Source organism: Oryctolagus cuniculus, chromosome 2 (genome assembly GCF_051225735.1).
Source record: "Oryctolagus cuniculus isolate XC-2025 breed Fujian yellow rabbit chromosome 2, ASM5122573v1, whole genome shotgun sequence".
Taxonomy (NCBI): domain Eukaryota; kingdom Metazoa; phylum Chordata; class Mammalia; order Lagomorpha; family Leporidae; genus Oryctolagus; species Oryctolagus cuniculus.
In genome coordinates, this window is record NC_142868.1 from 107,428,904 (window position 1) to 107,546,839 (window position 117,936).

Genomic DNA, 117,936 nt, shown 5'->3' on the forward strand with positions numbered 1-117,936 from the left:
AGAGAGAAAGGTCTTCCTTTGCCGTTGGTTCACCCTCCAATGGCTGCCACGGCCGGCACACCGCGCTGATCCGATGGTAGGAGCCAGGTGCTTCTCCTGATCTCCCATGTGGGTGCAGGGCCCAAGGACTTGGGCCATCCTCCACTGCACTCCCTGGCCACAGCAGAGAGCTGGCCTGGAAGAGGGGCAACCGGGACAGAATCCGGCGCCCTGACCGGGACTAGAACCTGGTGTGCCAGCGCCACAAGGCGGAGGATTAGCCTAGTGAGCCGCAGCGCCGGCCATCTACATAGTTTTGATTTCTAAACTATCTCTGTTGGGAAGTGACTGCTATGACATCAGCATCATTTATAATGAGGTCCCAATTTACTTGTCCATGTTTTTTAAACTAATACAAATATACACCTTTTCAGACTGTCCAACACAAAATTTTCCCAATTCTTAAGGAAACACTAGACTTTTTCATTCCACTAGTAAATGTTGGGTTGGTCAATCTTGGAGTCACATCTCCCTGGCTGCAGGGATTGGTATGTGGCCCAGGCCACTCCAATCATAATTCCTAATCCTGTTGACCACAGCAATGGATTTAGGAACAGGCTCATGACCACAGCATGGCAAAACTTCACTTTTCTAAGTTAAATAAGCAGTAAAAATTCGCTCTCTTCTTGAAAAATTGTTGGCAGACTTTTTCTTAAAGGAACTGGAAAGGAAATATTTTAGGATTTGTAGGCCAAGAGGTAAAAAATTGAGAACATGATGTGGGCCCTTAGATTACAAGAGAGAAAAGAGATTTCTACAAAAATTGTATTAAAAAAATTAAAAATATAATAACTGAGCATTTTTGGTAACACAGTTTTATTAATAAGGATAACATAAGCCAATAAGAATAATATAATATAAGCCATTGTGAGATAACATTTTGCTGATTTGATGGTTAAATTATTGAAATCAATGGCAAATTCCCTATGCTAATACTGATCCATAATGAGATGTTATCTATGAGGGAGTCTTCAAAAAGATCATGGAAAAATGTGCATTTAAAAAAAAACAATGAATGGACTTAAAAATATTTTGCACTCAAATAAATATTGCTCAATTCCATTTCCATGGACTTTTTGAAGCACATTTATATCTCATCATGGAAAATATCTTTCACACAGACAGGTACTGTCAAGTATTGACACAAAGCCATGAGTATATACCCTTACTGAGAATAGTCATTGCTTGGGAGAAATTTATGAAATAACATTAGAGTCTTCTCTCGAGACTTGCTAGTTAGCATAGCATTACGTTTCAGATTACTCACAACAGCTGAAGTTAAGGTGGCTACTCCTTACCCTCACAGTTAAGAAGACTTTGAAGTATGGAAACTTTTTCTCTTTGATTGAGGTCTGGTAAATGTGGCTAGAACTGCAGCCAGAGCTCAGAAATACAAGAGGTAAGCAAGATAGTGGCTAAATAAGCTGCCCCAGCAATCTAGCCAGAGACCACAATGAGAACAGTTATTCATGCACCAGATCACCTCCACAAGAGCCAAGAAAGCCAGGTGAGACCACAGTGCCTGCTTTTAATATACTAATAAGAAAAGACTCAGTGGAGAAGGCTGGAAGAAAAGAGCAATTGCATCACTCCTCCTCCACCAGCTTCAAATTGCGCAGCACAAAGAAGGTACTTCCTGCTTGGGAGGGGGTGGGGTGGAGGAAATGAACAGACCTTGGGCCCTTGCACCCATGTGGGAGACCCGGAAGAAGCTCCTAGCTCCTAGATTCAGATCAGCACAGCTTCCGCCATTGTGGCCAACTGGGGAGTGAATCAGCAGATGGAACATCTCTCCCTCTCTCTCTCTCTCTGCCTCTCCTTTTTCTGTGTAACTCTGACTTTCGAATAAATAAATAAATCTTTTAAAAAATACATAAATAAAACATACCACAGAATTTTTTTTTATTACACCAGCATAAAAACAAATGTAGACCAATTAAACAGAGTAAAGATTCCAGGAATTAATCCATGACTATAGCCAATTGATCTTTCTTTTAAGATTTATTTTTTATTTATTTGAAAGGCAGAGTTACAGAGAAGCAGAGAGAGAGAGAGAGGTCTTCCATCCGCTGGTTGACTCCCCAAATAATGACAATGGCTGGAGCAGGGCTGATCCAAAGCCAGGAGCCAGGAGGCTCCTCCAGGTCTGCCACCTAGATGCAGAAGCCCAAGGACTTGGACAATCTTCTTACTGCTTTCCTAGGCCACAGCAGAGAATTGGATTGGAAGTGGAGCAGCTAGGATTCAAACTGGTGGCCATGTGGCATGCAGCACTGCAGGCTGCAGCTTTACCTGCTATGCCACAGTGCTGGACCCCAGACGATGGATCTTTGACAAGGATGCCAAAAATCTACAGTGGAGAAAAGACAGTCCCTTCAAAAACTGGTGCTGAAAAAGCTGGACATGGATTTGAAAAACAGTGAAACTTGAGCCCTACTTTTCATCCTACAGAAAAATCAATTCAAAATAGATCAGACATAAATGTAAGAACTGAAACTATGAAATTATTAGAAGAAAACACAGGAGAAACAGTTCAAGGCATTAGAATAAGAAATTATTTTTAGAAAAGACCTACAAGCAAAGGAAACGAATGCAAAAAAATATATAGACAAATTGGATTATATCAAATAAGAAGCTTCTTCACAACAAAAGAAACAATCAACCAGAGTAAACAATCGACAGATGCAAGAAAACATTTATAAACTATGCTTTTTTTTTTCATCTAGGCCACCCAGAATACACAAGTAACTAAAACAAAACAAACAAACAAACAAAAACACCTCAAGACAGCAAAAAAATAAAATCAAATGACCAAGGATCTGAGTAGCTATTTCTCAGAAGAGGAACTACAAATGGTCAACCAGTACTCAAAAAAATGCTCACTATCACCAGACATCTGGAAAATGCAGATTAAAACCACAATTAAGTATCTTGCTTCATTAGGAATGCCTACTGTCAAAAAGAACAAAAATGATAAATGTTGGTGAAGATGTAGAGAATGCAAATTACCATAGCCATTAGGGAGAGCAGTATGGTAGAATTAAGAACAAACAAACAGAAAAGGCCAGTAGATCTGAACTTAGAACAGTGATCACTGAAGGTTGGAAGGATACAGAGAGGAGGACAGAAGGAGTAGGGAGGGAGGTAGATAGAGAAAAGATGAACTGGTACATAGTCAGATAGAAGTAACAAGGTCTACTGTTCAATAACATAGTGGGATAACGATGGTTCAGAACAGTGTAGTATATTCTTGTATAAGAAACTGAAAGAGAAGAACTGATATACTCCAAAGAAAGGTAAGGAAATGGAAAGCCTACTTGCCTGGTTCCATTGCGATATGTTGTGTGTACATGTTGAAATATTGGATTTTGTCCCACACAAATGTATACATATTGCCTATTTATTAAAGGTTTTCAAAACAAAATAATTTATACATTTAAAATATTTTTATTTGCTTCAAATTTCTGTGGGAATAGAGATATTCTAAGAATGACAGCATGAGAAGTTTTTGGAGTAGTTTGACATTACTTCACTTTATTTTTTTAAAGATTTATTTATCTATTTGAAAGTCAGAGTTACACACAAAGAGAAGGAGAAGCAGAGAGAGAGAGAGAGAGGAGAGAGGTCTTCTACCCACTGGTTCACTCCCCAGTTGGCCGCCATGGCCAGAATTGCACTGACCCAAAACCAGGGGCCAGGAGATTCTTTCAGGTCTCCCACGTGAGTGCAGGGGCCCAAGCACTTGGGCCATCTTCTACTGCTTTCCCAGGCCACAGCAGAGATCTAGATTGGAAGTGGAGCAGCCAGGTCTCAAACCAGCACCCACATGGGATGCTGGCACTGCAGGCGGCAGCCTTACCTTCTATGCCACAGCACCAGCCCCAACATTACTTCACTTTAAACATTAGTTGTTATTGAATGGTTGTACCACACTTTGTTTTGCATGGAAGTGTTGTTTAACCTTGTAATTTTAGAATGAATTCATTAATAAACATTATCAACTCCGCAGGAGAAACTACTTTTCAAAGCTATTTCATGTTGGGTAAGAAGAGTTAAGTGCAATTAAGTGGAGGTTTTTTTTTTTTTTTGGCATAAATTCAATTTCAGCTTGAGCCAAAAAAATGACAATAAAACTTTCCATTGGCAAGTCATTGAACTGACGTGTGGTAAGGCAAGTGAAGATAGTGTCAAGGGCAAATAAATGTCCCCTTTATTTTCCTAAGGTTCACTGAATATAAGGACAAAGATGAACTAAATAAAAGAAAAGGCATATACTTTTATTAAGGTGAAAAAGCAGGAAAATCATAGCATGAGGAAAATCACAAGATATGTTACCCAAAGCCCAACATTACTCATAAGCTTACAAACCCTCTTATCGTTAGTGGCGGGGGAGAATAGGAACTTCTAGGGGAACAGTAAAGGACTTTTAGAGGAATTCAAAAGGTTTGGAGAACATATAATAAGTTGAGACAAAGAATGTTTGGCCCCAAGAAGGAACAATGGATTATAAATGATTCCCTGTGGAATACTGAATGGGAGTGAAATGGAAGATAATGGTGTGTGTGACAAAAGTCTGTCTGGGCACACAGACAGACTATCCGTCTTTGTTCCTGCAATATGAATGTAGTTCATGGAAACGCAGGGAAGGGACTGGAGATAGTCATTTCTCCTTGGCAGAGAAGGAAACTTTGCAGAAGGCCTCTTTCTGTGCTGATTCAGGGGTAAGGGGTATATGACAAGGGAAAGTCAGGGGCCGGTGCCGTGGCTCATTTGGTTAATCTTCAGCCTGCGGCGCCGGCATCCCATATGGGCACCAGCTTCTAGTCCCGGCTGCTCCTCTTCCAGTCCAGCTCTCTGCTGTGGCCCAGGAGGGCAGTGGAGGATGGCCCAAGTGCTTGGGCCCCTGCGCCCACGTGGGAGACCAGGAGGAAGCACCTGGCTCCTGGCTTTGGATCGGCGTAGCTCCAGTTGTAATGGCCTTTTGGGGGGTGAACCAACGGAAAGAAGACATTTCTCTCTGTCTCTCTCTCTCTCACTGTCTAACGTTATCTGTAAAATAAATAAATAAATAAAGTCAAAAGGACCTTGATTCCATGCAGGTTCTAAGGCCTGTCTGCCTGTCAAGGCATCAGTATTTGGGTATCACTGTTTGAGCCCCAACAACGTTCAGCTTGCGTTTCTGACAAAAGATCACAAAACTGATGGTGGCTAAGTTTAATGGAGAGGATGAAGTCACTACTGACATAGATAGTTCAGTATCACATGATATAGTCACATATTTTCCAGCAATAGCCTGCTAACCAATAATATAATGAAGGGCAAACATTTGCTGTGGCAGTTAAGGTACCACTTGGGAAGTCTGCATCCCATATTGGAGTGCCTAGGTTTGAGACAGCTTTGCACCTGGTTCCAACTTCCTGATAATGCACACCCCGGAAGGAAGCAGGTGGTGGCCCAAGTCGTTGGGTTCCCTGCCACCCATATAGGAGACCTGGATTGAGTTCCTGGCTCCTGACTTTAGTTTGGCTCAGCTTCAGCTGCTATGGGCATTTGGGGCATAAACCAGCAGATGGGAGATTCTTTCTCACTCTCTCTCTCTCTCTCTCTCTCTCTCTCTCCCTTCTCTCTCTCTCTCTCTCCTTGCATTTCCCCAAACATTATAAACATGTCCAACTTAGCTGATATTGTACTCCACATACTCTATCTCCATCAGATGAAGCACATATTAGCAGATTGCATTTCAGGTTGCATTGAATTCATATTTTCTCAACCTCTGAAAATATTCTCACCCATAGTTTTTCCTCACAGATTATAGAGGCTAATTCTCCAGTTCCCTCAAGTTCACCACTAACTTTCCAAAATAAAAAACAGTCGAGCAGTGTCAGTAAAATTTATTAATTCATCAAGAACCAAGAGGAAAACACATTTTCCCTCTTTTTAAGTTGACTGTTGATGGGGTTTCCAAAATCATTGACTCTATAAGTAACTATTTCTCACCAAAAGGATAATAGTTTTAAACAAGTGTGTTACATCTAGATATATTTCTTTGGCTACTGCAACAAAATATTATTTACTTAATTTACTATTGATAAATGATTATCCTTGCTTAGCTAACAAATGAGTTACTTACAAATTTACTTTGTAGTTTCCTTTTCATTTTGTGAAAAAAAAATCTGCTAAGTGAGATGATCTGTTTTAGATGTTCAGCTTTTTCTGCTGTTACGTTCCTGTGAATTGGGAATATTGCTGTGGGTGCTTAGCCTGATAATGCCAAGCTATGCAAGAATTCATTCATGCAACTATGGTGTCACTGCATAATGAGAACAATTGTTTGAATTCTTTTTTTTAAAGGAATTAAAATGCTTCTAATTAAAAAATCACGAGTGAATGATAAAGTGTGTAGAAGCTGCAAATTTACAAACTAAAACTCGGAATTGCTGACTGCTCAGAACTACACAGATGGATCATGGATGGTGAAAAGCAGAAAAGGATTATGGATGAATCTGCATTGTTCAGCTGCTCCCCATGCCACCCGTCTCCAAGGAGAGCCTGACATAGATTAGAGACTCAGCCTGGCTAATGCTGGCAACAGATCCAGTGATGATAACCTGCCTATCAGTAGATCTTTCTACTTGGCTTGCAATTTTGATCCATGCCACAGACATCTGACCGCTGTCATTGATTTTGCTGCCTTGACACTGAATTATGCAGCCAATTAAATCATTTAGAATGGTGAGTTCATGAGAAGTAGTCTGAGCAGATGCACCCAGACCTGCCTAATAGCCTTTAACCTCTGGAGAGCTGGATTCAGTGCCACTGAATCCGGTGTTGTCATGGGTCATGGGAAAATGAGACCGTTGCATTGCCAACTGGTGCAGCTTGGTCAACTCCAGAGGTGGTCCCTCCACGTCAGGGTTGAGGCACATGGACGGGGTAGTGTGGGAAAAGCTTGCACTGTCACTGCCTGTGCTGTACCTGTCCTGACCACCTACAAAAAGGACTGGAGAACTTGATGGCTTGGGCTGGTACAGGTTGGTCACGTCCTTCGGGGGGGGACTCCAACATGACCACACATATCCGTTTGACACACTCAATGATGGATTGCAGGATGCCAGCAATAGTGATGGCCTACTCAGTTGAGGTGGGGAGCACATCCCCTGCCACCTGCACCTGATCCCCTTTTCGTATTTCCTTGATCTTGCAACCACATTTTCCAATGAGAGAGCCACACTGACTGGCAGGAACCGCCAGCCTCAGGGTAACCGGAGGTCTACTGGCAGCTGTGTTATTGGTCATAGAGCTGCTGAGGTCCTCTTCCAGTTTGTCAAAGATCATAGTCAGTGCCTTGAAGATGGCATTAGTGGGGCCAAAGTGATAATGCTCTCAAGACAGTTCCCTTCTGAGATGTTGATACGTGCACCGCTCTCTTGTGCATCTTCGTAACAGATTTTTCTGTCTGATGATGATACTGACATCTTCCTTGCCATGAATAAGTAGCCGCATGGTGACAGTGACATTTAATCCACCTTCTATCACATGGTATCCATGCCAACCAGTGCTCTTGGGAGCTAGACTTTGAGTGGTCAAGTCTTTGGTCACTGGTGGGGGTGAAGCCAAAACTCCATGTGCCAGGCAATTGAAGGGAAAAGGGGAGCAGGTGGGAAGGGGATGGGTGGGAGGCAGTGTTAGGGGAGAATAGGGGCAGGCAAGAAGGCAAGAGGGGCACCCACGGGCAGGCAGAGGATGACACACAGATGGGAGAGGGGGTGGAGGAGAAGGAGGAAGAAGGAGGAAAGAAAGAAGGAAAGGGAGGGTGGAGTGGAGGGCGGGCAGGAGAGGGCACAGGCTGCTGCCTCTGCTGGTCTCAGCTGTTTGTCCTCCAATCCAATAAAATGATCCAGAGTCTAAGGTTCCTTAAAAACATGACACAAAGGGGAGCATGTTTGGCCCAGCAGTTAAAATACCAGGTAAGAAATTCACATCCCCAGCTGCTCCACTTCTGATCCAGCTCTCTGCTGTGGCCTGGGAAAGCAGTGGAAGATGGCCCAAGTCCTTGGGCCCCTGCACCCACATAGCCCTGGCAGTTGTGGCCATCTGGGGAGTAAACCAGTGGATGGAAGATCTCTCTCTCTCTCTCTCCCTCCCTCCCTCCCTCATTCTGTAACTCTTTCAAATAAATAAAATAAATCTTTAAAAAAAAAAAAGAAATTCACATCCCATATTGGAGTAACTATGTTTGATTCTTGGCTCAGGTTCCCAATTCCAGTTTCCTACGAATGCTGAGCCTGGGATTCAGTGGTGATAGCCCAAGTAAATGGGTTCCTGCCACTCACGTGGGAGATCTGGATTGAGCTCCCAACACCCAGCACCCAGCTCTGCCCTTGGTCCAGCCCTAGCTGTTGTAAGCATTTGGGGAATGAACCAGCAGATGGGAGCTCTCTCTGCTTCTCAAATAAATAAATTTTTTTTTTAAAGCATGACACATGATGTCTACTTCTTGTGTTTTTCTCATTTTAACCTAGTGAATATGTACTAATAATACAAATGTCACACACAGTGTTGCAATTGAAATTGTGGTGCATTATGGCTGTGTGACACTATTTGTAGTGTGTGGAGCAACAAGGTAAAGGATAAGGGTGTCACACAGAGTCTGGTGCATCTGCACAACTCTCATCTTTGCAGCACAAAAGCAATTGAATGGGTGAATGGGATTATGTTCCGGTAAAACTCGATGGACACATACACGTGAGTTTTAGATATTTTTCATGTCACAAAATATTATTTTCCTTTGATTTAATGTTTTAAGCATTTAAAATGTAAAACCATTCTTAGATTGCAGGCCATACAAAAATAGGCAGCCACAGGCTGTAGCTTGTTGCCACCTGTATGGTGACCCTAGAACTCAGGACCATGTTTCCCACCTGGAGGGGGAATTCCATCTTGCACAAGAAAGAAGCAGGGCTGCATGTGTCAGTTACAATGACTAGCTTTCTCTGCCCAGTCCACCTGCACTGTTGTTGCAGCATCTGTGCCAGGCTCTGTCCCTGAGATTGCTCCTACTGCCAGAACCCTCCCTGGACAATGGGAGTGGGTGCCCGTGACAGACAGGAACACCTGCTGTTTGCAGACAGCAAACCAGACTCTCATCCTGATCAGGCTCAAGATGACACTGTAAACCAAGTACTTTCTAGGGAGGGAATTGGATTTGCCTACAAAGACATTTTTATCAGTAAGTTTGGGAGAGGAAGGTAAGACCATTAAGGTAGGGAGTTATTAGGGAAGATAAACTGCACTGCACAGAAACAGAAATAAACAGCAAATCTAGCATTGGGTTGGGATGGGAGGTGGGAGAAGGGATGAGAAAATGAGAGAAGAAAAGGGGTGTGTGTGTATCTGTGTGTGTGTACACAAGGGTACCTCAAAAAGTGGGAAAATGGAATGTACACAGACTTTTTAAGTGCATGCATGGCTTTTCAAAATGCATATTTTCCAGGTATCATGCAAAAAAGTTTTGTGCCCAGATTTTTTCCATACCAAAGTAAACTCATATTTTAATTTTGCTTTTCCATGACATTTTTGCAGGCTTGTGTGTGTATGTGTAGGGAAAAAAGCCCATACAGACACTATTCCTAGTGATGAGGTGATCAGATTCTTAATTCGCACTGCTATCCATGTTCACTGGAACTGAACAATTTAGCAACTGGAAGGCAGATGGTGGGAGTCAGGTTTCACACCTTTTGTGTGAGGAGCTAGCAGGGGAGGAGGCCAGAATGATCCATGTGTCAATAGATTATAGTTGGAGACATCAAGGGGAAGTCCTGTTGACAGCCTCAGATGGGCACCTCTAGGAATATGTATTCATTAACATGTGTATACACATAGATTAAGAAAGCACACACACATTTCTATGTTCTGTCAGCCACAAAGGCCTAGAATAATGATATCCCTGTTGTGTCAGCACGTCTAGTTCCAGACTTTGGTTTCCAATACCCTTTTCCAACAAAAAGAACCAGGAATCCTTGGAGAAAATGATTGAATCTAAATGTAGGGCAAGAAATATAAAAGATGAGCTTGGAATATTTTGCAGTGTAAGAAAGAAGAAAATGCCAAAAATGAAGGAGGGGGCATTTAGCCAAATTGTAAGCCACCAGTTAGGATTTCCCCATCCCATGCTAGAGTTTATGGCTTCAATTCCTGGTTCCAGCTCCAGATTCCAGCTTCCCATCAACGCTGATCATTGGAGACAGCTGGTAGTGGCTTAAGTAACTGTGTTCTTGCTACCCACGTAGGAGACCTGGATTATGTTCCTGGTTCCCAGCTTCAGCCCAACCCAGCCCCGGTCATTGTGGGCATTTGGGAAGTGAACCAAATAATGGGAGCTTGCTCTCTCTCTTTCTCTCTCTCTCTCTTGCTCTCGCTCTTTCTCTCTTTTTCTCTATCCATCTGTCTCTCTAAAAATAAATAATGTTTAAAAAAAGAAAATATAAGACACCTCACAATGACAGGAGGGTATCAAAGGGGCACAGGAGCCGAGTGAAAGAGCTCCCAATAACATAAGGTAGAATAATTTGAGCAAAAAAGTAAATTAAGTAGTAGTATATTCAAAGTATAAAATAACTATCCATGAGTTCATACTGATATAAAGGAAGGATTGCATAAATTAACAAAGGCAGACAACACAGCCCTGTGCAGAATTGCTAATATTTTATGTAGTTCCTCCACCCTCAAAGAGGAAGACCCTAGCTCCCCACCCATCAGTGTGGGCTGTGCCCAGCTGACTTCCTTCCAAAGAGCACCATTACAGAAAGGGTGGGGAAAATAACTTTACAGGGGAGAAAGCTGGTAAACACTGCCTCAGCTGAACTTGACCAGATCAAGGCTAACATTAATAGTCACGAATCTTGTGGATAATGTGAACTCTTGACACAAATGACGAAAACTCCATATGGATGCAAGCTGTTAACAATAGAGAGAAACTGGTATTGGGTATATGAGAACTTCTCACACCATCTTCTCAAATTTTCTATAAAACTGTCCTTTAGAAAAAATCCACTAGAAAATAGCTCAGGAACAGGCATGTTAGATTTGCAATTTCAATTTATTTGTACCATGGTATTAAACCCGTCTGTCTCTCCAAATCCCGTGGTAAGTTATAGTGTACTCACTTTCTTCCTGGGGTGAAGGGAGGGAGGTACTAAAGCAATAGGGCAGCGATAGCCCTTGACTGAGACCCGGGGAATGGAGTAACAGCCTCTAGAGAGGAACTCCAGGGAAGGATGCATGGCCACTCAGCACCAGGAAGATGGCTCTGACCACAGAGAAGAGGTGCAGCTTCAGGTCAGGCCGCTCAGAAGTAGACCAGCAAGCAGGCTTTCTTTGGCACATTTCTTATGGGAAGATTTATTATTCAACAGGGCTTAGATAGGAAAATTATTCTAGGTATTTTAAACAAAGCATTCAAGCCAGGGGTTTGGTTCCAAAGACATTGGCAGGGTTTAGAAGCTGGGATTCTGGAAGTGTGGAAGGAAAGACGGACTCTCCAGAGACCAGAAGCCAGGAATGCCTGTGGACAGTCAGCTCTGATCAGCCCAGAAGGGAGACCTTGACTGCAGTGGGATCTCTGAAAAGATGCTGCCTCCCTCAGGGGGCTGCTGGGGTCCAGAATCATTTTACCTCTGCTGCTGCCGCAGGCGATGCCAACAACTGCCAGCAACCACTGGCAACAGCCACGATGGGAGAGCCAGTTGCAGAAGCACCTTTCTTTTATTCATTGATCTTCCGCCAGGGCCTCCGCTTGGCCAAACCCAACAGGAAATCTGAAGAAGCAGTGTGCACACTTGTAGCTCCAGCAGAGCCCAGAACACAGTCCAGAAGTACAGACGGAGCCCAAGAGGCTACCTGTGAGAAGCCTGCAAAACCCTTTGAGAGGAGCGCAATGGATGTCTGCTGTGCACCAAGCCTCCGCGCCTTTCAGGATCTTTCCTTTGCACCATGCCTTAGGTCCTCTCTTCTTGTTCTCTGCTCACCACACAAAGACACCTTAGATAGCTCTTTCCTACTGAGGCCATTGCTCAATATGTGTGAATCAAAATACATCCTTTCTGTTTCAGCTCTGCAAGGTCTCCCTCTCCCTCCCCCTCTCCCTCTTTCCTTCTCTTCTCCCAGTATCCTCACCTGAAAGCAGAAGTATGCTGATTAAAAAAAAAAAATCCCTGATTTGTAGCCACTGCTCCTTTCCATGGTGTAAACACTCCCACAGGAAGAGCTGGAGCAATTAGCTCTGTGAGCCTATGCCAGCTGGACAGGCCATGACAAGCCCTACTGCATGGCCTGACGGCACGTTTCCCTCTTGTGAAATTCCTTTGCCATTCTTCCAGCTCCAGTGTGGACTCACCACACTGCACCATGAATGCCAGCCACTTCTGCCCCAAGCCGTGCTCTCCTACAGAAAAATATGTCCTCAGTAGGCGAAAAGGGTGCCTTGAAATCCCAGTCTAACGCTCACAGCTACATGACTGGTAAGCCTGGACACTTGCCAATGTTCAGAGCTGCAGTTTCTCCGCAATGCAAATTAGTATTAAGGAACAAAACACAGAGGTCCCTCGAAACACTCAAACATAGAACTATCACATGGTCCTGCAGTTCCATTTCCAAAAAATCAAAACAGAGTTTCAAACAGATATTTGTACACTTAAATTCATAGCAGCAATATTCACAATAGCCAAGAGGTGAGAGCAACCCATGTGCTCATCGATTAACAAATGGATAAAGGAACTGTGCACATAACCACAACGGAATACTACTCGGCCTTAAAAAGAGGACATCTTGTCATTTGTGACAGCATGGATAGACATAGAGGACATCATGCTAAGTGAAATAAATCAGACATGAGAAGACAAATGTATGTTGGATCTAAAAATGCTGAACTCATAGAAGCAGAGAGCAGAATGGCAGTTAGTGATATGGGGAAAGGAAGATCAGAGAAATACTGGTCAACAGAGTCTACATTTCAGTTGGGAGGAAGAAGTTCAAGAGAGCCATTGTACAACATGGTGATTAGAATAATAGCAAGGTGTTCTAACTGTGAACATTCCCAACCAAAAAACACAACAAGCTGTGAATTCCTGGACATGTGAATTACTTCCATTTTCACAAAGCATTGTGTTGTACACTACAAATATATACAATTTTTAGTTCTTAGTTTCAAAATGAATAAATTTTAAAAAGATTAAAGGGGGTTAAAAAATAAAGCCGCCACAGCAACCCTACCCCTCAGTGCTCTTTCCTACCAGAGTTCAGTGAGATAGTATATGAAAGTGCCTCGCATAACAGCCCAGGGCACATTGTAGATGCTTCATAAATATTAGTGTTCTCTCCTCCTTAGGCTTTTCACATTCTAGGAGAGGAGCCATAATATGATTCATTTAAAAATTGCCCTACGTGGCAGGAACACTGCCTGATCACCAGTAATTGCTCAAAAATATGGTTGTTCACAGATCCATGGGAAAAATGAGGGGCTGATGGCAAGGGCGAGATGGAGGCTGGGACAGGAGCCCGCAGCCTGTTAGGAAGGTGGGGGTGGGGGATGGGCTGGGAAGAGACAAGACAGGCCAAGGTCCAACACATTCTAGAAGGGCTTAGAGGGCCTCCACCATCTCCTTTTGCCCAGGCCTATTTGACTCCACTGGGTGCACACAGCTCTTGCACTGTGCTTTGCTCCCTGATTCTGGCTGTGGCTGAGCTGGAATTCAAAGTCTTCTGGGTGGCAGTAGTGACAGCAGCAGCTACATCAGCTGCAGGTGTTAATGACATTTCCACAGACTTAATCTAACGGGACAGGAGAAGTTGGCCATAGTAGCTAGCAGTAGAAAAAAGGCTCAATTAGGAAGGTTGGGTTTAAGGCTTTTTGTACAGAAATGGCAAATATCCCACAGTTTCTGGTGTGCTTGAATGTATATCTATTAACTTACAACCTAATAGCTTGACATCTGCCTACAGGCTTCAAATCTCATTATGCCTGTAGAGTAGGTGTTCACAAAATAATATTCACTTCTGCTCCTCATCTGTAACCTAAAAACCATAGCTTCAGAGAGTGGGAGGACCTCAGAATTACTCTTTTAAAAAAAATGGATCTAACCCAAATCCAGAACGCCAGTGATAAGGGAGCGCAGACACAGACAAAATCGATCTGTTCCCGATGGTGTGCTCCGGGGTCCGGCCCCTCTGTGACCCCAGGCCTCTGACCTCCACGCCAGGTGCTCTGTCACTCACCCTGGACGTCAGAGGCGGGCAGCTGGGCTTCTGGAAGACTCTCCCGCTGGTGAGCAGCACAGACAGCAGCAACGTGGCTGCAGACTGGCTCTGCCCTGGGCAGAAGTGCCCAGTTTGTCTCAGTCAGTGGTTCTCCAGGCGTTGACAGGGAGGGTGGGAGGGACCAGAGCCCCAGCATTCCTGCTGCACGGTTTGAAGGACTTAACGTAGGACCAGCTTTACTGCTGGCTGTAAGCATTTTCCTTGGAGGTTTGTAATACACAACGGTTCTTCCATTGCTGAGTCTGGCAAAATCCTGCCAGATTTCTCTCTGCGACTAGAGACCAGGATTTGTGGCTTGTGGCTCCCAGCTGCTTTATGGGGTCTCCTTGGGGGGGGGGGGAGGGCTGGCTTGTGGTGGCCCTGTCCGTCTCTTGCCCAAGGGTCCAGCGCCCCGCCCCCCGCCCGCCCGCGGATCTCTGGACACAAGTCCATTCCAAAAATGTTGACTGAAGGAAGAAACTCAGGTAATCGGGGGAACCAGTCCAGCACCGCCATTCACCCCTTAACTAGCCTGCACAATTTCATCTTCCCCTTCTCTTTCCTTGGGTTATCCTCATTTCCATGCTTAGCATTACTTTTCTCGTAATTAAGTTAAACGGTCCTCCTCCGAAGACGCCGTCGCAGCTTGGTGACAGAGCCGGCTGCGGGTTTCGACTTTGGGGGAATCTGCGGTTTCCAGACACCAAGCAAACAGAGAAGCAGTCAGCGCTCAAAGGGAGGCGATCAAAGACACGGCCAAATACAGGATAAATAAGTGTTTCCTTTTACGGCAACACTCCAGCGCCCACCGCGTGCCGCCCGCCCTGCCAGCGCGGGGACCACTCTCCGGGCCTCCGCCCCGCGCGCCTCAGCGCTCCGGGAAAACACGTTCGAACGCGCATGCGCCACGCCCAGCTCGCCGGGCCCGCCCCTCCCGCCACATTCTTCGAAAAACCAATGCTCGAGCGGCAGCCCCTGCGCCTGCGGGGAAGAAGAGATGGGAAGGGGAGTGGCGAGGGGGCGGGACGTGGAAGGCGAAGGCGGAGCGCCTTTGGGGGCGGGTCGGCGCGTGCGCACTGGAATCCCGGGCAGGAAGCTCCGCGCTCGGGGGCGGGGTCGCGCGGGCGGCGGGGGGCGGGGCTCTCCCGGGCCGCCGCCGCCGCCGCCGCGGCGCATTGTGCAGCCAGGCGGCCCCCGCGCGGCACGGCCCTGGACCGGCGCGGCGCCCGGGGATGGTGAGCAAGGCGCTCCTGCGCCTCGTGTCAGCCGTCAACCGCAGGAGGATGAAGCTGCTGCTGGGCATCGCCTTGCTCGCCTACGTCGCCTGTGAGTGCGCGCCCGCTGCCGGGCGAGGGAGCCCCATTCATTCCCCGGCGCCTCGGCGGGGTCGGGGTGGCGGACTGTGAGCGGGGAGCGGCCCGGGTCGCCCTGCAGCGCGGTGTCCCGCCCCGACCCGGACGGGACCCTCGCTTCCTGCTCTGGCCCCGTTCCGCTCTGGCGGCGAAGCAGCCGGCCAACTTGGTCGCAGCCCCGGACCGGTTAGGCCCGGCGCGGACCTCGGGCGGCCGGCGGAGGGGGCCCTGGCCCCCGGGGCGCGGTGACCGCCCGGCGTCCTCAGCCGACCCCCGCGGTGCCCAGCCCGGCCGCGCTGTCCACGTCCGAGGGTCCGGGCCGGCGATGCCGGAGCGAGCCGCGCGGGGACACCCCTGGGGACACCCGCGGCCGCGCACGGCGCTGGCTCCGTGGGATAAAAATACCGTTGCCGTTGGCAGAGTCCCCGCTTCGCCTGTTTGCTCCGCAGGAAAATTACTCAGCGTTTAACTCTTGGGGAGCCGAGCGTTGGCAGCCCCCGCGGCCGCGCCCGGGTGTCCGGTGGTGCCAGGTGTCCCCCGGGGCGCGGTGGGGCGTGCGCTCCCGGCGTCTGCGGTCACCCCCTGCGCGCTGCCTGGAGACACTGCCCTGCAGTGGGCCACTTTGCGGGCGGGTGATGGACCCTCTGCTTTAAAGGGAGCCAAAAGCCTTGTTGTTGTTGTTGTTATTGTTGAGCATGTATCGGATAGGGATATGTTTGAGTCGCGCTGTCAGTACTTCTGCTGTTAGTACGTACGGAAATCGGACTAGAAGTAGCACGCGTGGAGAGACGGCCCCTGGAATCCCAGCACCCAGACAGGCACACACACGCTGAGAGATGGAGTACACCTGCTGACTGGTGGGGTTCCTTAATCCAGAGGTGCCTGGGGACCCGGGAGAGGGACTCCCGCTGCCCTCTGGTTGGACAAGTGTGAGGACACCCATCCGGCTGGCCACAGCCCTGCTGTCCAGGAAGGTGGGGACCGGGAAGCTCAGGGCTCCCGGTTGCCTGCAGAGGTTGGAGGCCTGGGATAGGTATGAGATGGAAGTAGTTTTTGCAAGCAGAGAAAAGCTAGTCTGCAATCTGTCTTAGAGAGCTGAGCCCCGAGAGGAGAGACCAGCTAAAGTTAAATCCTTATGATTAGGACAGTAATAATACCCAAGTTTGGTGAGTGCTTAACTGTGTACGGCCTGCATGCTACTAAGAATTAGTGAATTATCTTGATCCTGGGAAATAGGCTCTGTGATTATATTTCCAATTTGGAGGTGTGGAAAGTAAGGCCAAGTGTGCGATTAGAAACTGCCTGCATGATTACACAGAGGGAAAGCCCACTGGGGCCTGGGAGCTGGAGCTGGAACCCAGGTCTTTGCACAGCAGATTCAGTGTTGATTTGCGGGCGGGGGTGGGGGTGGGTTCTGGAGTTAGATGCAGGGGTTTAGAAATAATGAGGGAATTACGGGCTGTGGGAAGTTTCTCACCATTCATTCACAGGATGCCTTACCAAGGCCTCCTTGTTGTCTGTCACTAAAGCTTGGCTCCCGGGGACACCATGAGATGTAAAAACACCTGGTGTCCCCTCCTTAGACCACACAATCTAGCACAGTGGGTGGGGACAATAAGGAGTTGTCCTGTCCTGGCAAACCCTGCAGGGCTCCATGGCTCTCAGACTTGAGCTGGCCTCAGAATCGCCTAAGGGTTTTTCTTTTTTTTTAAACACATTGCTGGCTTCCACCTCATGTTTGTGATTCAGTAGGTCTGAGGTGTGGTGAGAGAATTTGCATTTCCCATGGGTTCCCCTCTGATGCTCTTGCGGTGGTCTGGGAAGCCCACTCTGAGAAACTGGCCAAGAAAGTGAGGTGGGCATGAATTGGATAATCACCAAAGAAAGGGAACTTACAGGTGGTGTGAGTGCTGGGAGGGTGTGACATGTCCCAGCAGTCAGAGGACTTACAGGTGGTGTGAGTGCTGGGAGGGTGTGACATGTCCCAGCCATCAGGGGTCAAGGCTGGGGTGTGAGTGCTGGGAGGGTGTATATGTCCCAGCAGTCAGGGAACTTATAGGTGGTGTGAGTGCTGGGAGGGTGTACATGTCCCAGCAGTCAGGGGTCAAGGCTGGGGTGTGAGTGCTGGGAGGGTGTACATGTCCCAGCAGTCAGGGGACTTACAGGTGGTGTGAGTGCTGGGAGGGTGTACATGTCCCAGCAGTCAGGGGTCAAGGCTGGGGTGTGAGTGCTGGGAGGGTGTGACATGTCCCAGCAGTCAGGGGACTTACAGGTGGTGTGAGTGCTGGGAGGGTGTGACATGTCCCAGCCATCAGGGGTCAAGGCTGTGGTGTGAGTGCTGGGAGGGTGTGGCATGTCCCAGCCATCAGGGGTCAAGGCTGGGGTGTGAGTGCTGGGAGGGTGTACATGTCCCAGCAGTCAGGGGACTTACAGGTGGTGTGAGTGCTGGGAGGGTGTGACATGTCCCAGCAGTCAGGGGTCAAGGCTGGGGTGTGACTGCTGGGAGGGTGTGACATGTCTGAGCAGTCAGGGGTCAAGGCTTCAGCCAAGGAAGGAAGGGAGGGAAAGAGTTAACAGGAAAGCACAAGAGGGACTGTATCCAGAAGATCAGCATGTGCAGAGGCCCTGTGGCAGCCAAGAACAGGGGCCATTCCAGGAGTGTAAAGAAGAGTAGTTTCCTTGAAGTGTGAAAACAGAAATAACAGTGATGAAGCTGTCCAGGCAAACGGGGGCCAGAGCAGGCAGGCCTGGGAGGCCTCTGTGCAGCTTGGGACCAGGGTAATTCAGTGGTCGTGAAGTCTGAGCTGCTTTGCGGAACAAACTTCACAGGGCTCTGATCAATGCCATACAGGGATGCTAAGAATCCCGATCAACAAGGACACCTGTGCTTGCTAATCTCTGCCTGCCTTCTCCAGTGCTCCCAGATGAAACACACTGTCCCTGTCTGTCTCTCTTCCAGAAAGGCCCTGCATGTCCCTCCAGCAGAACTCCAGATCAGTGAATCTTTCTCCTTCCACCTCCTAGAACTTTCTCAACACCTTTGTTGTCCACATGGCCGTCTCCCTTCTTGTTCTCATAGAACCGACTCTTCTGCACCAGGCCTTGGGGGTGACCACCTGCTGGCCTGCATTGCACTGGAGTTCTTTTCCAAGTCTGTTTTTCTTTTTTTTTTTTTTTTTTTTTTGACAGGCAGAGTGGACAGTGAGAGAGAGAGAGAGACAGAGAGAAAGGTCTTCCTTTGCCGTTGGTTCACCCTCCAATGGCCGCCGCGGCCGGCGCGCTGCGGCCGGCGCACCGCACCGATCCGATGGCAGGAGCCAGGAGCCAGGTGCTTATCCTGGTCTCCCATGGGGTGCAGGGCCCAAGCACTTGGGCCATCCTCCACTGCACTCCCGGGCCACAGCAGAGGGCTGGCCTGGAAGAGGGGCAACCGGGACAGAATCCGGCGCCCCCACCGGGACTAGAACCCGGTGTGCCGGCGCCGCTAGGCGGAGGATTAGCCTAGTGAGCCGCGGCGCCGGCCCTCAAGTCTGTTTTTCTTAATCAATGGAATTCCCAGTCCTTGAGCACAGGGATGGTGCCTGAGTGTTTCAGCCCTTGTAGCGGTTAAAGCAGTGTCATCAGCTCATCCCAGGAGCATAGTACCTGCCCACTGGGTTGTAGCAAAATCCTGCCAGTCCTACTAGGTCACTCCTGAGACTCAGCTTGAGTTACCTTCAGTTTTTGTTTTTATTTTACTTTTCAGCATTCATATTGTTTAAAAAGTTAGGCAATCTTCGTGGGGTTTGCAGTGGAAGAGCCCCTGCAAGGTTTGCTAGGGCATGACGAGTGCTGCCACCGTTTCCCCCACCCAGAAGCAAGTGCCTCATTCTGGCCCCTTACTTTGATGTCTGTCTGTTCCGCTGAATCATAGGCTTCCTGGCTTTCAGTTGTAGATGTCACGTACCCAGTGACTGTTCTTTGGAGGACGATTGTTTATTCTCTTCCCTCTCCTCTCATCCACTCACCCTTCCCCCTCTCATGCATGTAGTGTGATTTTGAGATCATCAACAATTAGTGTTGGCTTATATGACTCTCTAAATGCTGTTCATGGTGAGCCTTGTACATTACTCTTTGTTCTCCCTGGAAGCTAACACTCGGCTGATTTTGTTATTCGCTTCGCTGTCTGTGCACTGTGACTGATCCAGCTCCATAGCCTTTGCCGGTTGTCCGTGTCTTTGCCATGGATGCTCGGAAGTGTCAGGACGTTAGCCATGTGCACCTGACACAGGGATCCCGGCGTAGTCTACCAGCTGTGTATGCCTGGCAGCCTCGGCCCTGCCCCCTGCTTGCCACAGGGCTCCGGTTCTGACTTGATCTCTTCCTTATTTCACTCCCTGATTTGGATCTGATTGGAGGTCAATGCTGAGACTTTGTCCATAAGTGACTTTTCTGCCTTCACACTTGCTGATACTGTGAAATTCTAGAAAAATGATCCCTCCAGAATTTTTAAGGTATTGTTCCATCCCTTGCTGGCTTCTCATATTGCTAAGGAGTTTCAAGCCAGACCCTTCCTTTAATTTTTTTTTCTAAAGGTATATTTATTTATTTGAAAGTGAGTTAGAGAGAGAGAGAGGGAGAGACAGAGAGAGACAGATCTTCCATCCGCTGGCTCACTCCCCAGATGGCCTCAATAGCCAGGAGCTTCTTCTAGGTCTCCCACAAGGGTGGTAGGGGTCCAAGCACTCAGGCCATCCTCTGCCACTTTTCCCAGGCCATTAGCAGAGAGCTGGATCAGAAGTGGAGCAGCCTGGACACAAACCAGCGCCCATATGGGATGTTGGCATTTCAAGTGGCAGCTTTAACTGTTAAGCCATAATGCTGGCCCCAAGCCAGACCCTTTCTTTCTGGAAGGTTGTTGGGTCTTCTTTTTGCCTGTAGCAGTCATTGTGCACTACACATTTCCGGTCCGCTCCGCCCTGCCTACTGCTAGGACTGTCTTCCTCTCCCCTGTGCCTGGTGGCCTTATGTAGTGGCTGCACAGTGGTCTGCCTGGGAGCTGTGCAGAGCGCTTGCTTCACTTCTGGGCCCCAGATTTAGCTGTGAGAGTGAAGTTGCTTCTGGAGTTTTCTCTACCTCTGGATTAATAACTTGCAACATTCAAGATGATGGTGCTCAGTTTCTGCCCTTGACATAAACTTGAACACTGAATCTCTGGTTTGAAGCCTCTGAGGGTTTCTGGGTTGCTGGCTGCTGCAGCTTAATGAAGCCACCTCACTGGTACATGGCCAGTGCTCAGATAGCCAAGGTGTGCAGCCTTGGAGTACTTTGTCCAGGTGCCAGAGATTGGAGCCCTGACGATCCAGGGGCATCTTCACTTGTGGGGATTTTCTTCAGTTATTCTTTGGTTACTTTGTAGTACTGCCTTGGTCAGTATTTTAGTTTTATTTCCAATCTTTCGGTATTTTAAAGTTTAGCTTTACTTCTTGGAATATTTTTCCTCTTTGTATTTATACTCTGCTAATGATTTTATAAGTTATTTCCCCCATCATTTTTCATTTGTAAGAGTTCTGTTCTCTTTTATTTATTTATTTATTTATTTATTTTTTTGACAGGCAGAGTGGACAGTGAGAGAGAGAGACAGAGAGAAAGGTCTTCCTTTGCCGTTGGTTCACCCTCCAATGGCCGCCGCGGCCGGCGTGCTGCGGCCGGCGCACCGCACTGATCCGATGGCAGGAGCCAGGTGCTTCTCCTGGTCTCCCATGGGGTGCAGGGCCCAAGCACTTGGGCCATCCTCCACTGCACTCCCTGTCCACAGCAGATAGCTGGCCTGGAAGAGGGGCAACCGGGACAGAATCCGGTGCCCCGACCATGACTAGAACCCGGTGTGCCGGCGCCGCAAGGCGGAAGATTAGCCTAGTGAGCCATGGCGCCGGCCCCTGTTCTCTTAATTATTAAAAAACTAAAATGTGGATTCCATTTCATGCTTGCATTTTCTTTCTGAAACAATTTACTTGCATGTGCAATACTCCACTTACTGGTTCACTCCCCAAATGCTCGCAATGGTCCAGTCCAGGCCCAGTCTGAAGCTAGGAGCTGGGAACTCAGTCCAGGTCTCTCACATGGGTGACAGAGACCCAACTCCTTGGGCCATCATCACTGCCTCTGTTTCAGTGGAAAGTGAGAATTGGGAATCAGAGCAGGGAGTTGAACCCAGGTATTGCAATATGAGATGCAGGAGTCTTAACCACTAAGCCAAATACCAGCCCTGGTTGTAGTCTCTGAATGGTAGTTTTATGTGTTCAGTTTTCTTCTCGCTGAGTACTGTCTTTCCTCCAGGGTGCTTTTCCTTTCCTGTTCGAAGCTGACTTCTGGTGGCCTGTGTGTGTCAGAGAGTAGGGGACCCTGCAGAGCTGATGGCTAGTGCCCATTGACCGTGAGCTGTACCGTTTCTTGGTGGAGCCTCCTAGCCTTCGTACCTTATCAGTTCTATGGGGGGCTGCGCGACAAGGCTCTCCCTGGCCCTGCTGGGTGGGGAAAGCAGCTCACGGGTGCTGGGGCTGGATGCAGAGAGAGGGCCATAGGCCCGAGCAGCAACCTGGTTGTTCCAGCTGGATCTGAGCTGCCCCAGTCCAGAAGTGGAATCACTGGACTTCTGTCAGGCCATGAGCTAGAGCCAGAATTTGTCCTATTTCTTAGACTTACTTGAAAATCAAGTTTCTGCCTTCACTCCATTGCAGACACACCAGTTCTTTCTTTCTTTATTTTTTTAAGATCTATTTATTTACTTATTTGAAAAGCAGAGTGACAGAGAAAGGGCAAAAGGGGAGAGAGAGCGAGATTATATATCTGCTGGTTCATTCTTCAATAGCAAGAGCTGGGCTAGGCTAAAGCCAAGAGGCAGGAACTCCATCGGGATCTCCCAGGTGAGTGGCAGGGGCCCAGGTTTTTAGGCCATCATCTACTGCCTCCCCAGACACAGTAACGGAATGCTGGGTCAGAAGCAAGAGTAGCTGGGACTTGAGCTTCTGCGGGTCTGAATCCCCTGTCCCCACAGCCTGTCTTGCATGGCTCCTTCTCTCAGTCCTTCTGCCCTCGCCTGACCCATTTTTCCACCTTCCAGTAACGTTTTCTTTTGTCAACTTATTCCTTAAATAGGAACAAAAATAAAGAAAAATCAGAAAGGAACAAAAAGATTTTTTGACAGTTAAGCAGGGTTTGGGAGCCTTCAGCTCTTGCCACTGCACTTGCAGTATCTAGTAGCATTTATGTTCCTTTTGGTGTGTCCTGGGTTTTGTTGCAGTACATTTGAGTTGTAGCACTTTTCTTTCCCATCGCTGTTCCTCTGTTAAAAATGAAACCTGAACACCATGTGAAGGAAATTCTCTTTTCTGTGCTTCAGCTTTGCCTTTATGGTAAGACTTCAAACTTCTCTGAAGTTGGGACTCCCAGTAGAGTACAGTTTTAACCTTAACCAACAGCCACGTGCTTGGCTGCTGCCCTCATAAATTGACTCGGGAAATATTTCCCGGCCTGCTGCCATGGAGGCTGCACAGCGAGTTAGACCTCATCATGACACCGGCAGACTGCAGGGAGGAAGGAGCTAAAAACAAACCCATGAAGGTGGTGTTTCCAGACCTAGAAGAGCGTGAGAATCAGCCTGTGTCCGTGCAATGCTGGTTCCTAGGATCCCCGACTCCGGTCAGCCCCAGGAGCCCTCTGAGGATTGCCCCTTCCAACCTGCACTGGAGGCACAACCTGGAAATGGTTTTGAAGCTTTAACATTCTGTTTTTAAAATTTTATAACCATTTTCTGCCCTGTCTGTTGAAAGAATAATTCAGCAAACACCCAAATACTTTGCTTAGATAAACTAGTTCCTTACGTTTTTTTCCATGTTTGTTCTGTTACTTTTTATATACATTTTATATGTACCTTTTGGCTGAGATATTTAAAAATTGCAGGCATAATTAATGCTTCACCCTTAAATACTTTCACATGGATTTCCTAAAATACTGGCATTCTGTGACCATTGTCACACCCTAAAATGAACATAAACAGTGGCATCTGAAGATAGAGTCCACCTTTAAACTTCTCCCAGTTGTACCTTAAATGCCTTTGAAAGCTCTTCTGGGTTTTTGTTTGTTTGTTTTGTTTTAATCTAGGATCCAGTCAAGATTTACACACTACATCTGGTTGTTATGTCTCTAAGTCTCGAGCTATAATAGCTAGATTTTTTGATTCATTACATTTGCTTTCCTTTTTTTTTAACAAAAAGCTCAGTTCTGTAAAACAGTCCACATTCTGGATTTATGGACTTATGTGATTGTTTCCTAATGATTAAATTCAGCTAAACTTTTTTTTTAAAGTTTTATTTATTTATTTCTCTGAAAGGCAGACCAACAGAGAGAAAGAGAGAGAGAACCCCTCCATCGGCTGGTTCACTCCCCAAATGGCCATAACAGGCAAGACTGGGCCAGGCCAAAGCCAAGAGCCTGGATCTCCATCCGGTCTCCCACATGGGTGGCAGGGGCAGAAATTCTTGCACCACCTTCTGTTGCCTTCCCGGGTGCATAAGCAGCGAGCTGGATCAGAAGTGGAGGAGCTGGGACTGAACAGGCAGTGGGATTCAGATGTGGGCATTGTAAACAGCGGCTTCACCTGCCGCACCACAGTGCTGGCCCTAAACATTTTTTTTTAATAATAATGCTTGTAAGGTGCTGCTGTCGCTGATACTGAGTTTGATGTCCTGGAAGGGGTGGCCTCCAGTGGCTTCATTTGATAAGATGCATTTTCGCTGTACGGTCTGTGGCCTCCCTCTTAGAGGCTGTGTAAATGTCTTCTTCTCCAGCCACTTGGTATCCATTGGACATCCTTCTGTGGACCAATTCTTATATTGGGGCTTGCAAATGGTAATTTTCTAATTTTGTAAATCCTCATAAGTCTTTTAAATTTATTTATTTGAAAGGCAAAATTTCAGAGAGAGAGGAAGAGACAGGGAAATCTTCTATTCACCAGTTCACTCCCCAAATGGCCACAACAACCTGGGCTGGGCCAGCCCGAAGCCAGGAGCCAGGAGCTTCTTCTGGGTCTCCCATGAGGGTGCAGGGGCCCAAGCACTTGGGCCATCCTCCACTGCTTTCCCGGGCCATCAGCAGAGAGCTGGATCAGAATTGAAGCAGCTGGGACTCAAACCAGTGGGATGTTGGCATCGCATGCGGTAGCTATAGCCACTACACCACTGCACTGGTCCCAGTCCTTGGACTTTTCTTAATTGAGATTCTTCTGAGAACCTGCCGTCCCTTTTTCCTCACTGACTTTCCCGTAGTTGCTGTGATAAACTACCTCCAGACTTGGGGACTGTAAAACCAGCGAAGTTTCTTCTCAAAGCTCTGGAGGCTGGAGTCCTAAAATCAAGGTGCTGGCAGAGCCCTGCTGCCTCTGAAGTCTCCTTTGTGGCCTCAGATGATCTTGGGCTGTGCCTGCCTCCTTCTGACTTCTCCCACCCTCACCTGGCCTCATCTTCCATCTGCCAGATCGCTCCTGTTTCTCTTATAAGAAGATGTATTGATTTGAGAGACAGAGTGAAAGACAGATAAAGAGGGGAGCCCCATCCACTGGTTCACCCCCCAAATCCCTGCAACAGCCAGGGCAAGGCCAGCACTCCAGGCTGGAGCTGGGAATTCGGTCCAGGTCTCCCGTGTGGTGGTGGGGACCCAGTCACCGCCACCTCCCCAGCACTGCATGGCAGACAGGCCAGAGCCAGGAGAGGAGACTCGGGCACTCGGATGGGCATCAGGATCTTCTTTAGCAGCTCTTAACCGCGAGGCTAGATCCCTGCCTCCCAAGAGTTCCTTATCGAGACATTTGTCGCTGGATTTAAAGTGGAACTGGATAATCTAGGATGAGCTTTTTGTCTCAGGATTTTTACTTACATCTGCAAATACCCCTTGTCCGTGCAAGGTTGCATTGACAAGTTCTAGAATCAGGATGAGGACTTATTTGGGAGGGCACCATTCACCTACTGCAGGCTTTTTTTTTTTTTTTTAATATCACTGTGGACTCATGGACTCTTTCAGTCTTTGAGCAATTCTGATTTCTAGATGGGAGAGGCTCACTTTCCTTTTTCTGCTCCAAACCTGAAATTATCTGTTTCTTCGGGGAGCCCTGGTTCCTTTTAGTGCACAGTTGATTAGAAACCGAGGTTCTGAGCGCTAGATGCATCCATTGCTAATGGAGCATTATTGTTTTCAGTCCTGTCACATATTTTACCAGTTGTGAGCTTCTGCAGGGCCCCCGATTTCAATCTTGACAGGACAGGTGTCCTCCCAGCTCCTGCTGATGTCCGTTCCTTTGACCCACAGGGAAATCTCATCGTCAGCATCAGTGTATTTGTACTGTCTTATAGGTAAAGTAGTTTCAGAGCCGCACGTCAGTACCCCTGCCAACAACACACTGCAGAAAATTCGGGATTTCTTGGTAGTTCTTTTGTCTTTAGACAAAGGAGGATGGATGTACAGAGTACTGTGTTGAAAAGTTAGGCTCATTTTTTAATGTCTGTGGTCAATTTTAGGATTCACGGTTGTCTTCACTGTTCTGTGGTTAGAAGCAGGACTTTGGACCTGGAAATCTTTATTTTCATCCCTTTAATCTGCTTCCCCACATAATTTCTAAGATGCTGGTCGCCATGAACTGCTGAGTCCCAAGAGAGAGAGAGCCCTGGGACATTCCAGGAGCAGGGATGCCCTCAGGGCCAGTGGCATTGAGTCAGCCTGTGGTGGATGGATAGATGTGGAAGGCAGAGGTGGTAGTGTGCAAGGAGCAGGGGTCCTGGGGTCCAGAAAGGCGCAGCGTGGAGATCAGGCCCCACGTGGACCTGATTCCATGAGCCCAGTAGACATTGCACAAGCATGCAGGCAGGGAGATGTGCGCAGCCTGTTCCAGCCTCAGGGCGGGGCAGAGCAGAGCAGAATCCGGTTTCACTGGAGGGGCAGCTCCTTTAGCTGGTGGTCGTGCTTTGCTGTGTGCCTCTCTCCTGTGGTCCCCACATGTAGCACGCTGGGGGATCTCCATCCTGGTGTAAGGTACTGCTCTCCAGGTCAGTAGTGCGGTCCAAGGGTCTGTCCCCCCAGAGTTTGTATGTTGAACTCATCAGCTCCCAGGTGACTTTCTTAGGAGGCGGAGTCTCTGGGAATAATGCTGCTCTGTCGTCAACGTTGGCCTTTTAATACTTTTGGGTAGATATCCAGATGTGGACTTGCTGGACCATCTGGTCATTCTGTGTTGAATTTTTTTGACAATTTTTCCACAATGGCTGTGAGTTTTACATTCCCGCCAACAGTGCACAAGGGCTCCAGTTTCTCCACAGCGTGGCTGGCGAGTTACTTCTGTTCAGTTCTGTTATAGTAGCTGTCCTCTTGGGTGTGCGGTAGGGCGTAGTCTTTTTCATGACAAGTGTTCTGAAAGAAATGCTGCTTTGTGGGTGCCTGCAGCAGGGAGGTAGGCAGGAGGCATTTTGGACTTGGAGATATTTCTTGCATTGCCCGTCTTGTTGGTGGGCAGTTCAGTAGCCTGCTGTCTTCCTGTTGGGCCCTGCAGTAGGAGCCCTGTTCTGCTTCCCTACACCTCTAAGTTGGCTAATGAGGCGACAGTAGGGACAGTGTGGTGATCCCTGGTGGCCCTTCATTTTATGTAGTTTGGATGGAAATCTTCTTGTCTTTGATGGGGCCGTAATGACCTCTGCAAGCCACTGTGCGCTGTCTGCACAGTCCTCAGTCCCTCTGGAAGAAGACGCGTGTGCTCCTCGCACCTGCTGCACTTACCTGCTGAGTATGCGTGCACCTGCTGCACACATCTGCCTTATTACGCACCTTCCTGGCTCTGCCCTGTTGTGCCCCAGACCATCAGCCCCCACACAGGCCTTGGAAGGCACCCACCCACCCCCAACTCCTATCCCACTTGCACCTGCCCGCCCTGGCTATGCCCTCCTACTTGCACACGCCCCATCTCCCACTGCCTTCCCTCTGTGTGCGTTCTTGTCCTCCCTTACCATGCTGTCCCTGTCACTTCATTTTCTCATTCTCCCCTGTCTTCACACACTCGTGGACTCTGGTGAAAGCTGTTGGTAAAAGGCTGGCATTGCCAGGGCATGTTAGGCTGCTTTCCAGGAATAGTCACGTCATACAGTCTGGCCACACTAAGGTAGACAATGAGTCTAAGGTATCGGGTCTCCCTCCTGTCCCAAGGTCGTGCCCACGGACATGTAGTTTGCAGGTGGTCTTACTGGATCTCCCTCACCCCCCATCCCTGAGTTCTTTCCCTCTCTGCCTCTTTGGACTGTAAGATGAGAGAACCGACTTCAAATCATTGTTAAACTTTTTAAAGTTTTCATTCAAAAATTACAAAATAATGTAGAAATAAGAAGGTAAGGTGTTCCCTGTAGAAAAACTAAAGAGTGAAATAGAAAGAAGAGAGAACTCTTAATCCCCATAATTTATGCGTGTTACAAAGCCTTCCCATCCTGAAACACTGTGTGTGTCTTCTTTTAGGCAAGTCTTTCTTTAGCCCTTCACAAAGGCTGACTAATTTCTGTCATGTAGCTTTTGTATATTCTTTGTTTGTTTGTTTTTGTTTTGACAGAGTGGACAGTGAGAGAGAGACAGAGAGAAAGGTCTTCCTTTTTGCCGTTGGTTCACCCTCCAATGGCCGCCGCGGCTGGCGCGCTGTGGCTGGCGCACCGCGCTGATCCGATGGCAGGAGCCAGGAGCCAGGTGCTTCTCCTGGTCTCCCATGGGATGCAAGGCCCAAGCACTTGGGCCATCCTCCACTGTACTCCCGGGCCACAGCAGAGAGCTGGCCTGGAAGAGGGGCAACCGGGACAGAATCTGACGCCTTGACTGGGACTAGAACCCGGTGTGCCGGCGCTGCAAGGCAGAGGATTAGCCTAGTGAGCCGCGGTGCCAGCCATTCCCTGTATTTTCCTGGAATTTAGCGTTCCCTGAGATGAAGTCCAGTTACATAAACAGATCCGTGCCTGGAGTGCACTGAAGGAGGGCCTGCCACTTTTGTATATTCTTAACAAAGTGTGCTTCTGTCAAGTTTCTCTGCAATTTTTTTTTTCAGGATTTATTTATTTATTTGAAAGGCAGAATTACAGAGAGGCAGAGGCAGAGAGAGAGGTCGTCCATCCACAGGTTCACTCCCCAGGTGGCTGCAATGGCCAGAGCTGTGCTGATCTGAAGCCAGGAACATCTTCTGGGTCTCCCATGTGGGTGCAGGGGACCAAGGACTTGGGTCATCTTCCAGTGCTTTCCCAGGCCATAGCAGGGAGCTAGATCAGAAGTGAAGCAGCCAGGACTCAGACCGGAGCCCAAACGGGATGCTAGCACTGTAGGCAGCAGCTTTACCCGCTACGCCACAGTGCCGGCACCCTCTGCAGTGTTCTACATAAAGACCCAGTAGCAAATATATTACAGGTTGAGCACCTCCAATCTGAAAATCAGAGTGCTCTAAAACCTGCAATTACAGGCGGACAGCTCCTCTCCATGGGACTTTGTTTCATGCACAAAATGATTAAGAACACTGTATAAAATTACCTTCACACTGGCGCCGCGGCTCACTAGGCTAATCCTCTGCCTGCGGCGCCAGCACCCCGGGTTCTAGTCCCGGTCGGGGTGCCGGATTCTGTCCCGGTTGCTCCTCTTGCAGTCCAGCTCTCTGCTGTGGCCCGGGAGTGCAGTGGAGGATGGCCCAGGTCCTTGGGCCCTGCACCCACATGGGAGACCAGGAGGAAGCACCTGGCTCCTGGCTTCAGATCAGCGCAGCACACCGGCCGCCACGCGCTGGCTGTAGCGGCCACTTGGGGGGTGACCAACGGAAAAAGGAAGACCTTTCTCTCTGTCTCTCTCTCTCACTGTCTAACTCTGCCTGTCAAAAAAAAAAAAAAAAAATACCTTCAAACTGTGTGTGTAAGGTGTCTGTGGAACACAGTGGGGTTTTCTATTTGGACTCCAAGCTCCAAGACACCTCATTATGTATATGCAACTATTCCCAAACCTGAAAGTACATGAAATCTGAAGCCCGTGCAGTCCGTAGCATGGCAGATAAGGGGAGCTTAATCTATACTAATGGAACTCTTCAGCAGTAACCAGCAAAAAAGTGCCCAAGGCTGTAATCTGTGTGGATTTTTCTTTTATTTCTCTGTTGCCTTTTACACTCGTCCTTTTTCCCATCTTGTCCGTAGTCCTGCTGTTCTTCCTTCTATAAAAAATCAAGACAACTTTACCTGCCATATTTCTGAGCTTCCTGGTCCAGCTACAGGGTGGTCCCACCCTTGAGGAGTTGCCATGAGGAGTCTGGCTTTACCTCTTCTTCCTAACCACCACTGCCTTTTGTTCTTGTATTTCTGTGCCATGGGCAGTCTCAAAGCAGACTCGTCAGCGTCACACTCCGAGTTCCGGTTGGTGCTCCCAGGAGCCAGTGGAGGAGGGAGGCAGGGCCCGCGGCAGTGTTCACAGGGGCCTCGTCGCCTTGCCAGCTGGTGTTGGGAACCTGGGCTGCACGGTGGAGATGCCTTCTGTTTCCACCAGGAAGTGTCTGGCCGGAGGGGAAGAGCGCAAGTTCACGTCCGTGTGCGCCCGTGGCGGGACTGGAGGCGACGAGTGAGGCTGTGCTTGTCTCGGCTGATGCTGGATGGACTAGGCCAGGTCTGGGGGACCGCGTTTCTGCCATGGGTCGTTTGGATGTTTGTTTATTTTCCTCATCCAGAAACACAGTGTTTATTCCAAACTTATTCCGCTTCAAGTATTTTAGTTTTCCACATGTAGATTTATTACTGAATATACTCTTATAAATGAGATCTCCTTTCCTTTTTAAAACATTTTGTTGAAATACAGTATACAGGGCCAGCACTGTGGCGCAGTGGGTTAACGCCCTGGCCTGAAGTGCCGGCATCCCATATGGGTGTGGGTTTGAGACCCAGCTGCTCCACTTCTGATCCAGCTCTCTGCTATGGCCCGCGATAGCAGTAGAAGATGGCCCAAGTCCTTGGACCCCTGCACCCACGTGGGAGAGCCAGAAGAAGCTCCTGGCTCCTGGCTTCGGATCGGTGCAGCTCCTGCTGTTGCGGCCATCTGGGGAGTGAATCATCGGATGGAAGACCTCTCTCTCTCTCCCTCTCCCTCTCCCTCTCCCTCTCCCTTCCTCTCCTCTGTGTAACTCTTTCAAATAAATAAAATACATCTTAAAAAAAAAAAGAAAAGAAAAGAAATACAGTATGCTTACCAAGAAATACACAGAAGCTTACTGATAAAAGCGGTTTTTGGTTCTCCGATCTCACTCAGAACCAGCACCTAAATTAAGAATAAAACATTACTAATAACCCAAGACTCATTATTACCCCTCTTCATTTTTTTTAACGTGGGAAAGAAGAATATATTGTCATTTACATGGAATGAATCAGTGAAGCAATATTTATAATGATATACCAACATCATTCGCAGCCAGACAGAATTATCAACTTAAAAATTAGCCTGCTATAGATTTATTGAATTTCGAGTTTCTCCTGCAGTTGCCTTGGCAGGGCCAGAACAAATGATTTCACGGGACTTACACGGCCTGCAGGTTAGACGTTCCCCACCCCTGGGTTAGAGGGAATTGCTCTTTTTCTTTAGTGAATCCATTCCTTTCTTCAATGAGAAAATTAAGAGGACGCATGTGTTTGGTTCTTCAGGGTGAGTTTACGAGGATACTTGAAAAAGTTCATTTTTAAAGTTACTTTGCCGCCAGCCTCTCCACGCCCTTGAAATCCATGCAGTTTTTTCATAATACAGGTTTTCCACGAACTATTGGAAGAATCCTTGTTTTGTAATTTTCATTGTTGGAGAGAAATTACTGTTGCACTTCCTTACATCTGTGAACCAAAGTAATACTGTGGCAGGATTTTCTGCTGTGCCACACCAGACCTCTGTTGGTGTTTGTGAAGTGCTGGGGACAGAGGGGAGCCTAGTTGTCATTTAATGTTTGTCTCTGGGAGTTTGCAGACTCAAAGTACAGTTTGGCTTTCTGGGGATCAGAGGTGGTCTTGTGTTTTCCTTTCCGTCTCTTCCTATCGTCTGCCCCAATTTTAGTGCTGTCATCTAATATTTGAGATCAGGGGATTTCCGAATGTTTGCTTAATGAACGGTAGGCCCTTGTGTGATGGGCCAGAGTGGGGCCCGTTCACAGACGTATCGGTGTGCTGCTGCAAATGGCAAAAATGGCAGGCTTTCTCGGGGAAGATTTGCAGGCAGAGAGCTTCTGCTCCGAGTGTGGTCACCTAACTGTTGTTAATGCCCATGGTGTGGGGAGGTTTCTCTCCGTGGCAGCACTGCTGCCAAGTACTAAGCTGATTTGGACAATCTGGGCACTGAGGCACTTGGTGGTTAAAGGCCAGATATACAGTTTGCATGGTGAGGTGCAAGGGTCATTGCCCTTTTATATCTTTTGGAGACTCAGTTTCAATTCATAATTTTAGCTCAAGCAGCGTGGAAGCCAATGGGAACGAAGCTTCTCTCCCTTCTACCTCCCCACTCCCTCCCAAAAGATGCCGGATGCATAGTGTGAGTGCAGAATATCTTTAGGTATTAAAGTGTAATATGTTAAAAAATGTATTTATTTATTTGAAAGGTAGTTACCCAGAAGAGAGACAGACAGATCTTCCATCCACTGATTCACCCTCAGATGGCTACAACAGCCAAGTCTGGACCATGCCGAAGCTGGAACCAGCAGCTCTGTCAGGATCTCCCACGTAGGTAGCAGGGTGGCAGAAGCAGAGCAGCCAGAGCTTGAACTAGCATTCCCATATGGGATGTGGGTGACACAGCTGGTGGCTTAACCCACGATGCCAGCCCTGTAAATGATTTTTTATACCATCAATTTTTCTGTTTTTTTTTTTTTTTTCTTCCCCTATATGGAGCAAATCTTCCCAAGAGAAATCTACCTCATTCATCCCATGGTGGGCTCATATCGTCCTGTGTCCTCGTGTAAATAGGAAAAGGGCTGTGTGGTAAGGATTCCAGAGCGGGCTTCTGTGCCTTCAATCTGTTGTCCTTACAGCTTTCTTGAACAAGGCGAGACCCCAAAGGACAAAGCTCTAGTTTAGATCAGTAAGGCTTTACTTCAGAGCATGAACTGGGCTCTCAGGGCCAGTTGTGTTAAAGTTCTTCTGACATCATGTTTAACTTTGCAGTAATCTTCAGAATGGATGGGACAGGGACACAGTCCTGTCCTAGGGACAGAAGCCAGTGGGAGGCACCCCAGCGGTACAAAGGAAGGGTCCAGAGGGCTGGAGGCCGGCTGGGCCATGTGGGGTTTGGAAAGGCGGCGAGGCACAGACCTGTGGAGAGGGCCTTTGTGAAGAGAGGACGTTCAGTTGCGATGGGGAGGCCACGGGACTGAGGCCTGAGGGGTAAGGTTGGAGGAGCGGTGGGTGCAGCCTCTTCACAAAGGGCACTCAGGAGTCCAAGCCCAGGAGCCTGGGCCCAGGTAGCCCTGGAGCCAGCCTTCATCTGGAGAGGAGACCTGGATGGTGCCATGCGTGAGAACCAAGGGAGGGAGCACTGAGCATGCGTGGTGGTGGTGGTGGTGGTGATTGGACCCCAGTGATCCTACAGGACGTTGCATCAGGGAGTGAAGTAGCCAGGCCCTGTGTGCACTCGTGCCCAGCCCCTCACAGGGGACAGGGCCGAGAGCCTCATCAGTGCCGTCCTTTAGACATGAGACCCTTTTGGGACCAGACGTGGATTATTTCATAGTTGTGCCGTGCAAATGTTGTGTAAGAAGCCGGAAGACATTCTGTGGATTCGGAGGGCTGGATGTGTTCAGAACTGCACTACCTACTTGCTCTGGGGGACGGAGGAGTAGAAACAGGGCAGCGAGGCCAGGTGTAAGACATCCATTAGAGTGCAAGATGGAAACCTTCATATGGAGTGTGGTAAAAAGGGATTGTATTACCACTAGTACTACAACACACATACACACACAGAGATGCCGCTCGACTTACAGTATCCTGAAAAAAAAAACAAACCCTACCATTAATTGAAGACATTGTCCATCAACAGCACATTGAATCCATCCAACCTACCACATGTCCTAGCTCAGCAGCTCAGCACTGTGGAGAGTGGTGGTTTCTCTCATGACCATGGACTAACTGGAGCTTTGGCTCTGCCGCCCAGCACCACAGAGGACCAGGCTGCACATTCCAAGGATGGTTTCTGTGGAATGAGGATCGTATTTGCACCCTCATAAGTCATAAGTGAACCATCATGAGTTTGGGGCTGCTTGTCTGTACACTTTTTTAAGGTTTATTTATTTATTTATTTGAAAGGCAGACAGAGAAAGAGAGGGAGGGAGGGAGGGAGAGAATCTTCCATCCACTGGTTCACTCACCAAATGGTTGCAACGGCCAGAGCTGGGCTGGTCCGAAGCCAGGAGCCAGAAGCCTCTTCCAAGTCTCCCACACTGGTGCAAGGGCCCAAGGACTTGGGCCATCTTCTGCTGCTTTCCCAGGTGCTGAATTGGAAGTGGAGCAACTGCGACTCAAACTGGCAACCCTATGGGATGCCTGCGTCTCAGGTGGCAGCTTTACTCACTACACCACAATGCTGGCCCCTGCCTATACACTTTTTACATCATCCTTTTAATTTTTTCCTTTGTTGTTATTCTGAGCATAATGTAATGGTACAGGTCTTCCTCTCTGTCTGTGTGGGGTGCGTGCTGATGATTCTTTTTCTTTTTTCAAAAATTTCTTTATTTATTCGAAAGAGTTGGCGGGGGGGAGGAAAGAGAGTGAGCAAGCTTCCATCCACTGGTTCACTTCCCAGATGACCACAGTGGCCAGGGCTGAGGGGCCAGGAGCTTCATTCAGTCTCCCACATGGGCAACAGGGGTACAGATACCTGGGCCATCTTCTGCTGCTTTTCCCATGCCATTAGCAGGGAGCTGGGTAGGAAGTGGAGCAGCCGGGATGTAAACTGGTGCCCATAGAGGATGCTGGCATCACAAGTGTCAGCTGTATGTGCTGCGCCACAACGCAGGACCCTCAACGATTCTTTTGTTAATTGGAAATGGACAGTCAAAATGGTTTAGAGAACTTGGAAATCTTGAACAGGAAAATGACAAGGACAACAGCTTTCAGGACAAACTTTCTGGTAAGAAGAGAAAGAGGTGCCACACAGAGATGGCAGAGACATAAGGACTGTGAAGGAGGTCAGCTGGTGACGTAGTGGCCAGAGCCCTGGTGGAGGTGGGTATAGAAATTGACATGGGGAGAGAGTCAAGATGGCTATGTAGAGAAACCCGGCATTCACTCCTCCAGTGAGAAAACCAGAAGCACCTCCTTCTAGAGGCTGTAGTCACTGTCACAGACGCAGCTGCTCTACCTCAGCCTCTGTGGGACCTGCCTGCTCCACCCAGCATTAGTGCAACTCTTGTAGCTCTGGAGCAGAACAGGAGCTACAAGTCTGCAAGGCCATCTGCCTCACAACACCAGATTCCAAGACATACTACAGGAAGTCATAGCCAAAACAGTGTGGTCCCGGCATAAAAATAGAGAGGTAGACCACTGGAACAGAATAGAAACCCAGAAATAAATTCACATGTCTGCAACCAATTAATCCTTGACAAATGTGCTAAAAACATTCCCTCGAGAAAGGACAGCCTCTTCGATAAATGGTGTTGGGAAAATCAGATTTCCACATGCAAAAGTTTGAAACAAGACCCACCTCATTCCCTATACAAAAAAAAAAAAAAAATCAACTCAAAATGGATCAAGAATCTAAACTTAAGATCAGAAACTATCAAAATACTAGAGGCAAACATAGGGGAAACATTGCAAGACATTGGTCTAGATAAGGCTTTTGGGGTAAGACTCCCAAAAGCAGTGGCAGTTAAAGCAAAAAAAACGATGTGTGGAATTCCATCAAGCTAAGAGGCACAGCCAAGCGAAGAAATAACCAACATGGGAACATGAAGTAGTGCAGCCCACTCGGAAAAGTGTGTAACTGCTTAGAAAATTAGAAATAGACTTGCCATTGTGATCAGCAGTCCCACTGCTGGTTATATACCCAAAAGACAGGAGCACATGGTATCAAAGAGATACCTACACCAGTCCTGTTCACAACAGCCAAAATTTGGAATCAACCACGCTGTCCAGCATCAAATGAATGGATAAAGAAAATGTGTGTGTGTGTGTGTGTGTGTACACAGTGGAATGTTATTCAGCTATAGGAAAGAATGGAATTCTATCATTCGCAGCAAAATGGCCACAACTGGAGGATGTCATATGGAGTGAAATGAGCTGGACTGAGAAAGGAAAACACTGTTTGTTCTCCCTTATATGTGGGAGCTAAAATTTTAAAACAAACAAAAAATAAAAAGAATGAATAAATGCCTAGTGTGTATTAGTATTGCTGCAAATTTTTGTAAAACTTTGTTTATACCTTTGTCAAACCAATGGTCAAGAATATTATACTACTAGTTTTAATGATCTGTGATTACTTTAAACTTTATATAGGTGAAGTGGTCATTTTTCCTTTCAATTATTATTTATAGCCATTGTCTCTATTTCCACTAAACTAGGGTCTTTTGGCTTGCTAAACTTATTTGGTGAAGTATTAAGCCTTTTTACTGTAACGTGAATTTAAAATACATTATCTTTTTTTTTTAATTTATTTATTTGAAAGTCAGAGTTACACAGAGAGAGGAGAGGCTGAGAGAGAGAGAGAGAGAGAGAGAGAGAGAGGTCTTCCATCCGCTGGTTCACTCCAACTGGCTGCAATCGCCAGAGCTGCACTGATCTGAAGCCAGGAGCCAGGAGCTTCTTCCAGGTCTCCCACTTGGGTGCAGGGGCCCGAGGAATTGGGCCATCTTCCACTGCTTTCCCAGACCATAGCAGAGAGCTGGATGGGAAGTGGAGCAGCCAGGACTAGAACTGGCACCCATATGGGATGCCGGTGCTTCAGTCCAGGGCGTTAACCCACTGTGCCACAGCACCAGCCCCTAAAATACATTATCTCAAAAAACAAAACAAAGAAAGGGAGGAGAAAGGAGAGTGGGAGGAAAGGATGGAATATCATTATGTTCTTAGAATTGTATCTACAAGCCATATTGAATCTGGTAAAAACTGATTAAAAGTTAAAGCAACAGAATGGGAGAAATTGTTTGCAAACTGTGCATCTGATAGAGGCTTAATATTCAGAATACATTAAGAGCTCAAGAAACAACCACCATGACAAAGCAAGCACTCCAGTTAAGGAATGAACAAAGGATATGAATAGACATTTTTAAAAGGAAGAAATACAGTGACCAACAGACAAATAAAAAAATGCTTAGGGGCTGGCATTGTGGTACAGCCGGCCATGCTGCCAGCAGTGGGCATCCCCGAGTGCCGATTAGAGTCGCAGCTATTCCACTTCCCATCTGGTTCCCTGCTAATGTGTCTGGGAAAGCAGCAGAAGATGGCCTATGTCCTTGGGCCCCTGAAACAATGTGGGACACCAGGATGGAGTTCCAGGCTCCTGGCCGTGGCCTGGCCAGCCCTGACTGTTGCAGCCATTTGGGGAGTAAACCAGCAGATGGAAGGTCTCTGTCTCTCCTCTGTCACTCTGCCTTTCAAATAAATAAACAAACAAACAAGCAAACCTTTTTTTTTTTAAATGCTCAATTTCACTAGTTTTCAGGGACATGCAAGTAAAACCCACAGTGAGTTGTCATCTCCAGTTAGAGTGTCTGTTACCCCAAAATCAAAAAATAACAAATGCTGGCAAGGTTGTTGAGAAAGTAGTTACCCTAATACACTATTGGTGGGAATGCAAATTTGTACAACCATTATCGAAAACAACATAGAGTTCCCCCAAAACTAAAAATGTATCTACCATGTGATCCAGCTATCCTGCTGCTTAGATTATATACAAAGGAAATGAAGTCAGCATATGAAAGAGGTTCTGCACACTCATGTTTATTGCAACCCAATTCACAGTAGCAACAGATCAACCTAGATGTCTGTCAACTAGATGCCTGGATAAAGAAAATGTGGTTTATATACATAATGAAATATTACTCAGCCATCAAAATGAATAACATTTGCAATAAAATGAATGGAACTAGAGATCATTATGCTGAATGAAATAAGCCAGACACAGAAAGACTAGAATGTATGTATGTTTGTATGTATGTACCTATCTATCTCTCTATCTATCTACACACATAGAGAAACAGAGAAATTGTGTGGGTGTCATATTATTTGGTATATAGTTATAAGGATTGTTCTTTCCAAATTATACCATCTTCATGACAATATATATACCCATCTTACTTTCCTTTATGATCATTGTCATGAATCTCACATTATGTGATTTTTTAAATAAATATTTATGTATGTATTTTGAAAGAATTCCCAGGGGGGTGAGAGAGAGAGAGAGAGAGAGAGAGAGAGGGAGAGAGAGAGAGAGAGAGAGATCATCCATCCATCCATTGGTTCACTTCCCAGATGGTTGCAATGGCCAAGGCTAGACCATGCCTAAGCCAGGAGCCAGGAGCTTCTTCCAGGTCTCCCATATGCATGCAGGGACCCAAACACTTGGGCCGTCTTGAAGTCCCAGGCCATTAGCAGGGAGCTGGGTGGGAAGTGGAGCAGATGAAACACCAATCCCCTCCCATGTGGAATGCTGGCATTTCAGGTAACAGCTTTACCCGCTATGCCACAATGTCAGCCCCACGTTATGTGATATGAATATCACTGTTTCCAAGAAAAAATAGTGTATATGCGTTAAGAAACTATATCTACATATGGAGTGAATATGGCAAAATGTTAAAAATTGTTAGATCTTAAATTTTAAAAAGTGCTTCTAAGAACACAAATAAGAACAGAAATGTCACACTGTACCCCATAAATATAATATTGTTAATGAAATATTTTTCATGATAAAAAAAGAGGTGGCCATCAGGGTCTGCCAGCTGTCTGGCAAGGGAGTAAGAAGGGGGCATCTGACTTCATGGTGGTGCCTGTGGCGGAGGGGGCATGGGCAGAAGGGTTATTTCTGGCGTTTGCTTCACCCTATCCTTTGTGCTACCAAACCTGGGCTGTGTGCAGGGATTTGAGAAGGGGGAAGAGTAAAGGTGGGTCCTGGAGCACTTGCTGGAGCTCACGTGGTTGGGTCTACCCCAGAGCTTCCGACTGCCCAGCTGCCTTGGTCCCTCGCTGTGACAGAGGACCGTGGACCAGGCCCCTGTAAGCTATGTGAAGTTATCTCTCACAGTAGTGGACACTGAGCGTCCAAGGTCACAGTGTTGGCAGAGTCAGCGTTGGTCAGGGACTCACTTCCTGGGTCATCACTGGTGGGAGACAGGTCAGGAGCTCCTTGGGTTCTCTCACACATGGGTGCCAGCCACCCCCTCGAGGGCTCTGCCCCCTCACCCAGTGCCCTCATAAACAGGGGCCCTGGGTGGGGCCTGAGAACCTGCGTTTGCAGGAGGTCTTCAGTGGCCCTCCTGCCCTGGTCTGGGACACCGTTTGTGCCATCCTTGAGACAGTTCAGTGAGTGGTTTTGAGTTTCTGGCTCTTTGAACTTACAAGTTCTGAGGATTTTAATTTATAATTTAAATTACAGTTTGGGGGCATTTTTACCTTATGCTTTGAAAGCCCTGACACTCTCTCTTCTGAATTCGATGAACCCAAATCGGCTTCCTCACAGACTTGCTAAATACACTGAGAACTTTCTTCCTATGAGTTGTAGAAATTAAAGTCATACAGCACAAACATGGGAAGACCTTACGTCACTACCCCCAGACTTCCTCCTAGAATAAACAAATACACGTGGGGGTGTAGGTTTAAAAATATGTGTAGTATTAAAAAGCAAAACATTGACTCTACTACGTGTGTTTATATTCTCCAAGTTGCCCTTTTCAGTTATCCTTGACTTTTTAATGTGTATAGACTTTTTTGAAAGTCCAAGTGTTGTCTACAAAGCCCAGTTTCCTGCACTTTTCTTTTTTAAAACTTTTTTTTTGAAAGACAGAGTAATACAGAAAGGAAGAGACAGACTGAGGAAGAGATATTTGATCTGTTGATTCGCTCCTTAAATAGCCACAGCATCTGGTGGTGGGCCAGGCTGAATCCAGGAGGCAGGAACTCCATCTGGGTCTCCCACATGAGTGGCAGAGTACATCATCTATGGCCTGCCAGGCACATTAGCAGGGAACTGGATCAGAAGCTGAACCTCTGAGCCAGGACGTCATTGTGGGATGTTGGCATTGCAGGATTGCAGGTGGTGGCTTAACCCGCTGCACAATGCTTCCCATTAAAAAAAGTAACGGTTTTGGGCAAAAGTATTTCCCTTGGGAATGATGGTAGGTATGTTAGTCTGTTTTCTCCTGCTATAACAGAGTGTAACTAAGTGAAGTATAAGTAATAGATTATATTCATACAAGAACAAGATTGAGGGGCCATATCCGGCGAGGGCCTTTGTGCTGGCAGACTGAGTCTTCTCTGGGCAGGGTGTGGTGCCCGCGTGGGGGCCACTCTGCCTTCCCTTTTAGCAGCCTCATTGTTTTGGTGGAAAGAGGAAACTGGCAAGAAGCTGTCTCACTTCTGCGCATGCTCCTTATTTAAGAAATTTAAAGAAGAGAACAGTATCTTATTGAAACTTTGTGGTCAGTTTAAACAAAACTTTCAATACTTTTGTTATTGTAAGAATTACGCATGCTCTTACCTGCTTTGGGAAAACATTTTAGCCCTGCCACCCCCAAGTTTGTGCTTTCCAAAGCACTGGAATCGCTAGGCTTCTCTGGGGTTGAGTAAGGGCACATCTCTCTTGGACACATCTGATGCTTGGTTCAGATAGGGACAGGAGGAGTGCAGCTAGGTGGGACAGACAGCCTGAGCTGGAAGGATTTTGCCAGGACTTTGGACCTGGCCCTTGCCTTTCTTTTTATTTAATTAGGAATCTTTTTAGAATTGATTTGAGAGACAGAGAGAGCTCTGATCTGCTGGTTCACTTCCCAGATGCCTTCATTGGGTTGGGCCGGGCCCAAAGCCCGGAGCTAAGATCTCAACCCAGGTTTTCCATGTGGGTAGCAGGACCCAACTTCTTGGGCCATTGTTGCTGCTTCCCCGGGGTCTGCATTGCCGGGGAGCTGGAGTCAGGAGCCAGAGCTGGGGATCAGACTCAAGTACTATGTTGGAAAATGGGAACGTTTTAATCATTAGATTAAATGCTCGTCCCCCTGGCCCCAGGGTTGTGCCAGATTGGCTGGTCTCTGTGCAGAGCTGAGCCTGTGGTTTGAGTACAGTGCATCTGTACTTGAAGGGGATAAATTGAGCTCCGGCACTTGATTTGCTCTGGGAGCGGCAGTGGGGACATCTGAGCATCTGTTGGTTAGAGTGGCAGAGCTGGCTTAACAAGCCGCTGTACAGCTTTTAGTGGTAAACAGTCACTTTCTTACACTCCCGAGTCCTGTGGGTTGGGGAGTACGGAAGGGGGATGACTCTTCTCCATTTTGTGACATCAGGGAGCTCAGCTGGGGTGACTCAGACAGTTGGGCTGGAGAGTCCACCTGCCGGCGGGCCTCTGAGGGACAGACTCTGCCAGGACTGAGTGGACTTGGGCTGGCCGCTGTCTTGCATGGTAGCCCCAGCAGATAAGGCAACAGCACTGGCCGTATGTGACCGACCGACCATCTTCAGAAGTCACCTCCACTCTTGCCTGTGGCCCACGCAGCACAAGCCCCTGGATTCAAGGGAGGATACAGAGACTGCCCCCATGGGAGGTGCCTCAAGGTTTGGACAGGTTTTGACGGTGCCACCTTGCAGTGACACTGCCCAGCCGTGCAGTGAGCACCTGTCAGACGGTTATGGGTGAGACCTCTTGGTGCAGTCAACGTGCTCAGAAAAGCTTGAGGAGAGCAACAGACAGCCCAGCAGCATTGTTCTAGAACTTTCTGTGCCATGCTACTTTAAAGGTTCTCAAGGTGCCCTGTTTACACAAGGTTGCTATTCTGAATGCCCCTCTAAATTGAAGTGCTCTCGCCCTGAGCAGTGGAAGGCTGGGGCGCGTCTCCCAGGTTGGCACTGGCTTTCCTGCCCTCTAAGGGTTTCATTGGCGTTACTATCACTCAGTAAGAGCATAGGCCACACAGCATCCAAGGAGGGCCTCATTTAGAGAACAAGTCTGAAAATGAGCAAGGCGCCCTTCTTCCGTGCAGATGGGAACAGCTGCACACAGGCCTTGGAGTGAGGTCTCCTGGCTCCTCCCCGGACCAACCCCAGCTATTGTGGCCATTTGGGGGAAGAAGCAGCGGTGGAAGATCTCCCTGTCTCTGTCTCTCTCTCTCTCTCTCTCTCTGTGACCCAGGAGCTAAAAAAGTTTTAACAATATTTAATCTGTTGAGGAAAACCCACTAAAAGAACATTGTTCACAGCTCCTGCAAATCACGTGCGATTCAGATTCCCCACACCCTTAAATGAAATGGTGTGAGAGCACAGCACGCTTTCTCAGGTCATCTGTGGCTGTGCTTGCCGTGCAGCCAGAGATCAAGGGCCCTGCAGGGTCTGAAGTATTTGCTGCCTGGCCCTTCGCAGGGAAAGTGGCCACTCCTGCTTCGGAGCAGTGATTCTAGTCTCTTGGGAGAGATTTTCATTCATTCATCCTTTGAGCACATACGATGTTCCCTGTCTCCATACTCTAGATCGTAGTAGTGAAGAAAATGTAGAAAATCTTTGCCACTTTGGAGCTTACATTCTCTCTCTCTCGAGGCAGTAAACAGACTCGTTGATAAATAAACAGATTGAGTATCCCTAATCCAAACATCCCAAATCTGAAATGCTCTAAATTCTGAAACTCTTTGAGCCCGAGCATGATGCCACAAGTGGAAAATCCCATACCAGGAAACTTTTTCTCATGTACAACATTATTAAGAATGTATAAAATTACCCTCAGGCTCTGTGGATAAGGTACATATGAAACGGAAATGAATGTCATGCTTAGACTTGGGGCCCACCTCCGTGACACCTGGAAACATCTTGGGATACATCTGGTTCTAGCATTTTGGGTAAGAGATACTCAGCCTGTGCAGGTGTTTTAGCCAGGAGAAAGGGAGCAGGCCATATGGGCAGATGGAGGTAGCAGGTGGGGGTGCCGATAATGGGGAATCGCCCAGACACCTCACTGATCAGGTGACTTTGGGACTACGACCTGGGTGCTCTGAGGGAGGGCGGCAGTTGGGGGATGAGTCAGTGTAAAGGCCCCAGGGCAGGGGCAGACCTGGCAAGCTGGAGCAGCCTTGAGGGGACAGAGTGCCTTGAGCCTGGAGATGGGCAACAGGTGAGGCATGGTGGCAGCAGGTCACCCGGGGTCAGAGTCACCTGGGCACTTAGGAACCACAGCCGCTGGGACCCCTCCAGAGATTCTGATTTGGATCTGGAGTTCATGCCGTGTAGGCCCAGGGAATCTTGGATTTTGTGGGCTGTGACTGGGGAATCAGATCCCTGCTGCTCCCCCAGGCCCCACCCCCCGTCGTTGCTAGGTCCTGAAGAGCTTTTCAGTGCTAAAGGACAGCGAGATTAGGAACCTTGTTTGTGGGGCCCTACAGGTTGCTTGGCTTCGAGGAACAACTCAATAAATAAATAATGAAATTTTCAAAAGACTTGTGTTGATGCCTGTTACTGCTGTTTCGGGCCAGCATTTCTCCCCATGCACGTCCAGTCCTGAAGGCCTGGCTCATAACCTGGGTAAGATCCCCAGCATCTAGCTGGTGACTAGTGCTCTTTGTAAGAATAGAGGTCATGCTCTTGTTTCCCACAGTCCTGGGTGGGCCCCTCCTGCTTTCCGTCAGCCAGCTGAGAATTTAGGAAGCCTCTCCAGCCTTCCTCTCTGGGAGTCCTCCCTGTACATCCTGCTGTATTTTGGTCACAAACCCATGCTGCCCTCCAGATGGTGCAGCAGTTGTGTGCAGGGTCTCACTGCTCCTGCATCACAGGGTCTGCAGGAGTTTGTTGAATGAATGGTGGGTGGATAGATAAAGAAAGAGTTTAGGAAACACCAGAAAAGGAAAGTAAAGGCCTGGATTCCCTGTGTGGTCTGGGGCTGACCAACATTGCCAGGCCAGTCAACGAGCCTCTGGTTTGCTGGTTTGTAGGGATGCCTTCTGGTATAGGCCATGTCTCATGGGCCTCTGCCATGCGAGGGGTGGAAGGGCAGCTTCCTGACATCACACTTCTTCCCGTGACTTCGTTTAAGATACATAGGCTTGCTGGTTTGCAGTAGTGGTCAGGATGCCTGATGGATAAAAACGTGCATGGCAATAGCAGTTCTGTCTGATCCAGTGTTGTAACAGTGCTTAGAACAGGGCCATTGAAATGTCTGCCCCAGACCTACCTTCCCCATGCAGCAGCTGGCTGCTTCTGTGCCGCCTATCCTTTTCTCAGACCAGTGCCTCTTGAAGTTCCAGGCTTTTTCCTGCACCCTTGTGGGAGACAGGAAGAAGCTCCTGGCTTCAGATCCGTGCAGTTCTGGCTGTTGCGACCAGTTGGAGAGTGAACCATTGGGTGAAAGACCCCCCCCCCTCTCTCTCTCTCTTTCTTTCTTTCTTTCTCTCTTTCTCCCTTTCTCCCTTTCTCCCTTTCTCCCTTTCTCCCTTTCTCCCTTTCTCCCTCTCCTCTCTCTCTCTATGTAACCCTGACTTTCAAATAAATAAATAAATCTTTAAAAAAAAAAAAAAAGTCCCAGGCATTTGCAGATTCCAGGTTGATGGTTTTTCATTTGCTCTGGACATAGGATTTGCCTGTATTTTCAGGGGACTTCCTGCCCTAGACTTTCAGACTCATTCCTGAATCCTGAATCCCCAGACTTCAGATTGAGGGAATGTGCTATGAAAGGATCTATCTCAGATGGTAGCTGACTGGAATTAAGAACTGAGTTAGACTAACCAGAGACCATGAAAGTGTTGAGTTAGGATATTTTTTTTTCTTTGTTGGAAAAGAACACTCATTTCTTTTTTTTTTTTTTTTATAAAGATTTATTTGAAAGGTAGAGAGAGAGAAGGAAAGAGAGAGTTCTTCCATCTACTCTTTCACTCCCCAAATGACTGTAACTGCCAGGGCTGAGCCAAGCTGAAACCAGGAGGCTGGAACGCCTTCCAGGTCGCCCACATGGGGCAGGGGATTTGGGCCATCATCCACTGCCTTCCCAGGTGCATTAGCAGGAAGCTGGGTTGGAAGTGGAGCAGCTGGAACCAAACCAGCACTCCAGTATGGGATGCCGGTGTCACATGCAGTGGCTTAACACACTGTGCCATAATGCCAGCCCCCAGGACACTCATTCCCTTGAACTAAGTGCAAGTTTAGATTTTGAACTGGGTTTCCCTGTATACCACAAAGTCTAGACATAGACATAATGAGAGCTATGAAACTGTTATGCCTCAGTTTGCATACAAAGCATTTTTAAAATTTACATGAAAAATGAGAATAAGTCAAAGTGTTTTGAAGTGTGTATAAGGGAATTCAATTTAAGCTTTTTTGTCAGTAACCGAGAATATATGTCTCTTATACTTACTTTTTTGATACTGACTCCAAGTGTTAGGTACAAACAGTTCAAATATTTATAGGGAACATGTATTAGTAATGCCTGGCTATCTCTTTGAGGTACCGGGAGGTAGGCCAGCATAACTCCAGAAGGTTGCAAATTTCTAAAAGCAGCATTAATTTTGAATAATATTTAACTTTTAAAGTCTGTGCCATGCAACCTTCCGGGCTTCTCCATGCAAAACCACAGGAGCAAGACCCCATCGTGGTTGGAAATCATGTGTGTTTTCCCTTTGTGGCCCACAGGGGCCGTCCTGCTGCTGTGTGTGTCCACTTTGGTCTGTGCTGAGTGCTGAGTTCTTTCTTCTTCACCAAGCAAAGCAGGTGCAGCTTTTAGTGAGTTGAGGAGACCCCTGACCCTGGAGATAAAAATATGGTTAAGATTAGTTGGCTATCCCACTCCTGAAGATAGAAAGTAGTAAGATAATGTATTTTGGCTTCCACTTGACTAAGTTAGCGTTTGGACCCCATGTGCCTGGCGTCATAAATGTAAGAAACCATCTTACTCTACAGGGAAACCCTCCTCCCCCATAAGCCTCCAGTTTGAACAAAACATGGAGTGAGTGCTGTGGCCACACAGGCGGACCAGTGTCCCCTGGTGAGGGAAGAGAGGCCAAGGAGATTCCCTTCCTTGGAGAGGGCAAGTGAAGCTGACGGGCTGGGGGGTGGAGTCTGCTGTGGCCAGGAGAGCCACAGGTGAACCAAAGGGTTGGGGTCGGAGACGGGTGTTTGCAGGGAGCAACCATGAGAGTCTGATGTTGGAGGAGGGGCCAGTAGGGAAAGGGGTAGAGCAGCTGGGAGCTGGGAGCCTCTCCAGGAGCCAGGAAGGGTGTGAGCCTCAGAAACCCCTCTAGGCCTTGAGCTATTATGTGGCCTGGACCTCCTTGCTGAAGGCTGATCTGGGAACCTGGCTGTCATCTGCTTCCCCAGGAGAGCTGCTGAAGGGAGGCGGGACAGGAGGAGATGGCGTCCAGGCCAGCAGGCAGCCTCCGCTCCGGGAGGCACTGAGTGATGGTGGAAGGATTCAGAGGTGTCTCTGCAGTGGACCTTTATACTGACTACAGGTTGGAAAGCAAAAAGCTGAATCAACTCAGGACCTGGAAAGGACTGGCAAAGGCCACGCAGAGGCACTCCCCACGCAGAAGGCGCCTGGCCGAGTGGCTTCTGCAGCACGGCAAGCGGGGGCTGCCTCAGCTTGTGCGGTTAAGCAGCTGTAAGTTGTCATCCTGCAGCCATTATTTGAGATGGCGCAGTAAAGCCCTCCTGGCCTTGGCTGGCTCTGGGGATCTGTGGGCTTGCAAGTGGGGACAGTGCTGGTGTTTGAGCCGAGGGGGAGCCCGAGAACCTGGTAACGGACGCATGGAGCTTAGCAAGGGTTCCAGAATCCCTCTCCTCCTGTTCTAAACACAGGACAAGCACAGAAATAGAAGGAAAAACAATCACTCGTGGCGCTATTTAAACTCAGGATTTGGGCTGCTTCACAGTCTCTTTCTTTGTGATGTAGTTTTTAGTGGTGGAACTCATGCCAGGTATTTATTGGGTCATCTGCTCCTGTCATAGCTGCATTCTGATGCATTGGGATTCCAAAAACACCACCCCAAAGAAAGCCACTTTGGCCTGTGGAGTCCTTTGAACTGGAGGAGACCGGAAGGCCTCAGAGCAGCTGCAGAGCCCGGTTTCCCTGGCCTCTCCTGCCCGCCCATCTCCTCCCACCCTTCAGCCTCTCCCGAAGTGAGACTCTGAAACCAGAATTCCTCCTCCTGGGGCAGGTTTTAGAAGAATCCTCTTGCCCCAAAGCCAGCCCTAAAACCTGAAACCTTCCAGCCGTCCCTCTCCTTGGCTGTGAAGCCAGCCTCTGAGCTCCGTTGTTTGACTGCAGTCAGACCCCCATTCCAGACAGGGCCCTTGCTCACAGCCGGCAGGAAGGAGTGCTGCAGAGAGAGGCCGGGAAGAATGTGAGCCGACAGGCCTTGCTGGGTCTCCTCGTCCATTGCTGTTACCACTGGCCCATACGTCCCTTGTCCAGTCGCGTTTCTACACAGTTGTCCCAGAGTCATTAAACCCAAGCATGAAATAGAGACTTTGCCCTGTGCCTTTGGGCGTTTGTTCTGAAGGCTCCTGTGTGCTATATAGCTATGATTAAATACATGCATTGCACTTTCCTCTTGTTAACCTAAGATTGATTGATTGATTTGAAAGAGTTAGAAAGAGGGAGAGACAGCGAGAGAGAGAATGAGAGATCTGCCATCTGCTGGTTCACATCCCAGATGGCTGCAACAGCTAGGTCTGGGCCAAGCTGAAGCCAGGAGCCAGAAGCTTCTTCCAGGTCTCTCACATGGGTAGCAGGAGCTCATACACCTGAGCCATCTTACGCTGCCTTTCCCAGGCCATTCGCAGGGAGCTGGATCGGAAGTGGAGCAGCCAGGACACGAACTGGTGCTCATATGGGATGCTGGCACCGCAGACTGCGGCATTACCCGCTACATACGCCACAGTGCCGGCCCTGTTAAACTGTCTTTTGTTACACTAGTGTCACCTGCGACCCTTAACAGGTTTCTGATTACACTGAATGCTTGTATCACAATTTATACAGCAGATCACCAGTTGTGGGATATTTGGGTTCATTCTTGTGTGTGTGTGATCATAAATAAGGTTATGATGTTTGTGAAGGCAACTTTCCTGTATGAGTATATATATGTATTTCGTGAGAATAATACTCCACAGTAAAATTACATGGTCCAAAGATATAAGCATCCTTTTCAGAAAAAAATGAATACTGAGTCCCATACAGCTGTATTTTAGTCTCTCCCACTTCATGCCTCCTTCCCACTTTTGTTTATTATGGCTGTGTTCTCCGTCAGTAGCTTCCTCTTCTGTTTAAAGAGGGAAGCGCTTTGATGGAGTCAGCAGTATTCCCCTTTTGGACCATGGGAATTTCTTAGGAGACTAGGATTCTGGCCACTGGACCCTACTGAAAAAAATACTTAGTAAGCCTCCACTAGGTACCAGAAGATGGCGACGCAAGGAGGCTGGGGTTATTGGACATTCACCTCAAGTCCTTCCCCACCTCACAAAGCTGCCAGCCCCTGCCCCAGGCAGGCATGCGTTCCCTGCCCTGGAAGCACCTGAGAGCACCAGGCAACCATAGCCTTTCAGGGTGTGTTAAGAGGCCGCAGGAGGGCCACATGGGGATGTGTGCAAAATACTAGGACCACACATTTCACGCTAAAGGTTGCTTGTGGTCTAGCGTTGCATTTCAAAGCCATTGTCTTCGTCTGGTCTGTGTTGCTATGATAATACCCAAGGCTGGGCAAGTTAACAAAGCAAAAGAGGCTTATTTAAGACACAGTTCTTGGAGTCCATGAGCATGGTGGAGGCATCTGCTGGGTCCTGGCCGAGCAGGGTGCACCACAGGTGGGACAGAGGAAAATCCCTCTTACAGTGGTGATGACCCTGCTGTAACCCATGAATCCACTAGACCCAGTCGCGTCTGCCCACCTGGTCCCAATTCATCATGCTTCATGGTGGGGACATGGAAACCGCAGCAGTCCCCTGCCATTATGTTGCACTGTGGGGCTGGGCTGGTCTAGACCCCGAGTTGAGGGCCAGCTGTGTTGGATAACCTGCCCACCAGGTGCCTGTAATCAGAGAAGGACCCCCCCCCCCCTCCCCCCGCCAACAGACCAGAGACTGAGAGAGGGGGAATTGGTGAGAGTCTAGAACAGATGGAGCTAAGACACAGCTTGAGGCCATCACTCCCGTTTAACTTGTCATCAGCAATTAAAGGGAGGGGTTCTCTTTCAGGCATGCAGGTGTCTAACTTTTGCCTGGACCCTCCCTCAAGCATAGGTTGAGGACATTCTGTTCATTAGAACGCGGTCACCCTTGAACTACAAAGGCCAAAAGGGGTATTCCAAAACACGGGGCTCCACAGGATCCTGTTCTCACTAACTTCTGGGAGGACTTAAGTCTTTGAAAACAAAGTGTAGATTGTGTCATCTTCGTGGGCTATAGTGTAGTTTTCTCAGTGAGCTTTAAAATATTGTTTAAAAACGAAATCTTTTAATCAATTTGAATCCTTCCATGTTGTGGATTTAAATATTGACTTTTTTCTTCTTTCTTTTTCAGCTGTTTGGGGCAACTTCGTTAATATGAGGTAATTGTTTTCAATTACTTGTGTGTTGTGATTGGGCTTTATAGACACATTGTAGTTGTTCCCTGTCTGCCATGGATGTCATGGTTAATTGAATACTTTAAAAATGAAACTGAATTTTGTGCTTTTCAAGCATCTGGACCCTTTCTCTTCACCTGTGGGTATTCGCAAAGAATCACCTAATTTTAACATTTACCCAGATGTAAAGAAAGGGCTTGTCCTCCAGGATGCCCACGCCCTCCCCTTCCCAAGAGAGGACTGACCCTGGCCTTCACGCCACTCAGAGGTCCGTGGGCGTTGCTAGGTGGCTTGGGAAAGAACACAGCCGTTGCTTCAGAAGGGAGCTGTCTTGGGAAATCAGGCTGGTCTTGGCCCCAGGGAGCTAACTAAAGTTGACTATTCCTTATCTGAAGTTTGGAATGGGAAGTGGTTTGGATTTTGATTTTTTTTAAATTTTGGAATAATTGCATGTACATAGTGATATGTCTTGGAGAGGGGACTTAAGTGTAAGCACAATATTCATTGATATTTCCCATACACCATAGACACATAGCTGGGCAGTTTTATACAGTACTTCAGTGTACCTGTGCTTTGACTGTGACGGTCACATGAGATCAGATGTGGAATTTTCCACTTGTGGCACCGTGTCAGCACCCAGAAAGTTTTGGATTTGGGGACATTTTGGATTTAGGATTTCAGATGAGGGGTGTTCAACCTGTGTGATGTGGGGGCTGAGGCCATCTATCTATCCTAGAGTAGTCTTAGGGAGCCTCTGCTCTGAGGATTAATTATTTCTTCTTAAGAGGGCAAGAGGCACACTTGTCTCAGTAAAATCCTTCTGTTCACCAAATTGAAAAATAGCCTTTTTTTTAATCAACAAAAGGTAATGAGCATTTACCATAAAACACTCTTGCTATTGCCAGTACGGTTTTTCACATAAGGAAGAATGTGGGCCCCTGTGTTGTTTCTTGACACTGCCACATGAAAGAAGAGCACTCAGGACTGTGACGATGAAGTCAGCATTAGGGCTGCAGTGCCCTGTGCAGGGCCACAGGGGCGAAAGGTTGCTGGCCCCAGGAGGCTTTTCCTGTGGGGTTGGCTTTGCAAGGTGGGTGGGGTGGTGTTGATCCGATTTCTGCCGCCAGGGCTCCTGTGTCTCCTGACAAAGCCTGCTGTGTGTGGCTAGGTGGGGTGCTCAGATCCCATTTGAAGGAGCTCTGTGTTTTTTTCTTGGAAATACTCCATTTTGCATCAAATCCCTGGGAAGGCCCAGCAGACAAACATGTACTCCTATGGAAACACTTCCTGCTTCTCCTTAAAAATCCCATACTGGAGGCAACACAGGAAGGACATTGTTTTAGTTTCATAGAAATAATCCATTAGATAGTACAGTTGGCCCTCCACATCCCTGGATTCAGCTGGCTGCAGATCAAAAACAGGGTTATGTCTGAACTAAATGTGTACCGAGTTGCTTCTCTGGTCATACATAATCCCTTAAATCTTACAGCGTGTCAGCTGTTTGCATAGCAGGTACACTGTGTTAGATAGTATAAGTCATATAGAGGTCTGTGGGAGGATGTGCACAGGGTCTGTGCAAATATTGTACCATTTTTTGTTAAGGACGTGAACACCCACAGATTTTCGTGTCCGTGGGGTGTGGGCTCCAGATCCAGTCCCCTCGGATACTGGGCTCGTTCATCGATGGGTTCAGGAGATTTGCTCCCTTCCGGAGGAAGTGACATGCACTTGAGCAGGACGAGGAGCTGGCCTCTAGCATTTGTGTCATGATAATTTTATCAGAAGCAAATCTTGAAGTCATGGAGCCTTTCAGTTGATCTCAGTTTTATAGCTTTCTACTCAACAGGTCTATCCAGGAAACCAGTGAACTAAAAATTGAAAGCAAGATTGAAGAGGTTAGTCTCTCTCCATGTTCTCTTGTATTGTATTGGTGAATTTCTCCATTTCCTTTCTTCTGCTTGTGCGAGTGTCTTTGTTTTGGTAGCTTACTGCTGTTGTGTGATTTCAAAGCCATCTAAAATTGTACTTTATTCACAAGGAGTCTCTCTGTTATCCTGTAGATGCAGTCGTTTTGTCACCACTTGTCTGTTTTTGTTAAAGTGCGATGTGTTAAATTCTGCCTTCAGAGCAGAAAAAATTTAGACTTCCACATGAAGTGATTACCTTTGAGAGATGGAACGAATACCAGCCCCCAGTCACTTTGGCAGGTGCTGAAAGGAGACCCATACCATATATAAGGACAAAAAGCATCTGTGTGCACAGACTGGGGAGTCACACACCCGCCTAACTAAAAGCTGATACACCTCCTCTTTTAAAATAATTACAATAGCTTGAGTGTGGGAGGGGATGGGAGGACCTGACATCATGGAGAAGCCCTCAGCTCAGTCTGCCCAAGCTCCTGTGGCACACATGGGTGTGCGCTCACTCTCAGCCTGCGGTTTATGTGCCAATAACATGGAAATCAGTGCAGAAACCTGGGCTGCCCTTAGGGACTCTCTTCTTCCTGAAAAGAGCCGGACGGTGTTGATCTGTCCGTCTTGAACCTGGAGCACCTTTGCATTCCTCCTAGTAAGGAGTGTGACGAGGAGGTGACTGTGACATAAGAGACCCAGCGTGCGGTTTACCTGTTTAATTCTAGTGTGGCGATTCCAGAGTGGGTTGTCTTCATTTCAGATTAGAAGCAAATTTGTAGAAGAAATTAAAAGCTGTTTCACCTTTTGTCATGCTTATCTGAAATGTCAGAATGGGGTAAAAGTGGTAGAAGACTGTGTTTGTTTTATTTGTTTTATTTATTTATTTATTACTATTATTCCAGATTGTTGAACCACTAAGAGAGAAGATCAGAGATTTGGAGAAGAGGTATGTGTTCTTCTGGTTTCGAGTTGAGGAAAAATGTTTCTATCTTAGTTGCATGGTAGGGAAAGTCCAGTATCTGATACAAGTTCGTATCCACTGAATAATGAATTCTGTACTGTGAGAAATGGAAGACAGCCTTCAGACAGGGGACCTGTCCATGAGAGGGTAAAACTGTATGAATGCAGTGTTTTAAAATCCTTTTTTTCCCCTTTGAGGGGCTGTTTCTGATAAGAGCCATGGCTTCTCTCCAGAAAGAAAAGATATTTATTTACTTACTTAATTCATATTTTCAGAAAAGCTTCCTGAAGCCTAACTGTAAAATCTAAGTTTAAAGTCCTCCTGGAGTGAACATTTAGCCTAGCAGTGGGACAGCACTTAAGTGGCCCACAGACCGTAACTGAGTACCGGTACCTGGGTTTGGGTTTGTTTTTTTTTTTTTGCCTTTTTTTTTTTTTTTTTTTTTGTAAGGTTTGTTTATTTATTTGAAAGGCAGAGTGACAGAAAGGGACACACACACAGAAAGAGAGAGATCTTCCCAAATGCTCACAACAGCCAGGGTTGGGGCACACTAAAACCAGGAGACCAGAACTCCATCCTGGTTTCCCACATAGGTGGCAGGGACCCAAGCCCTTGCTCCCTCCCAGACACATTGGCGAGGAGTAGCTGGTGAACTAGCCAGGCACTCCTGGATGGGAAGCAGGCGTCCCAAGCGGTGGCCCAATCCACTGGGCCACAGCACCTACCCAGAGTAGCTAAGTTGTATACCTGGTCCTGGTTCCTGATTCTAGCTTCCCAGTGTTGCAGACCTGGGAGGCAGCAGTGGTGGCTCAAGTAATTGGGTTCCTGCCACCCACGTGGGAGACCTGGACTGAATTTTTCATTCCCGGCTTCTGGCTTCTGGCCCTCCAGCTATCTCGGGAGTGAAGCAGTCGACAGGAGCTCTCTCCTTCTCTCTCCCTCACAAAACAGAAAAAGCGCCCTTCTTCTCTGTCAGTTGGATGTCTACAAACCAGGACAAAACTAAACCAAGGCCCACATTAAGCATTGTTACTTTTCTCCCCATTTGAGCGTAAACCCTAATAGTGGGCACCATGGGAGGAGGAAGGACCTGGTTGCGTAAGAGCGCCCCGTGGGTAACCTCTTGTGAGTAGCTGCAGCGAGGGGTCGGGTGATGCTGGCATGTACTGATAAGTCTAGCAGAACTGAGAGCAGAGCCGTCTGGAGGGTGGAGGCACCTCCCACGGGTGGGCACTGTGAGAGGGTGCGGATGTGGAGGCTGATGCGTCATGGTCAGTCTCTTCTGCTTGCATCCCCAGTGAGCATCAGGAGGTCTGTTAGCCTTCCATGACGCTCACTAAAACACCTGAGAGGAGCTTCTTGGGAAGGAAGGGGTTATTTGGGCTGAAAGTTCAGAGGTCACGCATCACAGTTCAGGGTCAGGCAGCAGGTAGAACAGGTGTAAAGGAATGACTACCCTGTGAGTGAGCCCGGAAGCACAGAGAGAAGCCGGACTGAACACGGCTCACCTAACTGATCCCCAGGTGAGAACGCCCTCCTGGCCCGCATGACCAGATGAAGCCTCCATGCTAACTCAGCAGCCATTAGCATTCGTCGCTGAACTATTAGCATGTGACGGGTTTAGATGCCTAATGAATTTAGGAAGCCAAGTTCAGGTCAAGTGGCTGAGAAGGAGAAAGTGTGCAGTATGACAGAAATGTTTATCTGAATCCTACTCCAAAGTAAATTCCTCCTCACTGTTTGGCTTGGGGGCTTCCCCAGGCACGTGACCTGTTGCACAGACACTCTCTCTGTCACTCTCGCTCCTAGAAATGGTTGCACCTCTGGCACCAGGATTTTTCCTTTGAGTATATGTATGTGAGAAACTTCATACATTTGGAGTAACAGTTGAATCTTTAGAAATTTAAAAAAGAAAACTGGAAACATTTCATTGGGGTGAAGTAATTCGTTTTCTTTTCTTGGGATGATTTTGGGTGGTATGAGTCTGTTTCTATGAGTCCTTCAATTAAGTCCAGACCAAAAGGAAGAAATAAAGCGCAGTTATTCTTTGATTTTTCATTAAAAGATCAAAGGGGACGAGAGTGGAGAAGACTCATGCAACAAAATGTGCTTGTTCCTTTTCTTACCTTCAGCAGAACACTCAGGTCAGCCTTCATTTCCACTCTTACCGGAGTGAAAGCTGCCAGTTATTTTAGCAGATTGCCTGAGTAATGTGAGGTTGTTTGTGATTTAAATTCTTCTTGCCATGATTTTTTACAGAAATTATACTTCTGGTAACATTTCATTGAAAAGGAGCCAGAAATTCTGTCTTTGAAAAGGCTATATAATTTGAGATTAAAAAAAAAAAAAGATTTATTTAGTTATTTGAAAGAGTTGCAGAGAGGCAGAGGCAGAGAGAGAGAGAGGTCATCCATCTGCGGGTTCACTCCTCAGATGGCCACAACCACCAGAGCTGTGCCGATCCAAAGCCAGGAGCCAGGAGCTTCTTGCAGATCTCCCACGCGGGTGCAGGGGCCCAAGGACTTGGCCATCTTCTACTGCTTTTTCAGGTCATATCAGAGAGCTGGATCAGAAGTGGAGCATCCGGGACTCGAACCAACACCCATATGGGATACCAGCACTGCAGAAAGCAACTTTACCTGCTACACTACAGTAGCGGCCCCCTAATTTTGAGATATTTTAAAGGAAGCTTTTAAAAAAAACTAGTTTATGCTAAGAAAACCCACTGTTTTATGTTGGTTTACAAAAAAAAAATCTATCCAAACACAATCATTTTCTTTAGACAATAATATTCATGTTTTAATTTTTAGACTATTTTTTATTTATTGGAAAAGTGGTGAGAGACCACAGACAGAGAGTGAGTGGCCATCCACTGGTTTACTCTCCAGATTCAAACTGGAGACTGGAGACAGGTGCTGGGAATGCAGTCCAGGTCTCCAGCATGGGTGACAGGAGTGGCAGCATGGGTAGCAGTTACTGGAGCAGTTATCACTGCCTCCCAAGGTCTGCCTGGTAGGAAGCTGGAGGCAAGAACGAGCCAGGAACTGAACCCAGGCAGTCCACGTGGGACGTGGGCATCTTCACTGCCAGGGTAACCGTCTGCTCCTATTTTATCTTTTTGGGGAAAAAAAAAATGAATGAATTACATAACTTCCCCGGGACTTACAAACAGGATCTCTTAAAATATGAGAATTATGCAATTCCCTTTGATACTTAGATGGTGTTCTTTCTGCTTTCAAGCCAAAAGAGAAGCGCAAGTGAGAATTTAATCTTAAGAATTTACTGGTAGCTCACTCTTCTCAAGCGGTGGGAGCTGCCTGTACAGTGGAGCAGAGGGCTAGCATTTGACCCTTGGGGCTGCAGGTTGGTTCTTTGTGGTTCTAAATGCTTGGGTCCTGCAGGCCAGCGGGCGGTCAGGTGGAGGAGCCTGTGGCAGAGGTCACACAGGCTTTGTGGTAGGAATGGATGCAGCCCTGTAGGATGCTCACTCGGGTCCCTCACATAAAACGGCACAGTGTGTGTCTCTATCCCAAGCACATCTTCCCGCGTACTTTAAATCTCTAGATTTATCCTGTGTTGAGGCAGTAATGACAAGCCAAAAAGACCGTACATGGTCGATATAAATGTAACTTTTTTTTTTTCTGGATATTTTCGATCCACAGTTGCTTAAATACATTTATCCAGAACTTGTGATTTGGAGGCCTGATAATATCCCATTGGTTTAGTTGCCTCCGTGTCTTCAAGTGTGTTTTGAATGGATGGCAACTCAAGATGATATTTTAGGTTCCAAGTAAGCCTCCTTCTTACTGGCTGTCCTGCTAAACAGTAAGGTTAGAGTCTAGAATTGCATAAAGTAATTAGTGAAGGTTTAATTTGGGGAGGAGATGAGGAAAGAGAAGATCCACTTTTTGTTTCATTCTCCATTCTGAGCTACCAGCCTCACACTCAGGAATGTGAGCTTCATGGGGCGGGACTTCCTTCAGCCTCCATCACTGTATTCCAGTGGCTGCATAGAACATGTCCCTGAGTCACTTGCCCCTGTACAGTGAGTCAGATTTTCACCCCCTTCTGCCTCTCCACAGCCTACTACCCACTGCCCAGCCCTGAGTAAGCACAGCAGGTGCACGGGTGCTCTTAGTAGCCACCTGCAGGTGCAGCCCACACCACAGAAGTTTAATAATTAACCATGCATATGAAATCTGAAACCTGTCCCTACATTTTGAAGAAAAACAAAGCAGAAAACCAACTGTTTCATCTTTTAAACAAAATGTTTCAGACATGGTAGAGGTATTTTTGAGTCCATCCTATCTATACAAGTCACTGAGCTTTCGCTTCTGTCTTACTGAGTAAGGACAACCACCCATCCATTTCTTCCTGGTAGAAATAGCATACCAAGTTTCACTTCTGGCTTCCAGATTGGGACTGCACTCAGCCCTGTGTCCGTGACTCCCACATCTGCAGGTTCAAACAGCCTCACAAAATATCTGGTGGGAAAAGTTCCCTTTATACTGAACATGTATAGACTTTGTTTCCTTGCCATTATTCCCTAAACACTACAGGATAACAACTACTTATAAAGCATTTGTGTTGTATTAGGTATTGTAAGTCATCTAGGACTGACTTAAAGAAATGAGAGGATGTCATTGTATAGAAGAGATTTGAGCCTCTGGTCTGTGGGGGACCTTAGAACCAGCACCCTGCAGATACCGAGGGACAACTGTATTCTAAGCTAATCACTTGGAATAAAACTTGGTTTCTTGGCCAAATGGTTGTGCTCATTCCTGGGATGCCCATCACAGGATCAGTTCTACCCTTCTATCTCGTGCTGGTGCATAGCTGCAGTCCCAGTCCCTGGGTATTTTAACTCATACAGATGGTAGAGAGCAAGCTCCCGTAGTGGGTGAGGGAACGGGCCTAGTCCAGGCCGGCACCAGCCTTTCCTGATATAGGACAGTGGAGTCATGGTGCTCAGGAGTGGCAGAGGGGAGGAGGGCGAGTTTCTGCTGTGCCACGTGACTGAGTATGCAGCTCAGCGACTGAGGCTGAAGTACAGGTGTCACAAGCTCAGGGGTGCAAGGGGGCTTGTGGACAGAGCTGAGTTGTACATTGTCCTCCCTCAGCTGAGTAATTGAGGAAGGGTATGGAATGAGCAGAAGTCTTTGGCAAGCAAGGCATAGATCCCATTCCCCTGGGTCCTACAGAGTCGCCAACTGAAGGCAGCACTTGAACCTGCTCCCCAGCTGCATGGTTAATATTCGTTATGCACTCACTAGGGTCAGTGTGCCCTGGAGACAGGCTGTGCCAGGGCAGCCCTGTAGACAGGGAGCTGTAGTTAGCCCCGCACCCAGCGGGGTCACAGAGCTAACAAGGGGACAACCAGGGCTCTCACCCCACCCTCCCATCTGCCAACCTCTGGTTTTCTAGTCTAAATAACTTGACCTTTTGAGAATCTGGAAGGTTTTTTTTTGTTTGTTTGTTTGTTTCTTTGGTTTTTTTTTGACAGGCAGAGTGGACAGTGAGAGAGAGAGAGACAGAGAGAAAGGTCTTCCTTTTGCTGTTGGTTCACCCTCCAATGGCCGCCGCGGCCGGCGCGCTCCAATGGCAGGAGCCAGGAGCCAGGTGCTTTTCCTGGTCTCCCATGGGGTGCAGGGCCCAAGCACCTGGGCCATCCTCCACTGCACTCCCTGGCCACAGCAGAGAGCTGGCCTGGAAGAGGGGCAACCGGGACAGAATCCGGCGCCCCAACCGGGACTAGAACCCGGTGTGCCGGCGCTGCTAGGCGGAGGATTAGCCTAGTGAGCCACGGCGCCGGCCTGAGAATCTGGAAGTTTTTAATGGGATAGTTTGTCTACATTATAAAGAAGGGCACCGATTTAAGCAGCCCTACACACCTTCCACATGTGAGGAACACCTACCTGTCCAGGCCATCCGTGTAATGACTTGTCACACTCTGTTTCATTCAGCAGCCATAAAGGAAATGCACTTTGTGTCCCAGCTCTGGGCTTGTTCTGGGGACAGAGAACCATGAGGACTATGCCACCTGGCCTAGCACCTCTCTACTGAAAATAATAACCATGAAGCCGATCATCTGGATTTTACATGAAGCACTTCTGTTACTAATTGAATCACTTCAAGAATGCAATTTCCAATCTATATTCATTACCCCTCTCTGAGCATTTCGTATGCCCATGTGCTTCTCTGCTCCTGGAACCTCTGCATGGCGGGTGGGGGGGGGGGTGACCTATGGCCCCTTTAGGGGAGCAAGAGGGCACCAAAAGATAAGGTGAAACTAAGAAAGGATCAGAGCAGCCCATGCTGGACAGCAGGTGCTGCTGCCGGGGACGCTGGTCAGAAAGGGGAGGCTGGATTTGTGACTGCCCAGAACAGGACGCAAAGCTTTGTGAGTCTCCCCTCCAACCTTGGGAGGCACCGACTCTTGCCCTGGACCGTGACCACCTGTGGCTGCCTTCTTCCACACTTCGCGCAGCTTCTTGAGAATGCTGCCACCTCCCACATTTTGTGCCTCTAACTGGATTGAGAAGAGGTCATGCCTCCTCTGCCCTACCAGCTTCCAGTAGCTCCTTAAACTTGCACTTCTCAAGGATGGACTCTCAAAACATGTTCCCAGCTTGGTTGCAAGCAAGGAGCATGTCAGATATTTCTTGATTCCAGTTAGACAGTGAGTCCTTGCGTCCTCAGGGCTCGTTTGTGGTAGAAAGAAGGGGCAAACAATAGCAGTTCCTCAGCCTGGCCTTGGCTTTGATGGTGGGCGGGGAGAGTTCGCAATGTGAGATAATTGACTTTCTTCTTTTCAATCTCTCCATGTTACACAGTTTCACCCAGAAATACCCACCAGTAAAGTTTTTATCAGAAAAGGATCGCAAAAGAATTTTGGTAAGTTTGCTCATCTGATTGGTATTTACATGTTACATTTACAACACATGGTATTGATTTTTAAAATTGAGAGTTAACTGACATAACCACGAAACTCGCATACACACTTCTGAGTTTGTACACTTCTCCATCGTACACTTAAGGGGCTTGTGGTGTATACGCAGAGTTGTACAGCAGCACCACATTATGATTTCACACTGTTTTTTATCACCCCAAAAAGAAACCTGCACCGTTAGCAATCACTTTCTCTTGCTAGCTGAATTCCTCTGGGCAACCACTGAAACCACGCTCTGCCTGTACGCATTTGCCTTTTGTGCTCATGTCGTATGAGTGGAAGGATGTAAAATGCGCCACACTGTAGCATGAATCAGTCCTTCATTCCTGCGTGTGTGTGGACAGTATTGCATTGTATGGACAGACTGCGTTTTATTCATCTGTTTCTCCGTCAGTGGACATTTGCAGTTAGTGATCTGATGCCATCGTGAGTAGTGGTGCTGTGAACACACGGGTATTAGCGTTTATGTGAGCATGGTTTTTCAGTTCTGGATATTTGTAGGGGTGGAATGACTGGACAATGTGGAAACTGTAGGTGTAACTTTTGGAGGAAGTGTGATACCATTTTCCACTATAGCGGTTTTTAACCTTTGTGGTTCACACGCCACTTTGATGAATACCTTGGGCGCTTTCTTGGCTAATAGCCAACTTGTTGAAGGTCACCACAAACTTACCAGCTAAAGAATACTGTTTCCCTGTTGTGTAGCACAGTGAACCTTTCTATTATTATTATTTTTTTTTTTTTTTTAGATTTTATTTATTTATTTGAGAGGTAGAGCTACAGACAAGAGAGAAGGAGAGACAGAGAGAAAGGTCTTCCATTCACTGGTTCACTCCCCAGATGGCCACAAGCTAAGCCAATCCGAAGCCAAGAGCCTGGAGTTTTTTCCAGATCTCCCACACGGGTGCAGGGACCCATGTACTTAAGCCATCTTCCACTGCTTTCCCAGGCCATAAACAGGGAGCTGGATCAGAAGAGGAGGAGCCAGGACAGGAACTGGCGTCCATATGGGATGCCAGCACCACAAATGAAGGCTCAGCCCATCACAGCGCTGGCCCCGAACCTTTGTATTGTTTTTTAAATAACAACTTTATTGAGATATACATCACATACTATGTAGCTCACCCTTAAAAGTCTAGAAATCAATGGTTTGTGGTATGTTCAGAGTTGTGCAATGATCACCACATCCAATTTTAAAGTCTCAAAGAGAAACCCTGTACCCATTAGTATCTCTTTTCTGCCAGTATCCTATACTGCAAACCACAGGCAACCACTAATCAGTCTACTTTCTGTCTGCATAGATTTGCCAAAGCAGGATATTTCATAAAAATGGAATAATGCACTGTTTGTCCTTTTGTGATTAGCTTCTTTACTTAGCAGAATGTTCTCAGGGTTCATTCATGTCATACTTTGTATCAGTCTTTATATCTTTTGTTACCAAATAGTACATGGTGTGACTATACCACATTTGATTTGCACATCTATTATCTCCTATGGAAACTGCTTAGCTTTTGAGGATCTAGCAGCCATTTGCCAAAGTAGCTACATCATTTCACATTTCCATCAACTGTGTGTGTGGCTTCCAATGTTTGTGCATGCTGTACACTACTTACTTGTTATTGTTTCTTTTTGACCATAGCCCCCTTCTTTTTCACTTTTATTTAATAAATATAAATTTCCAAAGTACAGCTTTTGGATTACAGTCCCCCCCCCCCCCCCGGAACTTCCCTCCCACCCGCAACCCTCCCACCTCTCGCTCCCTCTCCCATTCCATTCACATCAAGATTCATTTTCAATTATCTTTATATACAGATGATCAATTTAGTATATATTAAGTAAAGATTTCAACAGTTTGCACTCACACAGAAACACAAAATGTAAAGTACTGTTTGAGTACTAGTTATAGCATTAATTCACATTGTACAACACATTAAGGACAGAGATCCTACATGGGGAGTAAGTGCACAGTGACTCCTGTTGTTGATTTAACAATTGACACTCTTGTTTTTGGCATCATAATCACCTGAAGCTCTTGTCATGAGTTGCCAAGGCTATGGAAGCCTTTTGAGTTCACCAGCTCTGATCTTATTTAGACAAGGTCATAGTTAAAGTGGAAGTTCTCTCCTCCTTTCTTCTTTGATGGCCTGTTCTTTCCACTGAGATCTCACTCACAGATCTTTCATTTAGGTTTTGTTTTTGTTTGTTTGTTTGTTTTGCCAGAGTGTCTTGGGTTTCCATGCCTGAAATACTCTCATGGGCTCTTCAGCCAGATCCGAATGCCTTAAGGGCTGATTCTGAGGCCAGAGTGCTGTTTAGGACATCTGCAATTCTATGAGTCTGCTGTGTATCCCGCTTCCCATGTTGGATCATTCTCTCCTTTTTAATTCTATCAGTTAGTATTAGCAGACACTAGTCTTGTTTATGTGATCTCTTTGACTCTTAATCCTATCATTATGATCAGTTGTGAACTGAAACTGATCACTGGGACTAGTGAGGTGGCATTGGTACATGCCACCTTGATGGGATTGAATTGGAATCCCCTGGCACATTTATAACTCCACCATTTGGGGCAAGTCCGATTGAGCAAACTGTACATCTCCTCCCTCTCTTATTCCCACTCTTATATTTAACAGGGATCACTTTTCAGTTAAATTTAAACACCTAAGAATAATTGTGTGTTAATTAAAGAGTTCAACCATTAGTATTAAGTAGAACAAAAAAAATACTAAAAGGGATAAAGTATTAAGTTGTTCATCAACAGTCAGGACAAGGGCTGTTTCTCATAGTGTCCGTTTCACTTCAACAGGTTTCCTTTTTGGTGCTCGGTTAGTTGTCACCGATCAGGGAGAACATATGATATTTGTCCATTTGGGACTGGCTTATTTCACTCAGCATGATGTTTTCCAGATTCCTCTATTTTGTTACAAATGACCGGATTTCATTATTTTTGACTGCTGTATAGTATTCTATAGAGTACATATCCCATAATTTCTTTATCCATTCTACTGTTGATGAGCATTTAGATTGATTCCAGGTCTTAGCTATTGTGAATTGAGCTGCAGTAAACATTAAGGTGCAGACAGCTCTTTTATTTACCAATTTAATTCCCTTAGGGTAAATTCCAAGGAGTGGGATGGCTGGGTTGTATGGTAGGGTTATATTCAGGTTTCTGAGGAATCTCCAGACTGACTTCCATAGTGCCTTTACCAGTTTGCATTCCCACCAACAGTGGGTTAGTGTCCCTTTTTCCCCACATCCTCGCCAGCATCTGTTGTTAGTTGATTTCTGTATGTAAGCCATTCTAACCGGGGTGAGGTGAAACCTCATTGTGGTTTCTATTTGCATTTCCCTTAAGGCCAGTGATCCTGAACATTTTTTCATGTGCCCGTTGGTCATTTGGATTTCCTCTTTGAAAAATGTCTATTGAGGTCCTTGGCCCATCTCTTAAGAGGGTTGTTTGTTTTGTTGTTGTGGAGTTTCTTGATCTCTTTGTAGATTCTGGTTATTAATCCTTTATCGGTTGCATAGTTTGCAAATATTTTTTCCCATTCTGTCGGTTGCCTCTTCACTTTCCTGACTGTTTCTTTTGCAGTACAGAAACTTCTCAATTTGATATAATCTCAATTTTTAATTTTGGCTTTGACTGCCTGTGCTTCTGGGATCTTTTCCAAGAAGTCTTTGCCTGTGCCTATATCTTGCAGGGTTTCTCCAATGTTCTCTAATATTTTGATGGTGTCAGGTCAGATTTAGATCTTTAATCCATGTTGAGTGGATTTTTGTGTAAAGTGTAAGGTAGGGGTCTTGCTTCATGATTCTGCATGTGGAAATCCAGTTTTCCTAGCACCATTTATTGAATAGACCGTCCTTGCTCCAGGAATTGGTTTTAGATCCTTGATCAAATATAAGTTGGCTGTAGATGTTTGGATTGATTTCTGGTGTTTCAATTCTGTTCCATTGGTCTATCCATCTGTTTCTGTACCAGTACCATGCTGTTTTGATTATAACTGCCTTGTAGTATTTGACCATAGCCCCTTATCAGATGTGAGGTGATACCTTTTTGTGGATTTGACACTTGCCTGATAGCTAATGATGCTGAGCATCCTTTCAAGGGCTTATTGATCATTTTTGTAGCTTTGGAGAAATTTCTATTCAGATACCTAACCCATTTTGTAATTGGATTATTTTCCCATTTTTTATTGGACAGTTATAAGAGTTCTTTACCAAATATATGATTTGCAATTTTTTTTTTCCCATTCTGTGTGTTCTCTTTCTCTCTCTTTTCTTTCTGTCTTTTTTAAATTGAGAGGTAGATAGAGGAAGCTCTTGTTCTCTCCCACAGGCCTGCTTTGGCTGGAGCTAGGCTGAGGCCAAAGCTGGGAGCTGGGGACTCAGGCCAGGCCTCCCACCTGGGTGGGAGGGGCCTGGTCTCTTGAGCCATTGGGCTGTCTCCCATGGTCTGCATGAGCAGGAAGGTAGAGTCGGCACACAAAGGCACTCCAGTGTCAGAGCAGTATCTTAACTCCCAGGTCAGTGCCCACCTCATGTCTTCTCACTTTCTCCATTGTGTTCTGTGAAGTGCAAACGTTTCTCATGTTCATGACGTCTGGTTTCTCCCCTTGATTGCTGATTCTTTACCCGTCATGTTTCGGAAGCAGTTTCCTAATGTAAAGTGACAAATGTTTACTGTTTTTTCCTAAAAGTGTCATAGATTTCCCCATTAAATTTAGTGATTTTTTAAATGAGTGATTTTTAATCATGGCATTAGGTAGGGGTACTTCCTTCTTTTGTGTACGGCTGCCTAGCTGTCCAGCGCAGTTTACTAAATGACTCCTCACTGCCCATTGAATTGTCATGGCACTCTTGTTGAGAATCGCTTGACCACTGATGTAGTTACTTCTAGGTTCCAGCAGCACTACCTGTATTCTATTTTTTCCATGTTTCTTTTTTGAAATAAAATTTATAATGAAGCATATAAATTCACTGAGTTGTGACAAATGCGTAATCCTCATACTCCTTCCCAGTCAATCCCTAACACCACCCCAAGGCAACTATGATTACACTTGTTATCCTCTCATAGATTGGTTTTGCCTATTCAGAATTTCATACAAATGGTGTTGTAACAATGAAACCAGCTCAGCATGCTTTTGCAATTTATACATACTTTTCCATCCCATGTTGTTTTGGATATCAGCAGATCATTCCTTTTTATTGCTGAATAATACTCAACTGTACAGATATGTTGTACAGCTTGATTACTTATCCCACTAATCGACATCTGAGCTATTTCTAGTTTTTGGTTATTACTGTGTGGGTAGAGGAATTCATTTCTCCTGTGTAAATATAGAGGATTGGATCTGCTAGCTCATAGAGTAGATGTATGTTTGTTTTTATAAGAAATTGCCATGATGAAGAGGTTTAACATGATCAATTCTCCCAGTAACTTAAAAGAGTAAGTCTGAGTATGACCTTTTATTTCTCAGAAGAAACTTGATTACCTTGACAGGATCAACCAGCCTTCTTCTGTTTCTATTCTACTCCTAGGTTTTTCATTTCTTTGTAAATATCTGGATTCTCTTTTCCATGAAGTTGGAGGATACATATGTTCAGAGGTTTCACGCAGCTTTTTACACATGCTCCAGTACTTTCTCATTTAACTGTGGCTGTTGCCCTGGGTTTAGTCTTCAAAACCACAACTCATTACCATCCTGTCTTGATTTTTTGTTCTTTAATTTTCCCTTCCAGGCTTCCTTTTGGGCTTGGTGTGTGGGGTTCATAAATTTTCCACTCGTGGTGGATGATATAGATCTTCATCTCATGTTGGCAATCCCTATGGTTTACTTTTTCATTTAGAAGAAAACCATCACTTCTGCTGGTCTCTCAGGACTTCAGGAAGCAGGGGAGGGATGAATCCTGGCCTCTGTGACGTGGGAGAGGCCTTCACCTCTGCCTGTCAGTCAGCCACCCAGGCCCCGCCATCTTGAAACCTCACCCACACAACTGTGTAGCTTTGTTGCACATTTTGAAATTGGAGAGTGTCTTCCACCTGTGCTTTTCTTTTTCAAGATGATTTTGGTCTTTCTGGATTCCTTGCAATTCCCTGTGAACTTCAGGATTAGATTCTCCAAAGAAGCCAATTGAGATTTTTGATAGACACTGACCTGAATCTGCATCACTGTCTTAACAACACTAAGTCTTTGAATCCATGAACATGGGATGTCTTTCCATTTTCTATGTCTTCATTTGTGTCTTTCAACTTTGTGTGTGTGTGTGTGTGTGTGTGAGTGATTTTTCAGAGTACAAGTTTTACACTCCTTTTGTTAAATTTATTCTAAAGTTTTTTATTCTTTTTGTTGATATCATAGATAAAATTATTTTGTTAGCTTTTTTTTTTATTTTTAGACTATATATTGTAAGTATATAGAAATACAGTTGAATTTTGTTCCATATTGGAACCTTACCAAACTTAGCAGTTTAGTTCTAATAGTTTTAATTAGATTCTTTCAGGCTTTCTAAATACAAGATCATATCCTCTGCAATTTTTTTAAAATTTTACTTAAGGTATACAAATTTCATATATTTTAATATATACAGATTTAGAAACAGTATGTATGCTGTTAAAATTATTACCTTATATAATTTTATGACTGGCAAATAAGCTGAGGCAATAAAGGAGAACATGGATGTATTTATAGAATTTGTTACATTGACCTTTTTAGTTACCTATATGAATTTTTTCATTTGTTCCTGCAAGTTTGAGTTAATTTCTCATTTCATTTCTTGATATGAGATAGCATTGCCCCTGCCTACCCTTTTTATGCTATTATTGTTATGTATATTTGTATATATTATAGGACTAATAATATAATTATATCTATCTATATATACATATATAGTTTTCTATAATTGTGTATTTTTGAGTGTATGGTGAAGCACATGTAAAAATTTATTAACCATTTTAAAGCATAAAATTTTACAGCTTTAAGTACATTCATAGTGTTGTACTATACAATTTGTCTTTAAATCAGTGAAGAGTAGGAAGGAGAAATACACATTATGAGGGCAATTCAAAAAGTTGCAGAAAACCTGTTCAAAAGAGTTTTAAGTCCCTGCATAGTTTTTTATAATAATACACATTTCCATGAACATTTTGAAGACTTCATATATGTGGATTTCAGAAATTTTTTGGCAGCAGAATAAGCTTATCTTTTTAATTCTGTGAACTTACCCTCATGTGCTGTCTTGTATAATTACCCCATAACCTAATTGGTCCCTTCCACCACTGCCTCTTTTCCCCCTATGGATTCTAGTTGTTGTCTAGGATCACTTGCTTTTAGTTTGAAGAATGTTCCTTTAGTATTTTTTATATGGTAGTTCTGCTAGCAATGAATTATCTTATTATTTGTTTATCTAACAAAAGAAAAAGTAGGAAAGTTCAAGCATAAGGGCAATTGTTACGGTGGATTTGTTCTGAGAGGAGGAACGTGGTGGGGGCAAGAGGCACAGAGTCACCACACAGACCCTGGGAGTCAGGTGGAAGTGGGCCAGAGGGGAGCAGCCCACAGACTTGTTTATTTCAGTTGGTACAGCAGCTTATATAGCCAAGGCAGCCAATCTGGCCAAGGGGAGGTTTATGCCCTAACCAATCACAGCCTGTTGCCAGGCAGTATCCGAAGACATCCAGTCACAGCCTGTTGCCAGGCAGGCTCTGTTTCCAGGGGGTTTCTCAGGGGGTTTCCGAAGCCACTCCTGAGTAACTGACGCTCACTTGCCAATGACCATCTTGGCATGGCCTTCTCATCCCACCACATTTCCCCCTTTTCGTTTATTTCTGAGCAATGAGCAATTACTTTTGTCTTTATTTTTGAAAGGTGTTTTGGTTGTATATGTAGTATTCTGTTTTTTATGATTTATTTATTTATTTGAAAAGCAGAGTTAGAGAGAGAGATCTTCCATCCACTGATTCACTCCTCAGATGGCCACAACAGTCAAGGTTAGGCCAGGCTGAAGCCAGAAGCCAGGAGCTTTCTCCGGGTCTCAGACTCACATGTGGGGCAGGGGTCCAGACATGCAGGCCATAAGCAGGGAGCTGGACTGGAAGTGGAGCAGCCAGGACACAACCTGGCACCCATATGGGATGCTGGCATCACGAGTGGTGGCTTTACTCGCCTATGTCACAACTGGGAGTTGTCATCCACTGCTCTCTCCATTATCTGTTACAGTAGTCAATTATTAATCAGATTGGGGTTCCCTTGTATGTGACACAGCGTTTATCTTTTTCTGTTGAGTTAATTTCCTTGGGCTACTCTCACAATCACCACCAACTTGGGGGCTTAAGAAAGAAACAGAAATTTACTCTTTCATAGTTCTAGAAACTGCACGTCTGAAATCAAGGTGTTGTGAGAGCCCGCTGTCTCTGAAGGTTGTAGGGAAGCATCTGCTCCATGCTTCTGGTGTTGCCAGCAATCCTTGGCATTCCTCGTCTTGAGAGGCATCATTGCAGTCCCTGCATCTGTTACTAGATGGGTCCTATGTGTCTCACATTGAATTAAGGACCCACCCTAATCCAATATGAGCTTATCTTCAGCAACCACAGCACCAGTGGCAGTGTTTCCACATAAGGGCCCATTCTGAAGCTCCTGGAAGGATGTGTGCTTTGCAGAACAGTATTTAGTCCAGTGCAGCTCCTTTCAAGAGCTTTGTCTTTGGTTATTAGCATTTTAGTACGCGTATCTCTGCGTGTATTTCTGTTTTAGGTATGCTACTTGGAGTTCACTGACCTTACTGAATGTCGTTCATCTTTCTGGGGGGTTTGCAGGCTTTATTCCTTGAATACATTCTTCTGTTCCTCTCTTCCTCCTTCCTGAAAGTCCCACTGAATGCCTGTTGGTGCACTTACTGATGTCCTGTAATTCTCTGAGGCCCTGTTATTTCCTAAACAGCACAGAGTAACAGGGTCACACATGGCATTTGCATATGCATATAAGTAATCTTGAGATGATGTAAAGTACACAGGCAGATGTGCATAGATTATGTGTAAATAATACACCAGTCTTTTTAAAAGGGATTTATTTATTTGAAAGTCAGAGTCACAGAGAGAGGAGAGACAGAGAGAAAGCTTCTATCTATTGTTTCACTTGCCAAATGGCCACAATGACCAGGGATGGGCCAGGCCAAAGCCAGGAACCAAGAGCTTCTTCTGACTTGGATGGCCAGGGCCCAGGGACTTGGGCCATCCTCCACTGCTTTCCCAGGCACATTAGCAGGGAACTGATTGGAAGTAGAGGAGCTGGGACTTGAACCAGTGCCTATATGAGATGCCGGCACTGCAGGCAGTGGCTTACTTGCTGCACCACAGCGCTGGGCCCCAGTAGTACACCGTTTTATATAAAGAAGTTGAGCATCTGTGGGGTCCTGGACCAGGTCCCTGTGGATGTTGAGCAATGACTATATTTTGTAGCAGTTCTGAACACTGGCTTCACCCCCTAGTCCCAGACTTGTTTTATTTTTGTTTGCCTGTTTGTTCAGTGACTGTGTTGGTTTATTTCAGTGAGGTCAGTTTCCCCCACATCCTGAACTGCTAAGGTCTGGGCTGTAGCCTTGGCCTCAGCTCCGGGGGTGACCGTGTTTCTTACAGGTTCCTGTGGACTGTCTCTCTCCCTGAGTCCTGGCTAAGCTGTCTGCCTTGTGTGGTATCACACCCAGGATTTGGCTTTGGCAGTTGCCAACTGATGGCTTTACTCTTTCAGCAGTGCTCCGGGTATAAACTGTTCCACAGATCCAGCTCAGTTCCGGCCCTTTTGCAGAGGTGGATTCTGAGCCCGGCCCAGTTTCTTCTATGCCAGGAGGCTCATAATTGCCCCGTTTCCTTGGTTCCTTCTGTTAAATAGCTGGTCTAGGGTTTGGTGTGTTTGCTGTCGGAACTACTACCTCTTTTTTTTTTTTTTTTTGACTGTTTACTGCTGAAATCTCCATTGTTTTTGAGAACGCCTTTGTGCTTGAACTTGCCTGCTTTCTCTTTGAAACAGTCAGCTGCTTTGGGGAGCACTCTGGAGCTCTGTGTGGGTGAGCTCTGTCTTCAGGGAGTGGTCTGTGAGGCTGCTCTGGAGATGGGGTGAAGGGACTGCTCTGCGTCACAGCAGGGTCCGGGCAGGAGCAGCAGCCCAGATCTCCTTGGGCCTGGACTCCAGCCCCTGTGAGCAAGCAAGGGGGATTGGAATCCCGTGTTTCTTAGCCCTCCCCGTCCCCCATCCGGGACATGCTGCTGACCTGCCCTTATTGGTGAGATAGCTTATCTTTTTTTTTTTTTTTTTTTAATTTGACAAGCAGAGTTAGACAGTGAAAGAGAGAGAGAGACAGAGAGTAAGGTCTTCCTTCCTTTGGGTCACCCCCCAAAATGGCCACTACAGCCGGCGCTGTGCCAATCCGAAGCCAGGAGCCAGGTGCTTCCTCCTGGTCTCCCATGCGGGTGCAGGGGCCCAACCACCTGAGCCATCCTCCACTGCCTGCCTGGGCCACAGCAGAGAGCTGGACTGGAAGAGGAGCAACCGGGACTAGAACCCAGTGCACATATGGGATGCCGGCGCCGCAGGCGGAGGATTAACCAAGTGAGCCACGGCGCCGGCCCAAGATAGCTTATCGTTTGACTGGGAACACTCACACACTAAGCCCACTCACCTACTGTGAACTGGGGGTGGGGAAGGAAGAGGAGGGAGCCATGGCTCAAGTATTACAGACGCTGGCTCTTCTTACTCCATTGTAGATTGTGCTGAAATTGCTACTTCATTCACCATACATGCATAGGACAATTTCCAGAGATGTTTTGGTTTTTCAAATTATTTTATTTATATGAGAGGTTGGTTCACTCTCCCAGTGCCCACAATGGCCAGGACTGGGTGAGGCTGAATCTGGGACCTGGAAACTCAATTCAGGACTGTCCATGGGTGGCAGGGATCCAACTCTGTGAGCTGTCACTGCTGCCTCCAGGGTGTGTGCTGTGGGAAGCTGCAGTCAGCATTTGGACGCAGATAATAGACCATGGTCCCCTATACAGGATGTAGGCATCTTTACCAGCCTCTAAACCACTAGGCCCAATGCCTGCCCCCAATTTCCAGACTCTTAGTCATTTTATTTATTTATTTTTGAGTAATTTCTCCCTGTTGTGATATTGTTGGAGAACAGGCCTGTGGAGCACCTCACACTGCTGTTCCACAGAAGTATTTTTATCTGTGACCTTGATACGTAAATGATTAATACGCAAATTCATCTTTATTGTACGTTTTACCCATCATCTCGGCTGTAGGAACGTGCATCCCAAAGGGCAGAACCTGACTCAACTCCTGAAGCCAGATTAGCCTGTTCACTCACGTAATCTCTTCTAGAAGTCACAGGCCCACCTTTCAGGGTTATTTCCGTCACTTCTGGGATGTGTGTGCATTTGAGCATGAATTTAGAAATCATACGTTAGTGTCCCAAGGAACAATGCTAATTTCACTTATCAGACTAACCCCATAATCTGATGGTCTTGTCTTGGTCTGTTTTGTGCTGCTGTAACAGAATACCCCAGTCTATGTAATTTACTGTGATCTCAAAGTAAGTCTCTCGTGGCTCTGGTGACTGGGAGGTCTAAGATCAGGGCTCTCCTGTCTTACGAGGGCCTTCATGCTGCGTCTTGCAGTGGCAGAAGGGCAGAGAAAGGGCACGAGAGAGACAAAAGGGGCCTCACTGGTCCCTTTATAGGGATACCATTCCCATGGTTATGAACCTGCTTCCAAGATGACGGCATTAATCCGTTCAAGAGGGCAGCACCCTCATGCCATAATCCCCTCTCTTTAGGCTCCACCTCCCAACGCTGTTGCCTTGGGGATTAAATTTCTAGCACAGGATTTTGGAGGGCCACATTCAAACTCCAGCAACACCGGTAGATGAACCCTGCTCAGTGGGGCCAGAGTTGCTGTTTCCATGTGGGCTGGTCCTCCTGTCAATGCTGAGTACTGCAGAATTCACTTCACGTCACGCAGCATCACCACAAATGGACCTAGCATTTCCCACTCATCTGCTCTCTCATAGGACAAGCATGTCTCAGAGCCACTAGATGTATGAGTCTCGCCTATTGGTGCTAAAATCTGAAGGCGTTTCAGTGATCGTTGAAGCCTTAGGACAAAGAAGAGTTTTGTTGGGAAATATATTCCTTTTGGTAATTGGCTGAGTGGCGCGCGTGTGAATGCTGACCTTGAGCTGCACCCCAATAGCAAGAAATGCAAGCACACTGAGTTGAGCTCTTTCCTACATTGCACAGCCGTGCCGAGCTGCCTATGTTCTAAACGTTTCCAAGAAAGGGGTATTACGTCTTTTCTCCTGATGTCCTTTAGGAATTAGTTCCATGTTACTTAGAGAGGCGGTGCTTGGCCTTGGTGGTTAGTGTTCCCGAGGAAGCTTCCTGAAGTCTGTACTTCTGGTTTTCTTTCCATTTGAAATATTTGCCTGATGGGCTGAAAGTACTGAGGAAAAAAAATTATAACTGTGCAGTTATGTCCCATAGATCTGCTAGGTATTCTCAGTAGACGAGAATTGCTCAAGAAAAACAATTCCAGTGCATTTAGGTCAAGGTTAAGGTGCTTCCTACAGTTATTTTAATTTGTAAAAACTTTTTTTGAAAGGCAGAGAAACACAGACACTGAGATTTCCCATCTGCTGGCTTACTTCCCAAATGTCCACAATGCTGGGGCTGGGTCAGGCCGAAGCCAGGAGCCGGGAACTCTGATTGGAGTCTCCCGTGTGGGTGGTGTGGACCCAGGTACTTGAGCTGTCACCACTGCCTTCCACTGCAGGAAGCAGGAATTAGGAAGCGAGCTGGGACTTGGACTCCAGCGCTCGGCTATGGGAGGCAGGGATCTCAGTCAGCATCTTACCTGCTACCCCAGAGGTCTGACCCGTCCAGCAATCTTGTGTCACTACTAAAACCATTGAAATGTTGGAGATGAGGGTGTGTGATTCAGCACATTACACTCCCGCTAAGCTCTGAGCTGTCACCAAGGTATTTTGGGTGCAGAGATAATGTTAGATTACCAAGGAATATCTTATTTGGGGGAACATTTACATATCAATATGTAGATTGCATTAAAAGAGGTTCAATTTATTTTAAATGGTTGTAATATTTCTGATTTAAAAACCTCCTAGAATGCTTGGGAAAGTACAATAGAATGAAGATAAAATGAAGTCTCAGCCCATGAATTAAGTACTAGTAGCTAAATTTGAAATTCAATTACTTTTTTAGAGAATCTTTTTCATGATCATTGTATAGGTGTGCATGTGGAACGGAGCTAAGTGTTCAGTTTCTGTTGCATTAACAAAGTCCCTGAAGCTGGGTACTTTATAGAGAAAATAGATGTATTTAGCTCACAGTTTGGTAGGCTGAAAGTCCAAGATTGTGCAGCCCCATTGGTTTGGTCTCTGGCAAGGCAAGGACCGCGTGGCAGATGGCATCACAGCAGGATTGCTTGCAAGAGGGATCACATGTCAAGACACGAAGCAGGAAAATGGGGAGGGGCCTGGCTTGCTCTTTTGTAGGAGTCTGGTGAGAACTAACCGGGGTCCCGAGGAGAACTGCATCAGTCCCTTCCCCTCGGAGGGCAGCATCCCTGATTACCTACGTCCCTCCTCTTAAAGTTCCTGCTGTCTCCCAGCATCACCCGCGGTGAGGGCCAGGCTTCCTGCACAAAGCTCTTGGGGGCACAAAACAGTATCTAAACCATAGCGGTGGGAGGGCTGAAGTTAGAACACAAACCAGACAAATTGACAGGTAGTGGAGACAGCATGTGGTTCAGAAGACTATAGGCTTATTCTGTCTGAAGGAGTGAGCTAAGGATCTCTGTCGAAAACTCATCGTCTCCGGTGTCAGTTTCTTAGCTCTGAAGCAGAGGGGATTCAGAAAGTGAGACTGGGAGCCACGCTAACAGAAAGCTGTTGAGTTCCAGGATGTCTGTCTCCATCATTCTAATTTAAACCTTCAAGTTAGTGTTTTCCCCGGGGCATGTGTAAGTACCTAGCTTGTGGTTGAGAAATGGGTGTTCACAGGAATGGCTTAGCATGGACTGTGCCCAAGATGTCGCTCCGTGTAGTTGGCCATCATGGCGTTCTCAAGTGCTTTTCCTGGGATGTCTTACACACATTATCCTAACGCAGATAACTGGAGGCGCGGGGTTCGTGGGCTCCCATCTCACTGACAAGCTCATGATGGACGGCCATGAGGTGACCGTGGTGGACAACTTCTTCACGGGCAGGAAGAGAAACGTGGAACACTGGATCGGCCACGAGAACTTTGAGCTGATTAACCACGATGTGGTGGAGCCGCTCTACATTGAAGGTGAGAGAAAGCCGGACTTTGCCATCACACCAGGGCAGCCAGATCCCCAGGGGCAAGCCATCCGACTCGGCCACGTTCAGTGTTGTGTTCTGTTTTTGAAATTGTCTTACTGTGCACAAGGCACCATCCTAGTTTCTGTGGTGGAAAAAAAAGTGGCTGGGGGGTGGGGGGCTGGGTGGGATTATAATAGTGTGAATATCCAGTTTCGCTACTGCATAGTAACCACTGGTTTTGAACTTCTGGCATCTGTTAAAGTAACATTTATGCAATACACATCTGCTATGGTCTGAATGTTTGTGTCCCCCGGAAGTCCCGTGTTGAATTCTGAACCCCTAAGTTGATGGTATTAGCAGGTAGGGCCTTTGGGAGGTGATTCCATCATGGAGGTGAAGTTCTCATCAGTGAGATTGGTGGCCTTATAAAAGAGACCTCAGCAAGATCCCTCACCCCTACTGCTATGTGAGGACAGTGAGAAGGGACCATCCGTAGACCAGGAAGCAGGCCCCCACCACACTGCAAATATGCCAGCATCTGGATCTTGGACTTCCCAGCCTCTCAAATGTGGGCAACACATTACCGTTGTTTGTGAATCACCAGTTACGTCATTCATTACCGCAGCCTGATGGCACTAAGACAGCTTCCATAGTGCAGCCTGATGCCCGAGCCATTTCACAAGCAGTGCTTTCAGCTTCCTGTGGGAAATTAGCAACGTAAAGTGCTGAATTAATAATGAAACCCTACTTACCAGTCACTTTCCCCCTTTAACGGCATTATGCTTTGAGGCTGTTGTGTGTTGAATGGCGGCTCCAAAAAGGAGCGGCCCCCATCTCAACACCCAGAACCTGTGAGTGTGACCTTAATGGACAAAAGATGTAAGGGTCTCTGAATGACATGGGTGGGCTGAAATTCCAGTGGCCAGTGGCCATTTAAGAAAGAGAATGACAGAAGACAAAGCACACAGAGAGACTTGAAGGCAGAGTGGAGTCGTGCAGCCTGAGCCAAGGTGCACTGGAGGAGGCGAGGGAGAAAGTGTGGCCCTGCCAACACCTGGCTTGCAGACTTTGGGCTGCTAGAGCTGCGTGAGGGTAAATATCTGGTGCTTATGTCCAGCTAATTGGTGCTACTTCAGTAAAGCAGTCACAGGATACTAATTCAGGAGTCTCAAGTAGACTGTGAAAACTCCTTCTCTGAGGTTCTAGAAGGTGTGCTGTCCCCAGGTGCTTGCTTTCAGGAGCCTCTGAGGATCACACAGACTTGACTTTAATTCTCCTTTTTATACGACCATGGCCCAAGGGCTGTGAGGTATCATCCCTACTTAACTGGAGAGCTGGGAGGAGGTTAGACCATGTGGCAGCACCAGAACTCAGCCTTGGCTCCTACTCCAAGTCTCCACAGTTAACTGCCCCTTCCCACCCCACCCCGTGGCCTCCTTAGCGCAGCATTCTGCTTTGTCCCGTTTGTTTTTAACAAGTTGGGAGCATTTCCCCATGTCAGTAAAAGTGCCTTGAGGAATCAGTGTACCTGCTGAGAAGTTCTCGTTGTATGAGTATAGCATAGGTTTCTTTTTAGTTTGATTTCAGCGCCAGAGAGGCAAAGCCAAAAACCAGCTGAGAATCATGCCAGACCTCTGACCCACACACGTGTTGGACTACAGATGGGCAGGTTTTTAAGCCTCTGGATTTGGTAGGGTAGTGTAGAAGGCAACTGAACAGGCTTAGCACAGTATTCAGCCCAAAGTTCAGATTTCAGAACATTTTGGATTTCAGATTTTTGGATTAGGGTTGCTCAGCTGGTAAACTCTAAGTAAATATTCCCAAATCCAAAAACACTGACATCTGAAACACTTCTGGTTTCAAGCATTTCCAATAAGGGATATTTAGCCTGAACTGCTGAGAAGCCAAACATAGTATAAATGGCCCATTAGTAAGTAATTTACCTTCTTTGTGAGCTTTGATCCCGAAGCCACTCTCCCACCATTTCCACTGCGTCTGTCTGCACACTGTGCAGGGTACACATGTACACGCTGAATGGGACTCTGCAGTACATGTGTCCTGTGCCCAGGTGTGAGGTCCCTCGTTGGCATGTGTGTTAGGGGAGTGGAGGACGCTCATCCACCTCGCAGTTGAAAGCCTGCATCTCACCCGCTTGCCTCAGTACATCCCCAGCCCTAGCACCGGGGCCTTCCGTGTGCTTGGTCATTCCCTCCCTTCCTGCCCCCACAATGCCCACTTCACCCAACAACAGCACAGTACACAGGGAACATTTCCCAAGACTGCTGGTCTGAGCCATAAAATACAGAGTAACAAACTGGAAAGAACAGAAATCATAAAAAGTGTGCTCTCTGACCACAAGGCTGTTAAACTAGAAATCAGGACCACGTGACAGCATTTAAAAAGAAGTTAAAAACACTTTGAACTAAATGAAAGTTAACTTTCTTGTTTATGTTTTTGATAAAGAATAAAATGGAAGAGAATCTGTTTCTCTTTTCAAAAGAATATTCTTTTTTCTTTTTTTTTGAGATTTTTATTTATTTATTTGACCGGTAGAATTACAAACAGTGAGAGGTAAGGCCAGAAAGAAAGGTCTTCCTTCCGTTGGTTCACTCCCCAAATAGCCACAAAGGCCAGAGCTACGCTGATCTGAAGCCAGGAGCCAGGTGCTTCTCCTGGTCTCCCATGGGGTGCAGGGCCCAAGCACTTGGGCCATCCTCCACTGCACTCCCTGGCCACAGCAGAGAACTGCGCTGGAAGAGGAGCAACGGGACTAGAACCCGGTGCCCATATGAGATGCTGGCGCCACAGGCGGAGGATTAACCTAGTGCACCATGGCACCGGCCCCATATTCTTTTCTGATGATGAAAATAATACATATATGTTAAAAGAAAATTTGGGAAAATATAAAAAAGAAAACAGAAAATTACCCTTGATTCTGTATTCAGAAATCAGCTAACATCCAATCATCTTTCTAAATGTGATTTTTTAAATTAAAAGTATGCTTAACCGGCAGTATTATTATATGATACAAAGTTTTTTTTAAAGGTGCATTGTAAAAACTTTCCCTCTTGCCTCTTTTATTACTTAAGTTGCCAATTCTCTGGAAACAAAAAGAACCTGCTATAAACAGTTTCTGGTTTTTCTTTACGTGTGTCCAAGTCTTAGGGCCCAGAGCAAGCAGATTCGGATTCCACCGTGTCAGATAACAACTCAGAAGAACCGTTTGTGGGTTTATATCTTCTTTATTCTCAGTGATGGTGAGACTGCACAGGCACAGCCACTTGCCTCTGAAGGTGGTGGGACCACCTTTGTGTCCATGGTGAGAGGCAGACACACTCACACACGCACACACACAATCTACATACGCACACAGCCCCACATCCACCACTAGCTGTGTCCGTGTCCACATCCACCCACAAGCAACCACATATCTAGAGATATGTCTCCCCTACCCAGAGCCAGACTGTTGTATGACAGACTTGTGGACAGCTAGCAGAGCAGGTGGGCTTGTCAGTTACCATGACACCGGTTACCACAGAGGCACGGAGATAGGGGAGCATAGACATCAAGGGGAAAGGGCCAAAGGCGTGAGAACTTGATATCTTCACCTGCCCAAGCTCATCTCCTCAGCACTTACGTCTTAATTCCAATTTGCCACAAACATTTAATTCATGAATTAATGTTACTTATTTGAAAGTTAGAGCAACAGAGACAGACAGAAAGAGATCTTCCATCTGCTGGTTCACTCTCCAAATGCCTACAACAACCAGTGTTAGGCCAGGTTGCAGCCAGGAGCCTGGAACTCCATCTAGGTGTCCCCTGTGGGTGGCAGGGACCCAAGTCCTCGAGCCATCACTGCTGCCTCCCGGGGTGCACAGTAGCAGGAAGCTGGAGTTGGAAGGAAGCTGTGACTTGAACCCAGGCTCTCTGAATATTTGATGTGGGCGTCTCAAGCAGAGTCTCAACCAGTGGGCCAGCTGCCCACCCAGGATACTCAGCCTGTTCGGTAATGTCTAAGGAAGAACGACAGGGAACACTTGCCTGTATGTGTTCATACAGATGCGGGTTTCCTTGGGCGAGGGCAGCGTTTTTCATCCACGGAACCCACAGCTGTGGAGAGCTGTATTTCTGCCAGTCCTTGAACTTGGAGCTACAGGTACCTTGTGTTGGAATTTTACCATACGCTGAATCAGCACATGACTTCAAAGAAAGAAACAAAGCTTTATTTTACTTTTCAGTGCTTCCCTTGTCTTTGTTTTCATATGTAAACCCTTACCTGGCCCTCGGCGGCTCTGTAGGGTGCAGACATGGCACAGGAGCCTTGATCCCAGGTACATCCTCGGAGACTTCCGTCTGAACAGCGATCGCCCCTTTGATACGTGATATTGCCTGATTTCTCTGCTGGGTTCTAAACAGTGATTTTGAGTTATCCCAAGAGTTGCTCAATCTCTACAGGGCTGTTTTTTTTTTTTCCTTCCCTATTTGTGAACCACTGATGGGAGTTTCAGGCACGTGAATTTCCTCTGAAGAATTGTGGTTAGGAGGGTAGAGTCTTCCCTCTTCAGAATTCACAGTAGAGCAGGCAAATGCTTCACCTCTCTCCCAGCCTCCTTCCTACATAAACATAATGTACTTACCTCCTGGGAGGGGTGGTGTTGATAATGTTCATTTTTTTTAAGATTTATTTTATTTATTTGAAAGAGTTACCACAGAGAGAGAAGGAGAGGCAGAGAAAGAGAGAGAGAGAGAGAGAGAGGGGTCTTCCATCCACTGGTTCACTCCCCCAATTGGCAGCAACGGCCGGAGCTGAGCCAATCTAAAGCCAGGAGCCAGGGGCTTTTACCAGGTCTCCCACGTGGGTGCAGCAGCCCAAGGACTTGGGCCATCTTCTGCTGCTTTCCCAGGCCATGGCAGAGAGCTGGATCAGAAGTGGAGCAGCCAGGACTCGAACAGGTGCCCATATGGGATGCACGCACTGCAGGCAATGGCTTTACTCACTACACCACAGTGCCAGCCCCGGTGTGTTTCTGAGATAATGACACAGGGCCTTGTAAATGTGGAAGAGTCATGGCAGGGTCACTTGGTGGACGGACCCAAAGACAGTGTGTGTCCAGCCAATGAACAGACGTGCCTCTCTGCCACCCCACAACTCCTGTTGGTGTCCTCTGTCCACCCAGCTTGGATTTTTGAATGTTCCTGCACTTTTGGTGCACTGATCATCAGTGCCGTTGACATACTCACTCTCTTTCTGCCTGGCCCGTGAGGGTTGACTCTGCTGCTTTTATTCATTTAGCATCTCTCACCGCTGCATATTTATCCCTGCCCTGAAGATTCCCTCACTTCTCCCTGCCATGATTCTTTAGCAGGTTAAACATCAACAGACTCCTGTGCAGTGCCCCTTTTAGGGTAGGATCAGGAATTGCTCTTATTAACGACACAAGCAGAACACATTTTCCTGGGACAGGGACCACAGAGAACCTTGAATTTTCAGGCTCTTAAGCAGGGCGATGCATCAGTGTTGCTACTTTAATCAATGGCATGACACAGTTTCACTGGAGATCCCTTAGCTTTCCAGGGGCAGCAGAAGGGCTGAGCTGCCAGATAACAGCAGACAGAAGGAACAGGCTTTGGGGATGGAAAGCTTAGATTTATGGCTCATCTCTTCACTAAGCTGGCTTACACTGAGCCCTGTTCCCAGGCAGCCCAGGCCAGAGCACCGTGGAGGTCAGGGAAGTAGCAGGTGCTCTCAGAGCACACTTGTTTTCCTCCTTCCACTGCATTGGACGTCACCCCCAGAGTGAGAACCAGTGCTGAGTGGTTGCTTCTGCCGGATCATGGCCTGTGCACATTGGTTTCTGCTGTCTGAGGAGCGTGGGGCGGCCTGAGTCGGGTGAGAGGAGCAGTCCAGGTCTCAGCCGTCTGGCTGTGCTGGTGTTGCATCCTCAGCTCTGTCCAGAAGCATCCGAGTCCTAACCTGCCCCTTCCTGCTCCTGGTCAGCCGTGGGCATGAGGTGGTGTTCTCAAAGGAGGAGATGCAGTCCCGCCCCCGGGGTCGGTCGTTGTCTTCTCCCACCTACAGCTCTGGGGCCTTAGCAGGTGTGAGGGGCTGACCCCGGCTGGGAAAGACAGAGCAGCGTCAGAGTTAGGGGGTCCTGTGAGGCCCCATGGAAAGCCGACCTTGTGGACTTAGGATTCATAGGATATAATTCTTGTTCACATTGTATCTGGCTGTTTATCAACCCAGAGTAACCTGAGGACAGGGACGCCAGGCACAAGATTCTCCCCTGACCTGGACCGGTCCTTTCTGTGAATTTCATATTGACAGGCTACCAGCATCTTTTTTTAAAGATTTTGTCTCTTAGTTCTCATGAAAGAAGAGTATTCTCTTCGTGAGCATTGGTTGTATTTTAAAACTTAACTCAGGCTTTTCAGTCTGGGCTTCTTAAAATGTGCATACAAAGGTGTAGAGTCTCCCAGCCTAAAGTAGCCGTGTGTGTGTGTGTGTGTGTGTGTGCTGCGTTCTGTTGCTGTCACAGAACACACGATGCTGGTGTTGTGTACAGAAACAGGGTTAGCTGGTTCGCGGTTCTGAAGTTCCCACAGCGTGCCGCGTGGCAGACGGCATCAGAGGGCAGTGTGTCCTCTCAGGATCTGCCTTTACGGATCGGATGTGAACAAGCCAAGAGGAGGGCTGTTTGCTCTTGTGGTTTTGTGCCTTTGCTTTTAGGTCCTGTTTGCTTCACAACAAAACAAAACCAACGTTTACTGTAGGTTCCGTGTCTGCCTTCTGATGTGAGTGCTTTATGTGGGACAAAAACCTCGGAAAATAATCAACTCGATAATCAGGTTTCCTGTGGTTGAAGATGAGTAGCCCCAAACAACCAACCCAACACATGTTTTTGTCTCCAGAAAATTGGACTATTTTTTGCTCTTCTAATTACAAATGTAAATTAGTTTCTATAAAGGGTAGCATGTTAACAACTAGAATGTCAGTGAAAGAGACACTAATGCCTTTTTTCTATGGTATAATTTCTAGGAGTTTAGTTTCTTGTGTGTGTTTTTTTTTCTTTTGTAGTATTTTTCTTGGAAATAATGTGTCTCTGTTTTGTCTCTTTTAGTTGACCAGATATACCATCTGGCCTCTCCAGCCTCTCCTCCCAACTACATGTATAACCCTATCAAGACATTAAAAACCAATACGATTGGGACGCTGAACATGTTGGGTGAGTTGTCATTTTCCTATCTTCTGCTCTGGCTTGGGGTTACCTAAGGTGATTTCGGGCATAGGTAGTCCCCCCTTGTCTAGGGGGCTGCTGCCATGGCTGTCTAAAGCCATGGATGGTAGCCCTATAATTTGACGTCTTTCCCCTCTTAACTAATCATCCTCCACACACTGTGGCTCTGACTACAGTTTGAGGTGTAAAAGTGAAACTAGCGTGGATTTTGTTTTTCTTCATAATTTCACAGGTAAAAGATTCATTCTTATCGTAGATCTCAACATATAATTTTTGTTTGTTTTTTTCCTTATTAAGTGGAAAACCTGCACCTTTTTGCTTATAGGAAGCATCTTACAACTTCTCTTTGGAATATTTGAAAGTCTGTCTCTTTCTCTCTCACTGTGTATAACTCTACATGTCAAAATAAAAAAAATTATACAGTACATTATCATTGTGTCATCTCATTGTTGGGGTACACTTTGGGGTTGTCTACTTCCTCCCATAGAAGCTCACTCACTCCTGGTGAGCCCCTCACTCTGGGACCCTTCAGTCCCACCCCAGCCTCCCCAGCACTGTCCACAGGGCATGTGCACACTGCCTGCCTCGTCTCTCTCTCTCTGCTGGCCATGCCTCGTGGGCTGTGGTGGGATCCTTGCCCATGTGCAGTGCCAGATAGAAGGGGTACCCAGCTCAGCCACCCCTGCAGTGTAACAGTGCTCAGTGCTTGGGGAGCATAGGGCCACATGAAGGTCATCTCTTCTCGGAGCTGCTGATGCTGGTGGGATCCTGGGAAAGAGTTCCCTGCTACCTGTAGGTAGCAATATTCTAGTCCCTTCTGTGCATGATTGGTCAGTTAAGTGTAGGAGTGGGCCCAGAGCAGGACTCAGGCCTAGGGTGAGTGGCTTTGGAGTGATGCATGTGAGCTGGGCCTCAGAGGAGGTGGAGGAGGGCTGTGGAGTGGCCCAGATGTGGGTAGCACAGGCACAGCTGGAAGATTCTGGGCGGCCCCTCTTGGAGGTTAGGTGGGAAGGGCCTTGCCTGCTGCCTACCAGGGGGAGGTTATCTGTTGAAATACAGTGTGGCGGTTGGGGCAGGGGAGTCTCAGTCTCCTCTGGTCACATCTTATCAATGCACTGGACTCTGCACTTGAGCTTTCCAGCTGTAACTACCCAGCTCGTTGCTGCACTAAGGATCCATCTGTGATTTTTATTTAATAGCTTTTTAAAGTTGTTTCTTCTTATTTTATTTTTATTTTTTATCTTATTTGAGCGATGGAGAAATAGGCGAGAGAGCTCCTGTCTGCTAGTTCACTCCCTGCATACCTGCAACAGCTGGAGCCACAGTCAGGAGTCTGGAACTCGATCAGGCCTCCCCCTGTGTGCGTAGCAGGGACTCCACTACTTGAGCCAACACCTGCTACCTCGCAGGGTGTGAACTAACAGGAAGCCGGAACTGGAAGTAGAACCAGTACACAAACTCAGGCACTGTGGCATGAAACACTGGCATCCCATGAAGCATCTTAACCTACACCAAACACTTGATTTCGGTTGCAAACCCAGATGTGATAAGACTGAATAATTTGATGGATAATCGGATACCAAAAAAGTGCCTGTCCCTGTAAGTTGACAAATTTTTTGATCCTATCTTGGCTTCTTTTAGGGCTGGCAAAGCGAGTCGGTGCCCGTCTGCTCCTGGCCTCCACGTCAGAGGTGTATGGAGGTGAGTGAGTGGGGCTCCTGGGGGGCGGGGGTGTCACTCCTGGCCCCATCCTGTCATGGGAATGGAGTGCAGACCCTGTTTCTTTGCAGGCCCAGGCTTCTGGTGCTCTCCCTGAGCACAGCAGAAGATTCCCATCTTGACTTTTGTGGTCACCGTGTTTCTCTGGGTGGGAGGACGGCTCTGTTTTACCACATACTCAGAAGGACAGTATCTTTCCACCTGGCCAGTAGTTGAGGCACAGAAAGTACCCCGAGGTCACAGCAGTGGGGATTTTTTGACCTGCATAGCTGGGGTATGCTGTTCCTCAGTGGGAGCCGTGCGTACCATGCGCCTCACCTGTCACGAGCTTGCAGGTTGGCTGTTCAGGCCTGCTGGGTGACGAGACGCATGCTGGGCTGTTGTAAAACAGTTCCTGGAAGAACCTTACATAGGAAGCACCAGCAAGCCAGAAGCCTGTTGTACCGAACTGCAGCCTTCGTTGTCCCTCCTGGCCTACCTAGTGCCTGGGAGTGAGTATAAGGAGCCAGGAAGCCAGGAGGAAGACTGTCTCCTCCCTCCCTCCCTCCCTCCCTCCCTCCCTTCCTCTCTTCTCTCTCTCTCTGATTGATTGATTGATTTGAAGACAGAATGGCACAGGAAAGAGTGAAATCTTCAATCCACAGGTTCACTCCCCAAATGGCTGCAACAGCCAAGGCTGAACCAGGCCAAAGCCAGGGACCTGGAACTCCATCTGGATCTCACAAGTACTGGGGCCATCTTCTGCTGGTTTCTCAGATGCATTAGCAGGGAGCTGGATCAAAAGCAGAGCATCCAGGACTCACACTAGTGCTCTATAGGACGCCAGCGTCCCAGGCAGTAGCTTAACCCACTGCATTACAACGCTGGCCCCAAGGGCTGTCTTCTCACCGCAGTTTGAGTTCCATTTGGTCTCAGACCTGCTGGTGCAGGCTTGTGGAGAACAGCTTGATGCAATGGAACCCAGGTCCTGGTGCAACATAATTTCTATTTCACACTATTGTTGTGAAAAAGAGAAATCAGGAAGTAAAGGCAAAATCAGAAGAGACTTTTTTTAAAAAGTAGTCAAATGAAAAAATGTACCAACTGAGAAATTCTCCTAAATGCGGTCAGTTATCTGGGGGATCTTCACAGAGTTCAAGGAAGATGCACATTATGAAGAAACTAAGCATGTGTTTCGAAATACATGGCACCAAAATGAACTTTTAATTTCACTTTCCACGAACTTCAAGATTTAAAAAAAAAATTTCCATTTATTTAAAAGGCAGAGATTCTGTACACTGGTTCACTCCCCAAATGCCGACAGCAGTGGTGACAGGGTCAGGCCAAAGCCAAGACTCTGGAATTCCATCCAGGTCTACCCTGTGGACGGCAGGGACCTGACCAGTTGAACTGTCACCTGCTGCCTCCTAGCGTGTGCATTAGCAGGAAGGTGGACTCCGAAGCACAGCTGGGGCTTGAACCTAGGTACTCAGGTGCAGGTGTGCAGGTGTCCCGAGCAGCCAGATGGCTGCTCCTCCAGACGTCTGAGGTCTCCTCGTATTCTCCGTAACCCCTGGGAAAAGATAGAGCATCCCACACTTCTTTGAAGTGCCAGGCAGGTAAAGGGCAGAAGTGTCTCCGTCCAGAAGGGCACATGACGTGTTTGCCACAGCCCGCCTGCCTGTCCCCCATATTCATGATCTGCATGTTTGATAAGAACGGGTGCACTCTGGGTTCTTCAGTAACTATAGGGTCTAATTGTGGAACTCAGTGGTTGCTCCCCCCAATGTTTGGTAACCAGTGTAAACTTGGGTTATGGTTAGCATCACAAAGTGCTGAAAGGGGAGATAATTTGAAAGAATTTTTGACAGCAGATCTTTACTTTTGTAAGTGACAAAGTGATTTGAGGAGGGAACTGGTTTTGAAGTTGGGCACCCCCGCACTTCAGCCCGGCTGGTGCCAGTTGAGGGCAGATGAATGTCCAGCCCTCTCCTCCTCCTCCTCTTCCTTTGCCACCAGTTTGTGGCCATCTCTTTTGGGGTCAGGTTTGTCCAGGCCCGATGGCGAATCCTCAGGAAGAGCTCTGGTTTGGGTCACCGGGACATCACTGTGAATCGCACTCTGGTTTCCTTTTCTCAGGGGGCCTTTGCCTTGGGGCTTTCCTCTCATGATGCAGTGAAAAGTGGGCCCCTCTTGAGGGGACTTTAAACCTCGTGCACAGGGAGCAACCTTCCTGTGCCCTGTGCTGCCTCAGTGCTGCACAGGCAGTGTTGGGTCCTGAAGGGGTCAGCTGACCTGGACACGTGGGCCAGCGTCCACGTGCATTTATCTCTCTGTGTCTGCTCTGGCCCCGTGGTCTCAAGGAGCCCAGAGTCAGACTGCAGGTGCAGGATCAGCAAGATGTGAATGGATAACACTGGTGTCTGGGTCTTGTCCAGGTCCCTTGGCAAAGATTTATACATCTTATACCATGGTTGAACCTGCGATATGTATAAAATTCGTGCAGTACTAGATAAATTAGGTTTTAATTCACATTCCAGAAATACACTTGTCTTAGAGAAGAATGTGTTACTTGCTTTCTTTAAATAGCCTGTCCCCTGTGTATCTTCAAATGTGATTGATGGACATCCTAGAAAGATGAGGAATTGCTGCCACTGGGCCCCCCGTCCCCTGCCCAGCCCCCACAGGGCTCTGGGTTGTCTTGTGTGGGTCTCAGACATGTTCTAGTTATACCACCTGTGAAAGCCACTGTCTTCCTGGTAGACGTGTGTTTTACACTTAATTGTAGATTTTATCAATATAAAATTAAACCGCCTATCTCTTCACAGATTGTATTTAGCTGTAGTTCATGTAACAGCCTAAAAACCAGCAGTTTATAGAAGATGGGCGAGAGTTCAAGTTGAGAGCTGTTGATCCTTTATTTCTGTTTCCCCTGTAAAACACTGTCCTGACCTAATATCAGGAGTAAGATGATAAAGTCACACCAGAACCTGATAGAGATTGGGCCACAGAGCCCTGAGCTGCGCTCTTGGTTACGTCTCTCTGTTGGCCAGTTTGGACCTGGCTCCTTCCAGAGACTTTTGTGTCATAAATATACCTGGTTCCTACCACGTATGAGCTGTAAGGAAGGAAAGATAAACACAGTCTCTCTCTTTCTCACCCTTAGATCCCGAAGTCCACCCTCAAAGTGAGGAATACTGGGGCCATGTGAATCCCATCGGACCCCGTGCCTGCTACGACGAAGGCAAGCGCGTGGCAGAGACCATGTGCTATGCCTACATGAAGCAGGTACAGCACCACGTCCCAGGTGTGGCGTAGGCGTGCGGGGCACCGGGAGGGATCAAAGTCGTGCTTCATTGCTCCTCGGGTAGGTGTTGGGACAGCCCAGTTTGTCAGGGAGCGTGTCCTGTGTTTGGGTCCACACCGTCAGATCCTCATGGAAATGCCCTTTAGTAGAGCAGTCCACACAGGTAAGTACATTGGCCTCAGAGTGCTCCAGGGCAGGCTGGTGACAGATGGCAGTGTCTGTCCCTGGGAGCAGCACGCTCAGGCCCAGGGCCTGGTCTGCATTGTGAGAGGCAGCGGTGTGTGGGGCGCTTGGTGCTCGGGGCGTCATCTCAAGCATGTCTGAGGCCCCGAGAGAGCCAGCAGTACGAGCCCATGCCGAGGGCCAGGTCCCCTGGTCCTGATGTCTCCTGATGTCTCCACACAGGTTGCCTCGCCTTCCAGCGCCAGGGCACTTAGGATGACAGCACAGCACAGGAGCAAGCAGGCACTTGCTGCCCCTTTCCTGGGCATGGGAGAGGGGGACTGTCAGGGACTCTGTTTCTCAACATTAAAGATGCATAGAATTACCTGTGCCATTGTAGATTTTGAAGCTTCCTACTTTATTTATTAGCCAGAAGCAGAACTAACAGCTTTCTGAGCTCTTCTGTGCAATTGGCTTATATTGTTATCTACATAGTCTAAGAATTGTCCATCAGTTTTAGAAAGAACATACCTTTTTCATTTTTGAGCCCAGAATATCTTGACTCAAGAATTCAAAGTGCTCTCCCTGGCACACAGGAGCCCTCTGTGTGCCTTGGTACCTAGGAGAGCTGAGTAGAGTGTGAGAGGCACGTCTCCATGTTATGTTGAGTGATAAGTGCGAGGGGAGATTGGACCCTCAACGGTTTTCTTCTGCAGTCTGACGGTTGTAGTTCTTACTCAGTGAGTTCTCTCGTAGGCACAGCTGGTGACCAGATGGCATATTGGTGTCCGTGTTCCCTTGAGTATGTGCTCGTGATAATGATCATGTTCAGGAATAATAGAGGTGGCACTTCCTGAGCGCTGACCATACCAGGTGCTGTCCCAGGCACCTGGACACACAAACCAGGTTCACATGGTGTGTGCATGCACATGTATACACACACACACACAGGATCCACACTGTAAGCTGCGTGCTCAGGAACTTGGCAAGGCGGCACCCAGGTTAACTCTGGAGTATTTATATTTCTGTTCACGTGGGTCCCAGAAGTTCAGTTGCATAGGTGGCATTGCCCTGAAAACTGTGAATTAGCAAACCCCACAGCAGCCGTGTTCAGACAGCTGTCCCCCAGTGCCCACAGCTAATGTCAGTGCCCACAGCTAATGTCTCTGCTGCTGGGCAGGCGTCCTCACTGCAAGGGCCGTCCTGTGCAGGAGCTGCCTGTCACTCCTGTGGCGTGATGCTGCCTGTGAATGTGCCTCACCCTGGAAGGCCCGGACAGGTGATCGTAAATGGATGCAAAGGTCGCGTTGGTGGCCTGCTCAGAATGCACTTCCTGCTGGGGCACTGTGGACTCTGTACATGGGAACAACACCTGGGTGACTCTCCATCACAAGCCGAGGCTTGAGAATCACCATTAGAAGACAGGCTTGGCGCTTTCTGGGAAGGACTGTGGACCTTGGGGTCCTGGCCTGTGGGTAGCACTCAGTAATCTGGACTTAGGGCTCATCACTCTGCTCAGTGCACCTGCCCTGGTGAGCACTGCTGACATAGGTCATTCGGAAGACAGCCTTGAAGAAGGCCCCCGGCAGCAAGTGGGGATTTCTGAGCAGGTGTGATGCAGCCACCCATCCTCACAGCCCCTTGCCTGTCTCACTGTGTAACATTAGGTCAGAGGGTGACCGTGCTCCTGGCCCTGGGGTGCCCTGTTGGGTGTTGGTGGCTGTGAGACAGGCAGTGGAGGTTGTGGCTCCTGATGGGAAATGGGACAATGTGGCCAAGAACAGTGGGCTTGACCGAGGTTGCTGCAGCAACCTGAGTTCTGAAAGGCCCATGTGAGTGCCCGGTCTCCAAACCACTGTTCCCTGTGTTGTAAATAGCGTGATCCCTTATGGCGAGAGCCCGTGGTCTAAGATAGTACCCATGCATCCCTCCCACTCCTATCTGGGACCCTGCCACAGAGGGAGGAAAACAGCACCTTTCTTCTCCACCTGTGTGGGCAAACACACATAGCTGACGTGTTTGCTTCTGCTGTGCCAGGACATTCTGCCAGGCACAAGAAAACCAGATAGCAAGAAGTAAAGCTACTAGCCCGAAAGGCCATCTGGAGACACACACCAGGGGGAAATTAACTCCGAGACCACCCTGTCGAGATGTGAAGGAGGTGAAACATTGGAGACGTCAGCGTGGTTCTTTGACTCAGTTTCACGTTAGCCACCAGTGAGGATCCATCGAGCACCTGCCACTCTTGTTGGGTTTGCCATCTGGGTGCAGCCTGGCCAGGGAGAAGGTACTCTGGGGCTCACCCCCCAGCGTGACTGTTGTTTCCTGGCACTGGGACTCTGCTGCTTCTACTTCTCATCTCTCTTCACCTCAACATAGGTGTCACTTGTGGGCCCTGCAGGGTGCCCTGTTGTGCCTGTCTGGATGCCCTGATGTCTGGAGGTGGCATCTTATCCGAAGATGCCCCGCCTGCCTGTAGTGTGTGTTGCAGAGAAGGAGCGGGAGTCTGGGCTGTCTGCATGTGCTTGGCCTCTGTCAGGGCTCCGTCTGTACCCGCTTGGCTCCTCCCGCAGTCCCCTTCAGGGTGGGTGTGGGTTGCCCATCCTACAGGTGGAAGGGTAGCGCCAAGGCTTGCTTCCAGTTCCTGGCCTGTAAACGGGCCCACAGCTGGCTTCCAGTGAGACGTGCCTCTTCCCCTGCCCAGCTGACCCCAGGGCCTTTGCAGGTAAGGAGGCATGGCTGAGCGAGAGCAGACAGTACAGCTTCAGGTCCAGGGGCATCAGGGCTCCGTGCAGCAGGCACGGCTGTGTGAGATGCCCAGAACCGGGTCAGATTTGCAGTTCTACTTGCCCTTCTCGATGCTTGAAGTCATAAAGGGCTCAGGGTTCTCTACAAGAGTAAAACCCAGCCGTGACTGCAAGTGAGTCAGATACTGGGTTTGGGGACAACGGCCTTGTGTCTGCAAGAGGCCCTGTGTGGTACTGTCACGGAGAGAGACTCACCAGCGTGGTGGTCAGCAGGACGTGGGTCAAACACATGGAGGCTGGCTGCATTTCAGGAGCTAGGGAAATGTTCAGTTGTGCAGATTAGGAGGCTTTGCATGAGTTCAGGAGTTGGGAAGTGTTTGGTTCTGTAGACCGGAAGAGTCTGCTGATTGGTCTTTCAGAAGTGGGTTTTCCCTTAAATGGAACATCATGGCCTGCTGGGTGCTTCCTGGGTTTTCAGCCTAGCTCTTCCATCCTTTGGGTTGGACGGTGCCCCTCTCCCCAGGACTGAGATGTGCAGTATTACACCTCCATCCCCATCCAGGGTATGCATGGGCGCCACCTGAGTGGCCACCATCAGCAGACATGGCACACCTGCTCACTGTCCACCCACGGATTGTCAGGTGGCCCACAGTCGCCTCCGTGTTAGGGTAAAAGGTTTACGCAGACTGCCCAGAAAGCGCAGATCAGCACACAGAGCTCAGCCTCTGATAGGAGAATGGGTTTGTCTTTCTTTCTTTTTAAAGATTGATTGATTGATTTGAACATCAGAGTTACAGAGAGAGAGGGACGGAGAGACAGCGAGGGAGAGAGCTCTTTTATCCACTGGTTTACTCCCCAGATGGCCTCAATGGCCAGGGCTGGGCCAGGCTGAAGCCAGCAGCAGGAGCTTCATCCAGGTCTCCCACATGGGTGCAGGGGCCCAAGCACTTGGGCCATCTTCTGCTGCTTTCCCCAGGCACATTAGCAGGAAGCTAAATCACAAGTGGAGCAGCTGGGATATGAATCTGGAATGCTGGCATCACTACCCATTAGACTGTAACACTGGCCCGTGTATTTCTGAGCTAATAGCTAGTCTTGGTGGGCATCGGGCTCGAGGGCTAAGTTCTGAGGAAAGAGCCACTGTTGTCTGGGCTGTGACGACTGCTCCCCAGGGGGGCCTGGACTACATCACTATTGCAGGCTCAAGCGGAGACATCAGAACCAGCAGGCCTGCTTGGGCCCTGGCCAGTCACTCTCCACGGAGCCCACCCCTCCCTCCCTCCCTCCCTCCCTCTCTCTCTCTCTATCTTTGGTGTTTTTATTGTTATTTACTTATTTTTTGACCATCTGATACTTTTTTATGTTGATTTGCTATTACAAAGAGAACAGATTTCATTGTATTTCATAGGTTCAAGTCTGAGAATATAATTTTATTCCCTCCCTCCCCCAGCTCCTAATGAGGACAGTTCCAGGGTGCCATCCCCAAGAATGGGAGGGTCATTTGTCACAGGGTAGCTCGCTCAGTCCATCCAGCTTTCTGCCTGCCAGGCATGTGGGGTCCATTGTTGTGAAGTGGCTTAGGGTTTCCCAGTCTCCTAGAACAAATCTCTATTCCATGACTTCTGATTCTTTCCCCATCCTACCAGTTAAATGCAGTAGAGGCTTGTGAGTTAGGTTCTGTTGGACAACCTCTCTGCCCCCTCTTCTTTCTTTTTATTTCAGGATTATTCTCCCTTTATTGGCAGGGATATTCCAAGACCCCCAGGGCATGCCTGCAATGGCAGGTGCTACATGCAGCTCTATGATTTAATGGCTTTTCCATTTGAACTAAGCACTTACTAAATGCTCTGACCTTAACTTTTGCTTTTTGAGGAGTGACAGCAAAACGGACATAAATTCCTTTTCCCTTCTTCACAATTTCACAGATAAAAGATTCGTTTTTATGATAGATCTTAGCAATCTCAGCATATTTTTTATTTCCTTATTGAGAACTTGAATCTATTTCCCTTAAAGGAAGCACTTTCTGGCTTCTCTTTGGCATATCTAATTTGCCAGCATCACTCGCTTTGGGGCTATTACTAGGTAAAATAAGGGTGACTTCCACGTGGACGCATAGTTGATCTGATAACCAGATAGCTACCAAGTGACTAAGGGGTGGGTCTCATAAGCCGCCTGGATGCCCTGGAAAAGGGAGAAATCCGCATCCCAGTGGGACAGAGCACAGTGGCACCAGATCGCATCATGCTACCCAGAATGCTGTACCATTCAAAACTCAGAGTGGTTTTATTTCTAGAATGTTCCATGTAATATTGTTGGGCCACAATTGACTGGGTAACTGAGACCCCAGAAAATGAAACTGGGTGGGGATGGGGGAACTACCATCCACCGCAGTCAGTCTGGTAGAGAAAGTGGTGGATTTATTCCAGGCTTTAGAACAGAGGGTCATACCTTGGCCCGAGCAGCTCTTGTGGACGAATGGCTGTGCATTGCTGGGGGAATTAGCACAGCAGGTGAAGTCTCTGCACTCCAGAAGGTAACTGTGCTGGGTCCGTGCTCCCCAGCCCTCTCCCATCCCAACACACACGGAGCCTGCCCCTGTCTGTCTAACACCCTGGAGGAATCCGTGAGCTGCCACGGGCAGAGCTGATGGCCGAGTAGCTGCAGCCACTGGGCAGGTCGCCTGCACTTCTGGAGATCTGCCACTCAACCCCTCTAGCTGCACTGAAGGGGGAATTCTGTGCCCAGTAAGCCTCCTTGGTTATGGTTCCCTTGGATCTCCATCCCATGCTGGTCCAAGGGGGCAGATTGGAACAGCTTCCACCGGTGGCGATAACAGCAGCAGCAAATATTTGTCAGTCTCGTCACTGGGCCTGTACTGGGAGCATGCACAGTCTGATTTCATCTCATAAAACCCCTGGAAGGTATGGACTGTTGCTCTCCCACTCTTACTGTCACCAGCAGGTTGAGCGGGAAACAGGGAGACTGGAGGGCACATGGACATGGCAGAAAGCAAGAGCCGTGGGTCCTCACCTCACACGCTGCCTGCCCTCGGGCACCCAGAGAACACACCTCTGCTTCGTGGTGGACTGAACCTTAGACACACAGGCGTGGGAAAGTCCACGAAGGCAAGGTGTGGAGTAGAAACCCGGAGCTGCTCCACCCGTGACAAGCAGTCTCTGAGCTTTAAATAAACGATCATTTGAGGAAGGCGTTGGTGCTTTAATAAACACACTTTCCCAATTACATGGAAGTGTGCTTGCTCTCCGGATTACAGTGGTACATATTTATTGTGACAATAGAAGCATTTTTAGCCGGCACCGCGGCTCACTAGGCTAATCCTCCGCCTAGCGGCGCCGGCACACCGGGTTCTAGTCCCGGTCGGGGCGCCAGATTCTGTCCCGGTTGCCCCTCTTCCAGGCCAGCCCTCTGCTGTGGCCAGGGAGTGCAGTGGAGGATGGCCCAGGTGCTTGGGCCCTGCACCCCATGGGAGACCAGGAAAAGCACCTGGCTCCTGGCTCCTGCCATCGGATCAGCGCGGTGCGCCGGCCGCAGCGCGCCAGCCGCGGCGGCCATTGGAGGGTGAACCAACGGCAAAAGGAAGACCTTTCTCTCTGTCTCTCTCTCTCTCACTGTCCACTCTGCCTGTCACAAAAAAAAAAAAAAAAAAAAAAAAAAAAAGCATTTTTAAAATACACACGAGGAGTGAGGATAGAGCCGAACGGGAAGGGCAGAGGTGTCAGATTCACAGACACACACCTGTCTGGAGTGCTAACTTGGCACATACATTCTGTGAAGATTATAAAGGGCTATGTAGAAGCAAGTATTTGCCCTGGTGATTCCAACCCGGTTAAGATGCCCATGTCCTGCATCAGAGCAGCTGGGTTCTTTACCCAGCTCTGGCTCCTAACTCCAGCTTCCTGCTAACGCAGACCCTGGCTCAGTTGAGCGGTAATGGCTCAATTAATTGAGTCTCTGCAACCTGCCTGGCTGGGCAGAGAGGTCTGAGGTACCTGGACTGAATTGCTGGCTCTTAATTCAACCCAGTCCCAGCCATTGTAGGCGGACATTTAAGGAGTGAACCAGTGGGTGGGAGCTGTCTCTCTGTTTGCCTCTCTTGGCATCTCTGCCTCAAAGAAATAAATAATAATTTTTATTTTTATTTAGAAGTCAAAACCACAGAGAGAGAGAGGGAGAGACAGGAATCTTCCATCTACTGGTTCACTCCCCAAATGGCCACAACAGCCGGGGCTATGTTAGGCCCAAGCCAGGAGCCAGAGCTTTTTCTAGGTCTCCCACGTGAGTGCAGGGGCTCAAGAACTGGGGCCATCCTCTGCCGCTTTCCAGGAGCATTAGCAGGGAGCTAGATTGGAAGTGGAGCAGTCGGGATTCCAACCAGGGGCTTTACCAGCTATGCCACAATACCAGCCCTTAATAGTAATTTTTAAATGAGTATTCATAGTGTGATCTCATTTGAAATCGTGGATATTTATTTACTGGGCGAAAATATCCATTTTAACACCTTTCCGCTGTTGCCTTGTCTGACCGATTGGCTGCCAGAATGTTAATGCTGGTGGCTGCTGCGTCCAGCCCGGCAGGGTATCAGGTTAACCGGAAAGAGGAACGGTATCACATGTATCACAAGTATAGGTTAAGGAAGCAGACTCAGATTAACGATTTTAATGTGGGGAGAGCTGGGGACACTCTGTCTACTGCCACGGTGGAGGCAGGAGCAGAGGCCCAGATGTCTGGTTACTCCAAGTATCTGTTATCAACGATGACATGATCAGTTAATCATTAAAAATGTGCAGTTTCGTGAAAACAGGATTTCATGATGAAGGAGTTTCAATGAGGTGAAACGGAGCAATGGGGAGTTTGGGTGTTTACAGGAAGGACTTGTTTGCTTGGAAGCTGGGGTTAAGGGGACCATCACAACGTGGAGGAACCTTGAGGGGACTAATTATTAACTGGTGCAATGGCCTACTTGCTGTTTCCCGGGGCCCACGGCATTTTCTTAGCTGCTTCAGCATCATGTCAGATGACTTTGCCATTGACGTAACTCAACTGATCACCTTTGCAATCCGGCCAAGCATGCCTTCTGCAAAACTCAGGCCATGTGGTGGTCCCTGGCAGGTGGCCTTTGGGTGGGGAGGCCTGGGGCAACTCTGTGTAGTCTCCAAACCAGTTCTTGATGCAGACCTTACAGAGCCAACACACAAACCCTCCTGAGCTTGGAGGACAAGCAGACTGCTTCCCAACCTGCTTTGCCAGATTCAGCCTGCAGAGGGCAGCACGCCTGACTCCCTGTCCCCTCTCTTCCAGGAGGGCGTGGAAGTGCGCGTGGCCAGAATCTTCAACACCTTTGGGCCGCGCATGCACATGAACGACGGGCGAGTGGTCAGCAACTTCATCCTGCAGGCTCTCCAGGGAGAGCCACTCACGGTAGGTGCCGCCTTGCTGGGCACTGCAGCCTGCTCTAGCCCAGTTCAGCAAATCAGCAATCAGTCCACCAGTGAAGGGTGAGTGGCTGCTCGAGGCAAGGAATAGCATTGCCAAAGTTGATAGTTAGTGTCCACATGTTTCCCCACATCTCTCATAAACGGGAAGGCGTGTGGACAGGACCCAGATGAGTGGCTGCTCAGTGTGACTCAAGGCACCTTGCCCCACTGAGGACCCCGGGGCTTCCGGACTTGTCCCTGCTGCCTGTGCCTTGGACTCCGCACGGTTGCTAGGACTGACGGTTCTTGGCCTGCTGGCTATAGCCAGGGGTGCGTCTGCACTCAGTTCAGTGGCCACCAGGTGGTCGAGTAGTATTGCAAGTTTGGGTGGGCATGAGGAGAGTCAAGTCTGGGCCAGGTATGGCTCTCATCTCAATGGTGCCGAGAAGTTCTCAGCTCCCTCCTCTGCCAGAATCTCAACCCAGGGAGGCCCCTACTGCCCACGTGGTCTGAGGTCAGTGGTCCATGTGTGCAGCAAGGATGAAGATGTCTGTCCCCATCTGTGGGACAGGGTGGGCTCTCCCCACAGGGAAAGAGCACCCGAGCCCGCTCACAAGTTCTATTCGGTTTCTTCAGTCTTGCTGACTCCCCATTCTCCTCTGCCTCTTCCTGCTTCTCTTTCCTGTGGCCTTTTCCATCCTCTGCCCTTGCTGCTTTGCTCTTCCAATCCGTAGCCACACAGAGTCCTTTTCAGCTTGGTGTTTGGTGGGAATCCAGAGCAGATAAGCTTCCTGTTACTATCTGAGTATATCCCAGGGGCGAACATTAGAACTGCACACACATCCATTGATCTACAGAGTGAGCTTATTATGCTCTGTTCTGTGATCTTGGCGTCTGTTAACTCACTTAGTGCTCATAGTAAATCCATAGGGTGCAGGAAACCTGTTACCCGTTTTCCAGCCCAGGAGAGTGAAACACAGAGGTTGGGGCACTAGCCTTCTGTGGCTCCGTGATGGTAGCCTGATTTTGAACCAGGAGCCCTGCTCTGAATCCCTGTCCCCGTAATGTGCATGCCTTGCTGAGTGTCAGCTGCTCCCCTGCACAGAACAGGAAGCACAGCTCACCACAGAGTGGCTTTCCCAGCAGGTGCATCAATCTTCTGCACGCATTTGCCTAAACACCTTGCAGGGGAGAGGTGAGGCAGCTCTCCACACCTCCCCCTCTTTAGGTAGCATGTTGGTACCCCTGCATGGGGGTGGTCGGCACACCTGGCTATTCCCATGCCACATGTCTGTTCCACCAGTGCATCCTGATGGCCTGGCCTTAGTAGATCCAGCCTTCAGGCCCTGGTCTGCACTTCTGCCACTCTGTCTGGATTTATGACCACTCTCTGCCTCCCTGTCTGGTGTACTCTCACCCTGGCAGCCTATTCAAGAGAAGCCAGAAATTCCTATGGCTCCAGTCTCTCAGACAGTATAATCCACAGCCCTCTTCCCTGTGTGTCCCTACCATTCCCCCTTTACCCCCCCTCCCCCCCCCCCCCACACACACACTGGGCTGGATCCTCTCAGCCCTTCTGCTGGTGCCAGGAGCTCGTTTACTCTGGTCATTCTCCCCATTCAGTCATCATCTCTAGAGAGAAACCTCTGAACCATTCCATTCGAGGGTACTTAATGGAATTAAAATGGAATTCAAAGGTACGGTTAGTTTGGCCCTGTGATTAAGCCACCCACCCCTTGGGACACCCATTATCCCACGGTGGAGTACCTGGGTTCGAATCCCAGGCCACTCCCCGTTTTCAGCTTCCTGCTAACATACACCCCTCAAGGCAGCAGATGGTGGCTCACAGAGGTCAGTTCGTGCCTTCCACATGGGGGACCCAGGTTGAGTTTTCAGCCCAGCCCAGCCCCTGCTGTTAAAGGCATTTGCAAAATGAACCAGCAGATGAGAGATCTTTGTCTCTGTGTCTCCGTTTTTCAAATAAGTAAATACATGTTTTTTTAAAAAAAGCTAAAAATTGGAAATCTATATGCTGGGTTTTCGTAGCATGCACTGTCTGTGAATTTTTAAATTTGGCTTATCTACAATGGCCCCACGTTGGTTACCTGTAACCACATTGTTTTCATTGCACTTGTCGCTAGCTGAGGTATTCATTTTCTAGCCCACCCTGTCAAGTTCAAGGTAAGCCCTTCAAAAACAGGAGCTTTGCTCCCTTAACAGCTGTGTCCCTGCTTTCCCTAAGAGCGTGTGGCACCCAGGTGGTGTGAGATAAACAGAAGTGCATTGGTGGTTGGCTGTATAGTGGCTGCCTCCCTGGACAGGGAGCGCAGGTGACTCCCGGACCTGGCTGGAAGCTTGTGGCCGTAGCTTTTCTTAAAGAGGAAACTCCTTCATCCCATCTTCCCCTTTTGCTGCTGTCTGGGATTCTGAGGGGCTCATGCCCTGGGGACCTCCTCAGGCCAGCTGTCCTCTTTGGAAGTCAGCATCCTGGGGACAGCCCCCACTGGCTGCTCAGCCACTGCAGTCAGTGACTCTTACCCTGCCCCCACCCCCCAACGAGATCAGAGCCGCTTTGTTTGTGTAGTAAATTGTTAAATCCTTCCAAGCAGCCACTGCTTGATGGATCGCCTCCTGGGCGGCAGCCTGGCCTGCAAGTTTAGAGCAGGAGAGCGAGGCCCCGGGCAGCCCCGAGAATGCACACATTGTTGGCAGGTGGCAGTAATCCCTGTGTTGTCTTCACGCCCAGCGAGCTTGGGTGCCAGGGCCAGGAGGGCGAGGCTCACTGGTGCCATCCAGGACGCCATTAATCCAGAGCACGCTGGACTTCGGTCCCTTCCAGACGCCTTAGGTGCGGGAGGCCGGAGCCTGAGGGAGGCCTTTCGGATGCCTTCTGTTTCCCTCTCACGCAGAAGTCTCTGTTTCCCATCAAGAAGCTGATGCTTCACTAACTGGCATCCTTGTGGAGCCAGCTGATAGATTTCTGGCTCTCATCGGGTGGTTCCCTGGAGAAGTCTGGGGGAGATTCTCAAGACTGCCTGGAGCCAGCCGTCTGGCGGATGGGAAATAGGAGCTGTGTCCCTCCCGCCCTTTTAATGCCACATTTCCAGCAAGTCACTGCCGAGGCAGAGGACGCCATCAGGTCCGGTTGGGACCATGCAGGGTCCTGTCTCCCTTGGCCTCACTGGGCTGATGTGACCACTTATCTTCCAGCCGCTTTCTGGGGCAGCTGTCTGTTATCTGAGCACTGTGGATGGGTGAATCTCTGGGCTTATTGGTATAGTGGTGTAGTGTTCACTATTGCTATATAGGGTGCCTTTAAGAGACCCTGGCAACTTTGCTTCTGGATTGAGGATGTTGTATACCAAAGTAGTATTTTACGGTGAATCACGTAAAAAACTTCAGAAAAATACTGTGCCCTCATTCAGAGGCCTTAAAAAATAGTTCGGGTAGAGTTAGCTCATGAAGTTTATTTTGCAAATCTTTATTTTTTCATCCGAGAGAGTACACATTCCCATCTGCTTGCTGGTTCTCTCCTCAGATGCCCACAGTGGCTGGGGGCGGGCCATGACCAGAGCCAGGAGCTCAGTCCAGGTATCCCCCATGGTGATGGTAACCCAATTGCTTGTGCCATCACCTGCTGCCTTCCAGGGCAGGCTAGACGTCGGGAGCCAGAGCAAGGGAGCGGCATGGGATGTAGATGTGCCAACAGGCAACTTATCTGCTAGGCCGGACGCCCACCCTGCTAAGCTCATGTCTGAAAGAAGCCTTGGCTCTGAATTCTGGGGAAGCAGACACATCTGCAGGGGAGCGTAACTCTGCTCTGCACCCTACTGCGATGGACCTGGTTTCCAGGTGCAGAAGACAGCTTCCCCGAGTTGGATTTGCCCAGGACAGCCCAGGTGTGCAGCACTGGGGCCCCATTAGAAGGGCTCGCTGGTTGGCCCAAGGGCAGTGTTGGGAAAGCCATACTTCTGAGGTCGGTTCAGTGCTGGTATAGCGTGTCCCCTCGTCACTCACACTGTGGCGTCAGAAGTCACCTGTCCTGGGTCCTCGTCGTGGAGACAAGCCGTGGACTGTTAGGGACGGTGTTGGGGGTGGACACTTGTTAGCGCACCAGGGGAGGACTTCGTTCAGGAGCAGTGTGATGGGAGGGGCCCACTGCTGTGGGAGACTGCCGCGCGGGAGCCGGTGGGCTGCACTCCAGTTACAGCAGGGTGAAGGAAGGCAGGGTGGGGATCCGTGAATGGAAAACTACTAGGAGGAGACGTTCACGGTCCCGAGGTTCTGGCTACCCTGGCCTTGCGGGCTTCCTGCGGAAGACAGGCCAGGGTGGTTGGGCATCCCCTGAGAGCAGGTGGAAGATGAGGAACCTGTTCAGATGTCAAGGGTGGGGAATTCTGGCAGGGCTCTTGCTAAAACCGATGCTACCAGGAGTGCACAGATGGACCCAGGAGAAGGTTCAAGGGCCTGACTAATGTTTGTCACAGCTCACACACAAAAGGCACGGCAGGAGGGGACGGCGCCATGGGTTCCAGCCGGGAGCTTCCTGCTGGCTCTGCTCTCTGGCCTGGCCCTCTCCCTTGCGGGTGTTTTCCAGCCTTCTCTCACGGGAGGCCTTCCTTCCACCCAAGAACAGAACCCAGTAGATGGAACTGACGGAGCTACGCGGAGGTCACATATGCACGTGCTCATTAAAACGACAGGAGCCGGCTGGAAAGCAGCTCTGCTTAAAGGAAGAAGCCCTCGGGATGTGCACGACAGTCCTCCCTTTCCTGCCCCGCCCCTTCTCCTTAGCTCTGGTGGGAGGAGCTTCTGGGCCGTCCTCCTGGGGAAGGCCGGTGGTGCTGGTCGTGCGCAGTCAGGCGTGTTCCCAGAGGCTGCCCCTCTCCCAGCCACCGCCTTCCCACCGCAAGCAGGCAAGCAAGCTAACAAAAGCCCTGGGACCTGCCGTTCCCTGGGACCGTGGCTTTAGGGAGTCTCTGAAGAGCCCCCTGGCTCCATCTCTTCCTCCTCCGTAGTGGTGCATGTAGGCAGAGCATTCCTAATCCAGATTCAAAATCTAGAGTGCTTCAAAATCCCCAGCTCTGAGCACCGACATGGCGCGATATGACAAGTGGGAGATCCCACACCTGGCCTCACATGACGTGAAACATCTGTGGATTCTTTGTGCAGACGTGGGCCCCCATCCCCAAGATTGCTCACTAAATACATGCAGATACTCAAAAATCCGAAGCACTTTGGATCCCCGGGTTACTGTCTCGTGCTCGTCCTGCACGCACGTCGTGCTGGGGCAGGAGGCAGAGTACCATGCAGGGCTCACAGGCAGGAACTCAGCTCAGGGAGCCGACGAAGGGACAGCGCTCACTCAGGGATCAGGCCGGGGAAAGCATCCCAAGGAGGTGGCCCAGGAGCAGGTTCCGGTGAGAGGGACAGCCCTGGCCAGGTGTGGTGTAGAAAAGCAGCATCTTGGCCAGCAGGGGCAGCATGTGAGCTGAGACACGCAGGCGTGGGGTCACGCCACGGACAGTTAGTGGACGTGGGGCTCTCCTGGCTGTCCATGTGGCCTTGGCCCACAGTAGGATCACCTAGAGGGCTGGTGTAGCAGCAACAGGAGACACCTGCTCATCCCCCAAGGATGTGTGGACTGGACTGGGCTAAGTGCCAGCTGTCCTGATGGACAGCCAGGGCGGGGACCCATGGTTAGATGTGGGTGTGTGCCTATCGCCCAGTGGACTTCTGTAGTTCCGGGAGCCTAACATGTGCCTGTGGCACACACGTCACAGACCCTGAGGGAAGCCACCTGCTCCCTGTGGGCTGTGATTTTGAATGCAAACCTGAGATGGCGCTGGAGGTGCTCTGAGTCAGCATGACTGTCCCTTTGAGGCCCCGGGATGCCCTGGAATTGCAAGGAGCCCCGCCTGCCAGTGCCAGTTCGGTGTTCACAGGAGGCCTAACTGTGGGTTTCCTTCTAGGTGTACGGATCCGGGTCCCAGACGAGGGCATTCCAGTACGTCAGGTAAGGCCCAGCGCCAGCTGCAGGAGTCGCCGGCCGGCCGTGGTGCTGAGCAGGGACGGGGGCAGTGCAGGTAGACTGGCGTGTCAGTTAACGCTTGCTGTTCCCTGTGGGAGTTAACCTTTCCTCGGTGACTCTTCCCGGGCTCCTGTGCTGATCCCTTACTGCCACCTAGTGGTGCACAGGTGGAGCTGCCAGCCCAGAGATGGCTTGACCCACATTGCACAGCCTGACCCATGGTGGTGAGCGCAGTGCTTTGGGGCATGGATGAGGGAGTCCTCTTGAAGAGTGTGAGATACGAGAGTATCGTAAGGTTGAATTTTTGTGCTGAAACTGAATTCAGGAAAAAATATGTCCTTTGGAATAGTTTCCCAGGGTGATTCTCACTGTTCCTTGGCAGTCCTTAGTAAGTCGAGGGTTCTCTTGGTCAGATCAGTTGGTGACTAATTCCAGGCAGCAGCCTGGGTTCTGGGAGGAGGCTTTCACACTGAGTAGTCACATCCACGAGAGAGCCTGCGCCAGCCTGATGCGGTGGAACCCCCAGTCCTATATCTGGGTTCCTTGCATGCAACTGTCGCCGGAGAGCCTATCTCTTGAGAAGTGCTGTTCCTCTGACCGGGGCCCTGCCAGGAGGGGGTGGCTGGGGGGCGCGGGTCTGGGCAGCTTCCCAGCGCCTCCTGAGCCGCAGCAGCAGCATGGACTTTGGTCTGATGAGGTGAGGGTCCTGGGTAGTGGTCCCTTTGAGAAACGGAACCGCGAGTTTGGAAAACGTTAAGTGACCACTGCTGATCTTTCCTGAGCGTGTCTGTATGTTTTCACAATTGGCCCAGAAGAACGCTGTGAATAAACAAGCGTGTTCTGGCCTCCGTCTCGCCAAGTGGGGCGAAAGGCCTGAAAGTGGCGTATCCCCAGGCTGCACTGTGGCACAGGCAGGGGAGCGTAGTCTGAGAAGCAGCTGACGGGGGCCGTGGCGGACACCCCTCCACCACCACCACCACCACCACCACCACCACCACCACCACCAGCGCTGTCGAGCTCGGGCTTGGGGAAAGCAGGCTGTCTTGTCTTCGCTGTGGCAGGGCCGTACTGACAGCTCCTCCGTGCATCGAGCCGTCGAGCCCATCTTCACAACACGCACCCCTCCCCGCCTCGGGAGCTGTGCACTTTCCTTAGGGATCTTAAGACCCTCAATTACTGGATTTGCTGTGGAGGACCTCGGCAGCTCCCAGCGTGGAACATTGAGAGTCCTGGTGCAATAGAAGGGAAACTGGTCCCACCCCCTTCTTCCTACCGCCCGTGTTATCTCAGAGACATCAGGTGGAATTCACTGACATAGTCTCCAGTGGAGGGGTGGCGGGTGGGAGTGGCTAGTGGTGGAAGCACTTCAGGGGTTTAGAGATGCCTGTGCTGTGTGCTCTCCCAGCTGTGGACAGTAGGTGTCCCAGTGCCAGGCCTGCCCCAGACAGTCACAGCTCACATGCACAGCTTCCATGCTGGTCAGCTCCCGGGCCAACAGAGCCCTCAGAAAGAGAGCTTAGTCGTCAACGTGGAAAGACAGCTGGTCCTGGCCATGGTACTGCAGCGTCATCTCTCTCAAGTGCACCCTGAGTGGGCGACCGACTGGGAGCAAGGGTTTCCTGACCTTCACTGCCTAGTACTTCAGCACCGAGCTGAGGTCCCTACGATTCTTAGCAAGTTCTCATGGGAAATGGGGGCAGTTCCCTTCAGGGTTGAGCAGCCGGCTGGTGCAGTAACATCTCAGAGGCAATGTGTGTGATGCTGCCGTGGTCTTTTATGTCCTCATTCCCGTAGCAGGCATGCTGTGCTTTCCTTTTCTTTTTCTTTTTTTTTTTTTTTTTAAGTCACTTTGTCACAAGGACACCTTTAAAGAGCCTCAGGTTGAATGTGATCGGTGGAAGCCCAACATCCAGAGTTGCTGGCTTATTCTCTAAGACATGGTGTGGCCCTCCCTCTCCCCACTCCCCATGAGGACCACTGCGTAACAGCGAGCCTCTTCCAGCCACATACGGGTCCCTACACCCCCCGTTCCAAGGCCGGAGCCTACGGGAGATGCCACCAACTGGCAGCTTTACATGTCTCCTTACCAGCGTGCACAGGCAGGGTGCCACAGGAGACCAGGGTGAGGTTGGGATTCCTGACCTGGTGCTGCAGTGACTTTTTGCCAGTTTTCTATTAAAGAAAAGAAAAGAAACCATCCAAGATTACCAGGCACTTGCATTTGCACAAGATAGAACACTTTGCATATGTTCATGTGAAATACCCCTTTGTTACAAGTGAGAGAACAAATATAGCTGGCCTACTAAAAACCCAACCCCCACCCCACCCCCTTTTTTCCAAATAAGAGGAAAAGCAAAGTCGTAGCTGGGCTGTCCTTTGGGAGGTGGTCGTGACCTGTGGGCACCTGCTCCTCGCTGGTGCTGCTGGAGGAAGAAGGGAGAGAGGTCCGTGTAGACGACCCATGTCACCGGGACTGAGCACAGGAAGTCCATCCAGGAGCAGCGGCCGAGAGGGTGCCACTGTGGAGCAGTGGCATGTCATCTCTGCAAAGTGACCTTTCTGTTGTAACAGCGCCATGCTCTGAAGCTTCTGCAAGTCAGGACAAACCCTGGCGAGTGAGAGCTCGCTCACTCACCCTCACCTCCGTGGCCCACTCGGTCACTTTGGTCACGACCCATATGAGACCTGCACACACCTGCTTTTTTTTTTTTTTTTTAAGATTTATTTTTTTACTTGAAAGAGTTACGCAGAGGAGAGGCAGAGAGAGAGAGAGAGGGAGGTCTTCATCCAATGGTTCACTCCCCAATTGGCTGCAACGGCCAGAGCTGCGCTGATCGGAAGCCAGGAGCCAGGAGCTTCTTCCAGGTCTCCCACACGGGTGCAGGGACCCAAGGACTTGGGCCATCTGCTGCTGCTTTCCCAGGCCATAGCAGAGAGCTGGACAGGAAGTGGAGCAGCTGGGTCTTGAACCAGCGCCCATATGGGATGCCGGCGCTTCAGACCAGGGCATTAACCTGCTGCACCGCAGCACCGGCCCCAAGACACCTGTTTCATCCCAGGCCTTCTTGGGGTGGCGGTGAGTTTAAGGCTGGGCAGCCGCCCATCAGTTGTGACCCTCAGCGCAGTGTGGCTGTCTCTGATTTGCCAGCACGTGGCTCACCTACGAGAGCGGAGCGTGTTCATTGCTGTGGATCTCATTTTAAACCATCACTGCGATCCTTGTCCTGGGTCAGCTGATACGGATTTGCATCCAGCACAGACCCACATCAGGAGTCCCTGTCAACTCTGTCTGTTTTAAGTCCACGCCGGTTTTTGCTTACATGTAGCCCTTAACTCTTAAAGCGTTTCAGAAACACGAGAGTGGTGAACTCCACTCCTATCTCAGTTCTCAGCCCTCTGACGCTGTCTGTGCCCCACCCATTGAAAGCAAATCCCAGAGGTCACGGACGCCAGCTCATCCATGGTGATCATCTCAATTTGTAGGACTGCATTTGATCGATTTCACCTCCCGTTTCCCGTGTGGGTCCTGTTTACATGGAAAGTGGTAAAGCTGCTGCTTTTCGGAGGGCCGTGTGCACTGTCAGCACTGGGCGGTTGCCGCTGGTGGCGTCTCACCCATCTCCCCCTCTCTTCCAGTGACCTGGTGAATGGCCTCGTGGCGCTCATGAACAGCAACGTCAGCAGCCCAGTCAACCTGGTGAGTCCCGCCTCTCCCGCGCTCTCTCTGGGACAGCTCTGAGTGTCTTCCTTCCGTGGAACCACACATAGCACCGGGCTTTGTGCTGCCGGCCGTCAGCACATGTAGAACATGTGTGTTAGATGTTTGCTCCCAAGTCCTGCAGAATAAAACAAAACGAGGGGAGAGTCCACAAGGAACTGTAGGGTCTACACGGCGTAGACCAGCAATGTGAGAAACGCTAGGCCAGCGAGCTTCCTCCACCTGCAGGGCCCACATGTAAAAATGAGTGGAAGCCTTTGGGTGTACGGACTGAATATGCTTGGAACTGGAGTGTTTCCCGTGGAGGAATATCACATGGGCAAAATGAAATAAACTTGGAGATGGGCCCCCAGGTCCCATTACAGAATTCATTTTTGTTTCACGTATACCTTAGGCACGCTGCCTGAAGTTGATTTTGTGCAGTGTCTTTAGCGCACCTGTGTTTTGACTGTGGTCTATCACAAGGTCAGGTGTATGGTTTTCCGCTGGAGGCATCAGGTTGGCTGGCAGTCAAGTTTCAGGTTTTGTAGCATTTCAGATTTGCAGGTCGGGGATGCTGGCCGTATCGCCGATAGCTTCTTTTCATGTGCATTGCTTTCTCCGGGAAATGCATGGCTTGCCATTACACGAGAGGTGAAGGTTTTTAGAAGACGGAGGCCCTGAGAGGAGGAAACTTCAGCAGTTCCCGAGCTCCTCTGTGACAGCCATGGCTCCGGCCTCCCCGGGGTCTCCCTGGACGAGGCAGGCACCCTGATGTGGTTTTGCCCAATCTCCCGTCCAGCCTTGAGCACTTTCAGCGCCCGTGAACTTGCTTTAGCTCAGAGTGTGTCCTCGTGTTTGGACACTTCCGGCCTGCAGGATTTCTCCTGCTCCTGGACTAACGCCTCACTCTGGGTATGCACTCCCTGATCTCACTTCTCCAGCGGGGCCGACAGCCAGCCCCGTGCACCGTGAAGGCTTCCCGAGCCTTTGGAGCGCACAATCCACCCCACCTCCAGTCTTCACTTGCAGCTGCAGCCAGGGCTCCCACCACGCTGGGCCCTCTGACCACTTCTCCCTCTCCCTCTCCCTCCCCCTCCCCCCCCTCCCCCTCCCTCCCTCCCTCCTGAGTGGCTTTTTTCCACCTCAGGGAAAGGGTGAGGTGTCCAGGGTGGACTGCCCAGCATTCAGGACACGACTTCTGTGAGCAGCAGGCAGCACGCACTTCTTCCCCAGCCGGGGCCGCTTCCCCCTGCCGTGTCTGACGAAGCCTTGGGGCCGGTGCAGGTGCAGGTGCTGCTCCAGGGCCCTGCTCCTGCTCCTTCCCTGCTTCAGGGCTCACAGAAGTGGCCGTGCAGAGCTATGAGGGGCCTTTAAGAAGTTGATGGAAAAGATAAGTTTATTTTAAAATTCTTTAAAATATGTGCAGAGTTTTTCTCAGAAACAGTTTTCATAAACTTTTTTAAGACCCCTCATAGGCATGGATTTCAATTTTTTTCATACCAAAATGAAATTACCTTTGTTTTTAAGATTTATTTATTTATTTGAAAGAGTTACACAGAGAGAGGAGAGGCAGAGAGAGAGAGAGAGAGAGAGAGAGAGAGAGAGGTCTTCCATCCGATGGTTCACTCCCCAATTGGCCACAATGGCCAGATCTGCACTGATCTGAAGCCAGGAGCCAGGTGCCTCCTCCCAGTCTCCCATGCAGGTGCAGGGACCCAAGGACTTGGGCCATCTTCTTCTGCTTTCCCAGGCAATAGCAGAGAGCTGGATCGGAAGAGGAGCAGCTGGGTCTCGAACCAGCTACCATATGGGATGCCGGTGCTTCAGGCCAGGGTGTTAACCTGTCACGCCACAGCACCGGCCCCTGAAATTATCTTTTAATTCCATTTTCCAGCAGCTATTTGAAGTACCCTCATATTTCTCACAAACCACATCACACAGCAGCCGTCCTTAAACTGGTCTTTTGTCACCAGCCATCTCCAGCATGTGCAGATACTGTTCCCCTTGCCCCGATTGAGAGGGTTTCTTTTTTTTTTTTTTAATAAAGATTTATTTATTTATTTGAAAGTCAGAGTTTTACAGAGAGAGGAGAGGCAGAGAGAGAGAGAGAGAGAGGTCTTCCATTCGCTGGTTCACTACCCAATTGGCCGTATCGGCTAGAGCCATGGCAATCCAAAGCCAGGAGCTTCTTCCAGGTCTCCCACACGGATGCAGGGGCCTGAGGACTTGGGCCATCTTGTACTGCTTTCCCAGGCCATGGCAGAGAGCTGGATCAAAAGCAGAGCAGCTGGGACTTGAACCAGTACCCATGGGATACCGGCACTGCAGGCTGCGGTTTTACCCACTATGCCACAGCACCGGCCCCTGAGAAGGTTTTTTCACCTAGGAAAGAAGGGCCCTGGAGCTGTCACTGCCTCCTGCACTGGTGCTCATCCACAGGTCCAGGGTAACCGCACACATCTAGCCGGCACTTCTCGGATGCACTTTGGAATTAGCATTCACTTTAAAACAGCAGGCGGTGCCTCACAGTCAAGCCTCGTGTCATCTGGAGCCCTTGTCTACCTGACTCTGCACAGGCCCAGGCCAGAACCACCCCCATCCTTGCTTGACAGGCAGAGCCAGAGAGACAGACAGAGGTTTTCCTTCCTTTGGTTCACCCCCTAAATGGCCACTACGGCCAGCACACTGCGCCGATCCGAAGCAAGAGCCAGGTGACTCCTCTCTTCCTGGTCTCCCATGTGGATGCAGGGCCCAAGGCTTGGGCCATCCTCCACTGCCTTCCCGGGCCACAGCAGAGAGCTGGACTGGAAGAGGAGCAACCGGGACAGAATCTGGCGCCCCAATCAGGACTAGAACCCGGGGTGCCGGCGCCGCAGGCGGAGGATTAGCCTAGCGAGCTGCAGTGCCAGCCAAGAGAGTATTTATTTAAAAGGTAGAGTTACAGAGAAAGTGGGAGAGACAGATCTTCCAACCACTGGTTTGCTACCAAATGACCGGGGTCAGGAGTCTATAACTCCATCTAAGTCTCCCATATAGGTAGCAGAAGCCCAAGAACTTGGGGGCCATCTTCTGCTGCTTTCCCAGGCATGGTAGCAGGGAGCTGGAGTGGACGTGGAGCAACTACGACTTAAACCTTAACGCAGCCAGTCCCTTTAGAAGCTGTGTTGAACAGCCACACACTTCTCCTTAGATACCCTCTTCCTTCTTCCCTCTTTTCAGAGGGACTTTGCAGTAGGGTGTTGGGGGACTCTCCTTCCCAGAAGTCTGAACCGTATGTCTGCCAGGGGCTGCCCGAGAAGCCCCACTTCTTCCCCCATTCCCAAGCCTCCACTTTGCTATTCAGGCCTGTCTCTGTGCTAATGAGACCCAGGGCCTCTTCCTGCCTTTCTGACCATCTGGCTTCAGACTAAGCTAGGAAGATGGGGTTGAAGAGTATTTAGGGTATAGAGTTGGTGACAGCAAAATAGGATCCCGGGCCTGAGAAGGGAGGTGATGGTGGCCGCTGGGCCGTGTGAGACAAGAAAAGGACAGCGTGGTTTCCTCCAAGCCCCCCAGAAGTGAGCTCCGTTTACACATCATACCGAGTCTGCAGGAGCCCCTCTCTGAGTGCACTTGTCTTCGTGGAAGGAATTCTCACAGTGCACCCCGAGGGAGACGTCTGGTCTCAGGAGAGCCCAGAGCTCATGTGGTCAGGTCAGACTTCTGCCAAGTGACCCTGAAGTCACAGCAAACAGCAGACGGGTGCCCTGCGTAGGTGCCCTTGACCTGTCCAAGCTCCTTGTCCCCGGGCAGTCCGGTTAGCACTGAGCCGGGTTGAGTGTCATTCCTCATGGTAAGTCCATCCCCCAGGGAGGCATGAAGCAGGGGCACTCTGGGCAGGGGCCGGGGTCTTGTGGGCTGCGGGGCGGGCAGCACATCTCTGAAGACATGGTGGGCAGCTGTCATCCCCATGCTTATAACTGGAAACCGTTTCTTCTCTAGGGGAACCCCGAAGAACACACGATCCTAGAGTTTGCTCAGTTAATTAAAAACCTCGTTGGTAAGTAGGAGAAACCGGGACGTGAGTGAAATCAGCGCTTCCCCATCTGTTGATAGCCCTGGGTGAGACCGTGTGTCAGCGATACAAGCTGGTTGGACTGGATCAAAGCAGAATGTTTATCAAGAGCACTTAATTGTTTCCTGTTTTCTAAGTAAGAGAAAGAGGAACGGGGGCTCCATTGTTTGTTCACAGCTTTGATTTCAGGTCCACATAGAGTGGGACGAGAGATTTGTTCCACGTTTTGAGGTGCAGTTCTTTTAGATCAGACTGCACGGGTGACAGTTATTTCTTTTCCAACACTGGTCCTGTTGAGCATGGAGTTTTAGGGGGCGCAAGAGCGACGATGCTAGCTTGTCGTTCCTGCAAGTGTGAAATTCTCAGACTGAGGCGATGAGCGTCCTGTCACAGTGGGAGGAGATGCCCCGTCCGTGAGCGTAAGAAGGTCATGTGATCTGGGCCAGCCTTAGGGGTGGCAGGCGCAGGGTGGATAAGCCCGGGCCTCATCCTGAGCCTTAGCAGAGGCCTGGAAGCATGGCTCTTAGAGGTGTCTCTCTCCTGGGGTTGATCCAGAAATCTGAGTCAGGGTACGCCAGGCTGGCCTGGTGGCCAAGCATGCTCCAGGGTGCTCTGAGGTAACCTCCAGACCCCATGGCTGCACTGTCCCTCCGGGCATGGGCTGTCATTGGCCAGCGTTGTTCTAATGCCTGGACACTCGGAACCCTGTTCCTCCAGGCTGTGGATGCGGGAGCTCCCACACAGGAGCTGCAGCCTCTCGTGGCTCCGGCAGCTCCGGGCAGATCCACCTGCCAGCTTTTCCATTCCCAGCTGCGTGTCCCTCCCGAGGGAGGGAGAGTGTGCCCAGGGCATCGCTGCGTGCCTCCTACGCCTTCCGAACCCTGCCACACAGCATGAGGCGCACCTGTCAGTGACTTCACGGCACTTGTTACAGAGACATAGGCCCCCTGGCCCCAGCCGGGCCTCCCCGCACAGAACCTGCATTTCAGCCTGTCTCACGTTGGCGTGGGAGAAGCACGGGTCTGCAACCCAGAGGAATGCGAGGGCCACAGCGCTCCTCTGCTGGAGCCAGGAGGAAGCTGGACTCCCGCACCAGGCCAGCCCCACTGCGGCCCTTATAGACCCACTCCCTGGGTTTCCAGGGGCAACCCTGGGTCCCTCGGGTGGCTAAGCAGCCTGGTGAGAGCTGTGTGTGTGCACACGGGACCCGCACCCTGACTCCATGGGGGGGATTTGACCACAGTGGCAGGCAGCAGCCACGACTAGGGGTTTGTGATCCTCTCCTATGTCTTTTCCAGGCAGCGGAAGCGAAATCCAGTTTCTCTCTGAGGCCCAGGATGACCCACAGAAAAGAAAACCAGACATCAAAAGAGCGAAGCTGATGCTGGGGTGGGAGCCTGTGGTACGTGTGGGAGCCACGCCCCTTGTGGTGAAGGGCTCCTCCCCACCCCCACCCCCAGCACCACAGGGAGTGGCCCTTGCCCCCGCCTCCACAGTGGAGCATCCAGGCAAACATAAGGTTCTCCAGGGCCATTAAGTGACTTTTCCGGTATCACAGGCCTCATGCTGTGTTCCCAGGGAAGCGGCTCAGCCCTGCTGTGGGCTCAGCCCTGCGGGCAGTAGCTGGGCAAGGGCAGCGAGCAGGGTGGGCCGAGGTCTCTGGGACCTGGGGTGAAGCAGTGTGCGTCAGCCTTCATGCAGGCAGGACACCTTCCTGCTCCTGCCGTGCCCTTCCCTCTGCAGGGCCATACCTGTCCCCCAGGGCCAGGTCTCCTGTCCTTTGGAGACCACCTCCCTAGAGAGGCCAGGCCCAGCCAGCCACTTCTGCAGGACCACGCCCGCCTCTGTCACCAGCTGCTGGCCTGCTGTTCCCCTGTGTTTCTTGGTTTCCCCCGAGGTGTGCAAATAGAACGTGGGCTCGTGTGCATAGCAGCCCCAACAGCTGTCAGAGAGCCACGTGTGCATCAGACTCTGGACTGACACAGCTGGAGCACGGCCCAGCTGCCTCACTGTCAGACCTCAGTTTACTTTTTATGTGTCTCTTTAAATAGACAGTAAGATTTTTTTAAAAAATAATTAATGCATTTTTATTTATTTGGAAACTCAGAGAAAGACAGAGATCTGATTGACTCCCCAGATACCTACAATAGCTGGGCCTGGGCCAGGCCCAACACCAGGAGCTCAGAACTCAATCCTGGTCTCCCGCAGGGGTGCCAGGGACCAGGTACCTGAGCCGTCACATGGTGTCTCCAGAGTGCACGTTAGCAGGAAGCTGGAGTCAGAGTGAAGCCAGGACTTGAACACAAGCCCTTAAATTTGGGATGTGGATGTTCCAAGCAGCATCTCAACCACTGCACCAATGCCCACCTTCAGTTTCCTTTTTAGAAATGTACATGTGGTGTAGCAGGTGAAGCCCCTTCCTGTGACGCCAGCATCCCATACGGCTGCCAGTTTGTGTTCAGGCTGCTCCACTTCAAGTCCAGTTCCCTGCTGATGGCCTGGGAAAAACAGCAGAGCTGGCGCCACGGCTCACTAGGCTAATCCTCTGCCTTGCGGCGCCGGCACACCGGGTTCTGGTCCCGGTCGGGGCACCGGATTCTGTCCCAGTTGCCCCTCTTCCAGGCCAGCTCTCTGCTGTGGCCCGGGAGTGCAGTGGAGGATGGCCCAAGTGCTTGGGCCCTGCACCCCATGGGAGACCAGGAGAAGCACCTGGCTCCTGGCTTTGGATCAGCGCGGTGCGCCGGCCGCGGAGGCCACTGGAGGGTGAACCAACGGCAAAAAAGGAAGACCTTTCTCTCTGTCTCTCTCTCTCACTGTCCACTCTGCCTGTCAAAAAAAAAGAAAAAAAGAAAAACAGCAGAACATGGCCCAAGTGCTTGGGTCCCTGCTACCCTGTGGGAGACCTAGATGAAGCTCTTGGCTCCTGGCTTTGGCCTGGCCCAGCACTGGCATTTGTAGCCATCTGGGGGATGAACCAATGAATAGAAGATCCCTCTCTCTCTCTCTGTCCCTCTCTGTAACTGTGACTTTCAAAATAAATAAATCTTTTTAAAAAGAAATATACATTGTACTGAGAGCTGAGTAAGTAGAATCCTAGAATATTAAACCCTGAAGCGACATAAGAATTTCAGTCTGATCATTATTTATTTGCTCATGTCCAAGTCAAAGTGATCAGCTGAAGGCCCAGAGATTTGGCAAATGAAATAAAAATGGCATTATTCCCAGGCTTAACAAAAATCTAATAAATCTCATTTGTGCAAAGCAGATTATAGCAAGCAAAAATACAAGTTCTTTGTTTTTTTGAAGGAATTTTCAATTAGTGCCTTTCTAAATAGAACCTGTATTTTTTTTTTTTTTTGCTTTCAAACTTTTATTTAATGAATATAAATTTCCAAAGTACAGCTTATGGATTACAGTGGCTTCCCCCCTATAACGTCCCTCCCACCCGCAACCCTCCCCTTTCCCACTCCCTCTCCCCTTCCATTCACATCAAGATTCATTTTTGTTTCTCTTTATATACAGAAGATCAGTTTAGCATACATTAAGTATGGATTTCAACAGTTTGCTCCCACACAGAAACATAAAGTGAAAAATACTGTTTGAGTACTAGTTATAGCATTAAATCTCAATGTACAGCACACTAAGGACAAAGATCCTACATGAGGAGTGAGTGCACAGTGACTCCTGTTGTTGACTTAACAAACTGACACTCTTGTTTATGGCATCAGTAATCACCCTAGGCTCTTGTCATGAGCTGCCAAGGCTATGGAAGCACCCTGAATTCACTGACTCTGATCATATTTAGACAAGGCCATGGTCAAAGTGGAAGTTCTCTCCTCCCTTCAGAGAAAGGTACCTCCTTCTTTGATGACCCATTCTTTCCACTGGGATCTCACTCACAGAGATCTTTCATTTAGGTTTTTTTTTCCCCAGAGTGTCTTGGCTTTCCATGCCTGAAATACTCTCATGGGCTTTTCAGCCGGATCAGAACCTGTATTTTTTTTTAAGATGTATTTTATCAATTCAATAGGTAGAATTAGAGAGGGAAAGAGGGAGAGAAAGAGTCACAGAGTGAGAGAGATCTTCTAGCCATTGATTCGCTCCCGATGGCCGCAAAAGCCAGGGCTGGGCCAGGATGAAGCCAGGAGCCAGGAAAGAACTTCCTCTGGGTCTCTCACATGGGTGCAGGGACACAAGCACTTTGGTCATCTGCTGCTTTCCCAGGCTCATTAGCAGGGAGCCGGCTGGGAAGTGGAGCATCTGGGACTGGAACCAGCACCCATATGGGATACTGGTGTCACAGGAGGCAGTCTAACCCACTGCACCACAACGCCGGCCCCAGAACTTACATATTTTTTTTAAATGCTTATTTATTTATTTGAAAGACAGAGTTACAGAGAGGCAGAGAGAGGTCTTCCATCCACTGATTCACTCCCCAAATGGCTGCAATGGCCAGAGCTGGGCTGATCCAAAGCCAGGAGCTAGGAGCCTCTTCCTGGTCTCCCACATGGGTGCAGGGGCCCAAGGACTTGGGTCATCTTCCACCGCTTTCCCAGGCCACAGCAGAGAGCTAGATGGGAAGTAGAGCAGATAGGACATGAACCGGTAGCCATATGGGATGCCGGCACTGCAGGCTGCGACTTTACCCGCTATGCCATAGCACCAGCCTCAGAACCTGTATTTTAAGCAAAATATTTTCTAAAAGTTAACTGCCTATTCTCTGTATATTAACTGTGACTTTCACATTGTGTTAAGGATGTATGTGGTCAGTGTATGTATGTACATGAAGTTTGGGTGCAGTGCTGTAATATTGTTAGGATGTAGAATGTCAACCACTAGTTTCCTGCTACTTGATCTAATTCATAAGGAATTTTTGAGGGGTCTGATCCAAGGAACTTTTAGCCATCCCTACCTTAGCTTTCCCATGTGGATGTGCATGGAACAAGTCATTGAGGCGTAATGGGGATACAGCCAACTGCCCATGTTTAAAATGTGCAATTTGGGGGTGGATGTTTGGCTTAGTGGTTATACCACCCATTAGAATGCCTGCAACCCACATCAGAGTACCTGGGTTCAGTCCACAGCTCTGGGACCTGACTCCAGCCTCCTGCTAATGTAGATCCCAGGAGACAGGAGCAATGGCTCATGTGGTTGGCTTCCTGCCACCCATGCAGGAGACTGGGTCTGAATCCTGGGCTTCTGGTTTCCAGGTCCAGTAGCTGAGTGCTGGCTGTTGGGGGCATGTGGGGAGTGAACCAGAGGATGGGTGAGCTCGCTCTCTCTCTCTCTCTCTCTCTCTCCATCTGATTGTCAGATAAACAGTTGTAAGCTTTGACCTGTTTTGACCTCTGAAAGCGTCACCACAGTCAAGGTAGACAGGTCCTTGTGCCTGGCGGCATGGCTACTGCCACCCTTAGTTCTGTTTGCTCTTGATGCAACAGTTAACTTGGATTCTGTGTGGCAGCTCCAGTGAGGTGTGCACACTGTGTGCTGTTGTGTGGTCCTCGGTCCCTCTCAGACGCAGCCTTGCAAGTGGACCATCTGCTGGGAAGTGCAGAGGGCTGAGGTCACGTGGGAGGTTGAGGCCGGCAGGTCAGGTGCAGGCTGACCGCCTCCATCAATAGATCTGGAAGAATGGGGAAGATGTGCGCTATTGTAGACGTGATCTCTGTCGTTGACTCACTCCCTACCCGTAACAGACAGTTTGGGGTTGGGGCTCACTTTACAGCGGTGGGAGTGTCACTTAGTGAGTGGCTTGACACATTCCTGGAACCAGCCATGGCGGGGGGCTTCCGACGTGTCTGGGGTGGGCCGCGATACTGCGGTGAGGAGCGTGTGGCTCTGCGGGTGTCCTCGGAGCCCACTTCCCCGGGAAGGCCTGGTATGTGATGCCTTCTGTTGATGCGAGCCATCTCTTCTTCTCGTTACCTCCTTACACAGGTCCCGCTGGAGGAAGGCCTGAACAAAGCAATTCACTACTTCCGTAAAGAACTGGAATACCAGGCAAATAACCAGTACATCCCCAAACCAAAGCCTGCCAGGATAAAAAAGGGACGAACACGCCACAGCTGAGCCCTCACTGCCTGGGACACGAGACTCCATGTTTCACACTTGAGATGTATTTTTGTTTCTGTTTTTTTAAAAGAAAGACTTCTAACAGGTGTCATGAAGAACAAACTGGAATTTCATTCTGAAGCTTGCTTTAAAGAAATGGATGTGCCTAAAAGCTCCCCTCAGAACCCTACAGACTTTGCCTTGCACTTTTTGAATCTGTCTTTTGATGTAAAATAGCATAGACGCATCTCCGCGAACTTTCAAGTTTTTTATCTTGCTGTGAGAGCTATGTCGTGACTGTCGTTGACAGTTTTATTTACTGGTTTCTTTGTGAAGCTGAAAAGGAACATTAAATGGGATGAAAAAATCGCCGATTTTATTTATAAAAGTGGCTCCTTATCAATGAGACATTACACTATGCATAAAGAAAACGAGCAGTATTGTCAGGTGGGCGGCGCACCGGCATTCATTTTCAGGCAGATAAAAGAATTCCGTTTGAGAGCTTTATGTTTCTTTTTCATTCAGAATTTTTCCAGGGTCTAGTTTTTAGCCACAAGCTTGACTTTGAAATGTTTCTGTTTGTTATCACGATCAAGGATATTTGAATTTACTACTGCGTTGTGCTGCATTTTGGGGGGGGAAGGGGTGGGGAGAGAACAAAGTTCTTGTTCAACCATGGTTAAATATGCTATTTTAATAAAATACAGAAACCTACCCACCACAAACTTGGACTTTGACAGTTGGCTTTGCCTGGGACGTTCGTTGGATTGCTAAGGAGAACGTTGCAGAATTTAGTTTAAATAAAAATCCCATAAGCACCCTCATGTAATCCGTAACCGCATGTATGAATATTGAAACTGCGTATATGCTGCTTGGGCTGAATCTGCACATATGATCCATACCCAAAATGCTCGGGAGGTTTCACAGTCTTTCAGATTTGGGAATATTTGCATAGGCTGGCCAGTTGAGCATCCCTAATCGGAATACTGAGATGTTCCAAAATCTAAAACTTTGAGCGTGGTGCTCAGAAAGTCACAGATTTTAGAGCATTTTGCATTTTGGATTTTCAGATTAGGGATGCTCAGCCTGTGTTAACCGCGTGTGAGGCGTTCAGATCATGCCCAGCGTTAGAATCAGTTGCGTGTCCTTCCCGGGTGGCACAGACTAGATGGAGACAGAGACGCGCCATTGGCCCTCGGTAGGCAGATTTGCGGACCAAACTCACAGAGTGAAAACTGACAGTTTCTGTTTTCCTGAGGAACGCTTTCAAGGCACAGTGGTGAGTTTTACTTTTCTTCTTACACTAAGTTAAGGAACAACAAGAATAAGTTAAATAAGCAGTAAGTTAAAGCAACATATTTCTTCTCCAAGTAGATTGGCTCCACCCAACGGCAACAAAAGCCTGAACAGGCAACCTGGGACATACAGATATCAAATATGCTGGTGGAAACCTTGTTTCTGATATCAGAAGCATTTAAAACTGAGGCATCCTGGGATACCTAACTAGTGTCAGCAAGACTCGCCTGTCCTTCAAAAGCACCTTGGGAATTTTTTTTTTAATTGGACCTATTTATTGCATCAGTGTCTCTGAGCCCAGCCAGAGATTCTGTGGATTTGTCTTTGTCCTGCAAAATTTCCCAGAAGATTCTGGAACTGAAGCCAGTGCTAGAATGAAAGTAGCATAAGTTAAAAAAAAATCAAGGATGGTTCCTAATTTTTAAATTCATTATTTTGGCCTGGACTAAGTGACATACCAGTGACTGCACTGGATGAGCAGAGCTGGGGCTGACATGGGAAATGCTAGTGGTCATGGTGACCCCATTCATGAAGTACAGACAGGGATCCTGGGAGTTTTGTGGAGCCAGGCTGTGCAGTGCAATCTGGGAGTGCCATGAGGTCCCAGAGTCCAGAATTCTCTTACCCTGATATTTGGCAATATCTGGAATTGTATGTCATTCATTCTTTTGATGTTTTCTCTATGATTTTTGCAGAATATTTTCAAGGAAGAATGGAAGAAGAATTGCATCTCATTCTAAGGAAAGGGGTAAGTGCATCCAGGGAAATAAGGTAAGCTTAATTAAGCACAGGAATGTCCCAGGGAGATAGGAACGTGGTGAGTAGGTGGTAGATGATGGTCAGTGTGGTTTGAATGTCGGGTTCACTCCCAAAATCCCTATGTTGAAACCTAATCTCAGTACAGTGCTACTGGGAGGTATGGCCTTTGGGCGGTAGTTAGGTCATAACGGTGAAGCCCGCATCAGTGGGATTAGTGTGCTTATGGAAGAGGCCTGGGGGTCTCATTCGCCCCTTACAGCATGAGAGGACACAAGATGGCTTTCAAGCAGAAGAGTGAGGAGCAGCGGGCAGACTCCTGATCTGCTGGTGCCTTCATCTCAGACTCTCAGCCTCCAGTACCGTGAACAGTGAAACTCTGCCGTTTGTCACCTAACCAGCGCAAGGCACGGTCACAGCAGCCCAGACAGACCATGACAGCGGTGCACCTGCAGTTCAGAAACGGCTCCTCAGGCATCGATGCTGCTGCTGCTGCTACTGACAGGGGTCAGACTGGCACCACCACTCAGGACCTCAGTGACGTCGCACGGGGCTGGGGCAAGGTGCAGATTGCAGACTCTGAACTTCTGGGCTTCACCGATGCCCCAGGTGGAACCTCTGTGTGGCAGGGGCTCCCGGCAAGGTCTGTGATCATGGCTGTGGCGCTGGGTGGGCCGCCGTGCTGGTTCCCAGTTCTCAGGGAGCTTGACTTCGTTGCAATCAGAGGTTGAGCTCTGGCCACAAGGCTGAGTTGCAGTTGCATCAGGAGGCTGGAAACGTGGCAGGTCCTCAGTGATCCCCTGGGACAGAGGACTTGTGAGTTTTACTGTTTCCATTTGTCTATTAGAGTGCTTCGTGTACTGCACCTGGAGTTGGTCAGTGTCGGCTCAGTACCTCTGCTGAGACATTGGAAGCTTGTCTGGTGTTAGTCTGACACACGATGTTATGTGTGGGTGGATGGGCTTTGTTGTTTTAATCAAGGAAGTTAACCCACAGTTGTTCGTTTGTGTCCTGTTTGTGCCCTGTTTGTGCCTTAGCCACATCGGGGGAATAAAGGTAAGTTTTATCAAGTTATTGTTGTGTTGCAGGAAGAAAAAAGGTAAAGGTTTTATTATGAAGAACCTTAATGTGTTTTGTAAAATGCTGTCTTGGTGCTTTTTGGATTTTTGAGTTTCTGTGGTTTTATGTACATTTCATTTGAAGTAAAATTAACACAGTATAGAGACCCAGGAGGCAGGAATCATAGTATCTGGCTCTGCCATTCACCAGCCTAGGGAGAGCCGTTGTTTAGGAAACTAAGATAAATGCAGAAGAGATTTCCAGGGTCAGGAAGATGGAGCAGACACATTTACCAGCAAGCTCCTCCTTCTCCTAGTGGTTCCACATCTACAGACAAAACCAACTGTGTGGGAAATACTGGACAACAGAGTGTGTCTATACTGAATCCGTGTAGACTTTCTTTGTACCACACACACACACACACACACTACAGTGTAACAGCTCTCTGCATTGTTGGAGGTATTATAAGCAATCTGGAGATGATTTGAAGTATAGGTGAGGATTTGTGTAGGTTCTGTGCAAACTACCCTTGGGGACTTGAGCATCTAAGAGCTGTGGTATCCTCCGGAGTCCTGGTAGCAGTCCCCTGTGAATACCAAGACATAACTGTACAGTTAGCATCATATGTAAAATACAAGACCCTGAGCGTGACTAGAAACAGGGAGACTGCCCAGGGAACCTCAAAACCCGACAACGCCTGCAGTGATGGAATGGGCTGGCTGATGTCACCCTGAAGCTCCTGTGTTGAAGGCTGACCCCCCCACACACACACACACCTG

General features: G+C 48.6%; 1 protein-coding gene and 1 pseudogene across 3 annotated transcripts; one reads left to right on the forward strand and one right to left on the reverse strand.

Moving 5' to 3' along the window:
* Positions 1-6,551: 6,551 nt before the first annotated feature.
* On the reverse strand, positions 6,552-7,616 carry LOC127489651 (poly(rC)-binding protein 2 pseudogene; annotated as a pseudogene).
* Positions 7,617-15,451: 7,835 nt separating this feature from the next.
* On the forward strand, positions 15,452-114,771 carry UXS1 (UDP-glucuronate decarboxylase 1). Of its 3 annotated transcripts, none has more exons than XM_051834846.3 (15): positions 15,452-15,657; positions 49,403-49,430; positions 51,277-51,340; positions 52,261-52,304; positions 59,153-59,213; positions 73,450-73,630; positions 80,742-80,846; positions 82,500-82,559; positions 85,723-85,844; positions 94,092-94,211; positions 100,180-100,223; positions 103,875-103,935; positions 107,920-107,977; positions 109,291-109,394; positions 113,933-114,771. In XM_051834846.3, exons 1-15 carry the CDS (start codon positions 15,564-15,566, stop codon positions 114,062-114,064), a joined length of 1,278 nt encoding a protein of 425 aa, XP_051690806.1. In that variant the 5' UTR covers positions 15,452-15,563; the 3' UTR covers positions 114,065-114,771. The 3 variants fall into 3 exon arrangements, with proteins under 3 accessions (XP_051690806.1, XP_051690815.1, XP_089183557.1); XM_051834855.3 differs by having other exon boundaries at positions 51,292-51,340; XM_089327431.1 differs by lacking the exon at positions 15,452-15,657 and adding an exon at positions 46,174-46,487 and having other exon boundaries at positions 51,292-51,340.
* The last annotated feature ends 3,165 nt before the right edge of the window (positions 114,772-117,936 follow it).

Bases quoted from the DNA above. Each gene is read 5' to 3' on its own strand.
- UXS1 (XM_089327431.1), top strand. From the start codon at position 46,286: ATGGTGGAAGGATTCAGAGGTGTCTCTGCAGTGGACCTTTATACTGAC. The intron at 59,214-73,449 runs GTAAGTTTGCTC...ATCCTAACGCAG, and splicing joins AGGATCGCAAAAGAATTTTG to ATAACTGGAGGCGCGGGGTT. The intron at 100,224-103,874 runs GTAAGGCCCAGC...CCTCTCTTCCAG, and splicing joins AGGGCATTCCAGTACGTCAG to TGACCTGGTGAATGGCCTCG.